Source organism: Schistocerca serialis, chromosome 4 (genome assembly GCF_023864345.2).
Source record: "Schistocerca serialis cubense isolate TAMUIC-IGC-003099 chromosome 4, iqSchSeri2.2, whole genome shotgun sequence".
Taxonomy (NCBI): Eukaryota; Metazoa; Arthropoda; class Insecta; order Orthoptera; family Acrididae; genus Schistocerca; species Schistocerca serialis.
Window position 1 is genome coordinate 845,673,684 of NC_064641.1, and position 144,179 is coordinate 845,817,862.

The 144,179-nt window shown below is 41.8% G+C and overlaps 1 protein-coding gene and 1 non-coding gene across 2 annotated transcripts; one reads left to right on the forward strand and one right to left on the reverse strand.

Annotated features, from left to right (window-relative positions):
• The first annotated feature begins 24,205 nt into the window (after positions 1-24,205).
• LOC126473472 (E3 UFM1-protein ligase 1 homolog) lies at positions 24,206-81,011 on the forward strand. Its single transcript, XM_050100547.1, has 13 exons — positions 24,206-24,477; positions 24,565-24,710; positions 24,829-25,070; positions 25,153-25,342; positions 32,578-32,727; positions 32,835-33,010; positions 34,963-35,151; positions 49,694-49,840; positions 52,177-52,388; positions 64,944-65,241; positions 80,177-80,349; positions 80,427-80,638; positions 80,717-81,011. The coding sequence occupies exons 1-13, from the start codon at positions 24,398-24,400 to the stop codon at positions 80,869-80,871; spliced, it is 2,370 nt and encodes a 789-aa protein (XP_049956504.1). The 5' UTR covers positions 24,206-24,397; the 3' UTR covers positions 80,872-81,011.
• Trnas-uga (transfer RNA serine (anticodon UGA)) lies at positions 31,110-31,184 on the reverse strand. Its single transcript has one exon. It is a non-coding gene; the product is annotated as a tRNA-Ser (tRNA).
• Positions 81,012-144,179: the final 63,168 nt, after the last annotated feature.

Genomic DNA, 144,179 nt, shown 5'->3' on the forward strand with positions numbered 1-144,179 from the left:
TTTAGGCTGGCACACAAGCTCCGGAGAGCAGTTTTGTCACAGCCTGCAACCTGAAGATCCCCATTACATCACATGAAGGACTGACCCATTGACTTCTGGACAGCATGCTGCCTTCTCAGCTGGGACTCCAAAGTGACAAGCAGTGTGCTCGTAGAGACATGGTGTAATTGTACTGTTGTTCTCCTAACCAACAAGATAGTGTCAGACTGGAAGTTTCTGTCCTTGTCAGGCTTAGATATTTCATTACTGTTGACCCTCAGTACTCCTTCAGTGATGTACACCAGAGGAGTTGTTAAGTGTTTATTCTTCTTGAATAAAACTTGGATTTGGACTTTGGTTTTAAACCTGAAGTGAGAAAACTTATGTTCCTGTTTTAACCTAAAGATTTTAGGGCTTCAAGATTCTGCTCATTAAAGAGCACAAGACTACAGAAACTTAATTCACTGTGTTAATGAATAGCTCTTAAGACTTTAAGATTGTCTTCACTGAAGCATGTGTGATTGTTTCAAGTACCGGTATCATGGAACTAACTTACTTACTTTCTTTGTGATTTGGGAACTCTAAGTGGCTCCATTTACTTTTTTCTTTTACTTAAGGACTAGCATCCACTTTGTTTCACTTATTGAAGAACCATCATTTCTTTTGTTTCATTGTGGAGATTATTTACTTGGAAATTGTATTCAATACTCTTGTTTGTTCCCTATACCTGGGCTGTTCACCTGTGCCTGCCAGTAGCACACCACAGAGCACATTCCAGTCTCCAATAATTCCAAGAAATTAGTGTTGCTGAGATAATCCAAATGGGTTTGGGCATAACAGGCATTCATCTCTTTTGAGTCATGATGTAGAAAACGCTTGGCAACTGGGAACTAGAAATGATCTGCATTATTCTTAAATGCGCTATTTCATCGGTCTAGTTCCAATGATCTGGGTGAAATCAAATTTACTGCGATATGATGTCTTGTCCATTCTGTGTATCACAGCTGCACAGAAACCTTGTGCAAGGTGTGAAAATATGTCATATGGCACCATTCCATACTCTAAAGAGAGGGACTTTCTTTTCAAGAGGGCAGCTTTCTATGATGTACTTGCACATTATTGTATATGTGTGTTAATTCACATATTAACACGCTTAAGCATAATATAAGGTTACACTCACCATGAAACTTCCTAGCAGATTAAAAATGTATGCCAGATCGAGACTCAAACTTGGGACTTTTGCTTTTGGCAGGAAAGTGCTATACCGACTGAGCTACACACAATTCGCAACATGACCTTGCAGCTTTAATTCTGCCAGTACATCACCTCCTACCTTGCAAACTTCAGAGGATCCTTCTTGCAAAGCTAGCACTCTTGAAAGAAAGGATGTTGCAGAGACCTGGCTTACCAACAGCTTGGGGGATGTTTCCAGAATTAAATTTTTACTCCGTGATGGCGTGTGCACCGATATGAAACTTACTAGCAGATTAAAGCTGTTGCCAGACTGAGACTAGAACTCGGGACCTTTGTGTAAGGTGCAATCCAAGATGGTGGCCATCTGCAGAGATATTCTGCTCATTCACTTCTGTCAGTTTACATTATCTTTTAATCGCTTTGGCTGTGTCACATTGGGAGATATGGAACAGTGTTCTGTATCCTTTATCCTTCAATATTAGGCAACTTAGTTACTGTACTTCCAGTGATCAATCCCCATTAGTATCCCAAAGTTAATTTTAATCAAAAATGAGCATATGCTTCCTGAAAAGGATGTTTGGTATATTACAACACTAGATAAACCTTAATTGGAATATGTTTCTGCTACAAGTTACTAAAATACAACAGAAGTTTCACATTAAGAGAGAAATCTCTTTCACAACAACAAAACAAGAGGTATGATTACTTCTACGTGCTGTGTATGCTTCTTGATTGTGATTTTGCATGCTCTGTGTGATAACATACACTCCTGGAAATTGAAATAAGAACACCGTGAATTCATTGTCCCAGGAAGGGGAAACTTTATTGACACATTCCTGTGGTCAGATACATCACATGATCACACTGACAGAACCACAGGCACATAGACACAGGCAACAGAGCATGCACAATGTCGGCACTAGTACAGTGTATATCCACCTTTCACAGCAATGCAGGCTGCTATTCTCCCATGGAGATGATCGTAGAGATGGTGGATGTAGTCCTGTGGAACGGCTTGCCATGCCATTTACACCTGGCGCCTCAGTTGGACCAGCGTTCGTGCTGGACGTGCAGACCGCGTGAGACGACGCTTCATCCAGTCCCAAACATGCTCAATGGGGGACAGATCCGGAGATCTTGCTGGCCAGGGTAGTTGACTTACACCTTCTAGAGCACGTTGGGTGGCACGGGATACATGCGGACGTGCATTGTCCTGTTGGAATAGCAAGTTCCCTTGCCGGTCTAGGAATGGTAGAACGATGGGTTCGATGACGGTTTGGATGTACCGTGCACTATTCAGTGTCCCCTCGACGATCACCAGTGGTGTACGGCCAGTGTAGGAGATCGCTCCCCACACCATGATGCCGGGTGTTGGCCCTGTGTGCCTCGGTCGTATGCAGTGCTGATTGTGGCGCTCACCTGCACGGCGCCAAACACGCATACGACCATCATTGGCACCAAGGCAGAAGCGACTCTCATCGCTGAAGACGACACGTCTCCATTCGTCCCTCCATTCACGCCTGTCGCGACACCACTGGAGGCGGGCTGCACGATGTTGGGGCGTGAGCGGAAGACGGCCTAACGGTGTGCAGGACTGTAGCCCAGCTTCATGGAGACGGTTGCGAATGGTCCTCGCCGATACCCCAGGAGCAACAGTGTCCCTAATTTGCTGGGAAGTGGCGGTGCGGTCCCCTACGGCACTGCGTAGGATCCTACGGTCTTGGCGTGCATCCGTGCGTCGCTGCAGTCCGGTCCCAGGTCGACGGGCACGTGCACCTTCCGCCGACCACTGGCGACAACATCGATGTACTGTGGAGACCTCACGCCCCACGTGTTGAGCAATTCGGCGGTACGTCCACCCGGCCTCCCGCATGCCCACTATACGCCCTCGCTTCAAGTCCGTCAACTGCACATACGGTTCACGTCCACGCTGTCGCAGCATGCTACCAGTGTTAAAGACTGTGTTGGAGCTCCGTATGCCACGGCAAACTGGCTGACACTGACGGCGGCGGTGCACAAATGCTGCGCAGCTAGCGCCATTCGACAGCCAACACCGCAGTTCCTGGTGTGTCCGCTGTGCCGTGCGTGTGATCATTGCTTGTACAGCCCTCTCGCAGTGTCCGGAGCAAGTATGGTGGGTCTGACACACCGGTGTCAATGTGTTCTTTTTTCCATTTCCAGGAGTGTATTAATAGCTCTAATAAATCAGTTTCATTCCTGAGAGCAAACTTTAAAGAGAGCTGTAAAAGTTCTTGAAGAAGGCACACAGAAAGCATTTTGTCTCTTCTGTGCATCTATGGGATTCATATCTAGAAACCTTATTGGTCAGTCCATACAGTACAAATCTTCACCCACAAGAAACTCACCCACATGAACTGACTGGATGCAGCCGTTGTCATCCATGAAGTATAGTCTGGGAAATTGCATCTCTGAAAAGTTGCATAGGTTGTTGCAGTACCCAGACCAATATGCAGCAAAGCTCCGTCTGTGAAGTGAAGTTCGATTCACATGTGCAAAACGAATTCTAAGGATTTAATGGGCTTAACACATACTCAGTGTGTTGTTTCTACTTATTGTTTGTCTGAGCTAACATAGCCTTATGTCTTACTCCTCCTTCCGCAACTGATGTATCAAGAAACTAGAACGTTTCATTTAAGTGACAGTTTCCTCTCCCCTCTGTATTTACCCTTTAGGGTTCCACAGTACTGTGTCTGTTAATCTCTCATATGTTGAAGGGCAGTTCAAATGTGCACAGGCTCTGTAGGCCCCCTTTTCTGACATCGAATTGCTAAGCTGTGTAAGTTCAAAGTGTAACTCCAATATATTAATCTTTCTTGCAAACTCTTTAGTCAAAGTCACCACTAATTCAACTTGCCATGCTCCCTGCACTTACATTCCACCCTCCTGCCCTAATGCTAACTTGACATTTCTTCTGATACTTTTTTACAAACAAACAGCCAGCTCAGCAGGTTCGCAGGTATCGTGAAGAAAGATCAGAGTTTAACATCCTGTTGATGAAAAGGTAATAAGAGACTGAGCATATGCTTGGGTAGAGGAAAGAGTCAGTTGAGTCCTTGCAAAGAACCATCCCAGTATGTGCCGTAAGTGACTTACAGAAATCATATAATTCTAAATCTGGCTGTTCAAATGGAAATTTGAACTGCTTTCTTCACAGGTATGAATCCAATGTTAGTCACTATCGTGCTTTCCTCAATCCAAACAAGTTTGAATGCAATGTATGCAATGTAATGGTGGAAGGCATAAGGTGGAAGCTAAGAGCATGGTGTACACTTGCGTATTTGAAAAAGGATCTCAGTTATTTTCAGATACAGCAGAAAATCTGTTGTTTCAGGTGACACCAAACCAAATTGCTAAAGCCCTTACATAGTGCCTAGATTTACAATGTACTGCTCAGAATTCATTTCATTAACCATGTGAGTGCAAATGGGAGGTGAGTCCGAGATATTTTTGCAACTTGTGACAGAAAACAGTGGAAAAATGTTTCTAAAATAATTAACAACTGATGAATAGACATCCCTTACAACTGCAGCAAGGCAAGTAGTGGCAGAGGTCCAATCAACAAAGGTGTCGAGAATGTTCACAAAACAATGTTAATTAATCTCATACAGTAACCCTTGAACTACATATGTACAACATCGTATCAAGAACTATGATGGAATAATTCGTACAAGATGGCAAGGAAACTAGTATTTGGACTCAAACCTGTTAGCATGGAATAGTATTGCATGAAAATCCCTCCCTACCCAATAGGAGCCTATCCTGAAAATCGACACCATATCAGCGTACTGATCTCATGCAGTTACTCCACAGCTGTAACGGTATCAGAAAGGTGAGATGTACACTATATAATACAAAATATCCAATACCACCCAATATAATGCAGAAACGACCTCTATATTTGACGAGAGGCAGACCCACTAGTATAAGAACAGGCAGGGAGTATTGTGTTGACAGTAGAGAAGCACCAACAGCAGAATGTGATGGTCAGGAGAGGTAATTGACTTTCAATGTGGACTAGTCATTGGATGTCTCCTGCCTAACAATGGTCCCCTGCAGGGTTTGACCATCATTTTACAAAATTTTCCTGAAGAGCGAGCCAACTGGGGAATGTGGATCTGCACTTCCGCTCATTCTCCAGCTGTTGGGCGAGGCCGCCCTCATAGGTGTATTTTCCTCCATCCTCTGTGCAGTATTGCTTTCTGCGCTGTCGCCGACAAAGGACTTCTTAGCTCATTTGCGCCTAATGTCCAGCACGGTAGCCAGTCAATTGTGGTGGCGTCGTCATATACCCTGCCGGTTGTAGCCCCCTGACCACACAGGGATTGCTCTGTTGATGCCTGCACCATTAACTCCCCTCGTATGCCAAGGAGTAGATGCCCATCACCCTGGGGCATCAGGACTCCCGCCAATGGCCGTCCTGCCAGGTGGCCTTTGCTGCGGCTGGGTGGCGCCCGTGGGGAGGACCCCTCATCAGATTGGGTGGCATCAGGACACATGACATGGCATGAAGCGTAGTATGTCATCTCTTGCTGGTGGTCAAACACCAGCAGTCTGTAAGCGATCAAGGCCTAACTTCAATGCTAAGAAATGACCCCAAATCATTCCCCCCCCCCCCTCGCCCCCTGGCCACACCATGGAAGGAACACCAGGCTAAGGATGGCAATGAAGCTTATTCATCCCGGTACCTCATATGTACGAGAGTTGATGGGGAATCTTTCGTGTCAATGAAACCTCAATTTTTTGTGGAGCATTTAGAGGACAAGTTTGTGGAGGTGGAGGGCTTGTCCCAAATTCAGTCAGGGTCGGTCTTCATCAAAACAGCATCCTCTGCCCAGTCATGGGCACTACTTGCCTGTGGCAAGCTGAAGGATGTTTCTGTTTCCGTCATGCCCCATAAGAGCTTAAATATGGTCCGGGGTATCATATTTCACAGGGACCTTCTTTTGCAGTCTGACAATGAGCTGCGTGCCAGTTCAGAGCGGCGAGGTGTACATATTGTCTGGTGAATCCACCGGAGTCCGAGGGATAATCAGATTGCCACCAGTGCCTTCATCTTGGCCTTCGAGGCTGACACATTACCCGAGAAGGTCAAGGTGATGGTCTACCGCCGTGACTTAAAGCCATATACCCCTCCCCCGATGCGGTGCTTTAAGTGCTGGAAGTTCGGTCATATGTCTTCCCACTGTACTTCCAGCATCACCTGTCGGGATTGTGGATGTCCTTCACACCCTAATACTCCCTGTGCCCTGCCTCCCATTTGTGTCAACTGCAGAGAGCACCTTTTGCCTTGCTCGCCAGACAGCAGGATTCTCCAGAAAGAAAGAAAAATAATGGAATACAAGACCCTGGAGTGACTGACCTACACTGAGGCTAAGAGAAAATATGACAGGCTACATTCTGTGCATATGACATCAACCTATGCTGCCGCTATGATGCTGGTTCTACCCTCTTCCGTTCCGCTGTGTACAGAGCTGTCAGACTCCATCTGTCCCCCTGATGGCAGAGGACACTTCCCTCCCTGTTGTTCCTGCACAACCTACTTCAGGAGCAACACCCCCCCCCCCTCCCCCCCCCCCCCCCCCCCCCAACCATCAGGGACGTCAGTCCCCACATCTCAGCCGAAGAAACGTAAGTCTTCTTCGGCTCCTGTCGCCAGGAAGGGATCCCTTGGATCACTCCCTTCCCAGGTTCCTACCAGTGGCAAACCTGACACGTGCTAGTGGCTGAAGCAACCACAGGTAGCTGGTCATAGGGCTTCACGACCCTCCTCAGTCCCTGAGACAGAATCAGTGAAGCCCTCCCAGTCGGACAAACCTAAGGAGCAGCTAGAGAATCCTTAAAAGAAAAAGACCCCCAAGAATCAAGGCACTGTGGTGGCACCCACACCACCACTACCTACAATCTCTGTGTCTGAGGATGAGGTGAAGATTCTGCCGTCCGCTGAGGACCTAGATCTCGCTGGGCCCTCAGACACAATGATTGTTGATCGCACAGGTACTCATCTGGTGGCAGCAGGTGACTCTGAGGCGCAGACTGCCTCATTGAGTGCTTCATGCCTTCCCAGTCTCATGATCACGTAATCCTCCAGTGGAATTGCGGCAGTTTTTTCCACCACCTGGCTGAGCTACAGCAACTGTTAAGCTTTACACCTGCTTTCTGCATTGCCCTCCAGGAAATCTGGTTCCAGCAATGCGGACCCCTGTCCTCCACGACTATAAGGGATATTACAGGAACCGCAGGACCTATAATAGTGTGTCAGATGGAGTTTGCGCCTATGTCCTGAAGTCAGTATGTAGTGAACCTGTGCCCCTTCAAACCCCTCTTGAAGCTGTGGCTGTCAGGATAAGGACGGCACAGGAAATAACTGTGTGCAATGTATATCTTCCTCCAGATGGTGCAGTACCTCTGAACGTATTCGCTTTGCTGATTGATCAACTCCCTAAACCTTCCCTAGTTTTGGGAGATTTTAATGCGCATAATCCCTTGTCTGGTGGCATCATGCTTACTGGCCAAGGCAGGGAGATCGAAAATTTACTGTCACAACTCAACCTCTGCCTCTTATGTACAGGTGCCCCCATCACATTTCAGTGTGGCACATGGCACATATTCGGCAATTTATCTCTCGGTTTTTAAGTCATCTGTCCACTGTAGAGCACATGACGACCTGTGTGGTAGTGACCACTTCCCTATCTTCCTGTCACTCCCCCCGGCGTCACGCCCATGGACGCCTACCCAAATGGCCGTAAACAAGGCAGACAGGGAAGCATCCACCTCTGCTGTTACCACTGAATCTCGCCACATGGAGCCATCGATGTTGTCGTTGAGCAGGTCACTACAACGATCATTTATGCGACAGAAAATGCGATCCCCCGTTCTTTAGGGTGCCCCCTTAGTGGTCGCCAGAAGTCGCTGAGGCAATTAAAGGGCGTTGGTGAGCTCTACTTAAGCGGCACCCTTCCCTAGAGCACATAATTGCATTTGCCAGCTTATAAAACGAGTGTTGGGAGAGGTACGTGCTGATCATTGGGTGCTATATGTCACCTTCCCAAGTCTGGACCAAGATCAGATGTCTTTTTGGGTACCAGACCCCAACAGGTGTCCCTGGCATTAACATCAATGGCGTGTTATCTACTGATGCAAACGCGATTGCCGAGCACTTTGTTGAGCACTATGCTCGAGCCTTTGTGTCGGAGAACTACCCTCCAGCCTTTTCGCACCCTCAAACCATGGATGGAAAGGAAAGTTCTCTCGTTTACAGAGTGAGAGCTCCTCAGCACCCTTGCACCCTTAGCTCCTGGGCTGGATTGGATCCACAGTTAGATGATTAAACATCTCTTGTCTGATTACAAGTGACATCTTCTTGTCATCTTCAACTGGATCTGGTGCAACGGCGCTTTCCCATTGCAATGGCAGGAGAGCACCATCATTCTGGTGCTCAAATCCAGTCGAAACCCTCTTGAGGTGGATAGCTATCTTCCCATCAGCCTCACCAACATTATTTGTAAGCTGCCAGAATGTATGGCGTGTTGGCAGTTGGGTCGGGTCCTGGAGTCATGTAGCCTACTGGCACCATGTCAGGATGGCTTCTGCCAGGGTCGCTCTGCCACTGATAATCCTGCGTCCCTCGAGTCTGTTATCCGAACAGCCTTTTCCAGATGGCAACACCTGGTAGCTGTGTTACTTATGTAAACTTATGATGCAACCAGACGATATCATCACCATGCCACATTGTATGAGTGGGGTCTCTGAGGCCCACTCCCGATTTAACTTCCTGTCGGTCTGTACTTTCAGTGTCCAAGTTGGTGCCCCCCATAGTTCCATCCATATCCAGGAGAATGGAGTCTTGCAGTGCTCCGTATTGAGTGTCTCTCTATTATTAGTGGCTATTAATGGTCTAGCAGCCGCTGTAGAACTTTCGGTCTCACCTTCTCTGTGTGCGGATGACTTCTGCATTTCGTACTGCTGCTCTAGTACTGGTGTTGCTGAGTGGCAACTACAGGGAACCATTCACAAGGTGCAGTCATGGGCTCTAGCCCACGGCTTCCAGTTTTCAGCCACGAAATTGTGTCTCATGCATTTCTGTCGGCATAGCACCAGTCATCCAGAATCAGAACTGTACCTTACTGATGATCTACACACTGTAGTGGAGGCATATTGATTCTTAGAACTGGTTTTCAATGCCCAATTGACATGGCTACCTCACCTTCATCAGCTTAAGTGGAAGTGCTGGCAGCACGTCATTGCCCTCCGCTGCCTGAGCAACACCAACTGGGGTGCAGATCGCTCTATGCTGCTGCAGCTCTACAGAGCCCTTGTTCAATCCCGCCTTGACTATGGGAGTCTGGTTTATGGTTAGGCGGTGCCCTCAGTGTTGCATTTACTCAACCCAGTGCACCACTGTGGCATTCGCCTAATGACAGCAGCTTTTAGAATGAGTCCGGTGACCAGTGTCCTGGTGGAGGCCGGAGTCCCTCCGTTGAAGGTTAGGTGGGCACAACTGCTTGCCAGTTATGTTGCACCTGGTCATAGTTCTCCTGTGCATCTGAATTACCGTCTCCTTTTCCCAACCACGGTGGTTCAACTCCTGCATCGGCAGCCTAGGTCAGGGCTTATGATTGCAGTTCGAATTTGGTCCCTTCTATCTGAACTGGAGTCCTTCCCATTACCACCTCACCTTGAGGTCCATTTGTGGTCACCTCCATGGTGTACACCTAGGCCGCAGATTCTTCTGGACCTTTCACATGACCCTAAGGACTCCATTAACCCTGCGGCTCTCTACTATCACTTCCTCTTGATTCTTGACGTGTACCGGGGCCATGAAGTGGTTTACACTGATGGCTCGATGGCTGATGGTCATGTAGGCTTTGCGTATGTTCATGGAGGACATATTGAACAGCACTCCTTGCCAGATGTCTGCAGCATTTTAACTGCAGAGCTGGCGACCATATCTCATGCTCTTGAGGACATCAGCTCGTGCCCTGACGAGTCATTTCTGCTGTATACTGACTGCTTGAGCAGCCTACAAGCTATTGACCAGTGCTACCCTCGCCAGCCATTCAGGAGTCCACCTATGCCCTGGAACAGTCTCGTCATTCAGTGGTGTTTGTGTGGACCCCAGGACACATCGGAATCCCAGGCAACGAACTTGCCGACAGGCTGGCCAAACAGGCTACGCAGAAACCGCTTCTGGAGATGAGCATCTCAGAAACTGACCTGCGTTCTGTCTTATGCCACAGGGTTTTTCAGCTGCGGGAGACAGAATGGCTTAACAGTATGCACAAAAAACTGTGTACGGTCCTCTCGTAGGGAATCAGTTGTCTTCTGCCAGCTGCGCATTGGCCATACATGGTTACCTCATCTGCCGCAAGGACCCACCTCGGTGTTACTATCGCTCACCACTGACGGCCGTCTACCTCTTGCTGGACTGCCCACTTTTAGTCACTCAGCGGCGGACTTTTAACTTTCCCAGCAGCCTACCTTCAGTGTTGGGCGACTGCCTCAACAACAGCTTCAGTTTAACATTTTATTTGTGAGGATGGGTTTCATCATTTGATCTAAGTTTTAGCATATGTCCTTTGTCGCTCTGTGTCCTCCACCCTAGTGCTTTTACAATGGAGGGTTTAATGTGCTGCAGAGTAGGTGGCTTCTCCTTTTTATTCTCGTGGTCAGCCAGCCATGATAACCTGCTCTCTTGTTTTGATTTCTTCTACACGTTTCTTGCATATCTCTGTGGTTTTCTTGTCCGATAGTGTCCATTTTAGTGTTTGTTTGCCCTTCTGTCATTCTTGTGGTTTTCTCCTTTCTTCCAGATATGTTTTGTATGTCTCGATTATTTTACTCCCACCCTTGTGGAATTATTTTAATTGGAACGAGGAACCAATGACCTAGCAGTTTGGTTCCGCCCCCTCCCCCCTCATTTAAACCAACGAACCAAATCCATCAGAGGTATTTTGAACCTACTGATGTTGTCCATGTTGAGTATTTATGATGTGTTTATGAAGTGAAGTGGAAGTGTGAAGAACAACCACAGCTATACTAAGACCAGGCAGACCTTATGTGCTGACAGACAGGGACTGCCAAGCATTATGAAGGGTGGGTGTAAAAACTCATAATGACTGTGCATAAGAAGTTGAAAATAATAGGTTACGATGGCTGAGTAGTTACTCATAACCCACAAATTTCTGTAGTCAATGCTAAGCAACATTGGAGTGGTGTAAAGAATGATGCCAGTGGACAGCTGCTGACTAGAAACAAGTGATTTGGAGTGATGAGCTACACTATATCATGTGACAATCCAATGGATGAGTTTGGGTTTGGCTTATGCCTGAAGAACGTTACGTGCCATCGTGTATACTGCCAACAGTGAGGTACAGAGGAGGTGGTGGTACAGAATTAGGATGTCCTTTGTAGTAGGGTGTGGTCCCTTTATTGTGCTAAAGAAAATTCTAAATCCCAAAAGATATGAACGCATTTTACAGCATTGTGCATAGCATGCAGCAGAGGAACAGTTTGGAGACTACAGTATATTGTATTGGCATGAAAATGCATCTGTGAGACAATGGTCTGGGAACAATAACATCCGTGAAAATGGTCTGCCCTGCCCAGAGTCCCAACCTGGACATGTGGAACATTTTTGGAATGAGTTAGAATGCTGACTTCACTCTGGACGCCAGTGTCCAATATCGCTAATGTGGGTCTATAGAAAGAATGAGCTGCCATTCCCGCACAGACATTCAGGCACCAAACTAAATGTATTCCCCGCAAAGTTCAAGCCATCATAAAGGTCAACTCAATCTGTACTAATGCCCACTGATAGATGCCTGGATACTTTTGATCAGACGGCGTGTACTCCAAAATGTTAATGTAGAGCGAGTTGCTGTGTCATAGTCCGCAAGCACACACTAGTCACATTTCTGAATGGAGTTTCAACTGTTTTGACTAGTTCCAAATATCCTCCATTATTGCCTCACAAGAATATGCAGGGAAGCAGCCCTCCATTTATTCTGGCGTTACAGATTTCATCTCGTAAAGCAGCATTCATTAAACTATATACCTTGTAACTCTTGGTATCCATGGAGATCATTCAAGGATTTCAGGATGCTTTTTTCATAACATTGAAGAAAGTAACTTAATGAAAAATAGTTCCTCTACAAAATTTAAAAAACAGAAGAACAATTAACCTTCGCATCCACTTATTAGTGTGGAGAATCGCTACAAATGCAACTCTGGCAATGTATAATGTTATCCTTATCACAAACCAGATGGCAAACAACAATGAGGGAATGACTGTCAAAGCACTGTCTTTATCACAAATCAGGTGGCAAACCCAGCAGTGAGGGAACAACTATTCACAGTGTGACTGCAGCAGCCTATTCAAATTTCAAAACTCTCCCACTGTCCATCTCACAATGCACCCACATCTAAAGCAGCCCACACCACTCTGTCTTCTGCCATAAGAAAAGAGAACCACATAATTTTTGTCTTAAAATAGCTTCCTATAGTTTGATACAGGATGGAGAGCTCGCTTAAAAAACACATTTACTACCATGTGTCAGCCAGCAGCCACCATGTGACAGGCAGCAGTTCACAGTAGAGCCTCACACCTTATGCTATGTGCCTTGCCTGGATTGATGGTGAAAAATCTATCACAAAGCATGCAGCATCCAACACATTAAAAACGGTGCTCTAAACCATTCTGCTGCAGAACTTGACTCTTCTGTTTTGGTCTCAATAACCAGCACAAAGAATTTGGCCCGATGAACATCAAAACTGAAGAATATATTTATGGAATTAAAAAACAACTTAAGTTGCCAGTAATTTCTTAATTTATCACATGCCCAGTTTTGAAGCGTAAGGCTTCATATTCAGCTGCCACCAACTGCTAACTAGAGGAGAGACTAGTAGCATACAAGCACTATAGGGGTGGCAGCTAAAATGAAAGCTACAGTCATTTAAAGTGGTGTACTCACATAATTATAGGAACATAAATGTGTACTGATCATGCCAGTCAATCGTGGGGACGGAGGGGGGGGGGGGGGGGGGTCACACCCATGTCAAACAAATGCATGAGAGTGGAACAAAGATGCTATCATTGGGGGATTATTCTGGATGGGAATGAATTCGTGAATAATACTGCACTCAGGTGTAGGGGCGGCAACCACTGCATCCACCTGGACAGCACAATATGGTAGTGACCAGTGCAGACAGCCCAGAAGCCAGCTGCTTGTGGCAGCAGAGGTGACTGATGTAGGAGCCAGTGACTTAGGGGAACTGACGTAGATGGCCGTAAAAGAGTGGAAAATGGGGACTGATTGGCCCATCTGCTAATGAAAATGTGAGAAACACCAGTCTCATGAACACACCAGCATAACATTATAAGGAAATGAAGAAATAATGAATGTCCCAAAATAAGTGTGTGAGAAATTCATACAGATGTTTAATACAATTGGTATACATGAGACACTTGACTGGGCACCTAATTTAAATGTTACAAATACCTGCCAATCTTTTTTCATCCATGGAATTACTCCCAACAATCATTTCAAAACGTCAAGCTAAAATGTCTTGTGGCTGGAGTGACATTTCACCCAAGCTGCTAAAGGAATGCAGAGGAAAATTAGTGAAGCATCTAATAAGTATCTCCCTCTGGCACAGAGAATTCCCTGCGCTTTTGAAAATCACTGAAATCCTACCAGGAATAAAAACTGACATGAAAAACTGTAGGCCAATGTCATTAACATCAGAGCTTGAGAAATTACTAGATAAAGTGATATTAAATCATTCTGAGGCATATTTCACCAAACATAATCTATTCAACAATCTACAACATGATTTTAGAAAAGGAATATCTATTATAAATGCAGTAGCAACTTTTATACATGAAATATTATATAACCTAGGTGAAGCAGAAAAGGTAACGGGCACCTTCCTGGGTACGAGTAAAGCTTTTGATACTGTGAATCACATAATTCTATTGCATAAATTAGAAGTGTACGGGATGAGAGTGGTAGCTTACAATTACTTACATCCTATTTGAAAGACAGGAAACAATGTATCAAGATAACTTTTAAAAGCAATTAACAATTTGTAACAACCAAATCAACCAACAAGATACCTCAATGTGATGTCCCCAAGGAAGTATATTGGGGCCTTGTCTGTTTCTTGTGTACGTTATCAACGTAGCTGAACCCCAAAGGTGCGAGGTTGTATAGGATGCTGATGACACTCTTTTGTCAGCTGGAGCTGTGATAGACTACAAACAGTAGTGAAATCAATCCTAATTTTCTGTCACTTTATCTTACTGCAAATAAGCAACTTGTAAATAAACAGAAGACACTGACAATGAAATTTATGCTTAACTATAATCAGAACATAAATAGTACTCAATTTACATGTCCATTGTCCCCTAGATACACAAACAAACACAAATTTTTGGGTATAATTGTTCATGAACAGCTGTCACGGAAAGAACATGTAGACCATATTTGTAAGAAAATCATTACAAATGTGTATCTACTGAAGCGGATCTCAGCTTTCGTGAACCATGATAGCTTCACAAGAATATGCTTCAGAGTGATACACCCCAAGGTGTATACGACCCGGGACAACCGGGAGATCCGGGAAAACCCCGGGAATTTTTTCATTCGGGAGAAAACCGGGAAAAACCCGGGAATTGTTTAGAATTTAGGGAATTTTTATTGTTTTGGTTTTCAGTTAAATTTATGTGATTTTTGACTGGTAAGAACCAATACTCTAACAAACGATATTACTGTATCCCGCTACTGCAGAATAATACTGCAGCAACAAAACATGAATGAGAGAAAAAAAACGAAAATAAAACTTTAGTTGCAAAGGAAATGCGCCGTACACAACAACAAAGCACAGTGCTCATACAAGCGTCTGCCAACAGCACAGTGTGTCAAAGGCTTAGGGAGACTATGCAATGCTTCATAACAACAAATTGCCTCCGATGAGCGTGACGTGACAACTCGTTTGAGCAGTTGCGGGCAGGCTCTTGCGCATGCGCAGTTTAGTGGCGTATACGTAGTACCTTCTCCCACTTCTGGTTGCCGAAGTGTGGCTGGGCGCCACTACCTAATATTGCCCAGGTTCTGGAATATAGTAAATCTGGGGCTGATGCACAGAGCAGAGTTGTGGTGGGGAGGTGGGTCGTCTCCACGTGACCCGTTTTTACGTTCAGTGATTTTGCTGTTTCGTCTTCGTTTATTGCTCTCACTTTAAGTGATGATGAGACGGATTTTTGCCGCCGGGAGCTGTCAAATGAATTAAAATACGTTCGCTTAGTAACGGAAGACAAAAATATGTTATTATTTTCAGATTTTATTTCCACTTTTTTGACAGTCAAGCATTAATCGCCTTGCAGAACAATGAAGTTAATTTTGTCGGTTTGCTAAAGAGATTTGACTTTTATTGATCTTTTCTGCTGAAGCAGTCAATTTATTTGAAACGAAGAGTATAATTTCGCACTTTTGCCTGGTTTCAACTGTTCGCTGCATTTCAAGTGCATGTATGGCATTATACCATAATAAAGAACCAAACATGAGATAATACAGCACTGGTACTCCAAAAAAATTTACATCCGAATATGGACATACGAATGTGCACTTTAAGCCGAATTATGCATTTTAGTGTGGTTCACGAAATTCCGATACTCTTGAAGTGTCCCCTGATGTCTTGTTTCTTTTATGACATAATATAAGATCTTTCAATGTTTTACACGTATGAACATATGGGCTTCATGCGTCATCGTAGCTGCGCAAGCGCGGTGACACCTGTTATGTGGCGCTCTCTTGCAACTGTTGAAACGAACGTATTTCTAACAGGTCGCGGGAAAATATTGCGAATGGTGGTTTGAAAAGTGTTACATTCAGATAAACCGTGTGCGGGAATGTACGATGAATTTCTTGAATCACAAAGTGTTTGACTCTCATTTAAAAATCAACTCTTTGAGGACGACCTTTTAGAAAAATTTCGAGCCCAGATCAGGCATTTACGTTGTTAAACATTTTAATGGCACATTTGTGTGAAGTATCTTAATTTAAACCATGAACTTTTCTTATTTGTGTGTTCGCACTTCTTAAGGGTGATCTTGCTATTGGCTGACTACATCACGTGTACTATGCTGTCATCAGTGGGCGAGATCAAGTGACATGAGCTATGACTGGCTTCCAAAAGCGCATCGCAATCTCGATTTTAGTGCTTCGGGAAGTGACATGTAGTGTTTGGTGGAATTCAAATTTATACCTTCATAATACGAAAATAATACCCCCTCCCGGGAGTTTCGTTTTCTGAAGTGCCAGGAAATTCTACGTCGGTATATAAAACCATAAACATTCAAAGGATTGATGAGTTTTTCAATACCGAGGAAGAGTACACTGTCACTTAACAAGGAAAAAGTGTATTTTCACCCGGGAGAACGTGTATTTTTTACTGGGAAATTCGGGAAAAATCCGGGAATTTTTTTTCTTTGTCCATGTATACACCCTGTACACCCACATCTCAGTATGGTTTTGAGCTATGTGGTGGGACACCAGCTGTCTATACATACAGGCTCTTCAGAGTTTTTTCTTTAAAAAAAATCTCCAGAAAATATAAAATACTATCTACTCTTTGTACTTCCTGCAGGCAATAATGCCTGTGAAACAAAATCCTTAATATAACATAACAAACAGTAATGTACATGGGTACAATATGTGTGGAAGAATTGCTAGAAAAAATAAATAAATAAAAATAAAAAATATATAAAAGGCTGCAGACCACAGCCCTCATACAGTAGGAACACCTTTTATGACAGACTACTCTACGGGGCATTGGTCCCTTACCTAGCCTACATTTCTCATGAATCTCTCACCTAGCACAAAGTCCCAAGTGACTGGAAAAAAAGGGTAGGTGACAGCAGTTTATAAGAAGGGTAAAAGAACAGGTCCACAAAATTATAGACCAATATCCCTAACTTTGGTTTGCCGCAGAGTCCTTGAATATATTCACAGTTCAAATATAATAAACTTTCTCGAGACTGAGAAGGCTATATCCATGAATCATCATGGCTTTAGAAAGCATTGCTCATGCAAAATTCAGCTTGCCCTTCTTTTACACGATACACTGTGAACAGTGAATGAAGGGCAACATGCAGATTCCATATTTCTAGATTTCTGGAAGGCATTTGATACGGTGCCCATTGCAGGCTGTTATCGAAGGTACAAGCATATGCATTAAGCTTATAGATACGTGAGTGGCTCGAAGACTTCTTCAGTAATATAATCCAGGGTGTTGTCCTCAACTGTGCATGTGTGTCAGAGACAAGGGTACCATTGGGAGTGTTTTGTTCTCTATATACATAAATTATTTGATGAACAGGTTGGCAGAAATCTGTGGTTGCTTGCTGATGATGTTGTGGTGTGTGGTAAGGTGTCAGAAGTTGAGTGACTGTAGGAAGATACAAGATGACTTAGACAAAATTTCCAGTTGGTGTGATGAATGGTAGCTAGCTCTAAATGTGGAAAAATGTAAGTTAATTCAGATGAGTAGGAAGATCAAACCTATAATGTTGGGATACAGTACTACAAGTGTCCTGCTTCACACAGTCAAGTCGTTTAAATATCTGGATATAATGTTGCACAGCAATATGAGATGGAACGAGCAAGTGAGAACTGTGGTAGGGAAGACGGATGGTCGACTTGGGTTTATTGGGACAATTTTAGGAAAGAGTTGTTCACCTGTACAGGAGATTGCATATAGGATGCTGGTGCAACCTGTGATTGAGTGCTGCTCGTGTGTTTGGGATCTGTACCAGGTCAGATTGAAGGAAGACATCGAAGCAATTCTGAGGTGGGGTGCTAGATTTGTTACTGATAGGTTCGAACAACACGTAAGTGTTACAGACATGCTTTGGGAACTCAACTGGAGAGAAAGCAATGTTCTTTTCAAGAAATACTATTCAGAAAATTTAGAGAACCAGCATTTGGAGCTGCCAGCGTACATTGGGCATGAGGGCAACAAAGATAAGATATGATAAATTAGGACTCATAAGGAGGCATATAGATAATCGTTTTACCTTGCTCTATGTGCAAGTGGAGCAAGAAAGTGGTACAGGGTACCCTCCGCCACGCACTGTACGACGGCTTGCGGATAATCTACGTAGATGTAGACCATCTGACCTCAAGACAGCTAATTTAAACAACTTACGGAGTAAATTTAAGCATTTATTAATGAAGAAAATCTGTTATTCACTACAAGATTTCAAGTTGTAAAATCCCTGTCTAAATGAGCCGAATACTCTATAAGTTCAGTAAAGCATCGCGCCTGCTAGCGAAAAGTGGAATAAAGTCACTTACAAAAAAAGCACGCAAAATCGTGTAAACGGTAAACGTACCGTGGACACAGTCTTTGTGGACTAAAACTCTTTTGAAGTGCTTTCAACTGTACACTGTGATATCTCAATGAGCTGCGTCCAGCCACATGGGAAGAAAAATGGCATAAGAAACAAAGAACAACTGAGTCGCTTTCAACTACAGGAAAAAAAAGAAAACAAAAAAAATCAATTCAACCGTGAGTTCTTGTTTTCTCCATGTTAATTCTTAAGACCTTTTTTTTCTCCGTGTTAGTTCTCTAGTAACCAGCGAACAAGTCACTTAATCGTTTTCGCACGATTCTTGCCTTGGCTTGCACTGCGTCTATAGTTCTTGTCATCTCAGCATTGGAGATATCATTGTGCGTTACTTATAGCAAACTAGCAGCCTAACTGGTCAGATGGGCCAGAACCTAGCCCTATGGCTAGACTAATATGAACAAAAAAGACAAAACAAACAGTGCCACCACGCAACACCCAAGTACTCGCAGCCCTAAAAACAGTTATCATTAACCAGCAAAAACGTGTAAAATAAACTTATTTGCAGGTAGTCAACGATGGAACATAGCAGCCAAATTTCAGTCTAGAAGCAATCACAAAATAACCAGCATAGTGAAACCAGGCGCAAAATTTCAGGCAGTTACTTCCATGAACCATGACATGAAAATAGCAACAACAAATAATGACTGGCCGGCCTGAGTTGCCGAGCGGTTCTAGGCGCTACAGTCTGGAACCTCGGGACCACTACAGTCGCAGGTTCGAATCCTGCCTCGGGCATGGATGTGTGTGATGTCCTTAGGTTAGTTAGGTTTAAGTAGTTCTAGGCTCTAGGGGACTGATGACCTCAGAAGTTAAGTCCCATAGTACTCAGAGCCATTTGAACCAAATAATGACTTTTCGCGTTCTTAGCGGGAACAAATAATGTGGCAAAAAACGAAACAAAAGACCTGTGTTCTCACTGAAAAGAAGTTTACATGAGTTGAGAAACTCAAACGTGATCGTCTTCTCTGTTCCACATCGACATGACTAGCCAATCTGGTCACGTGTAAACGAAGAAGTGCGAATCGCAAATAAACAGAGTCTAAATATACGAACGAGATTCAAAAATGTTACATTCGTGGACATAAGCTGCGTAGGAAGAAGATTCCACACATCCCATGGCTTACATCTCAAAGGCCTAGGAAAGGACTTAATTATATCACGGATCCAAGAAGTAGTGAACAGCAAATTGAATGTGCAATGTGGGCTACATAGACAACCCCTTTCAAGGACAAAAATAACGAATACTTGGAGACTCAATGACGAAATGCCAGCTCAGTGAAAACAATACATCGGCAAGACAAGAGCGACGTTTTTTTAGGACAATAAAACCTTCCACCAGTGCAACACCAGATGCAAGTGTGTGTGTGTTTCATATGTACCTCAGACATACATCAGTCCACACGAGAATAATTTACCACTTTTGCATTGTAATGTACAGGGTTTGGAAAACAAAATAGATGCTTTTGAATCATTTATCACGGGACTATCTCCACATGTAGTAATAGTTACATAAACCACAAAACAGTGGACAATGTTCAATATTGCAAATTCGAAGGCTACAACCTAACTACATTCTATTGTAGAACACATAATAAAGGTGGTAATGTTGCCATCTACTCAAGAAAATGTAATTTCATGGAAAAAGTGCAATGGGGGTACAGTTTCTGTGTTGACAAAAATTTGAAGTTGCATTTCTAAAACTCACATTTTGCACTGATCCTCTCTATGTCATAGGTGTTTATAGAATACCCTGTGGAAATTTTGATGATTTTCTGAAATCACTTGATGGAGTTTTCAGAAAATTAATGTCAGGTTATAGAAGTGTAAATCTTGTCATACTGGGAGATCTGAACATCAACACTTAACATGATGGTCAGGAAAGCAAATCTTTTACAGATATTATACTATCTTATGGGGCTAAAGATATTCTTGGAATGGTACTCACCTGAACAGATAACATACATAGTAGTTCAGTTGATCATGTTATCACAAATTATAACCACATCATGTCAACAGATGTCATAAATAGTCTCCTCTCAGATCATTTTGGCCAAACACTAGTGCTAAAATTTAATACCAAATTGAAACCAAGAAAAATGTATGAGCACGGACGAATATTATCTGCAGACAACATTGCTTCACTAAGTTGGTTTAAGACAGGAATCATGGGAATCAGTTATGAATACCATTGGGGTCAATACTAAATCGAACATGTTCACAGAAATTCTGACTGAGCAATTAAATAGAGCCATACCATTAAAAAAAAGTGAGTGTCTTGAAAAATCACCTTCAAAATTGAAGCCTGTGCCACTAGACTTTAAAACGAAAGATCTGAAAGAAAAAATTGAAAACATGTATAACTCATACTGCTGACTAACTCAGAGTTACATAAAGAACTCTACAGACACCAGAAATATAGGTACTGCAAAGAAGTCAGGAGATTAAAATCAGAAAGAATCAGCCAACAGATACGGGGTCCAGATAATGTTTCAAAGACTTGCTGGTCAGTTGTCAATAAAATCAGAAACAATGAAACAGGAACTAAAATTAATAATATACAATTAACTGTAAATAATGAAGATATCTCTGATCATCTTCTAGTCAGCAATATTTTTAATAATTGCTTCATAGATACTGTCGAAAATGATTTCTCTATGAAACAGGATATACAGCACATATCTGAGTCCAGTAACAAACAGAACTGCAGTACACTACCCACAGTAAGCACATGTGACATTCTGCAGCTTGTAGGTAGCCCAGAAACAAAAAATCAGCAGGATTAGATGAATTTTCTCCACATATATTGAAGAAATGCAAACATGAACTAATGAAACCTCTAGTTCACCAGATGAAATGTGTTTTCGAAGGTGGTGTGTTTCCTGCCAAGTTGAAACTGGCTGTAGTTAAACCAGTACACAAAAAGGGGAAAATAAAGCATGTACAGAACTACAGAAAGACTTCCCTAATCTCAACTTTCAGCAAGCTGATAGAGAAAATAATATTTTAAAAAATCCTGGAACATTACAACAATGCTGAGATATTAAGTGATTTCTGTAATTGTTTCAGAAGAGGATGAAGTACAACATCAGCAGCAGTAAAATTTGTCCATGTACTTGAAAAAATAAATGAAAAATCCCAAGCAACAGGAGTATTCCTGGACATCTCAAAGGCTTTTGTAAGTGTAGATCATGACATGCTCTTATCAAAAATTGCGAAGAGTGGTGTCACTGGAAAACTCATGCAATTCCTAGGTTCATATTTAAAGGAAGACAGCAGTGCATGGAGACTGTACACTCTAATGGAGAAATGCTTTAGAGCAGGTCAAGTATAAGAAATATACATTTTGGTATTCCTCAGGGCTCCATTTTAGGCCCAGTCCTATTCATATGCTATGTAAAAGATTTCCCAAGTTCTCTTGACAATAAGCAATTGATCACTAAGTATGCAGACGATATGTCTAGTGTCTGCTAAGCAGACAGTGAGCCCAGCCTAGTTGAAAAGATACATAACTTTATTGAAAAGGCAAGAGCTCATTTTGAATGAGACAGCCTGAAAGCAAACATAGAAAAAACTAATACTATTTATTTTAAACGAAGTGGTCTAAACAGACAAAATAATGTTATTAATGAAATTCTACGATAAACCTGTACCAATAGTAAATTCTTGGGTTTATGCATAGATGATTGACATTCATGGAAGTAGCAAGCTGATTATGTCTGCAAAATCATAACACCCAGTCTATTTGTATTAAGAAGATTATCACCATATATTAGTTCTGAAACCTTAAGGACTCTACATTATGGGGTAGTGTACCCTTTCTTGTTTAAGGAATAGTACTGTGGGGTGGGACATACCAAACTAGTATGAAAAGGGTTTTCATACTGCAGAAGCGAGCCTTGAGGATCATAGCAAAAGTAAAACCAGGAACTTCATGCAAACCCCTATTCATTAGAGACAATATTCTCACACTTTATGCCATGTATATACTAGAAACTATAATGCTAGTGAAAGAAGACACTAAGATCACAAAAAGAAACATGGATATTCACAACTATGAAACAAGGCATAGAAAAGACTTTCATATGCCTAAAATGATTAAACTTAACAGCGAAAAGCCCCTTCGTCAAAGGAGCTGTTTTTAATAACTTGTTACCAAAGGGAGTTAAAATATTGACATGGGATACTTTTAAGTAGCGAGTAAGCAGTGGCTTATCCAAAAATGCTCTTACAACCTCAATTTATCATGAATTATAATATAATAAAAAGGAATGTAAACTAAAAAAATTGTTATTGTAAAAACTTTATACTTCACTGAAAACGGACATGCATGTAAAATTACATTATGAGCAATAAATTGAGAATTGAAAATCATCGAGTAGTACATAGAATAGGAGCTTAGAGTTTCACATTCCAAGAATAGGACCTTAAGCCAAACCAAAATTATTGCGCCTCTAATTTACTGAAAGTTCTCTTGTGACCCCAGTTTTCAGCCAATAAGCTCATTTGTGATCATGTTATGGTTCTATTAGCAAAATATGAATAAACTACAAAGAGTGAATGATAGGGTCTCATTAACTGTACAGGTGAGGTCTTTAAGTTTTACCATTGTAGAAGTTAACAGTACCACTGAGAAACCACATACAGCCCTCTGCTATTAATTAATCAACTATTCTTGTTTATAAACATGTAATTTACATGGAGTCAATCCTTATCTAGGGCTTGGTTTCCCAATCTGTGTTCCAAAAAACACTGTGTTCTGTGGTAAGAGAATAGGTGCTCTGCGAAACAATATTAAATAATCCTTTTTTTCGGCATTTTGACCTTACTAATTTTTTTAAACACTTTATTAATATTTCTGTATTTAGTTACGATTTAAAATTGAAATAATGAATGAATAAGCAAAGTTTTTTATTTTTATACATTTTATTACCTTTCAAAATAAACTGTGTGTTTCATCAGGATTCTCATAATTTGGGAACCCCTGATCTAGAGATCAGATGGCAAACCTCGTATACACTCACCGTTTAAGTTTGCTGTGTGCCTGTAACTGGAATGACGAAACTAGTGAATGAAGTTTGTAAATGAAATGAAGAATAGGAATCTCATGCTTATATAAACGCGCACTAATAATTTTGCTGTCGTTATTGTTAGGATGTTATCGTACAACATAAAATGGTTAAATTTTCGTGCATTATTGCTAATCAAGGAGTAACAAATGAAATGTTTATCCATCTCACACAAATTCCCACTCTTATCCCTGATACGGATGAAAGTAAAAGAGTAAAACAAGTATTTCTGAGAGTGTAATCTATTTTTTCGTATCTGTACAAAACTGTGTCAAATTGAGTCTCATGCTACTGACAAGACATTAGTTTTGTGGTGTTTGTTTGGTTTCCACTGTAAACAAACACTGGTGAAGTTCCGAAGTTCAACCGCGAACAGACAATCAAAGGACGCTTATTCTAAAGCTACGTATAATGAATTTCGTTTATCATAAAACCATGTTCACACACGCAACTACAGTGACGCCACTGCTCTTGGCACGGTAGTTGCATGTGTGTACACATACAAGTTTTCTTTTACCATTGTAGCGTCAGCACATCTCTGACATCGCACAGGTGAGCGCCAGGCAGTTGTGTTGTTTTGGGTTGTGGAGGATCTTCCTGATCAACGAAAGAACATAGATTTAGTAATTAATGATATGCTGTCGGTTGTACCTTATTTTTGTTGTTGATTCCTGAAAGGAAAGAAACGATTTAAGCATAAAACTGTGCTGTGATATCGATATCAAATATGACAGCTGTTGACTGGAATGAGGTTAAGCGTTTAGCAGCTGATTTTCAAAGGGCTCAGCTAAGCTCCACTGTTCAGAGGTAACCCGCAAATAATCTTTTAGTTTCTGTTATCTCCATTACTCTGTGTTGAAAAGCACAAATAACAAATTTTCCGCTATGTTTTAGATTGTCAGAAAGAAACTGTATAGAAATTGTCACCAAACTTGTTGAGTTGAAGTTGTTGGATGTGATCTTCACCAATGACGGGAAGGGCTACGTCACTCCACAGCAGTTAACAACAGAAATCCGCGACGAACTGTATGTGCATGGAGGTAACGCTGATTTCTGTCCCTTTATTTAGCATTTTTTGTCACTTTATAATAAAACTATTACATACGATTGGCAGGGTTTGTTATATTGTTTACTGATTAGAATGCCTTGTCTCTACAGGTCGCATTAATTTGGTGGATCTTGCAAAAATCTTATGCGTGGATCTGAGTCATATTTCAGCTCGAGCAGCAGAAATCGAACGTACAGACTCGGGATGCACTGTTGTGCTTGGCCAATTGATTGATAAAACCTATCTTAATCAGATAGCGCAAGAAATTAATGATAAACTAGTTCAGGAAGGTCAGGTGTCTATAGGAGAGCTGACTAGGATTTATGACTTACCAGCTGATTTCTTGCAGTCAGTACGTTGTTGTCATGTAAATTTTAATGTGCAGTAATGTTTTAAGCCACTTAGCTCCATATTTATATATGGATTGTTTGCAGGTTGTCCAGAACCATCTTGGGAAGGTTATACATGCAAAACAAGACAAAACTGATCCTAGAGTTTTCTTCACAGACTCTTACATTGCTCGTAACAAAGCATGTATACGTGGAGCATTGGCTGCAGCAACTGCGCCTATTCGTATAGCAACACTGGTTAAACAGTGTGGCTTAAATGAACGGCTGTTCTATGGTATGTGGAGGCTGAGCTTGCATTATCAACTAAAGCACTAAGCTGCATGTGCAGTTTGCTTTCCGGGGTATTAATGAGGTAGCTTTGCAGAACCTCATTTTGAATAAACACTCATTGACATATTTACACTCTTACTGTGATATGTTGACATGATTGTATACTGTAAATATTGCTGTTATATAGTATTAGCTGTTGTCATTAGTTTATTGATTGGTGTTCATATGCAAGTTAGTGAAAGAGAAATATGGTTGGGTAGATCTCTAACATGGTAAAGTTAGTGGTTTGGAACGAAAACATTTTGTCATTAACACTTTGGTATTTCTTATTTTTTGGCTGTCCTTTTGCTCTTCATTTGTAGAAAAGTTATGTTTTGCATCCAGATGTGTTCTCCATGCTACTCTCATCCATTCCACTTTGTCTTTATATGTGTACACCAGTTACGAAAATTTGTGGAGCATGTACTTTTTATCCGTGATTTGTATTATATGTGCAATTGCCTGCAATTAACATACTGCAATGTCATTGTGAGATTTCCTGGCAATTTAATTAGCAGCTTGCATAAACTTAATGAATTAATACTGCATATGGGCTAAAGTGGAGATCAGGGCCAGCAGAAGTCACAGCGGCGCTTATCTACTGCTCATAGGTTTGCAACACTTCAGTTTCATATAGTCAGTGGAATGATCCTTTTCTGTAATCAATGAGAGGCAAGAAGAGGGGAACATATTTCTAGTGTCAAAATTGAAACCATTGTTTTGTTTGCTGTTTTTTGGTATATCAGTGAATTTTGAGAGAAATATTTTGTAATAATGGCAGTGAGTGCTGTAAAGTGGATTGATGTTGGTGTATGTCTCATTGATTAATTGCAGGGTCGCAAAAGTGTCTCAGATGTGGTGGTGAAATGACTATACAGTCGATCTGTGCAAACACACTAGGTGGATCAGTGTTTATTAATTAAATAATGGGAGAAGGCAGGTGGATCAATATTCATTCACAGAGTTGCACAGTCAATACATAAACAAACATTGATTCACTTCCCATCTCCCATGATTTAGTGAAAAACATTGATTTAGCTACCTTCTCTCATGATTTCAGTAAAGAAATATTGGTCCTTTAACTATGGGTGCTCATGCAGATTGATTGTGAAGCAACACAGACTAGAAAAATATTTCACTGCTTTTTCAAATAAGTCATGGGTTGAGACGCTGTCCTTGATTTGCAGATACTAGCCCGGTTTAAATAGATGTGACTTAAACAAGGAGCAATTAAATTTATAATTGTTATTTACAGCAATGTTTAACCCTTTCTTCCAAATGTTTACTTCAAAATACGTCGTCGGCCTGCTGCTCTGTCATTGGCTGCATAACACAAACATCTGACACATCATCTTTTGTTCCCATCATATTTCACACCAAGTGCTGACAACATTCTAGAACAAAACACAAAAGTACACGATTCACCTTATTCTCGACTTTCATCACGCATGTGACCCAGATGGCTTGATTTGGACTTAAAATATTATTTGAGCTCAAAATATGCTGCTTGACAAGAAGTGGTATGGGTGCTAGCAGTAGACAGCATTCATACTGTAATGGTATCTGTGTTTAGCTCTTGCAGGAGATTATATGAAGGTGCATTCAGTGATAATTTACCATCTTCTCTCAGTCCCAGAAACCTAATGTCTTCTGCTTCACTAATCATGCCGACATTATGTGGGAGCTTAATGCTAGTGTGATCAGATTAATGTGTAAGTAATTGGACGTTCCTTGTTTCATTGCAACTGAGAGGCAACCAAGAGCTACTTCTCTTTAGATTATGACTTATGACATTACTCAGTTCCTAATCTAAATCTATAACAATTATGCTTGCTTAATCTTCATACAAAACCACTTCACAGTTATCTTCAATGCTTGAAGAAATGTTATTAATGTAAATTTTGCATGGTTAGGTTCTGCTCATGATTAATATGCATGTGTCGTGAGCTAACATTAAATTTTTGAGAATGAGATTTTCACTCTGCAGCGGAGTGTGCACTGGTATGAAACTTCCTGGCAGATTAATCTGCCACGAAGTTTCATTAAATTCTTGATTTTTCATTTCAGCTGATCTTCCATTTGTTGGCAATATCTCATTCAAGATAGACAGAATCCTTTGGAAATTTCAAGCTAAAATGGTTTTCCATCCACCAACTAACATTGCAGATATTTTTGTTCAGTGAAAGGTAATTTGTTATGGTAGGCTGGAGTATTAAAATACAGTGTTAGCCAAATGATTCAGCAGATTTCAAAGCACCATTTATTAACAAGTGTTCAACCTGCAAAGATGGGAGTTACATGAGAAGATACACACTCATAAACTTTCTGGTACATTCTACAAATGTTCAATGTGTTCGTCACCTAGCACACATCCAAAAACAGTAATCCAGTTCTGTCCATATGTTTACTAGTGCGTTTGCATCAGTGTCCATCACAGCAGCAGCTGACCATTCCTGCAGTTCTTGCAGCTTTGTTGGCATTGGGGAATATAAACTTTGCTCTCAACATAACTCCACAAGAAGAAATCACGACACAAGATCTGGCAATCTGGGCCGCCATGGCAACACCTCCCAGACCAGCGTACCCTATCCAGTGATGTGGCAGTTCTCTCTTGAGAAAGCCATGGACAGTTGTGCTCCATTGAGATGGAACCCTGTCCATTTGAAAGATGAAATTTGATTAGTCATTCGTATATCCACCACACAAAAACTCTTCTGCATTGCCACCATCTTGTAGAGTACTGTCACAGGGCTCCCATCTAGCATGTATGCAGGCCACAGGATGGGCTTCTTAAACATGATGAGTGTACCTATTTTTTCATGTATCGACCATATTTGTACATTGCATAGTTGTTAATAAACAGTGCCTTGACACCCATTGAATCATTTAGTCTAATCCTCTACCTTGCCAATACAGTACCGCTTATTTAGGTTGGACCACATGCACCATGGAAGAACATTACGTAGGATATCAACTTTACTGTTGGGTTTTGCAACTCTCAAAGTGTGCCATTGCTGAACATTGTATTTCCACCAAGTGTACAAGGGAATACAATAAAACATTTTGATTACTGCTGATTCATTTTGGAGCTCCATTATTAGTCTACTTAGGTATACATGCCACAAAACATTATTAACGCAACAGCAGTTGTCAGTTGGTTAATGCATGGGTTGCTATTATTTCCATGACTTGCTCCCAGCAAAGACAATAGTGAGTGGCAACCCACCAGACATTGAAGTTTCGCAATTCTGCCAATGAGAGTTGTTTCATTATTGTTGGCCTTGCAGTTATGATCATGACACATGCAATTACATACAGTGTGCTAATAAATTGTATGACATGGATAGCAAGTGTCAGCCTTCGACAGCTCACCTGAAGTTGCCTGGCAAGTGCCCAAATGTAGTATTGTCCATGATATGAAACAAAAACTGGTTACATTCCCAAAACATAATTGAGAATATGTGTGCTGTCTGTCTTGTCTGAGTGAGTCAGTGACTTGTATTTAGTATTGGTGTCGTATGGTAACTGGTGCAGCATTTGTGACTAGTGGAATATGGTGATGGTATTTGGATACAGTAATTGCATACTCTTTAACTGTTATCTAGAAAGTCTGTTCCTCACACACACCATCATCTATACATTGCCAGCCAATATCAGTATGATAAGAGTTTTGACTTTATTTATGGAAATATGTCCCACTTGACGTGATATATCACTCAGGAAAAATTTCTCTTTTTGGTTACAGAGAAGCCTTCTTTCTGAATTATCGTGAGTGTTTTGGCCACAATCTTCAACCAAAGTGCACTTATGGTGTCTGCGACTCTTCTGTTTTTGTGTGTCTACAGCTCGTGGTCACGTTATCGCTTCCTGAGCACAGGGTTCTGGGTTCGATTCCCGGTGGGGTCAGAGATTTTCACCTGTCTCGAGATGACTGGGTGTTTGTGTTGCCCTCATCATTTCATCATTCATGAATATGGTGAGATTGGGCTGAGCAAAGGTTGGGAATTTGTACAGGAGCTGATAACCGCGCAGTTGAGTACCCAACAAACCAATCACCACCACCACCACCATCTTCTTCTTCTTCTTTTTCTGTTGGGTGCTTCTGTTGGCAGTTCATTGTCGTCGATTTTAGCCGATAGAATGATAGTATATGGCAGCTCAATCTCATGTTTTGTTTCTTAATATTTCTCAATTTCTGAGGCTTTGGAAAGGTTGAGAGGCAGCCTAAATAGCTATGAGTGAAACGAGCAGCTATAACAGTTATAATGTTGGTTTTTCACAAATATTTGGCTGCTTTCCCACAATACTTGCATTTCTGAGATTGAGGTTAAGATGTAACTTAATAGCTCATCTTACATTGCTATGAGTGAAACACCTACGAAGGATCTCGCGGAGCTTCCTACATAATACAGTCTTTCATGTAAGCACACCAGTTAAAGAAAATGGATGACTGGAAAGTACTACCTAATTTCATTGACAAAGCATAGGGTATTACAAACGAGCAGTGTAGTTGGGTACCCACATCTGACTAATAATTAATTATGTTCATTCCCCATCATTCATCACGGGAACCCTTATCAATAACAGCATGCAATGGGAAAGAATGGACACAAAAGTGCTGCTTTACCCAGCCTTCTGTGTCTCCTCATGACAATCCAGTCTTGAACTGGATAGCATTTGACTTATTTCACACTAGCAGCTGGTTGTGTTTTAGTTTAATACCAGAATATTTACAGCTAGTGCTGACGAGAGTGAAATGAAGATTTCTGTATGAGTTCTCAGGCAGGTGCTGTACATGATTTCTGAATATGATGATTAAAAAGTGTGTTTATTGGCAGTTCTCATTTTTTATTTAATACTTTTGCATCTCTAACAGTGCTCATAAGCTCTAGATTCCCAGATTCACTGTTGTTCATATTTTGCTTTGAGGCACCTCAATACCATTAATACGAGGGTAAGTCAATTATTATCCACAAAGTAGCTATAAAAATTTATTGTAATCAAATAGGAAACTTACAAGAACATCATTTTTTGACATAGTCTCCTTGTGTTTCAACGCACTTGGTCCATAATTGTACAAGCTTCCTGATGACCTCATAAAAGAAGGTTCTCGGTTGAGATGCGAGCCAGGAATGCACCACTTCTTTCACTGCTTTGTCTGAGACAAATAGACGTCCCCTTAATGCCTGTTTGAGTGGACCAAACAAGAGATAGTCAGAAGGGGCAAGATTGGGGCTATATGGAGGATGATCCAGTACTTCAAATTTGAGTTTCTGGAGTATTTCAGCAGTGTGGGCAGCAGTATGCGGACAGGCATTGTTGTGCAACATCACAACACCTTTTGACAGCAATCCTCGGCATTTGCTTTGAAATGCAGGGACCCATCTTGTGCAAACTTTATGAAATGCAAGTCAGTTGTGGATGATTTCGTAGGCAGAACAGTGACTAATTTGCAGCCGATGTGCCACTTCGTCAATAGTGAATCATCTGTCTAAGAGAATCATTTCATGTGAACGTGCAATGGTTTCTTCATTTGTGGTGGTAAATGGTCGTCCGGCTCCTTCATCGTGCGTAACACTTGTGTGACCATATATGACGGTAGTATCTGTTCCCGAAAGAACAATTACCGTGGATGACCATGCAGCTTTGCTAGAAATGAAATGATAATTAAATGGACACCCTAGCTGCAAACAGGTGTTGATGTACTTCATTGGGGACATGTTGAAAATGTGTGCCCCGACCGGGACTCGAACCCGGGATCTCCTGCTATCATGGCAGACGCTCTATCCATCTGAGCCACCGCGGGCACAGAGGATAGTGCGTCTGCAGGGACTTATCCCTTGCACGCTCCCCGTGAGATCCACATTCCCAACATGTCCACACCACTACATTCGTAGTGCACCTAATAGTGGTGTGGACATGTTGGTAAGGTGGATCTCATGGGGAGCGTGCAAGGGATAACTCCCTGCAGACGCACTATCCTCTGTGCCCACGGTGGCTCAGATGGATAGAGCATCTGCCATGTAAGCAAGAGATCTCGGGTTCGAGTCCCGGTCGGGGCACACATTTTTAACATGTCCCCAATGAAGTACATCAATGCCTGTTTGCAGCTAGGGTGTCCATTTAATTATCATTTCACTTGTGTAACCATTTCAAAATTTTTCAATCCATTCGTAGACACTCCGTTGTGGCAAAACACTGTTCCTGTACTGTACTGAAAGTCTTCAATGAATTTCGGCCCATGATACGCCTTCTGACGTCCAAAAACAGATCACTGAATGTTACTCTTCTTTGGTGCAAATAGACAGCGGAGCAGGCATGATTAACAGCACAGCAGCTTGAAAATTGCAAAGATATAACAACAAATAAACAAAGCATGCATGATCAATGTAAAATTACAGTACTACCAAAATAAACAAAAATATAACTAAATCGTGGATAATAAGTGACTCACCCTTGTATTTATTTATTGTGATATTATCACCCTAGGCTAACACTCCAGAGCTTTTTCGGACATTTTCAGTTTTGCCAGGCGTTCATGTCTAAATCTGGACGATACTTTGAAGTTTCAAGTGGTATTTTTTTAAATTCTGGTAGCAGTGGATGTCAGTTTTCAGGGGGTGAAATTAGTGATTTCACTGACATGTTTGTAGAAGTACGTTGTACTTCATCTGGATGATGTAACACCACCATTATGCTACCTATGAATTTGAGATCTCACAGATGTCCGCCAGCACCTTTGTCATTTGGAAAGTCTTTGGTTGTAAGAGATTTCTTTCCTTGTCATTATTTTAGTCAGATATGGAAAAGTAATCTGATTTGTGTTTGCATCCCAGAACTCCCTGTGTTTGTAGAACTGATTCTAGTTAGCTCCAATGATCCTATATGACACAGTGAACTTGTTGTGTTGACAAATTTTGAAACCTTGCTTCACTGAGTGGCATTGACAACATTGTTTTTGCATTGGTCTTTACTTTTGTGCACATTTCCGTTTGCTACAATTATTTCATACATTTTAATGTTTCCTGATCAACAACAAAGAATGGTCACCCAGCAGATAGCTAAATTTTCTTATCTTTTTGCGTACTTATGCACAATCCATCATTCATCTGAATGTGAGCGGTTGTATCTCCTCATTTTTGTTTTTGTTTCCTTCTTAGAATTACCTTTGTAGTAATGTCTCTTGATAATTGGTTTCAGCTATAATAGATAACCTGATTGAGAAAAAAGAAGTGCAAGGATTTTTGAGTGGCCGACAGGCTGGAAGTAGCAGTGTTTATATGCCAGCAATTTTTGCCAAATCATTACAGGATTATGCAGACAACTTTTATAAGCAGAATGGATACTTAGGTGAGCTTTGGTTTCAGTAGTATAAGAATGATTCATGAAAGAAAGCTAAACATAATTCTTAGTTGCATTATATTAGAAAGAAAAAGTGCATTGAGTTTAATTTCCAGATTATGACGACCTCTCAAGAATGGGTGTAAACAATGTTCATACTTTTGTTAATGAAAGATTCCCAAAAGAAAAGCTTATAAAAATTAAAAACTTTGCCGTGGGCCCTCAACTTATCGGTCAAATAGAATCAGTTGTTGAGGAAGCAATGTCAACTGGATCATGGGTAGACATAAAGGTAAGTTTTGAAGTGCCTTACATATAAAGCAGATTTATTTATTTTATTTCACATGTCCAGGATTTAGATATACAAAATAATTAAAATACGACGTGATAAATAAAAGTACAGAGCAGTAACAAAAGATACTCTAAGTCATAACATAATACAGCAAGACACACATGGTTTTCTATTAAATGGACCACAAGTTCCATAATTCCTACATGGTTACTGTCCCTTGCCCCCTGGCACTGGGTGGCTTTCCCAGTAACTTTAAGCCCTGACCAGCCTTTTTTTGTTTAATCATTTGTTTTCTTCCCAAAGAAAGAGCCCCAGATCCAAAAGCCTGAGTGTTTTATATACTTCTTTTTCTTTTCATCTGCCACTATTTTGTGAGTATAGTTTCTCTATATATGTCTGATATATTTAAGAGAAGGGCTTCATAAACTGAACAACACATTGGTCCACGTCTGATTCTTATCCAAGCAGGTATTCGGCATGACATCCATCAATAGAGCTGTTGGATTCCTCTTGAGGGATATCTTGCCAAATTCTGTCCATTTGGTGTGTCAGATCATCAAAATCCTGAGATGGTTGGAGAACTCTGCCCATAATTCTCCAAAAATTGTCAATTTGGCAGAGAGATGGTGACCTTGCTGGCCAAGGCAGAGTTTGGAAACCACAAAGACAAGCATTAGAAACTCTCAGCCGTGTGCTGATGGTCATTATCTTGGAAACGTAAATGCAGAATGGATTGCTATGAAGGGCAACAAAACGTGGTGTAGCATATTGTCGAAGTACCGCTATGCTTTAAAAGTCCTGTTGATTATAATAAAAGGGGTTGTGCTGTAAAAAGAAATCCTGCCGCTGTCTGGGGCACCTCCAGACATATCATCTGGCCATTGGGGCTCTGTTAATACAATTCTACTCCAGTCAATGTGATTCCAGGCCGAAGATATGAACGGAGACTCCTCAGACAGCGGTGGTATGCCAACCTTACTGTCACCCGCCATATGGCCTGAAAAGCAGGGCTGATGGTCTAGGGTTCCATTATTTTTTTTACATAGACCCCTTTGGTTGTCATCAGTGGCACCTTTCACAGCACAGTGTATGTCAACGATATTTTACCCCTTGATTTGTTGTCCTTCATGGCAAACCATCCCTGGGATACATTTCAGCAACATAACAACCTCCCACACTTGGCAAGAGTTTCTAGTTTGCCTTCGTGCATGCCAAACCCTAGCTTGGCTGGCTAGGTCACTGGATTTCTTCCCACTTGAGAACATTTGCAGCTTTGTGGGCAGGGCCCTCCAGCTATCTGGGAATTCTGATGATGCAACACACCACAAGGACAGAATTTGGTAAGATATCCCTCAGCAGGACATCTAGCCACTCTACCAATTAATGACAAGCTGAAAAACTACTTGCATTAGGGCCAGAGGTGGACCAATGCAGTATTGAGTTTCTCAATGTGTGAAGTTCTTACCATTCAGATTTTTCAGAAATTGTACTCATTTGTTTGTCTGTACATGTACAACACATGTACCGATTTCTGTCCCATTTGGATAAATCCTTTGTGATTGCATACTTTTTTTCTTGCAGTGTACCTTTCAATTATTTGATAATTTCTGAATGTGTCATAAACTGGACAGTATACTAGTCAGAGGCAGGATACTGTTCTGTGATACCCAATACAAAATCTATTTTACAAGCTCTTATCACTGAGTTTCCAATACATCTTAAAAAGTCACTTCTCTGAAAACTATAGTGTATTTTGATTGTGAACTTATTCAATGCAGGGCACTATTTTCGTATATTTTGCAAATAAATTAGTCTGCTTGCACATTGATCTGTAATTTGTAAGTGTTTGGGAAGACATCTAGCTATTGTTGCCATTGAATAGAACTCTTTGTATGTTAAAAACACACAGGTAAAGTTACAGTTATGTATATTCCTCTGCATTTTATTCACAGGATATTATTCCACCAGTATTTGAGAGAGAAGATGCTGAACATATGTTGGAAAGAGTTGTAAAGAATGTTAAAAATAAGTTCCCGAATCAAGAAATGCATATATTTAACAAGACTGTTTTGGTTTCTGATGCCTTTTTACATCTGCTCCTTAAGTCTTTCGACACAGTGATTCAGAAGAAAGCAGAAAATGTGAGTTGTTATATTTCTTCTTATCATAGTTATTCATGAGAAAGTGTTTTCCCTCTCCTATAATGAGGCAGTTTATTCATTTTTTTAATTATTTAATAGTACAGAATGAACAATGAGAATCCACATTATAATGGACTAAATTTATTGGCAACCATACAAAATGACTCTCATATGTTTGGTTTGGAAATTTTTGATTTAATAAAATTATTCTTATGTAACCACTTAATAAACCCGAAGTTGTCTCTCTTTATTTTGACATAAACTTAAAATTCAATGTTTACTCAGGCAACTTTTGAGCAAACCTTGGAAATATTAAAACTTCCCTTATACCCATTCAGTGCAGATAATTTAGTGTCGGTTACTAGTGAGTTGTCAGGCAGGCATTTGTAGCCTTCCAGCTGGGTTTTGCTTCACAGAAGCTCAGCCATGATGAAATTCTGTAATCTAGTTTTCTAAAGGTGATTGATTGCCAAAAGTGGAAATAAATTATGTTGTTGTTGAGTTAGGCCTTTACAAAAATCTAACAAATTGTCCAATGAAAATGCCCTATGAAATTTATGTTTTTCACAAACTGCTGCTTTAAACACTCATTGTAAGCAAACTACTTGGCCAGTTTTGAGATGTCATTGTTTCAGTAATAACAAATTACACATTTTGGAATAACAGTCAGTAATGTCACATCTCAGTAGTGCCATCTAGTGGTCATTTGTTAAAACTAAAAAGGCAGCTCTTATAGTATTCTGTTGCTTACTCAAATGTGAGCATTATGCCATATCATTCCCATGTCACACCTACTCCCAATTTGGCACTCCAGAAGTCAGTTCCCATGTGGACGACCCAAGGACGAGACTTGGCATTTACGACCACTCACCACTTCCTACTGCATTCCAGACATAGCCACCTCCTGTATGTTGAAATATGATGCCACATGTGAAAACAGCCACATCAAATAGAAATTGTGTTATGGTTACTGTGCAGTGTTCTTCGCAGATATGGCAACGTATGTCTGCCTGCACTAATGGCTGACCTCAACATTGTGCCAAAGTACAAGCTTTATGATGTGATTGCTAAAAAAGCTACATACCACAGTACTGATGGTTCCAACAGCTGCTTCAGGCCTTCTTATTCCCAACACTCACACATCTGAATTGCACAGGTGGGTACTGTCCATCCTGCAGATCATCAGTTCTTGCAGTGCACAATAGAGAAAATAATTCTGTATGAGCATTGGAAAATTTAATTATAAACTTATAGCCCATTACATTTTAAAAGATAAACTTGATGACACAGATGGTTCCACAGATACTAAGTTGGGTGTTCCATTGTTTACTCAAAGAATGCCCTGCATTTTTTTACAAAATTATATATTTGTTTCACTATTGTCAAGGAGATGAAATATGCAGAGGCTTAACTCACCTGCTCCAACTCGCAGAGTGCTTTTCAGAGTAACCAAAAAATGTATCAAATATAGAATCTTGCCCTGGACTTCCAGGAAATCCATCTTCCTCTTGACAAGCAGAGTATTGAATCCGTTGCAATCAAGTAGACTTGTAAATAAAATGTGTCAACATTATGAGAGATACCTTTGTGGTCAATATTGTCACTGGTGAGGACGGTCATACCTGCATCCATTCCCTCAGAAGAGACAAGGTCATTCTATTTTGCAGCACCATATTTAAACTGTCCTGTAAAAGTGAGCAGCTATGTTATGCTTTTAGCATTTTTTGTAACACAAGTTATACAAGTATTTACTGTGACATTTAATTTCCACTTAATTTTGTAACATTTATTCTTTAATAAAGTTTTTATATGCAATGTGGTATTCAGAATATGGAATATTAATTGATTAATTGTCACAAAGAAACACCCCCCCCCCCCCCTCCCCACCCTCTCAGCTACTGCTGACACACGGGCGCAGACCGCGAAGAGAACACCTCGTGAGGGGAGGGGATTTAATACGGCCACCTGCCCTCAGGAGCTCAGTTTGGCAGCACGCCTGACGATGGCGATGTGTCTGATCGCCGAAATATTGTGCCCGTTGGACACTATGGACCAGCAGTACACCTGTGGACTGTTTGAGCAACGAATATGCCAGGAGAAACTGAAGAATCAGTGATTATATGCCTATAACATGGGTTCAAAAATTTTATGAGGCGTATGAATCCCCTTGTCTTGTCAGGTTGTAGATTTCAATGTGTACCAGAGTAGCTGACTGCCATTTGGTTTGACAGCTAGTGATGCTTATCTGCAAGGCAAACAGTCTTTCATTTGCATGTAAACTGAGAGAAGACAATTGAAGTTTTATATAACTACGTGAATAGGAACAGATGCATTTTAGGCTCACACCTACAATACACAAGTTTTGCAGCATCTAGTAGCATTGGCATTAGGTGCATGAATCAGAAAACCATATAACCACTTAGTTTCCAAAAAGTATTCTGAATATTGTATGGTTCTATAATTGTGTTGTCTTATACCCTTTCCAAAATCCACACATATTATAAAAATTGTGTGCGCATGCTCCCACATCTTGTCTTAAGCCACTGGAGTGATTTCAACCAAACTTGGTACATATATCCTTTAATGTTGGCTAACAATTGCTGTGGTAGTAAGAACCACCTACATAATGTAGATCAGGATATATGAAGTCATATTCTGTACTATTGAGATACTCATGCAGTAAGATCAAATTAGGGAAATTCCTGATACCTGGCAACACTTCTGACAGTTTTCAGCTGTGAAGCATAAATGGCTGTAGGTGAAATTAGTAGCAATCTCTAGAGGTACAAAAAGGCATTGCCTTAGAGACCTTTATAAAATCGCATTGTAGACACACAAAGCAGTTTCGCCTAGTGTCCAGAAACTGTCTATTCCTAATAGAAAATTGGCAAAGCGAGTACCTGGACAGTGTTGGGTTTGCCAGCTAGTACTGTTTTAAAAGTAGTAAAAACACAGTCTCAGGTCCTTTCATCAACAAGGATTCTGTGCAAATCACACTTAAATGCCTGGCAGAGGATTCCTCGAACCACAATCACAAAAATTCTCTGTTATTCCACTCTCAAACAGCACACGGAAAAAATGATCACCTTTATCTTTCCGTGTGAGCCCTGATTTCACTTACTTTTACCGAGCGAGGTGGCGCAGTGGTTAGCACACTGGACTCGCATTCGGGAGGACGATGGTTCAATCCTGCGTCCGGCCATCCTGATTTAGGTTTTCTGTGATTTCCCTAAATCGCTTCAGGCAAATGCCGGGATGGTTCCTTAGAAAGGGCATGGCCGATTTCCTTCCGCATCCTTCCCCAATCCGAGCTTGTGCTCCGTCTCTAATGACCTCGTTGTCGACGGGACGTTAAACAATAATCTCCTCCTCCTCCTCCACTTACTTTATTATGATGGTTGTATCTTCCTATGTAGGCTAGTGTCAACAAGATATTTTCACATTTGGAGGTGTTATTTGGTGATTGAAATTTTGTGAGGAGATCTCGCTGCAACAAGAAACGCCTTTGTTTTAATGATATCCACCCCAAATTCTGTATCATGTCCGTGAGACTCTCTCCCCTGTTTCATCATAATACCAAATGTGTTGCCCTTCTACTCCGTGGATCCTATCCGGTACAGATCCCACACGATGCAGCAGTACTCCAAAAGAGGACAGGCAGGCATTGTGTAGGCAGTCTCTTAAGTAGATCTGTTGCATCTTCTAAGTGTTCTGCCAATAAAATGCAGTCTTTGGTTTGCTTTCCTGACAAAATTCTCTGTGCGTGCTTTCCAATTTAAGTTGTCTAATTACAATTCCTGGATATTTAGTTAAATTGACAGCATTAAATTTTTGTGATTTATCGTGTAACCAAAATTTAGCAGATTTCTTTTCATATTCATGTAGATGACCATACACTTTTCTTTATTTAGGGTCCCTTGTCAATTTTCATACCATATAGATATCTATCTTAAATCATTTTGCAAGCTGATTTGCTCTTACGATAACTTTAATAGACAATAAATGACAACATCATGTGCAAACAACCTAAGACGGCTGCTCAGATTGTCTGCTAAATTGTTCATATAGATAAGGAACAGCAGAATGTCTATAACACTACCTTGTGTGAACACAGTATGTGTTCCAAAATTCTGTTGCATCCTCGATGCTAATGATGTGGGCCTGTAATTTAATGGATTACTCCTGGTGACTTTCTTGAATATTGGCGTGACCTGTGCAGCTTTCCAGTCTTTCGTTGTGTGAGCGGTTGTATACGATTAAGTATGGTGCTCTTGCGTCAGCATACTGTGAAAGGAACCTAATTCCTCCACAGTCTGGACTGGAAGACCCTCCTGCAGGTCTGGGGATTAGAATAGACCCAAGGTATTCCTGCGTGTCGTAAGAGGTGATTAAAAGGAGTCTCATATGTTTCGGTCTTTATGTGATGGCACCTGTAGGGTTTGACCTCCATTTTTCAAAATTTTCCCGAAGAGCAAGCCAATTGGGGAAGGGCGCCTTACATGGTGCATAGTATCCATCGTGCATTAAGATTTAGCCCAATTTCTCATTGTCGCAATACAGCCCCACTCATTCTCCATTTCTTGGGTGAGAACAACTTCCTGGGTGCGTTTTCCACCATGCACTATGCAGTGTCGCAGTCTGAGTTGACGATGAACATGGACTTCTTTGCACCTGATATCCAGCACGGTAGCCAGTCTGCTGTGGTGGGGCCGCCATGTACCCTGTTTGTTGTAGCTCCCTGACCACACAGGGATTGCTCTGCTGACACCTTTGCCGTTAACTCCCCACATATGCCAAGGGGTACATGCCCATCCCACTGGGGCTTCGGGACTCCCGGCATGGCCATCCTGCCAGGTGGCCTTTGCTGTGGCTGGGTGGCGCCTGTGGGGAGGGCCCCTGGTTGGAGTGGGTGGCATGAGGGCAGATGACACCCAATGAAGTGTAGTCCATCATTCTTGCTGCTGGTGAACCACCAGCAGTCTCTAAGCATTCACGAGCTCAATTTAACACACAGAAGTACAACCTCAAATCGTTCCCTTCCCTGGCCACACCATGGGAGGAACATGAGGCTAAGGATGGCAGCAGATCTTATTTGCCCCGTCACCTTGTATATTCGAGAGCTGATGGGGAATCTTTCATGACGATGAAGCCTCAGTTTTTTGTTGAACACTTAGAGGACAAGTTTGGGGAGGTGGAGGGATTGTCCAAAATGAGATCTGGGTCAGTCTTAATCAAAACAGCATCCTCTGCCCAGTCACGGACATTACTCGCTTGTGATAAGCTTGGGAATGTTTCTGTAACCATCATACTGCATAAGAGCTTAAATATGGTCCAGGGTATCATATTTCACAGGGACCTTCTTTTGCAGTCTGACGATGAGCTACATGCCAGTTTAGAGCGGCAAGGTGTACATTCTGTCCGGTGTGTCCTCTGGGGTCCGAGGGATAATCACGTTGCCACTGGTGCCTTCATCTTGGCCTTCGAGGGCGATACATTGCCCAAGAAGGTCAAGGTGATAGCCCACTGCTGTGATGTAAAGCCCTACATCCCTCCTCTGATGTGGCTCTTTTAAGTGCTGGAAGTTCGGCCTTATGTCTTCCCACTGTACATCCAGTGTCACATGTCGAGATTGCGGATGCTCATCACATCCCAGTAATCCATGTGCTCCACCTCCCATCTGTGTCAACTGCCGAGAGCACCATTAGCATTGCTCGTCAGACTGCAAGATTCTCCAGAAAGAAAGTAAAATAATGGAGTACAAGACCTTGGACCAGCTGACCTACACTGAGGCTAAGAGAAAATTTGAATACCTGCCTCCTGTATGTATGACATCGTCTTACGCCGCCACTACAACAGTTCTGGCACCATCAGCCATGCCAACCCCAGTCGTGTCTTAGAGCCGGAAGACTACACTTGGCCCCTTGATTATGGGGAGCTCAAAAGCAGCTGGTTGTATTATTTATGGCTTCATGGCTCTCCTCTGTCCCTGAGACTGAATCAGTTAAGCCGTCCCATCCAGACAAACCTAATGAGCAGTGAGAGAAACCTAAAAAGAAAAAGACCCCCAAGAACCAAGGCACTGTGGTGGCACCCACACCACCACTACTTACAAGCTCTGTGCCTGAGGATGAGGTTGAGATTCTGGCGTCTCCTGAGGACCTAGATCTCACTGGCCTCTCAGACACAATGGATATATACTGCTCAAGCAAAAAGTCAGTGGCAGCAGGTGACCTGAGGCGTAAACTGCCTCATTGAATGTTCCATGCCTTCCCAGTATCACGATGACTTCATCCTCCAGTGGAATCGCAGCGGTTTTTTCCACCGTAGCGACTACAATCGAGTGACAGGTGGAGTTTACATTTATGTCCTAAACTCAGTCTGTAGTGAAGCTGTGCCCCTTCAAACCTCTCTTGAAGCTGTGGCTGTCAGAATAAGGATGACACAGGAAATAACTATCTGTGATGTATATCTTCCTCCAGATGGTGCAGTACCCCTGAATGTATTAACTGCACTGATTGATCAACTCCCTAAACCTTTCCTACTTTCAAGAGATTTTAACCCCCATAACCTCTTGTGGGGTGGCACCATGCTTGCTGGCCGAGGCAGAAATGTCGAAACTTTACTGTCTCAGTTCGACCTCTGCCTCTTAAATACTGGGGCCGCCACCCATTTCAGTGTGGCTCATGGTAGTTACTTGGCCATTGATTTATCAATTTGCAGCCCAGGACTTCACTCATCTACCCACTGGAGATCACATGATGACCTGTGTGGTAGTGACCACTTCCCCATCTTCCTGTCACTGCCCCAGCATCAGGCCCATGGACATCTGCCTAGATGAGCTGTAAACAAGGCAAAGTGGGAGACTTTCACCTCTGCTGTCACCACTGAATCTTCCCCACATGGTAACGTCAATGTGATGGTTGAGCAGGTGACTACAACTATTGTTTCTGCGACAGAAATTGCGATACCTCACTCCTTAGGGTGCCCAAATCGTAAGGTAGTCGGTTGGTGGTAGCTGGAAGTCGCTGAAGCAATTAAGGAGCATCGGCGAGCTCTACAGTGGCATAAGTGGCACCCTTCCCTGGAGCACCTCATAGCCTTAAAACGACTCCGTGCCCGCGTTCGCCAACTTATCAGATGACGGGAGTGTTGGGAGAGATATGTCTCTACCATTGGGTGCCATACATCGCCTTCCTAAGTCTGGGCAAAGATCAAATGTGTTTTTGGATACCAGACCCCAACAGGTGTTCCCAGTGTTGCCATAAATGGTGTGTTATCTACCAATGCAAACACAATTACCGAGCACTTAGCTGAGCACTTTGCTCGAGCCTCTGCATCGGAGAATTACCCCCCAGCTTTTCGCACTCTCAAACGGCGGCTGGAAGGGAATGTCCTCACATTCACTACATGCCACAGTGAATCCTATAACACCCCATTTACAGAGTGGGAGCTCCTCAGTGCCCTTGCACATTGCCCCGAAACAGCTCCTGGGCCAGATCAGATCCACAGTCAGATGGTTAAACATCTCTCATCCGACTGCAAGCGACAGCTCCTCGTCATCTTCAACCGGATCTGGTGCGATATTGTCTTTCCATCGCAGTGGCGAGAGAGCACCATCATTCTGGTGCTGAAACCTGGTAAAAACCTGCTGGATGTGGATGGCTATAGGCCCATCAGCCTCACCAACATTCTTTGTAAGCTTTTGGAACGTATGGTATGTCAGTGGTTGGGTCGGGTCCTGAAGTCACATGGCTTACTGTCTCCATGTCAGGGTGGCCTCTGCCAGGGTCGCTCTACCACTGATAATCTTGTGTCCCTTGAGTCTGCCATCGGAACAGCCTTTTCGAGATGGCAAAACCTGGTTGCCGTCTTTTTTGACTTACATAAAGCATACAACACGACCTGGTGATTTCATATCCTTGTCACATTGTATGAGTGGGGTCTCCGGGTCCCACTCCAGATTTTTATCCATAACTTCCTGTCGCTCCTGTGCTTCCCATAGTTCCATCCACATACAGGAGAATGGAGTCTCGCAGGGCTCTGTATTGAGTGTGTGTCTGTTTTTAGAGGCTATTAATGGTCTAGCAGCAGCTGTAGAACCGTCGGTCTTACCTTCTCTGTATACGGATGACTTCTGCATTTCATACTGCTGCTCCAGTACTGGTGTTACTCAGCGGTGCCTACAGGGAGCCATTCACAAGGTGCAGTGTAGGGCTCTAGCCCACAGCTTCCAGTTTTCAGCTGCAAAGTCGCGTGTCATGCACTTCTGTTGGCTTCATACCATTAATCTGGACCCAGAACTTTACTTTCATGACCATCCAGTCACAGTAGTGGAGACCAATCAATTCTTAAGACTGGTTTTCGACACTCAATTGACTTGGTGTCCTCATCTTTGTCAGCTTAAGCAGAAGTGCTGGCAGCACCTCAGTGCCCTCCATTGCCTGAGCAGCACCAATTGGGGTGCAGGTCGCTCTACCCTGCTGCAGCTTTACAGAGCCCGTGTCCAATCCTGAATTGACTATGGGAGTGTGGTTTATTGTTCGGCAGCACCCTCAGCGCTGCATTTACTTGACCCTGTGCATTTGTTGTTCTCCTGAGCATCTGAATTGCCGTCTCCTTTTCCCACCTGCGGCAGTCCATCTACCACATTGGCAGCCCAGGTCAGGGCTAACGATTGTGGTTGGTGTGCGGTCCCTTCTCTCCGAACTGGAGTCCTTCCCTTTACCACCTCGACTTGCGGTCCGTTCACGTATTCCTCTATGGTGTACACCTCAACTGCAGCTTTGCCTGGACCTTCTACGTGGCCCTAAGGACTCCGTTAACCCTGCGGCTCTCTGCTGTCACTTCCTCTCGATTCTTGACGTGTTTCGGGGCTCTGAAGTGGTTTACACTGATGGCTCAATGGCTGATTGTCGCATTGGCTTTGCCTACATTCACGGCGGCCATATTGAACAACATTTCTTACCTGATGGCTGCAGTGTATGCACTGCAGAGCTGGTGCCCATTTCTCGTGCACTACAGTGTCTCCTTTCATGCCCTGGGGAGTCTTTTCTTTTATGTACTGACTCCTTGAGCAGCCTGAAAATTATTGACCAGTGTTACCCTCATCATCCTTCAGTAGCATCCATCCAGGAGTCCATCTATGTCCTGGAATGGTCCAGTCATTCAGTGGTGTTCATCTGGACCCCTGGTCATGTCGGAATCCCAGGAAATGAACTTACTGACAGGCTGGCCAAACAGGCTACATGGAAACCACTTCTGGAGATCGGCATCCCTACAACTAACCTGCGTTCGTTATTACGCCACAGGATTTTTCAGCTTTGGGAGACGGAATGGCAAAATCTCAGTATACACAAAAAACTGCGAGCCATTATGGGGACCACGAATGTGTGGAAGTCCTCGATGAGGGCCTCTTGCAGGGACTCCATGGTTCTCTGCCGTTTCCGCATTGGCCATGACTGGGTGACCCATGGCTATCTCCTATGCTGTGAAGACCCACCTCACTGTCGGTATGGCGCCCGGTGGACAGTGGCACATATTCTTCTGCTCTGTCCTTCTTTGGATGCCCCGCAACTTCATGATCAGTTGCTGGACTCGTTATCATTGATTTCAGCAGACAACGCCTCATCGGCTGATTTGGTTTTATGTTTCATCTGTGAGAGTGGGTTTTATCATTCGGTATGTTTTAGCGCATGTCCTTCGTCCCTCTGTGACCTCCACCCTAGTGCTTTAATGCGTTGCAGGGTGGCTAGCTTTTCCTTTTTATTTTTGTGGTCAGCCAGCCACTGTAATCTGCTTCCTTGTTTTACTCTCTTCTGTTTCTTGTATCTCTCTGTTGTTTTCTTGTCTTCTTTTGTTCCTTTTAGTGTTTGTTGCCTTTCCTTCATTCTTGTAGTCTTTCCTTTCTTTCCGTTTTGTGTTATATATCTTGTCTCTTTTATTCTCACACTTGTGGCATTGTTTTATTAGGAACAAGGGACCGATGACCACGTAGTTTGGTCCCTTTCCCCCTCTTTTAAACCAACCAACCATCTGGACTGGAAGAGTTGCTTTTATTAAGTGATTTATATTGCTTCACTACTCCAACAATATCAATGTCTTAAGTTATTCATGTTGATAGCTCTTCTTGATTCAAATTCTGGAATATTTACTTCGTCATCTTTGGTGAAGGAATTTTGGAAAACTGTGTTTAGTAGCTTTGCTTTAGCAGTGCTTCATCGGTAGTATTTCTATTGGTATCACACAGAGAAGGCATTTGTCTTGCCACTAAGATAATTTACATTCAACTAGAATCTCTTTGTATTTTCTGCCAGGTTTTGGAGACAAAGTTTCATTGTGGAAACTGTTATAAGCATCTCACATTGAAATCCACACTAAATTTGGAGGTTCTGTAAAAGGTCACCAATTTTGAGGATTTGGTGTTCATTTAAATTTGGCATGCTTTTTACATTGTTTGTGCAGCAGTGTTCAGTCCTGTTTTGTTTACTATGTTGGATCACCTCCATTGTTAGTTTATTTATAATAAATCTCTCAGTTGCTATCGATACTCTTTCTTTGAATTCAAGCCACATCTGGTATACACTTACGTTGTTAATTTGAAATGAATGGAGATTCTCTCTCAGGAAAGTGTCACGCAAATTTTTATCTGCGTTTTTGAACGTATATTTTTTGTTTATTTTTGGAATATTTGGGAGTTACATTCCTGTGTTTGCTGATCCCTTCATCTGTTTTGATGTTCGTTATTACATCAGGATTATTTGTTGCTTAGAGGTCAAGTGTGTTTTCACAACTGTTTACTATTGGAGTGGGCTCATCAACTAATTGCTTGAAATAATTTTCAAAAAATGTGTTTAGCACAATTTCAGATGATGTTTTATGCATACCTTGCCCTTTTTCTCACATGATATACTGCAAACTATGGATGAAAGGCAACAAGCAGATTTCATATTTCTAGATTTCCGAAAAGCATTTGACACAGTGCCCCACTGAAGGCTGTTAATGAAGGTACAAACATAGGGAATACGTTCACAGATATGTGAGTGGCTCAAAGACTTCATAAGTAATAGAACCCATTATGTTGTCCTTGGTGATGAGTGTTCATCGGAGACCAGGGTATCATCAGGAGTGCCCCAGGGAAGTGTGATAGGCTCACTGTTGTTCTGTATATACATAATTAATTTGATGGACAGGGTAGCCAGCAATCTTCTGTTGTTTGATGATTATGCCGTCGTGTACAGTAATGTGTCAAAGATGAGTGACTGTAGGAAGATACAAGATGACTTGCACAAAATTTCCAGTTGGTGTGATGAAGGGCAGCTGGTTCTAAATGTGGAAAAATATAAATTAATGCAGATGAGTAGGAAGATCAAACCTGTAATGTTTGGATACAGTATAACAAGTGTCCTGCTTCACACAGTCAAGTTGTTTAAATATTTGGGCATAATGTGGCAAAGCAATGTGAGAATGGAACAAGCATGTGAGAACTGTGGTAGGGAAGTCGAATGGTTGACTTGAGTTTATTGGAAGAATTTTAGGAAAGAGTAATTCACTTGTAAAGTAGACTGCGTGTAAGACGCCAGTGCGACCTATTCTGCAATACTTCTCAAGGGTTTCATATTAGTACCAGGTTCGATTGAAGGAAGACATCGGAGCGATTCAGAGGCAGGCTGTTAGTTTTGTTACCAGTAGGTTTGAACACACGTAAGAGGTATGGAGAAGCTACGGGAACTCAAACGGGAATTCCTGGAGGGACGGCGATTTTCTTTTCGAGAAACACTGTTGAGAAAATTTAGAGAACCGGCATTTGAAGCTGACTGCCTAATGATTCTACTGTTGCCAACATACATTGCGCGTAAGAACCACGAAGATAAGAGAAATTAGGGCTCATACGAAGGCATATAGACAGTCATTTTTCCCTCACTCTGTTTGCAAATGGAACAGGAGAGGAAATGACTAGTATTTCTACAGGGTACCCTTGGCCATGCACCTTACAGTGGCTGGCAGAGTACCTAAGTAGATGTAGGTGTAGATACCTCCAGATTTAAACATGTACTTTCGCCAACATATTGAGCGTAAGTTGAAGTCACTACCAACTGTAATTGTATGAGTCGAGTACACATTTGAAATGAGACTCAAATTGTTTTTAACCTTTCTGCAACTGCATCATCTTCATTGGGAGTTTGTCGAAAGGACCCAATTATTTTTTTATTCCAGTTGCCAAGAATGACTTCTACCAATACTAACTTGCAAGAGCTGTCTACTTTAATTTCACTACAAGGCAAGCTACTTCTAACAGCAACAAACACACCACTGCCAACTGTATTTAGCCTATCCTTTCTGAACACCATTAGGCCCTTAGCTTAAATTTCGTCTGAACTTATCTTCGGTATTAGCCAGCTTTCACAGCCTATAACAGTTTGAGCATCAGTGCTTTCTATTAGCGCTTTGAGCTCTGGTACTTTTCCAACACAGCTACGTCAATTTAGTATTGTTATACCAATGGTTCCCAGATCTACATTCTTCCTGTGACTGACCTGAGCCCTTTGAGACTGATTCCGCGAGATGCTCTAACCTAAAAAACTGCCCAGTCCACTCCACACAGCCCCCACTACCAGTGTACCCACCTCATAAATCTAATGGAGTCCTGATCTGTTTAGCAGAACCTAAAACCCCACCACCCTGTGGTGCAAGTTGAGGAGTCTGTAGCCTATGCAGTTGCAGAACCATCTGAGCCTCTGATTCAGACCCTGCAGTGGGCTCTGTACCAGAGATCCGCAATCAGTCCTGTCGACTATGCTGCAAGTGCTGAGCTCTGCTTTCATCTCGCAAGCAGGACTGGCAGCCTGTACAACTTCTGATAGCTGCTTGAAACCAGAGAGTATCTCTTCTGACACAAAGTGACATGCATCATTGGTACCAGTGCGAGCTACCACTTGTAGTTGGCTCTTCATGGCATCCAGGAGGACCTGTTCCATGTCTGTATTGACTCCACCCCCCCCCCCCCTCCCTGCCCCTCCACAACAGCAGCCAAGTCCATAAGAGGCCCCATAATGCATCTAACATTGGAGCTGCTAACTACAATAATCATAACCTCAGTGGCTGCCCAGATCTTGTAGGCTGAGAGGTTTTCTCTGAAACAGGACAAGTGACTGCACCTGGCTGAGAGACACTGTCAGCCACTGATTACACCTGGAACCTCTTTGTCAGACTAACTGGGGAGGCCTTAGGTTCAGTCTTGCGGGAAGTATCTTGCAGACTGCAGACTGCCACACTTTGAGGTGACCTCCCACTCAACCACAGGCGAGGGGTCAACCTCAAAGCTGGCAGTATGTGGGCTGGCCACGGTGCAGGCCAATTGGTGGACTTTTGGGTCGTGCTGGATGTCCATTGGATCCCTATTGCTGGCCCACAACAGTGATGCCCATCCACTGCAGCCTCAAGCTATGAAATTGAAATGAACACAGCGTGGAGCTGAGAGCAAAGTCTCACAATTCGGCTCACATTTGTGGACAGCAGTCACAGTCCCTATCCATACACTATACAGACAGACAAAGGACTATCAGTATGCACTGTGGAACTCTACTATATACACTGATGAAAACACAATAAGTGTGTCTATTAAATTAGATTAACATGCAGTGACTCAAAAACTAAAGTACAAAAGTGTGCAGGTGATGATAATTCGCTCCTTATTAGGAACTTGTAATGTGTCACAAAATCAGTTTCTGACACAGATGAAAACATGACAACTGGGTCTATTAAATATTAAATTAGCACACAGAAATTCAAAAACTAAGCTAACAAAGCGCAAAGATGAAACTGTATAATTCACTCCTGGTTAGGAACCCGTAAAATTTCACAACAACGATTACTTCCCTGTTGCTGCTCTGTCTTGGCTGGCAGCTGCGGCCTGTCTGACTAGTGCCAACAAGTGGTCACCAGCTTCAAAACAAATAAACAAACAAACAGAAAAACAGCTGTTGACATATGCTACAAAACTCTACTAGACACTGACGAAAATGCAAAATGTGTGTCCAATAAATTAGATTAACATGCAGAGATTTAAAAACGAATCTACCAAAGCATACAGTTGAGCACAGATTTCTATAAACAATAACATTGTCAGCAATCTGAATGCGTTGCTGATTTTATCGTTTACCTGTACTAATGTACTTCAGTGGTACTATTGCACTTCCTACAGCACACCTGATGCTACTTTTATTTCTGTTGAACATAAGGTACTTCCTCATGTTCTCAAGCTGTATCACTAAATTGTTGAGTTGGTGTTTTGGGTGCCTTACCTAGTTCACTTCTGGATGGTCTCATGTTTCCAAACTTTTCCTATCTACTTCCATATTAAAGAAATTATAATTTTGAAAGTTACTGACTGTGTGACTAAAATTATATGCTTGTGTTCACTGCTTCTTGTTAGTAGAAATTTTATGTTAAGTGATTTTTAATATTCCTATATGTGTGTTAGGAAATGATTTTGTTTTTACAACTTACCATTAATTTTTATGTCTACTTTTTTCGGTACTTTCAGGCAGTATCTTCTGGTGCTTACATTGCAGCACAAATAGAAAACAAACTACCAAATAAGAAAGTGGCAGTGGAACAGGAGACTAAAGTTGACCGTCGTGAAGAAAGACGCAAGAAAGCTGCTGGAGGAAAAGGTGGGGGTGGTACACAGGTAGTGTTGGAATCTGCCCTTCTTGATTCTCTTCTGTGTTGTCTGTTTTCATTTTTACAAACCAGAAAATGTACTGTTGTCTTAAATCTCAAAAAGTTCTTCACCATTTTACTTCAAAATTTTACTTGACGCTCAAACATTTGAACAGACATATCCTATATATATATTTTTTTTTAAAAAATACAAAAATAGACAAGGACTTCTGGGGTTCGAACTGCTTGGGAACTGCTTCTACTCCACATAATTTTTCAGAATGTGTATAATGCTTGTATAAGGGTGTGTTTGACCATGCAAATCACTGTGCATAAAAAAAAATTACTAGCAGCAAAGACTAATGCAAAATCCTGATGTGTAAGTGGTCAGTGCTGTCCAGGGCAGCAGTCGAACATTTTCTGTATTCAGAAAGGCCCCTACAGGACCTGCAACATGCGGTCGTGCATTATCCTGCTGAAATGTAGGGTTTCGCAGGGATCGAGTGAAGGGTAGAGCCACGGGCCGTAACACATCTGAAAGGTAACATCCACTGTTCAAAGTGCCGTCAATGCGAACAAGAGGTGACCGAGACGTGTAACCAATGGCACCCCATACCATCACGCCGGGTGATATGGCAGTATGGTGATGACGAATACACGCTTCCAATGTGCGTTCACCGTGATGTCGCCAAACACGGATGCAACCATCATTATGCTGTAAACAGAACCTGGATTCATCCGAAAAAATGACGTTTTGCCATTCGAGCACCCAGGTTTGACGTTGAGTACACCATCGCAGGTGCTCCTGTCTGTGATGCAGCATCAAGGGTAACTGCAGCCACAGTCTCCGAGCTGATAGTCCATGCTGCTGCAAACGTCATCCAACTGTTCGTGCAGATTGTTGTTCTCATGCAAATGTCCCCATCTGATGACTCAGGGATCAAGACGTGACTGCACGATCAGTTACAGCCGTGCGGATAAGATGCTGTCATCTCGACTGCTAGTGATAAGACGCCGTTGGGATCCAGCATGGTGTTTCGTATTACCCTCCTGAACCCACCGATTCCATATTCTGCTAACAGTCGTTGGATCTCAACCAGCGTGAGCAGCAATATCACGATACGATAAACCACAATCGCGATAGGCTACAATCCGACCTTTATCAAAGTCGGAAACGTGATGGTATGCATTTCTCCTCCTTACACGAGGCATCACAACAACGTTTCACCAGGCAACGCTGGTCAACTGCTCTTTGTGTATGAGAAATCGGTTGGAAACTTTCCTCATGTCAGCACATTGTAGGTGTTGCCTCCGGCGCCAACATTGTGTGAATGCTCTGAAAAGCTAATCATTTGCATATCACAGCATCTTCTTCCTGTCGGTTAAATTTCGTGTCTGTAGCCCTTCATCTTCGTGGTGTAGCAATTTTAATGGCCAGTAGTGTATCACAACTTTAGCTGCCATTTAACAGGGCTGTTCATGGCCTTATGATGGTAGCCAAATTCACATTGGTCCTTTCAATGTCGTAGCATTAAGTAGTGCTTTAAATTCGTTAGTTCTTCCGTCTTTCTTGTCGTACTAAGAAATTCTCTTTGTCCCTGGAGGAATTTTCAGTTTTTACTGTGTAGCGGCGAATTTCTCCCTAAAGGTAGATACAGAACACATGTACAGTTATTACAACACATCAATGCCTGAAACCACTAGTTTGGTAATTGATCGTATTGCTGTTTCTAATAAATGCATCAAGTTCAACACTTACTATTTCCCACTAGACAAGCACCTCTCAAAAGTGATAATTATGTAAGAAAATGCAGTTCATTGTAGTTTCTTATTTTAATTTTATGGGAAATTGAAGTCAAGATTATCCTGAATCCATGCAGCTATGAACTTTATTCATCATCCCAAAGGAAATGCTGTGATTTTATATATATAATACAGGGAAACATTCCATGTGGGAAAAATATATCTAAAAACAAAGATGATGTGACTTACCAAACGAAAGTGCTGGCAGGTCGATAGGCACACAAACACAAACATACACACAAAATTCAAGCTTTCGCAACCAACGGTTGCTTCATCAGGAAAGAGGGAAGGAGAGGGAAAGTCAAAAGGATGTGGGTTTTAAGGGAGAGGGTAAGGAGTCATTCCAATCCTGGGAGCGGAAAGACCTTAGGGGGAAAAAAGGACAGGTATACACTCGCACACATACCCATATCCAACCACGCATACACCTATGAAGTAATGGTATTCCAATTCAAAAACATTGCTTAAATAGAGTATTCCACTTTTAAATCATGCAGTAAACTCCATATATTTTAAGCCTGGCTCAGCTTTAATCCCCTCTTCTTTCATTCTATTTTTCAGGGTCGTGAAACAAAAATGAAATCTCTGAAGAAGAAACCTCAGCGTGGTCATGTGCAGGATGAGGATTCAGATGAAGATGCTGGTCCAGTACCAACTAAGAAGCTTGAACTTCTTAGTATTTCAGACATTGAAGAAGTTTTAAGAAAGGAGAAGTCCTTACAAGATGATGAACTTGATGAACTGGTGTCTGAAATTGCAGCAACATTACATTCGTAAGTTGTCACTGTCAATCACGATTACTCTAGCATTTTCTTCTTCTCTTCCTATTTTCTTCTGGTGGTGCTACTCCTGTATTTCTTTTTTTCCTTTCCACCTTCCCTGCCTTCTTACCTCTTCGTATTCATTTCCTGTTCTCGTGTTGTTCATCTGCCTCTTGCTTCCTACTTTCATACCCTTTCCAGTTTGTGGTGAAAAGAGAAGACATAGATATTGGAGAAAATATTATCCCATTGCCATCTGAACTTGAAATATTATTAAAGTTATCTTTAGATTGTGGAGAATGTTTTTCAGGAAGCCTGATCTAAAAGGGCCACTTACAAAATGTGCAGTTATTCTCTGAAGTGTCCATAATCTTTGAATGAAAGGAAAGATCTACAGTTTTGTGGTCTCTGTTATTCTTGTAGTTGCATTTCAAGCATACTCAAACAAATTTGAGCCCTGTTATTGCTGACAAAATGTACAGTTATTCTCCAGACCGAACAATAATCTTTGAATAAGAGGAAAGATCTAAATTTTACTGGTCTCTATTAGTCTCATAGCTGCGATTCAAGCATAGTTAAATATCACTGACAAATCTGTTGTCTCTGCAGTTGTTAAGCCTAAAATCACATTGGACAAAAAATTCGTCACTCCCAGTAGACATTATGCTGATACAATGTGATACTGCCTCTCACACTGATAATTGCTCTAGTACTGCACGGTAGAATGTCTGCAATTCCTTCAGGTGAACCATATGCAGCTGAACACATTCATTGATAATCAGAACCAATAGGGCTACCAAATTGTGAGGATGTTGACTGCTTCATTTTAACTGCTGTTCCAGATAGACACAGGCACTTTCTGAATGATTAAGGATGGATTATTTAGGTAGCCAGCTGAGGTGCAGTAGGGTATTCGAGTGTGGAACAAACAGGAATGTATGCATGCAGCCCAGTGGACATGACTGACTCTTGAAAAATGGGAGTGTTCACAGCTTATTCATAATGAACCAGTAGGAAAAAGGGCAACTTATGGTTACTGAGGATGTTGAAGTAAACATCCTGATTCATGTTCTCAGCAACATGTATGTGAGAGCCCAAATCATGGTACAAAACCAACCCAAAAAAAATCTCAGAACCTCCTCGATCTTCAACTCTGCCTTCCACACTGTAGGTTAAATGCCACACTGCGCCACCAGTGCACCTAACATCTTGCATCTTCTGAAAAGAAGCAAAATCATGAGTCGTTGGACCACTGTTATAACGTCAAGTTTAACATATATTTCAGAACGACACAACACATATAAGTCACAAAGTAAGTTGACAAGCAAGACATGTGTACACGTTAGCATTCGAATGAGCTCTGAGTCCCAGTCTAGCGGCCACTGCTCGGCTGGCCGCTTAGGTGGCGCAGCTGCTGCATGGCTGGCAGACAGCGCCGCATGTAGAGGACGCGCGTAATTGCGCGGCGGCGCTTTGAACGATCGGCAAGTCACAACAAACACATTGTGTGCCTCCAGTCAGGTACTGTCCAGCTTCTGCATTGTTTGACTCTGAAAATGTGCAGCTTTGTGTATTGCTGCAAGAAATGACCTTCCCTTGGAAATGTTCACTCAGAAACTAGTCAAGGTGAACCCGCATTCAATGACGGCAGCAATTCCTGTCAGGTTGGAAACTGATTGTCGGTGACAAAGGTGTGACATTCATCCCTATTTCCTGTTGGTTGTGATATTTTTATTACTACTGTCCACATGCATCTTTAGATGGCAGAGAGTGATCGAACATTCCTTGTAGATGGAGCATGCGGCTTTTCACGGATGATGCTGTAGTATACAGAGAAGTTGCAGCATTAGAAAATTGTAGCGAAATGCAGGAAGATCTGCAGCGGATAGGCACTTGGTGCAGGGAGTGGCAACTGACCCTTAACATAGACAAATGTAATGTATTGGGAATACATAGAAAGAAGGATCCTTTATTGTATGATTATATGATAGCGGAACAAACACTGGTGGCAGTTACTTCTGTAAAATATCTGGGAGTATGCGTGCGGAACGATTTGAAGTGGAATGATCATATAAAATTAATTGTTGGTAAGGCGGGTACCAGGTTGAGATTCATTGGGAGAGTGCTTAGAAAATGTAGTCCATCAACAAAGGAGGTGGCTTACAAAACACTCGTTCGACCTATACTTGAGTATTGCTCATCAGTGTGGGATCCGTACCAGATCGGTTTGACGGAGGAGATAGAGAAGATCCAAAGAAGAGCGGTGCGTTTCGTCACAGGGTTATTTGGTAACCGTGATAGCGTTACGGAGATGTTTAATAAACTCAAGTGGCAGACTCTGCAAGAGAGGCGCTCTGCATCGCGGTGTAGCTTGCTCGCCAGGTTTCGAGAGGATGCGTTTCTGGATGAGGTATCGAATATATTGCTTCCCCCTACTTATACCTCCCGAGGAGATCACGAATGTAAAATTAGAGAGATTAGAGCGCGCACGGAGGCTTTCAGACAGTCGTTCTTCCCGCGAACCATACGCGACTGGAACAGGAAAGGGAGGTAATGACAGTGGCACGTAAAGTACCCTCCGCCACACACCGTTGGGTGGCTTGCGGATTATAAATGTAGATGTAGATGTAGATGTAGATGTAGATGTTGATGTTGATACACCAACAAACTGAGCAACATCATTCACAGTATGGTCATGCGCGTGCCCAAATGTGACAGTTCCTTTCTGTCATTCTGTTACATCACCATATGAGCCCATTTTACTGCACTGGTTGCATACAATGGATCTGCGTGCGCAACCCCCCCCCCCCCCCCCCCCCCCCCACACACACACACGCACACACACTCTCACACCACACACACACCACTGTACTGACATACACTGAAGAGCCAAAGAAACTGGTACACCTGCTTAATACTGTGCAGAGCCCCCACAAGCGTACGGAAGTGCCGCAACATGACGTGGCATGGACTTGACAAATGTCTGAAGTAATGCTGGAAGGAATTGACATGATGAGTCGTGCAGGGCTGTCCATAAATCCGTAAGAGTATGAGGGGGTGGAGATCTCTTCTGAACAGCACATTTTAAGGCATCCCAGGTATGCTCAGTGATGTTCATGTCTGAGGGGTTTGGTGGCCAGAGGAGTGCTTAAACTGAGAAGGACGTTCCTAGAACCACTCTGTAGCAATTCTGGACGTGTGGGTGTCGCATTGTCCTGCTGGAATTGCCCAAGTCTGTTGGAATGAACAATGGACATAAATGGATTCAGATCATCAGACAGGATGCTTACATACGTGTCACCTGTCAAGAGTCATATCTAGACATATCAGGGGTCCCATATCGCTCCAACTGCACATGCCCCACAGCTTTACAGAGCCTCCACCAACTTGAATAGTCCCCTGCTGACATGCAGGGTCCATGGATTCAAGAGGTTGTCTCCATACCCGTACACGTCCATCCACTCGATACAATTTGAAATGAGACTCGTCTGACTGGGCAACATGTTTCCAGTCATCAGCAGTCCAATGTTAATGTTGATGGGCCTTGGTGAGGCATACAGCTTGCGTTGTGCAGTCATCAAGGGTACAAGAGTGGGCTTCGGCTCCCATATCGATGTTGTTTCGTTGAACGTTTCACATGCTGACACCTGTTGGTGGCCCAGCATTGTAATCTGCAGCAGTTTGCGGAAGGGTTGCACTTTTCACATTGAATGATTCTCTTCAGTTATTGTTGATCCCACTCTGGAAGGATCTTTTTCCGGCGGCAGCAATGTTGGAGATTGGATGTTTTACTGGATTCGTGATATTCACGGTACACTTGTGAAATGGTTGTATGGGAAAATCCCCACTTCATCTCTACCTCGGAGGTGCTGTGTCCCATCATTCATGTACTGACTATAACACCACGTTCAAACTCACATAAATCTTAATAACCTGCCATTGTAGCAGCAGTAACCAATCTAACAACTGCGCCAAATAACTGTTGTGTTATAGAGGCATTGCCGACCACAGTGCCATCTACTGCCTGTTTACATATCATTGTATTTGAATACACATGTCTATACCAGTGTCTTTGGTGCTTTAGTGTATATCTATGGTGAAGAATTGGTATCAGCTCTACAAGGTGTGGCTAGAAAAAAACCGGACTAGTACTGGTGAAACAATAAAACGAATGCAATAAGGCTGAAAGTCGCGTGGCCTGTCACGTGACTCTCGCTCCGCCTACTGCTCGAGTTTCATCTGCCTCCTGCACTCAGTCTGCCCGTGGCGTCTGTTTTAAGTAGTTGATGTTTTGTCTGTGCGTCGGAAAATGTTGAGTGTACAGAAAGAACAGCGTGTTAACATCAAATTTTGTTTCAAACTATGAAAATCTGCAAGTGAAACGTTTGTAATGTTACAACAAGTGTACGGCGATGATTGTTTATCGTGAACACAAGTGTTTGAGTGTTTTAAACGATTTAAAGATGGCCGCGAAGACACCAGTGTTGACACTCGCACTGGCAGACCATTGTCAGCAAAAACTGATGCAAACATTGAAAAAATCGGTAAACTTGTTCGACAAGATCGCCGTTTAACAATCAGAGCAGTGTCTGAGTTAACAGGTGTTGACAAGGAACAAGTTTACCGATTATTTCAATGTTTGCATCAGTTTTTGCTGACAATGGTCTGCCAGTCCGAGTGTCATCACTGGTGTCTTCGCGGCCATCTTTAAATCGTTTAAACCACTCAAACACTTGTGTTCGCGATAAACAATCATCGCCGTACACTTGTTGTAACATTACAAACGTTTCACTTGCAGATTTTCCTAGTTTGAAACAAAATTTGATGTTAACACGCTGTTCTTTCTGTACACTCAACATTTTCCGACGCACAGACAAAACGTCAACTACTTAAAACAGACGCCACGGGCAGACTGAGTGCAGGAGGCAGATGAAACTCGAGCAGTAGGCGGAGCGAGAGTCACGTGACAGGCCACGCGACTTTCAGCCTTATTGCATTCGTTTTATTGTTTCACCAGTACTAGTCCGGTTTTTTTCTAGCCACACCTTGTACACCATTTACAGTGACATTCTACTGTGGCCGATGACCTCTTTTAAAGTATGACTAATATTTTGTCCAGTGACTTTATATGGGAGACCACACAGATGAGTCATAGTTTTTCCTATATTTAGTTATAGAAGATACACTTTGTAGAAAAGTGTTAAACTGGAATAGTTCCATTGGGAATTTGCCATGCTATAAAGTAAAGAATGGTTTTTTGAACTATTAAGGGAGACACAGCAAATTCATATGCTACCAAGTAATTTAAAATATTCCAGATGTTCCAGAGGAAAAATCTTCTGATACAAATAAAAATAATTATCTTTTTGTAAAAATAACTAATTTTTTGTTTTTTGATGAGTGGTCTTGCATGGACACATTAGAATTTCATCTCTGGGGTGTGAAGCAGTGGATGAACTGAGAGAAAAAACATTGGTGATGAATAAGCACACAGTAGGAAAGGGTATGAAATTAGGGAAGGATCCTTTCATTATAAAATGAAAATTCCAAGACAGAAATAACTGGCAAAAAAGTTGGAGAAATTCAGTCACTCACTCACAGATGTACCTCGTGTGGCACATAGGCACACAGAAAGGTCAGATAATCATAATCAGAGCTTAGATTTTATTCTTCCCATACAACGTCAGTTTTCTGCAAGCCACTTAACAGTGTGTACCACTACTATTTCCCTCTTACCTTTGAATTTGTGAATGGAGTATGTGAAGAACTGCCAATAAGCCTCCATATAGCTCAGTTTTCTGTTACTTTCCTTCATGGTAATCTTGTGTGGTGTTGCTTGACTCATCCTGAAACATATATTACCAGATTTTTAACAGAGCACCTATCCAGAATAAACTATACTTTTTTGTGATCTGCCACTGGAGTTGGACAAGCAGTGTCATAATGCTCTTGTGTGTAGTAAACAAACCCCTGGCAAAATGTACAGCTCTCCCTTGGATCAACTCTTTATCTCCTCTATTAATCCTACTAGATACAGATACCAGACTGATGGGCAATACTCGAAAGTTGGTTGAGTCAGTTGTGTTCTTAGTGTGCTGTTCTGCACTAGCATCTGTGGGCCATAGCAACACTAACTGTTAATGAATATTAACATGGACATGTGGATGTAAGAGATGTAACAGAAAGGAATATAGTGTGTTAGTGGGGGTAAGATTTATGGTACCAAGAGGGTTAGGGAAGCGCCAGGAGGCAGGAGGAGAGTCGTATGTCTGTGGGTGGCAGTGGGGAAACTTCAGATTGAGAGGATATCAGTCACCAAACTGCAGGGGCTGAATGAAGAAATGGGAAAATGGAGTAAAATGTTTAGGACATAAATTTATTGAGATCAGGAATGGATAATTAAAAGGATCTGTTGACAGTTAGGGCAAGAGAGTGGAAAGGGTTGGGTTGGGAATAAATATAAGTAAATGTTGTAAATCTGCTTTTTCCACCACACTAATCAGATACTAATAAATTACAGTAAATAAAACATCCTGACACTTCTTGAATGAAGAAGATAAAAATACTTCTAGAGTTGGCAATTAAAGTACTCTGGAAATTTACTGATTATCTTAAACATTTATAATGATGTGCACATAAGAAGGCAGCTGGTGGGGCAGAGCACAGTAGCCAAGGAGCAGTGTACCATATGACACTTCAGTCAATAGTGTCATCCTCCCATGTCTGCCTGTAACGTGCATAGAGGTCCATATAGATCATTTAGTGTGGATTTTCATCTTAGTTTAGGTATGGAAGGTTACTTAGCCAGTGTATTGTTCATGATGGGTGGCATAAAGCAAATACAAAAAGTATTTAGTTAAGAAGTGACAGCAGTAGTTTTCTAAGATGTAAATGCTGCTAAGGAGAGTCAGGAGCATAAACAGTGGTATGGTGTAGCACTCATTACAGCATAGCCAGTTACCAGGGTAGGCAACAGTAGGAGCATGAGGTGTGGGACAGAGACACACAGCACACTGGTGATTCTCTCTCTCTCTCTCTCTCTCTCTCTCTCTCTGCAAAGAATCTATTGCACTGCTGCATTCTTATGAGCACTTCACTACAATGCTGGAAAGCATTGTAACTTTGTCATGCTGGGAATTTCTCTTAATATGAACCGCTTTCATTGCCCACACATGCTGTTGGTGCACGCACAGCAGGCGAAATGTAGTGAAGTGGAGAATGGATTCTGCACTGCATTAGGAGTATAGAAATGTCTGTGTTCAAGCCAAATGTCAATGTCCATGGTTTCAGCAAGTTTCAAAAGGTTGCTGTAAATTAGTCCACAGGAGAGCACATGATACATATCAGCTGGCGTAGACAAGTGTGGCCGAGATGGTCTGCGACAGTCCTAAAAATGCTGCTGCTGTTTACCCAGGTGACTTGGCACCGACAGACGTATCACTCTGTGCCATGCTTAATGACATCACCAGATGTATGCCTAATTGTTGAAGTGTTTCAGGTTGTTGTGGCCTGCATGGTGGTTGTTATACTTCACTTCATGCACCAAGCCTTAAATAAATTGCCACATGAACACTCCTTTTATATACAATGAATGTTGCTTACTGAACATTTGGTTGCTGTTAAATATTATTAACTTTGTTCAGACTTCCTCCTTACAGACTGCAGATAAAACAGCTGAAAATTAATTTGTCATTCTCTTTCACTCCTTGACATAAATAAGAAGTGAGATTCAATTCACCTTCTTATATTATCTTCAAAATTACAACTTAATACATGATATATGGGGACAGCTACCAATTCATATACTGCCTCTCCGTGCTATGTATATAACAGAGCTCTTATTCAACTTCAGTTGCAATACATTCATTGTCTTTGACATTTCACGTTCTTAGGTTTCATGGAGCTCCTTTTTCCCCACTGCCCTTTCCATGGAACTCTTATCTCCATCTCAGTAGGTAGGGTCGTGTGACTACTACCCCCTTCCATACAGTCACTGGATTGTTAGCTGTGGTATCAGCACCTACGATTTAAAGCACCTCCCAACAGTGGGGTGCTAACCACTTATTGACTACTGTCACTAACATCTTTTCTCTGACGTTTGTATTTAAGAACGTGATACTCCTCATTCAAGGAGTTGGATGTATCACTACATTGTATTGATTGATGCATCATATCTACAGTCAGTGGACAAGAACAGTTCTCAGAATGTAAAGAAACAAAGTTAATTTCCTGCCAGTAAACATAGATTCCTTTATAGTGTTGGTGACCATGGCTCAAGGCTGAAATAAGAAACAATAATTGGCTGATGGTCGAATTACAACAATAACAAAAATTTTCTGACTAAATACTCAGATCACAAAATAGCTCTTGGCAGAAGGCCAATTCTAATAGAACAACATGAATATCGCCACTAACTAGTCTGTCAGAAAGTCGATATGGAAAATTACTTAAACCAGCCTGAATTTGGCTGTCAACATAGAGCAGAAAATAAACAAGTATATCAGTTATATTTTCTGGAGTTTGATATAATCATTTGCAGTCAGTGTCCACAACAAGTGAGAGTTTCAGAGATTATTACAGCCAAAATCAACAACCAGTATGATTTACAGATCCAGACTTGTGATACAACTTCGTAGGCCACACATGGACTGGTGGTAATGGTCTGGAGTGTAGTGGTTGCTCCAGGGGGAAGAATCAGCAGTGTAACGGCAGTGGACTGTGATGCGTCTTCCTGGATGCACTGGAGTAAGCCCCTAATTGTGGATGAATGATTACTCTCAGCTCTTACTCAGTGAAGACTGCCTCCTGTGGTGTGTGTGCAACCTTGAGTGGGGCTACCTTTGGCAGAAAACTGTGTGCACTAGTTTGTCCCATGTCTGTGTTCAGTATACTAGTCTGTGTATGTTGCGAGCTCTAGGGGCATATCTGATGTCTCCTGGTGGCTAGTGGTGTGACCTGGACTCTGCTTGGTGGCCAGCAGGCTAGCCCATACTCATTTCGGGACCCACCTGAAAGATATATTCCACAGGTGACTGATGTGTGTACCCACTTGGCTGAGATATATTATACCTTTTGCCCCCCCCCCCCCCCCCCAATAGCAAAGATAAAGCACAGCACATGTCAACCTCCAATGGGGCTGTCAAGATCAACAGTGGTTCTGGTGGCACTGAAAGGATGGGGTGCATTTCCATCTCTGTAGGTGGAGCATTGGCCAGCACTGCAGAGGAAGTGGAAGATCATTCTGAGGGCAACTGGATTTGGCCATGCTACAATGAAGGTGCCACATCTGTGAACAAAGGAGGTGGGGAGGTAGAGGGACCTGAATAGCCCCCATGGCAAGATGATTGGTATGTTTTCGAAACACCGTGCTGGTGAAGAGTGTGACTTAAATTATCAATAGCCCCAGCAAGCAAGAGACACAACTGGGGCCCCCATTGCCCAAGTCCATTAAGAAAAGCCAGAGCCCACACTGGGCTGTGGACAGGAAAATGGTACTGCCTTTGTTGCTCACTGGGAGGATTTTGGTGTGCCGGAAGCAGTACGGAAGCCAGATAACGATGTAAGTGCTCTTATAGACACTCAGTTGGAGATGAACCATGTTGCAGAGCAGATCAGTAAAAAGCCAAAAAGAGGGGCAATGCTACTTTGACAGGATGGTGAACAGTCAGCTTAGACATTTGTGTCTTAAATATGCAAATGGGATGTTCGGCCAGGTCATTAGAGGCTGGATGGAATGGAGCTCTACGAATAAGCTCAATACCATTTTTTGCGAAGAAGGTGGTGAACTCCGCATATGAAAATTGTGAACAGTTATGCATCGCGGGTAGGCCCTCAGTAAAAAAAAAGTTGCAAGAAAGGATGTGGAAAGTTTCATGATCAGAAGTATTTGCTATTCGAGAGGCATATGGGAAACCTGTATCAGTGTTCACTGGGATCAACTGTGTATGAACTAATAAGGAGCTCTCAAAATCAAAGTGGATACAGGATTGCATGTCCAACATCTCCAACCAGGAAAAAAACCTTCGGTGTGTTGCTGCTTGCTTGGTTTGACAAGTATGACAAGCCGTAACCATAGTGGTGATGTCTCCATCCGTGCATCGCCGATAGATGTGCTGTCACCCCAACCATATAGTTAGAAACTCTCCCCAAAGTCCTACGTGAAGAAGGTTGGACTCGTTTCTGTTGAATGGGGAGTATGACAACCCAGGTTCACTTGTTGTCTCCATGAAAGAGGATGACCCCACTGAGAACTGAGAGTTCATGATGTTGATATGCTTCTACCTCTGGATGCTGGAGCTGTTTCTGGTTGGCCAGCCACCATACCTGTGTTCGGTGTAGTATCTCATGCAGAACTGGATCTTCTAACTTGTGTTGAGTGATGAGAATAGCATCCAGCTCAATCTACTGCCTGTCGAATCTCTGAAGCAAATGCCACGAAGTGGTTCCTTCGTCTTCAGAATCAGTCACAAGGACTTAAGACCGGGGAGTATGGTGGGTGGTACAATACTTCCCTGTCCCATCGACCGAACAGAGCAGCCACAGCTTGCACTGTATGCACCCGTGCATTGTCATGCAAAATGATGGGGGGGTTGCACAGGTGATTCTCCAAAAACAAACAGTGATACTGTGCATTGACGGTCTGCCGGGGAGGAATGTAATGCATTAGGATTACACCATCACAGTTGTACACGAGAATCACCTTAACTTTAGACCGCTCCATTTGCACCATCAACAGAACAGGCTTTGCTAACGGTACAATACGCCTTCCACGTCATTGGGAACAGGTTCTGCACAATGCTGGGGACTACTGAAGGACAGTAACAGGTGCAAACGTGTAACTCTTTTGTATTGGTTGTGAATAAATAGTTGCCACTAATTAAGTTCCAACCCTCATATGTTAATTTAAACCTTTAACTCTTTCTATTTTTGTGGTTGCGCTACTTAAGTGATGTTCCTATTGGCTGTCTACATCACGTGTCATATGCTCTGAATGTCTGCTGTCATTGGTTGGCGAGAACACATGATGTGAACTATGATCGGCTAACAAAAGGACATAGCAATCTCGACGTCAGTGCTTCGGAAACTAACATGGTGCAGGTTGTATTTATACTTTCATAATAAGAAAATATGGAGTGTACGTATTGTTGCCGCATCCAAGATATTTTTGAAACACATTATTTAACATAGAGAAAGTGTATTTGCATCCAGTAAAAAGCATATTTTAACCAGGAAATCCAGGAACAATCCAGGATTTTTTTTTCTTGGCCTTGTATACATACTGCCTTCTTGTGTGACTGCAGGGGCCGTGTGCTCATTGAGTTCCTTGGGTGTGGAACCACAATCAATTTGCTGTGCTATGAAGACACTTTGCAGAAAGTGCAACAGACTATGAAGTCATAATGCCCAGGTATGCTGTCGGATGGACTTACTTTGTTGCGTGATAATGCCCGGCCCACACTGACAATCGGATGAAGCCTACGCTTCAGTGATTTGGTTGGGAAACATTGCAACATCCTCCGTACAGCCCAGATGCTTAACCATGTGATTTTCACATCTTTGGCTGCTTGGATAGCAGTTGCAGTTAGATGAGGAAGTACAAGAGTGGGTGCAGTTGTGGATCCCTTAACGACTGACCTCCTTCACCAAAGCAGGAATTGATTATCTCATCTCCCAGTGGGATAAACATCCTAATGCGTGTGGTGATTACTTTTGAATCAAACTATTCCGTGGTTGTATTGAGGTGGGTGTTCAGTTTTCATTTGACTGCTGGTTGTACGTAGATTGAATGGACAACAGAACATCACTTTGCAGGAAAGTGGCATTGTGTAAGAATATAGAAGCAATGTTGAGGACAGAAACAAGCTAAACATTCTTAAAGAAAATAGTTTTATGGCAAAAGTTACTTGTCTGGAATTGAACAAGAAGTTAGTGAGATATTATAGTTGAAAAGGTAAAGAAAAGAGCTCATAAAGAGGTGTTCATAAACTTCTTAGTATATTGTATCACAACAAGATATTTATAATTAAGGCAAATGAGAGCAGATGACATCCAGGTTAATGAACTGGGGTACTGAAAGAGTAGTAGAGCATGTTAATTACAGAAAATGACAGGAATTGAAGCAAGCAATACATGTTTTCAAAATTTTAATTACTCAAATTTGGTATGGATAACATGGCACAAAATGGAAAGAACTGGAGAATTGTTTGATTCCAGTCATATGATTGATTACTGACGGAAGAAGAAAATAAAAATGTTAGAGAAAGTTGAGTTTATTTCAGTATATATATTTTATACGGCTCCATATAAGTTTCTTTTTGTAAGCAAGTTTGTAGTGTGTATGTAACAAAATAGTCAAATACATCCTGCCAGCAGGCTATTGCCTTATCATAATTTTATGTACAATGTTTGATATTTGAACATTTATGTAGTGTCTTGACTTAAATTTGTCCTCCAGCAAGAGTTTACATGTTCATGATGCATCTGATGTCTGTTACTGTAAAGAAATGTCTTAAATTTGAAGATTGGTTCCTTAAAACAGCAAATTATTAAATTGCTATTGTTCTACAGTACCTTAAACAACCAAGCTGAAGCAGCAGCCCAGAAAATATTTGAAAGCAGCATGGCTTCTACTGCACAGAATCGTCGAAAAACCCATAGTGAATTACAGGAGAAACTGAACAATCTATTGATCGATGTACGATTATTTGAAAAAGGGCTCCGCTCTTTTAGTGACAAAGATTTACAGCAACAATTAACAAAATATCTCTTGAAGAGTCTATGCACTGACATAGTTACTGATCTTTTTACATATGTTGCACAGGAAAATATGCTTCAGTGTGACTTAACAAAGGAGCTAACAGCAGAGGTAATTTCTTGTTCTTCTTTTTATAGCACTGCTATTGCTAATAATAATAATAATAATAATAATAATAATAATAATAATAATAATTCGTTAGTCAGCCATGTAATGATCATGATAGCTTACAACCATTACGACAACTGTTCTTATTTTTGTGCGCTCTCTCTCTCGCTCTCTCTCTCTCGCGCGCTCTCTCTCTCTCTCTCTCTCTCTCTCTCTCTCTCTCTCTAATCTTCTTATAGCCACACTCAGAAAGTTCTGTAGAAGGCCTATAGAACTTCTAAAACTGTTTCAGTTTTGTGCATCTTATTGTATACCCAAATGTTTATATGTCATGGCATTGTTGTTTTGGTTTTGAATCACAGATGGTGGTGACACATTTTGTTAATTTAGAGTAATTCGTTCTTTGTATGATCATACAAACAAACTCTGGTTTTACAATTTGTGTCAATTTTTTTCTACTTTGTAATATATTTTTGGTATGGATTTTTTAAAGTGTAGATTTCATCTCTGTAATTTGGACCCAGTATGTTGTGTAAGATCATTGTCTCTTTTCATTTTAATTCAGATATTAAACATAAGACACTCTACTGCACGTACTGACATATATGTAATGAAAGTCATGTCTTTTGGAAATCTATTTTCATTTATTTGTGCCTCACTTTCAGTTTAATATTGTTATTAAAATTATTTTAAACTTTTCCTTCCTTGCGTCACACTAGTTAACCTTCTAGTGATTTTTCTTTATTTTACACCCTTCCTTAACTACTTTGTGAGACAGATTAGGGCTAGTACTTAGAAAATAATTTAAGAATGAAGGAGGCCACACACCTTATAGCAGAAGTGATGAGTTGTTGATAGGCACATACAAAAGAGAACGTAAGTGCGCTTGCCAGGATTGCATTTTGGTAGGTGGACTAGGGTGGGATGGGGATTGTGTTGCACGAGATGGGTTAAGGGAGAAAAATCGGGGAGAAGCGTTACAGATGAGTAGCTAGTGGCTCAAAGAGAGGCAAAAGGTTTGCTGGCTAGGAAAACAGGAAGGAGTGGCAAATGGACAGCTAGGCATGTGATAATGTGTACCGGAGCCAGCGAGATGTCGAGATGTGGTGCATAGTTAAGATGATATGGAGGAGTGGCTTTAACATAGTGATGGGACCGAGGGGGGACTGTTGGGTAGAGGATATGAGAATAGTGAGTTAGCAGAGATTGAGGCCAGGAGGGTTTCGAGAGTGAAGGATGTGTTGTAAGGGTAACTGCCATCTGTGTAGTTCAGAAAAGCTGGTGCTGGAGGGAAGGCTCCAAACAGCATGGGCTGTAAAGCATCCATTGAACTCAAAACATGTTGTGCTCAGGAGTCTGTTATGCCACTGTGAGGTCAACTTTGTTCTTGGCCAAGATTTGATGGTGGCCTTTCATCCTGGTGAACAGCTAGATGGTTGTTGTGCTGGTACAAACAGATGTGCATTGATTGCAGCAGAGTTGGCACAGTAGAGGAAATCAGTATAAAGGTAGGGTTCCTACAAAAGCAATACAGTGTTTGAACCATTCTCGTGTCAAATTTATTATGAAAGTAGTAGATGCATATAAGACATAAACAGTCATGATGGAACTACATAGTTTCTTTCATAACATGAGTAATAAAATAAGACATTTGCATTTCCTGGATGGAAACTGATATAAAGGCACTCACTGTCCTGTTGTGTAAATGCATTGTTAGTACTTTGCCTAACCTCTGTTCTTCCTAAATACCTCAAAAAATTCTCTTTGGCATTGATTGTGTTAGGGTTTGTACTTCTTGTAGTGCAGGTGCTGCCCACTCTTCTCGTATCGGTCATTTCAGCTCACATACGGTCTCAAATTGCGTTCCATTGTGATAAACATGCCTCGAGAGTGTTCCCCAAACATTTCCCAATGGTGTTTAAATCCAGGTCGCATGCAGGCAAGGACAAGAGATTGATATCATTGCCTCCAATCCATTCTTGGTTGTGCAGGAATCTGCACAGATGCATTTCCATGTTGAAACTAGACTTTTGTCCCATAGGTCGTCATACATTCTAATCCATTCTGTCTCTAGCATCTCAATGTACATATTTGATTTCATTCTAGTGTGCACCGAAACAATGTGCTGCAATTTATCTTTCGTGCAGAATGCTGCCTAAATCATAACACTTCCACCACTAAAATTTCTGCTCATTCTTTCCTGCTGATCTGTTCTCAGATCATGTCAGTCATATTTAAATCCATCCAGACCACCTAAATTAAGCCTCTTCTCATCATTGAAGATCACTTTATCCCATTCTGGAGTCCATGACGTGTGGTTTTCAGCAAGTTCCAAGCTAGCCTGTTTATGTTCAGGTGTTAGAACATATTTCTGCAGTCATTTCTTGAATGCAAGGTGTTTTGCCATTTGAAAAAATATGTAATTCAGATTTGGCAGTTCCTGGTAACTGTAAATCAGCAACAAGTTGAGATGAATGATGGTTTGTGGCCCTTGCTTTGTACTGAAGTAATCGTATTGATGCCTCTGATAATTTTCTACTTTGTCCATGATTTCCATTTTGTCCATATCATGTGCTGAATATAGTGAAATAATAAATTGCTGCACTTGAATGCTTCAACTTCTTGGTGATTTGACAATTGGAGTGTCCCATTTCCTTGTACACTTCAATTTTTGCTTTTTCGTCGCACGATAAATGTTTGCCGCATGGCTATGTCACATTCGTGGTTTATGTACACAATATGCATTGTCACTAATGGTATCTCTCTTCTATTGGCAGGAAAGGCATGTACGCACACAGTAACACCACACGGGGCCAACTGCCTTTATGTCGAGTTTCATCCTCTACCAACTTAATCACTGATATTTTGTTATATACTGTGCTACTGACATCGAATGTGATACCATTTGACTGCATTTGTCAGTATATTGGATCTCATACTACTGCATGTACACTGTGCAACTATGCCAACTGACAATAGTAGTTTTCCTATAAATATCTTTCACTTTATACTGATTTCCACTACTGTATATAACATTGCTACTTTCACAGGTGGCACTGTCTTTGATGGAATAGTATAAACCTGTGACAGGACTTGCGTAGGAAGTGCTGGGTAGATGAATCAGGCAAGTCTTCTACAGACATATGACATTTGTGGCAAGAGGTTGGGAGTGGGAGTGGCAAAGGGATAGACCAGGATGTTGCGCAGGTTTGGCGGATGATGGAATGCCACTTTAGGAATGGTGGGAAAGATGTTGGGTAGGATGCCCTTACTTCAGATAATTCGTTGTCTCCACACCCTCTACTGAACAGTTTCATCTCCCTCCATCCTGCCATGCCTTCCAATCCACATCTTCACACCTTCTTCATCATGCACTGCATCTTATCATCTCCAGTACCTGTGTATCACATGCTTAGCCCATGCACATGTCATGCCTCCCGTGTGTGTGTGTGTGTGTGTGTGTGTGTGTGTGTGTGTGTGAGGGGGGGGGCACGCACACATATGCATGTACTTTAGATCATCAAAGAATTTCTTCCGAAACCCAGCTGCGGCGGGGAGGGGGAGAGATAGTAGCAAAGGGGTAGAGGATGGTGCTTCTGGGAGCATGCAGACACATGATAGGGATAGGGTAGGGATGCTATGTGCAGCCGAAATGATTTGGGGACAGCAGCTGGGGGGGGGGGGGGGGGTGCTGGAGGGGGATGGAAAAAGAGAGAAGTGGCTGTGTAGTGATGGAGTTGGAGCAGGGAAGATGACAGGTGAGTAAAGGACAGAGAGTAGCAGAGGCTGAGGCAAGGGGGCAGTTAAGAGAATGCAGGATACAGTGGAACTTCGATTTTGCTTTCTGTGACAAATGCATAGCCCCTGTGAAAAACCCACAAGATCAATGCTAAAAATTCTCTGTTTTTACATTTTGTCCAACTAAGGTTTACCTCGATTATAAGTTCATACTCAATGTCTCGCTTAACTTCATCTCATTGTCTTCCCATTGATATTTGATGTCATTAAACAAGTTACAAGTGGCTCAAAAGACATATGGCTTGCACCACAGGTGGTGGCAGAATTAGGGGAATATTTTTGGCCATTGTGGAGAGGGGAGATGTGAGACAGGAAATGCTGATATAATCCATGATTGGTGTTGCCAGCACAACTTGCAACATTTACCTTCACCATGCAGTTATGATACAATTACTGCAAGGTTGCTGCGGTAAAGGAAAAACAAGAGTGTCAATGTGAAGTGTTGCACACTGAGCCAATATTTGATGAAGAGTCCCAGCTACCACCTTTTGTGCCACTTGTAATTCAGTCTCATTGTTTTTCACATGTTTCCCACATACGGTGTTCAGCAGCAAAATGTCGTCAATCTTTTAAATTTGAAGTCTGAGTTTTGAAGAATATGCTTAGTCATAATCAAGGAAACATCGATCATTTCAGGCTAGTGAACTCTTATTGGCCGGTGACTTATTAAGTAACGCAGTAGCCATTGCAGCCACCAATACATGCAAAATGAGCTCGCCTACTGGATGTGTGTAGAGGGGGTGTGGCCCTTCATTGTTGGGAGTGCAGGTTGTGGCGAAAGCATTGGTGAAGTGCTGAAAATACTCTTTTTGTGCAAATTATGTGCTATGACGGAGATGTCATGTGGAAATAGAACAAGGGTTTTGCGATAGCACATTTTAAAGACTTTTGTGTTCAAATCTGACATGATACAGTTGCAACAACACATGATACAATTGCAACAGCTATGTACACTAATCATGCATATACTTTGCACCACACACTGTAGCTCATAAAGATTGGCATCAGTGACAGAGGGCATAAAATGAAACTGTAGCACCTGAGCTTTCTTTCAAATTAACATTTTACACAGTACGCAGAAATTCACCGAGCCAACTATAATAAACTTGTAACATCAATTGAGAAAGTAAACTCATTTTTTCACATCTTTGTTTCTCTCAACAAGCCTAAAATAACACTTTAATGGTGGTGAGCATGTGAAGTGCAGCTCATAAGAAAAACATTAAACAATAACAGCAATAGTGATAAAATATGTCATTAAGCAGGTGTCCAAATTTATGCTTAGGGCTTAACTGCTAAGCTGCTGTGATGTTTTTGGTTTAATTCACCATTTTAATCAATTTTTACTTTTTTATGGGTGAGCACAAAGGATGATCTCTCAAAAATGCGTGTTTGAACATATAATTCGCGGTCATAGAATGTCGCAAAATAGCTAGATTACCTTTTACCCAGATACCAGTTTCAATTTTGTTGTGAGTTTGAGTTTTTACTTGCTGTTACACATGTTTGATTGTTTTAGGAACTGATTAAATTCATTGCCACAAATTATTGTATAAACATTGTTTTTGTACTTTTAATTTCCTCACTTAGACAAAGTATTGGAGAGGATTGTGATTTTTAATCACATATGCCAAATTACATGTGTTTTTGCTCATATTTTGGAGGGCGTTTTAACATTTTCCTCAGTTTTGTGTTTTTAAAGCCTGGACCACACAATAACATAAAATAGGGGTTTCATTGTATATTGCAGGGAGAGCTCACACCTGTGCAATTCAGAAAAGCTGGTGTTGATAGGAAGGATTCGGATGGTGCAGGCTGTGAAGTAGTAGTTGAAGCTAAGAATGTTGTGCTGAGCAGGATGTTCAGCAACTGGGTGCTCCAGCTGTCTCTCAGCTTCAGTTTGTTGGTAGCTATTCATGTGGACAGACAGGTTGTTGGTTGTAATGCCTACGTAGAAAGCGGCACAGTGGTTGCCAGCTTAGTTTGCTTTTATAGGTAGCCCTGCCTTTGATGGGATGGATAGGTGATGCCTGTGACCAGACTGGGGTAAGTGGTAGTGGGAGGATGTGTGGGACAGGTCTTGCATGTAGATCTATTGCAGAGACATGAGCCAAGAGACAAGGGATTGGAAGAAAGGGTAGAGTAGGAATTGACAAGGATATTGTGTAGGTTCAGTGGGTGGTGGAATACTGTGGGAGTGTTAGGAAGGATAGTGGGTAGATATTCCTCCTTTCAGAGCGCAACAAGAAGTAATCGAAACCCAGGTGGAGAATGCAGTTCAATTGCCTCAGTTCTGGGTGACACCAAGTCATGAGGGAAGTCATCATTTGTGGCCTGATGGTGGGAATGCTGGAGGCAGTGTATGTCTGGAGGGACAAGGCGAGGGAGATCTGTTTCTGAAGAAGTTTGTGAGGGTAATTTTGTCTGTAAAGGCGTCAGTGAGACCCTTTATATATTTGGAGGAGGACTGGTCGTCACTAGGCTGTGATGCTGAGCAGTTCCCCTCCAGACTGCATCCATACTTGGTTCACCATAAAACTAAACCTCATGTAAACATTAAATGCAGAAACCTCATTGGATTTCATTTCGCGTGGAGCGGAACCCAAGCTGTCTCAAGCACAGTCAATTATGACAATGAGGATACGTTTTATGCTGTGTGTTATTTGTACATCGACTCAGCAATAATATGGGACAATAGCTTTAGTGGCGCATTTAACTTGGATGACACTGGCCAGCCACCTGGATCAACTAACCTGCAGTGATGTGAACAGTTGTAGTAAAGACATAAAAAGAGATGAGCAGAGAACAATATAGCATTGGATGTCATTTAAGTTTTGAACTTGAGGAAGTAATGGTAAAACACAGGTGATATGCTTCATCGGTGATCTGATGGAAAACAGAACATGCTCTCGATCTTAGCTAACATAGCATTATAATTAAAAATAAGAGTGATGAAAATCCCTGACTTTTAAAAGGGTAATTTTTCTACATGACCTATGTCCAGAGTAAAAGCGGACTGCTGGGATTTCACCGTGTAGTTAAATATTGAAGCCACTGAAGGTAATACAGTCAGTCGTCTGATAATTTCTGAATGCCTTCCGTATCAGACTCTGAGGAATATGGTACACTTCGGTACTGCTACATTGATAACGAGGCAATCAGCAGCAGAATCCCCAGCCATCAGAAAGTCCACATTCCTTCCTCCTCTTTTATGACATACTGTTCTGCATTTCACCATCATTCAGTAGTGACATGCCACAAAACTTCTTGCATTAGTTCAGTATGTTTGGCAGCTTAAATATCTTGTTATTTCTCATGACAAATCCCTTAGCTTGGCTCGTATCAATTCTATTGGGTTCAAATTGCAGTGTTAAGGTGACCACTGTAAAAATGCAGCATTTGTACAGTGTGCTCAACACACTGAAAATTACTGTTTTCCGTGTTTCTTTGACACTTGCCACTCTGGCTCTTGTGAGACCACATCTGTCCTACAAAACAATGGACATATTCAAACAAAGCGTGTTTGATTTTTCATTTATCTCCAAAAAATTAAACTGTGTAGTGTTTTATTAACTTCAGCAGTCTTTAACAATCTTTTATAAAATGTCAATAATTAAGAATATGTATTTGCAATGAAAACCAGAATTTTGCACGTGATATGTTATTAGAAACCAGATGATGTTCATTTTTCTTGAAAAAAAAAAAAAAGATGGTTAAGTCTGAATTAATTACATAACAAGGTGTGCTCAAAAAGTAAAGTGACTTTATATTTTTATGAAAAAATATGTATTTATTCATCAATATTCATGTTGTCCCCTATGCTTCTTCCAATCCTCGAAGCACTTTTAGGTGTAGCCTGGAGTCGTTGAAAATCTTCATCCTTTCATAAATCTCTTTAGTTTTGGGAACAGAAAAAAGTCGCAGGGGGGGCCAAATCCATTGAATATGGTGGCCGAGGTATGATTTTGTGTTGTTTTTGCCCGAAAAATCTCTCACAAGCAACAATGAATCAGCAGGTGCATTGTTGTGATGCAAAAGCCATGAATTGTTTTTCCACAATTCTAGGAGTTTTTTGCGTATTGCTTCTCGCAAACGGTGCATAATATCAATGTAATACTCCTTATTGACCGTACGACTCTTGAGGCAAAAATTCATGATGCGCTATGCCACAGTATTTGGAAAAAAAAAGAAAAAAACATTTAGCAAGATTTTGACATTTGATCAAACTTGGAAACTTGGTATGCTTTTTTCAGTCTTGGCTCTCTGGGATGCTTCCATTGGGGCGATTCGTATCTGGTTTCGACATCGTAATCTTAAACCCATGTTTTGTCACCAGTTATGACCCTTTTGACCAAATCAGGATCATCAACGTCATTCAAGAGCTCCTGAGCAATGCTCATGCGGCAGTTCTTCTGATCAAAATTGAGAAGTTTCAGAAAAAACTTTGATGACACACAGGTTGTGCCCAGAACATCCGAAAAAATTGCACGACACGAGCTGACTGATATGCTAACATCCTCAGCAACTTCTCTTACAGTAATTCGACGATTTTCCAAAACAATTAAACAATTTTCTTCACAGTTTCAACGTTGTCATCTGTTGTTGATATGCTGGGGCGTCCAAAGCAAGGTTCGTCATTGGGCATCTTCTCGGCCATCTTGGAAGATCTTGTATCATTGTAAACATTTTTTTTCCCCCATTATAACAGATGCATCATATGCCACTATCAACATTTCAAGTATCTTAGAACATTTGATTCCATTTCTCACACAAAATTTGATGCAAATTCTTGGCTCCATTTTTTATAATAATCGTAAATCACAGCGTGCTGTGAAACACTTCTAACCTTTCTGTCTTTGAAAAACAAATGAAGTATGCTGTACACTTGAAACTGTGAACATATGAATTTCATATTTAAATGATTTATGTATACCAACTGAACAAAAAAATTATAGGGTACAACAGTTTTTGAAGTGCTGCCCATCAGCCAAGAAAAATGTCAAAGCTGATTTTTCTCTGTAATCTTGTGAAAAACATTAAAAACAACTTGTTTCTAGCCATTAATGGTCTACTGTTTCACTATGAAGTAGGAAGCAGTGTCATTCATTTTTGTGGTACGTATGAACAGCGAGACAATCAGAGCACAAGAAATGCTTACAAAGACTGTGACTGTACACAATTTGGTGAAATAAAAATTACGTAGCTCTGGTATGATTAACAAAAACATTGGTGGCTGTTAATACCTCAGAATGTCTTAAAGTTTCATTTACAGTGACATAGTAACAAGATATCTAATACATAAATTGGACCTACTTCTAAGAGCAGAACAGCAGCAGTGTACAAGAGCTATGGCTGCTGACCAATCATCGCGTTTTTGTTTGTTTATGTCAGGTTTATTCTTATGATGAAGGAAGTGTAGCAGCCCTACCCTGTTCCTGCCATCCCACTGGACACTCCCACAAGCAGCACTGCATGTTCCCCTACCCTGCTATCCCTCCCCCTCCCTGCCCAAGCCTTCTCCTTACGCCTACCACCAACAGATCACTTCTCCTATGAGGTGCAGTTACTGTATGCAGTTTGGCCTCAACAGCCAAGACAGTGGTTGTTTGAGATGTGCTTGTGTGAATTTGTGTGTGTTTCCTGCTTTAGAAGAAGGCTTTTTGGCCGAAAGCTCAAATGTACAGCAGTCTTTTTGTTGTATCTGTCTGCAACTCAGCTTCTCCTCCTTGTAGTGAGTAGCAATCCGTCTTTTTCATAATATTGTCATTATTTCCTCCTGGATTTTCCATTGTATCTTATTTTTGTATTACGTACCACATGATTCTTTTTCTCAAGGAGTGATATAAACTTCAAATATATGATAGCCAGGAGGGGGAACTTAGTCTTATTCAGTATAGTCCTTGGATAACTGATAGTTGACAGAAAAACGGTATGAATTTGATTAAATTAAAGGAATACTAATTTCTTCTTATTCGCAGTCACCATGGTGCAGGATGTGTTAGTATTGTTTTTCATTTAATATTTCTGTCCAAATTCAATGGTTTTTCGATGCCAGATAGTACACCAATAACAATTTTGAGACATTCTCTCAAAAATTAAATAAATAAAAAATTAAAAAAAGGAGAACCTTTTATTACTGCTTATTCGCTGCATGATGAATCTTAAGAAGTGGTGATTGTGTGTGTTGAAAGAATCTTTAACATTCAAAAAATTCATGGTGCCTCAAATGTAACTCAATATATTTTAAGAGTCATTTAAAATGAAAGAACTGTTCAGTTCTCACAAGAACTGGGAGATCTGTTAATAATGAGTTTGTTACAAGGACTTGCTGTGAATTAGATCATTGTTGGACACAGTGCAATCCAAAGGTGAATCCAGTGTTTTATGGGTGTATCACTTCATTCCTAAACATATTGGTGAAAATTTTCAACTAGAAATGTTTTATTTTATTTCATTCTTCAGATGTTTTTCAGAGTTAAACATAGATTTTGAAGTTCTTATATGAAACGAAAGAGTATGAACTGTGGACTGATTGATGTATCTGATTAAACAAGAACACATCTATAGTTAAAAATCCTACTCGCAAGTGGTTATTTTAATGAGGAGACCTCTGAATAGCAAGATGACAACAACAATAAAATACTAAACATTTAGGGTGGTGAGCACCAAACTAGTATAAATTTTTCTTGTAGTAACTCTTGCTTCTTTAATCTGGGGTATTTTAGTAAATTACTTCTTTAGTAATACACTATTTAGTAACTGTTCGAGAGCTTAATTTCTGTTTACTTCTTTAGTTGTCACTAAAGTAGTAACACCTTTTTACTACAGAATTAAGTCATCTCTGCCCGCGGCTGGCACGTGCATGATGTTACTTCTCAGAAAATATTGATTGTCGGCAGTCATTATTGCATTGTCTTTTGTGTAATTTATGTTCTTCGCTATGATTTTAGAAGCTAGAAAGGATTATTAAATTGAGTTATTAAAATTGGAAACTCTACATGCTATTGTACTAATTAATGTTAAGATTTGTGTATTATGAAAAAGAAACGTGCTGTTAATGGACGAATTATTGTTAACCTCACCATGTACAGCTACCAATGTCCATTGATGGTTGGTGACACTTATTAATTTAAGCACCAGTTTGAGATACGAGCTAGCTGCAACATGGAGGTAACCAAGAAACGTTCAAAAAAACATACCAGAAAATTAAAAAGAGCAGTTGCTGAAATAATGAGAAAGTACATAACTACTATTGAATCTAAAAACCATGATGCCAACATGCTAAAAAGGAAAGGATGCTTGGGAAAAAATACACGTTGAATACAACACAGAAGCTCTTACACAAAGATCACAAGAGCAACTTAAATTAATTTAGAAGGGCATGAAATTGAAAGCAAAGAAAATGGAAGCTAAATGTTATCGAGAATAATTTCAAACTGGCTGTGGAGTAGGTGAGACAAAGGTCAACGATATAAGCCAAATGATTGTTGATATGATCATGCAAGTTTTCTAGGGGATAGCTAGAGTTAACGACAGTGACACATCTGAAGATAATGTGATACTTTCATGCAACTTCGATGATGATAACTACTCTGAAGGTAGCAATTAAACTGCAATAGATGGAACTTTATCCTATAGTCATGAACCTCGGCCTACAATCTCTGGTGGGAACTTATCAGACAATGTGCCCAGCAAAAGACAGAGAGAACATGCAGTTGTAGTGAAAAACCGAGAGTTCTTGAAAAGAGCAGATGAGCTTCATTCCTTAAAAATATGTTTAATATGAGAGGAATACAATGCAAAAATGTTGTTAATAAAAAGACAAAGAGAAATCATAGAAGAAGAGCATAATCTTAAAATGGAAATTATGAATAAGTTCACAAACGCAATGGAGCAAACTTCAGGTTCCAGTTCTCCAACCGATGTGCTCAAGAAATTTGGGTTTTTGTGAATGAATAAGAAAATATCCATATGTTTAAAACATCTTTTATTTCCTTGATATTTTTTCAAATGGTTAATATGTTCTTGTATGGCATAATATTTGTGTTTATCATTTCAGCATCAGTACTAATTTTTGCTAACATCACATTCTAATATTTATCTGAATTTGCAGTATTATAAAATAAGCCTTTTTTAGAAATAATTAAATCATTATATGACCTTGTATACTCAATTAAGAAATAAAATGAGAATGTTAATCCCCTAGAAGAAAAAAAAAAAAACAACAAGAAAGAAAGAATGAAAAACAGAACGTAATTATAAAATTACACATAAATAAAATGAGTCACTTTTCATGCAGTGGTGACAATCCATTGGCGTATTTATTCACTTAAGAAGGAAAAGTCTTTACACTAACTTCTAATTTTACTAGCAAGCAAGGCACAATTTTAATTAAAGTAGTTAAGTATTATAGACAATCTGACAGTTTGTCTTGCAGCATCTGCCTTTGGCTGGAATGCATATTGTTTGATGTCATTCACCTCCAGAGCATCAGGGTGAAACACATCTCTAACTTCTATTCCAAAGTTGTGTACAACTGCAGCAGCCACAATAACATTCCCACACTTGTTTGGTTTAAATCACATTGTTTTAGTGACAATTTGGTAATGTTCCTTCCAAACACTGAACGCTTCCCTGTTACACATCTGGTAGCAATATGGGCTCTATTGTAGTGCCATTCAGCTCCTGTGTGGACTCGGACCACAGGCGTCATAAGATGTTTGGAGAGAGCATAACCACTATTCCAACAAGCAACCCATCATATTGTCGATTATCAAATCCTGCAGCAACTCTACTATTGTCCCAAATGCGTACATCATACATGGAACCCGGCCAACGGCTTACCACTTTCAAAATTTTCATATTGGCATCACAGATGATTTGTATATTGATAGAAAAGAAATTCTTGCGATTTCTGTATTGTTCTGCTTGTGCTTCAGAAGGACAGTGTGTGGGTATGTGTACACAATCTATAGCCCCTATGATATTTGGGAATCCACCAGTTTAGTAGAATTCCCTTTTGTTCTTTGATATACAAGGGTAAGTCGATTATTATCCACAAAGTAGATATAAAATTTTATTGTAATCAAATGGGAAACTACAAGAACATCATTTTTCGACATAGTCTCCTTGCATTTCAATGCACTTGGTCCATCGTTGTACAAGCTTCCTGATGCCCTCATAAAAGAAGGTTCTCAGTTGAGCTACCAGCCAGGAATGCACCGCTTCTTTCACTGCTTCGTCAGAGGCAAATCGACAGCCCCTTAATGCCTGTTTGAGTGGACTAAACAAGTGATAGTCAGAAGGGACAAAACTACAAATTTGAGTTTCTGGAGCATTTCAGCAGTGTGGGCAGCAGTATGCAGACAGGCATTGTTGTGCAACAACACAACACCTTTTGACAGCAATCCTTGGTGTTTGCTTCGAAATGCAGGCTTTAGCCTGGCATTAAGCATCTCACTTTAACGTACACTGTTTATTGTTGTGCCCCGTTCCCCATAATGTTCCAGTACTGGATCGTGTGCATCCCAAAAAACCGGAAGCATCCGTTTTCCTGCAAACGATTGGGTCTTGAACTTTTTCTTATACGCTGAATTTGGATGTTTCCATTCCATTCTCTGCCATTTACTCTCCGGCTTGTAACGATGTATCACCAGTAATGATCCTGTCTAAGAAGTTGTCCCCTTTGTTACCATAGCGATCCAAATGTTTTTTTTGCAGATGTCCAAGCGCGTTTGTTCATGCAACTGTGCGAGTTGTTTTGGGAACCATCTGGCACAAACTTTATGAAACCCAAGTCTGTTGTGGATGATTTCGTAAGCAGAAATTTGCAGACGATGTGCCACTTTGTCAATAGTTAATCGTCTGTCTAAGAGAATCATTTAACATAAATGCTCAATGGATTCTTCATTTGTGGCGGTAAGTGGTCGTCCGGCTCCTTCATCGTGTGTAACACTTGTGTGACCATTTCAGAATTTTTCAATCCATTTGTAGACACTCCGTTGTAGGAAAACACTGTTCCTGTACTGTACTGAAAGTCTTCGATGAATTTCAGCCCCTGATACGCCTTCCGACCACAAAAAACGGATCACTGAACATTGCTCCTCTTTGCTGCAAATAGACAGTGGAGGAGCCATGATTAACAGCATGGCAGCGATAACGAAACTAATCTAGCACCTTGAAAATTGCAAAGATATAACAACAAATAAACAAAGCAAGCGTCGTCAATGTAAAATGACAGTACTACCAAAATAAACCAAAATATAACTAAATTGCGGATAATAATTGACTTAACCTCGTATTTTCTTGGCTCTGTGGCATGGACACATACAGTGGCTTCAAGGCAGTTAAACTGTTTATCACACCGTAAAAAGCTCTTCCAGCAGTAGTATGATGGATATTAATGATTTCCCATGCTGCAATTTGATAAGTACCTGTGTGAAGGATTCGCAATCCACAAAGAAATTGCAGCCTAGGAGATAAGGCACAGCTCCTGTCAGATTTATGTTGCAGTAACGGCTCCTGTATACCAAGCAGCAACTCAAAAGATTCCTTACGAAATCCAATTCGTTCTTTGAAATCACTGTCGTTAACATCGCAAATGGGTCTCTTCTCTCCATTACAATCCCCATTCTTGGGATGTTCACCTCTTCCTCCATCTCCATATATTCTTCATAGTCCAGGTAATCCGTGGAGTTTGGCACTTAATACACAGAATGCGAAGATTGCACCTTACTCTCTCACTTTACTACTACTACTAGTGCCTAAGAGTAAGTTTTGGCCTTATTTCCTCCTTACGTTACTAGCATAGTAGTGTACTCCTCAATGGTGCTCTCTACCAGTAATGGATTAAATAAATTTATTTTGGAAGTAAATGAAAAATTTCCTCTGGAGTAATTTACACATGCGGTAATTTACTCCTTTAGTTCAGTACTATCGACTTGGAAGTCGCTGATTTCTTTCCCTCTTAGTATCTTACTACTTTAATTTCATTTACTCCTGGTTGGTGCTCGCCACCCTTAGGTTAAGCCTCATTGAATTGTAGTTCAGTTGTGATAAATTTCATTTATTATTTTAGTGAAGCAATCTAGGTAATATCAGATCGTTACATAATACTAACCCCATTCATATTTCTTTGCAGGCAAGAATGAAGATCATAAATGAAGCGTCAAATGATATGAAGGAACCACTTTTGAAGCTTCACAAGTCACTGAGTGGAAGTTCAGTGGAAGACTTCATGTCTGCAGTAGAAGTTGTAATGGGTCAAGGAATATGTGACATGATAGTACGTAAGCCAGATAAAAAGAAAGAAAGGTACATTTATTTCTTTCTGTATGCATTTAACATTTAACTTAATTTGTCCAGTCATATCTAATTCTTCACTTTTTCAGAATCCATCTGTTGAATCGCCGACAGAGTCTCTTGGACGAGCTGTCTACCTCACAAGAGCCAGCTAAAGTACTTCTTATTACTGTGCTACTGATATTTCAAGCTGTGACCCAGAGCACAGTACATGCATCTGGCAGATTTGTTAACAACATTCTGTCATTTTTACAACCAAACTTGCCTGCAGACACATTCAACACACTGCAGGAATATTATGGTACTTTATCCAGCAAATGTCTAGCCTGTACTTTTCTCAGTGTTAGCTATTACCAATTTATTTCTCCTTTGCTTTCAGGCCTAGTGTGGAAGAATTTACAGGCTGAGCAGAATCCTGACAGTTCTTCAGAATGTATGGCAACTTTGGTGGATAAAATGCCAGCTATAAAGGAGATAGCAAACACATTCAAGAAGTTGACAGCCTCTGAAAGACAACAGAAAGTTTCAGAGTAACTTACAGTTTCAGGATAAGTTCAAGCAAAACTCTGGATATGTGATTACCATGTGCCTTTTCAGTTAATTTAACCTGTTGGAAAGTGGAAATATATGGCTGTAAAACAAGAAGTGGTGTACAATGAAAATGTATAACTGTGGTTTCTTTATTAAAATTAAAAAAAAAGGCCTTACAATAAAGCTGTCATGTCTCAGAAATAGTCTCTGTATGAGGCAAATCAGTTTTTGTCCAACTAAGGACATTCATTCTTTCCCAACAAACTGTTATATCCACAAAACTTAGTGTACTTGAAACCAATACACAAAGCTATAGTGTACACATTCAGAATTATATTGTAAACACTTAAGAAACAGGAAATAAAGCTAGGGTGATGAAACACGCAGGATGAGTGAACTAAAGCGTTTGTCTCAAATATTTTTGGAACCATTTAATACATCATAACTAGTGAAATGTGCTTTTGCTTGTCACAAGACACGTTTCATCTTATTCAGTTAAAATATCATGAAATATTGTGTACCTCATCTGTTTCTTGCATGCAGTGAGGGTTTGATGTCTGCATGCGCATATGAAAAAATTTTTCAATTATTTTGACTTACACAGTAAATAAAAAATGAGTGAAAAAACAAGTGTCAAGGGTAAAAAAAGGAAAGTGCAAGCAGGCAACACGTTTGTTTCTAAGTGAGAAACAGATTATAGAATGTCACAACTAACAAGTTTTAAGTAAATAATGTGACGTAAATAGTGACAAGAACACATCTTAGTAGTTGCATACACAGTATTACTATGAGTAGTGTGTTCATATCAATCTGTGTCCTATGCCTTGCCCTGTTATGCATATACTAATTTAATGACAAAAAACGTGCCTCAGTCACTCTGACAGACACACATCCTGAAGTGAGAACATAATCCTGTAGTTGGTTGGTTGCTGGTTCTTCAAGAAGCAACATAGTTTATTTTTTCAGTCACAGTCATTGCACTCTGATGTATAATATTTAGGTGTCCAATCAAAGTTTTCTTGTTGCTAGTCCATCGTTCTCATTTAAATCCTATTGCATGTAACAGTATCCTTAATGTTTTGACAGACCATGGAAATTCAGTGATTTTCCTGATTGCTGTGAGGAGCTCAGTGTAGGAGGAACTCTCTTCCCTGCAAGTATAAAAGAAGTGTCTGTTATTGTGCTGTATCACATCCCTGTGAAATTATCACAATGAAACTAGTATTCTTTAGATCTCTGGTACTTTTTCCAGGAGTACGAAGAGAAGATTCAACAACAGATGTCTCCCTTTTCAAATTTTTTGTTGGTTCTTGCAGGTTCACCAGCATAATTGGCAGCAAGCAAATTACTTTGTTTCACTGCATATTCTGTGACTTTGCCCCCTTCTTAGCTTGCATTTATTGTGAACATCTAGCAAAGCATGAAGTCCCATGTGAGTGGAAAAAAAAGCACAGATAACTGTTGTATGCAGCAAGGGTAGAACAATGGTCCTGCAAAATTACAGACCAATGTCCTTAACATGGGGTTGCTGCAGAATTCTTGAACATAGTATGAGATTGAATATAATAAAGTTCCTTGAGACTGAAATGCTTCTGTCCATAAATCGACAAGGATTCAGAAAGCATCACTGGTGCCCTTTTCTCACATATCCTGTGAACCATGGATGAAGAGCAACAGATGGATTCCATATTCCCAGATTTCTGGAAAGTGTTTGACGTAGTGCATCGCTACAAACTGTTAATGAAGGACCAAGCATATGGATTAGATTCTGGGGTATGTGGATGGCTCGAAAACTTCTTAATGTAGAGCACTAGTGTGACCCCTTTTTGAATACTGCTTGAGGGTGTAATGGACCTGTCGTTAGAGACTTTACCACACACTCACCCAGACCTTGACTGCCCTGGTTGAAGTAGGTAGGTGCTGACGGACCAAATAGGAATGCTTCACCTCCCCCCCCCCCCCCCCCTCCCCCTCCCTTCATTTCCGGGACAAAAGCTGTAATCTGAAAGATTGTTTTTCTGTGCTCTCAAGAAGAATGGAAGGGATGCGGAAAAACTGCAGTGTGCCACGTACGGGGACAACTGGATTCCTCTACAGGACATGAGACGCCTATGTGAAATGACAATATGCAGTTTTCTATGGAAAGAATGCTTGGTATTAAGTGCCTTTTAGTGGCTATGTATGCTCTCTTGCCAAGAGAAATTGTGGGAAAGAAGGTTTTACCAGAGGAGGGGTTGTAGGTGACAAATTGATGGGGTACAGGTTATCTGTTCTTAACTGGCAACATGGAGCTTGCGCAGTGACGGAGTTCTACCATGATAGGCTGTGCATGTGGTCATCAGTCTTACCACAAGAATTTGGGAATTGTGGACTGTACAAAACTGTTTAATACTGATAGTGAACAATGATCTGATTGGCCAGAGAAGAATATGAGGCAGCTAGCTGAATGTATGGCCATGCGCAGGGACATAGCTATGGAGGATGCAAAGAGGTTGTGTTGAAGGGAAACTGGTGACCGAGCTGGGAAAGAACACACTTGCTGTCCAGAAAGAAAAGGAGAGACCTCCTGCTGAGGGGCAAGAGTTAACATTTGGTTGCTGAGCGCCTTCCATGGGATGACCAGCTACGTCTGCTGCCAGAACAGGCATTACCTCTCGACTACATGCCGCAGCCAAGTTGCTGCCAGCCGTCTGCAGCATCACTTCCTTCGTGCCGATAACAGCAGGATCTATGCCCAGTAAAAATACACTTCAGCTCTCATCTAAGTCTACCTGACAGTTCCATTTCTCTCATAGCAACCACAATTTAAACATCCTGGTAATGACACTGTGAAATTCGCAGTCAATAATGGGGAAATTATAATTTCCTTTTTTATAAATTAAATAGATGTAATTTGTAAATTTATTTGAATAGCTGTGTTACAAAGGCATTTTGCTTCTACACGTACTATTAATCACTAATCTTCTTCTTCCTGCTGGCACTCCTAATCATTTTTATTGAATATGCTAATGCTACACTCGCTTGCAGTTTTATATACAGGGTTGGAGTGTTTATTAGTGGCTGATGACTGCTGTATTTAGCTAGTGTGGCGATGTTTTAACTGCTTGAGCAATGTCTGTTCTAGACCTATTACTCCATGCAGCTAAAACTATCACTGCTACCTTAACACTCTCTTATTAGATTGATGTAGATATTTATCCTTGCAACTCTTATGATTTACCTCAGAGTGCAGCTATGCTGTCCCTTATTCTTCCTTGACATCAAACTTCTTTCCTCCATGCAGATTTCTATAAGTGAAGTGGCTATGAAACAAAACACTGCTTCTCTACTTAGAGTCTAGATTGGTTCCAATTACCTCTATGTATTGTCACAACCTTTCACAAAAGGTTACACACCACATGAGCACCAACTAATGTTACTGTCTCAAAGACCTCTTGTTAACATTCTACGAGGGTGGTTTTAAAAGTTCTTGGAATCACCACGAGACGTCAGCACTAGTGCAATGAGTTGTTCACGTGATATTCATTGGACTGTTGGCTGTAAACACGTGCCACGTCAGTACTCTTGGAAGAGACTTGGCTCTGTTGTTGTTCCCGTGTAGTGATTTGCGAAGATGGAAAAAATCGAGATTTGAGCAGTGATTAAGTACTTTGTAAAGACAGGTATGAAAGCAAAGAACTTTCATGCCGATTTCCAGAATACACTGGAGGACTCTGCTTCTTGATATTCAACTGTTGCCAAGTGGACAAATGAATTTAAATTTGGTCAGGAGAGCTTAGATGATGATCTGCACAGTGGTTGGCCAAGATGTGTCACTACTCCAGAAATCACTGCAAATGCGCACAAAATGGTCATGGAGGATTGCCAATTGAAAGTGCGTGAAATTGCTCACGCTTGCCAGATGTCATCTGAATGGGTATATCACGTTTTAACCTAAGAATTAGAAAGGAAAGCATCAAAAATGCTTGAGAATGGACATATCAGAACAATGTTTGGCCTGTTTTAGGAGAAACGAACAAGATCTTTTGTGCCAGTTTGTGACCACAGGTGAAACTTGTACCACTATACCCCAGAGACAAAAGCAGTGGAAACCTCCTGATTCTCCACCACCAAAGAAAGCAAAGACAATTCCTTCAGCGGGAAAGGTCATGGCATCAGTGTTCTGGGATGTGAGGGGGATTTGTTTGTGGATTAACTCTCCACTGGGCAAACTATTACTGGAGAATTCTTTGCTAACCTCCTGGACAAATTGCAACAAAAGATATGTGAAAAAAGGCCAGGTTTAGCAAGGAAGAAAGTCATCTTCCATCAAGACGCTCGCACACATGTGCCATCGCCGTGGCAAAGTTACATGAACTAAGGTATGAATTATTGTTGTCAAACCCGCCTTATTCAGCTGATACGGCTCTGTCTACCTCCATCTCTTTCCAGAACTGAAAATTTTTCCTGGTAAACAAAGACTCACTTCAAACGAAGAATTAATAGCTGCAGTTGACAACTATTTTGCAGGCCTGGAGGTAAGTCATTTTCGAGATGGGATCAAAGCACTGGAACCAAGTTGGACCAAGTGCATTAATCTACAAGGAGACTACATTGAAAAATAAAAAAAAGTTTCAGTGATGCAAGTGCTTTTTTTCTATTCTGTTCCGAGAACTTTTCAAACCACCCTCGTATGAATAATATATAACAACAATTGCCTGTATACAATATATTTTTCTTTCATGGTGCTGGAGATCTTCCATGATACCAGAGCTCTTTCCTTCAGGCTTGCTCCATGGAGATTACAAATGCTCCCCAGCAAGTAGACTCCCCCACCTGTTGAGTAATACTTTCCACAATACGTAGCCCAATGTTTAAAGACTGATTGCAATAATGTACATCTTTACTCTGAGGTCTATATTTGACATCTGATCGCAATCACGTAAATCTTTACTCTGAACTCTATATTTGACGTATGTGGTATATGCCCTTCTGTGAATGACATGGATCACTATGGGGTGAAGGTTAATAAAACTGACAAACTACAGGGACAATTTCCTGGCTGGAAATGGAGGTAAAAAGATCCTATGGACATGTGTCTGGAAATGCGTCGTTGCCATGTTGGTGGCACTGACGAATGAAAGTTGCTCTGACCATGAGCCGTGCATTCCTTTTGTGTTACAGGCTGTGTAATTGTTGCAACATACTGTAAGCAGCAGAATGGTCCAGTATTCATGTCACCAACAAGCTGAGATGGTGTTTGTGTACAGCCAAGCAGTGGAAACAGTTGAGAGGCAGTATGGCTATATCAAACCAAGTACCCTCACAGACACCAACTACATCACACAACGCTCATCTGTCTGAAGGGACCCATGATTATACAAACACTTAAAAATGGCTTGAAATGTTGTGTGATGTGGTTGGTGTCTGTGAGGGTACTTGTTTGGGTATAGCCGTGCTGCCTCTTGACCATTTTCATCTGCTTGGCTGTACACAAACATCACCTTGACTCGTTCCTGACATGAATACCAGATTATTCTGTTGCTTGCAGTATGTTGCGTCAATCACACAGCCTGCAACACACAAGGAATGCACGGCTGATGGTTAGCGCCATCTACTGTGGCAATGATGCGTTTCCAGACATGTGTTAAAAGGACCTTTTTTCCTCCATTTCCAGTCAGGAATCTGTTCTTGCACTTTGTCGTTTTTATTACTGTTTGCCTTGTATATTTTAATGGCGGTAAAATTTCAACCACTGCAAGTGACTGGAATCCACACCAGCTCAGATTAAAGGAAGACATTGAAGCAGTTTAGAGGCATACTGCAGGACTGGTTACCAGTAGAGTCAATCAACAAGCAAGTATGGGGATGTTTTGTGAACTTGCTAGCAAAGCCAGCTCTTAATTAATTCCAAAATAATTACCAATTTCATAAAAAGTATTGTTTGTATATCTATATCTGTTAACTTCATCATTTAAACAAATGATTTGGTTTAACCCCTGTGGTAGAAGTAAATGTTAAAAAGAACCCATTTTTGATGTATTCAGTTAAGAATTACCAATTTCATAAAAAGTATTGTTTGTATTTCTATATCTGTTAATTTCATCATTTAAACAAATAATTTGTCTTAACCCCTGTGGTAGAAGTAACTGTTAAAAGGAACCCATTTTTTGATGTATTCAGTTAATTTAATGAGTTATGTTTTGATTGTAGTTTCTGTAAATTAAACATAAAATAATGAATAGTTTCAGTACCTACTATTGTGATGATATATAACGGCCCAATTTTTGATCTCGAGGCAGTCAATCTACGGCCGAGTTTCAGACAAGAAACCTGTGATGGTGAGAACAACAACAGTGCGTGAACTTAACTGTGAACTAAGTGTAACACAGTTAGGTTGTGTGTTAAAACAATGACAGTGTCTGAAATACGTACCATATTATTCTGCAAGAACTGTGAACTGTGTGGTTAGGTTTTTACTGCTCGTAGATGTTCAACAGTAAACTATTGTAGCAGTATGCTATTTTATGTGGGCACAAGAAACTAGGACTCGTACACTTTGTACAGTGAACTCAAGAGCGGTTTGCAGTGCAGTGATTTTAATGAAGGAGACACAACAGCCAATCAGCGCATGGGTTTCATGGCCGCAGTAGGACAGCAGCCAATCAGCGTATGGGTTCTATGGAAGCAGCCATTGAGTACAGGAGCAGCCAGTCAGCATGCAGGTGGACACATCCAAACAAGACACCTCGCTGGGAGAATTAACTTGCATCAGCCATACAGATGACAAATCGAGATAACAGCCACAGCAGCAGGAGACAAGTGAATAAGAATAAGGTAACTTTGAATGATGGGGACAGAAGTCTTATTGTAGATGAAATGATAAAAGCGTCATCTACATTGTATGGTAATGTGAGCGAAATGGACGAAAACAGTACTGAAGCAGATGAAATCATTAAGTTTAAGGGGGAGGAACCTAGCAGCGAAAATCAGCAAGGGCAAAAGGTTATGGCAGACGGAAAAGTGGAAGCGATGTTAAGGCAAATTATAAGTAGTCTGAGTAGTATGTGTATGAAAGAAGACATTATTAGGGTGGAAAATAGTGTGAAAGAAGACATTAATAGGGTGGAAAAGAAAACTGATAGCACTAGAGCTGACATGGTTAGCTTAAAGGATGAGACGGTAGTTAAAGATTGGGATGAAAGGATAAAGAAAGTAGTACGTAACACTAATGAGAAATTAACATTAATGAGTAGTAAATGTGTAGAAGAGAGAAAGAAGCTTTGTGATGACTATAGTAGGAGTGTGGAGGCTTCCAAAAAACAGCGTAAAGATGAAGTCAAAGCTGACAGCAAATTTATGCTGAAAGCGGGGTTAAACTTGAGAACCAAATCGATCAGCTTAAAAATGATTTTGAAACGGAGGTAGATACCAAGTGTCCTGTAGTGGTAGAGGAAAAACGTAAAAGTAAATAAAAATGTGGTTTCAAAATTGGCTGAAATGGAGAAAAAGATAGAAGAGGTACAAAATCTGAAGCATAGAATATATAGTAATCCAAACAGCCCTTCATTTGTTAGTTGTAAGAAAGTACATAATTTTGAACCATATGGGGAAGTGCATCCACTGGATTTCATTAGGGAATTTAATGATTTGCCTGAAAGCTGGAATGACAAAAAGCAAATGTCATTTGTGAGAGGTTTTTTGAAAGGGGATGCTTATGGATGGACAACTCAGGTAGTTGATAGTTGTACTTCATGGCATAGCTTAGAGAAAGCATTTTTAGATGAATGTCAGTTCAAAGAGAAGCAGCAGAGAATTTTGAGTGAATTTTAGGGAGGGGAGAGATTTGGCTCCAGGAAGGGTATTGTGAAAGGTTTCTGTCAGCTTTGGACAAACAAACTGAAATATCTGGACAAAGATCTAGGTAGTGAATCAATAATTATGGGTTTAGAAACTAAGTTGCCTCAGAATGTTAGAGAATTGCTTGTACTGCCACTAGGGGTAATATTAGTGATTTCTTGAATTATGTTGATAAAGTGGGGAGGGTGAAGCCCTCAGTGGAAGATTGTAGGAGGAATTTTGATGACAATAATCATTAGGGACAGAATTTCAGGTAAGTGGAATGAACAGGACTAATTATAGTAGAAATTCGAGGAATGGTTGGATGGAGGATAGCCGGAATTGGCACGGAAATGGTAGGAGAAATTCAATATGTACTGTATTATTCTGCAAGAACTGTGAACTGTGTGGTTAGGTTTTTACTGCTCATAGATGTTCAACAGTAAACTATTGTAGCAGTATGCTGATGTTTGCCTGCAAGCTATTTATGAGGCTTATCGAGAGTTAAACAATAGTGAACTGGCCATATAACTGTGTATTATTTGGGGGGGGGGGGTGATCAGTTAAAGTAAAGAACTGTGAATAGCAACTGTGCGACTGTTTGCTACATCAGTTATAGCAGTCAGTGTTGAACTTCCACCCCCATATTTTTCAGCCAGTACCCAGTACCAGTATGGGGGTGGAAGTTCAACACTGACTGCTAGTACGTTGACACCAAGGACTATCAATGGAGTAATAAAGCAGGCGAACATCCCAAACTCAAATGGAAATCCTGGAGGGAACATGATGTTCCTTTTGCAAAAGACTATTGAGAAAATTTAGACAATGGGCATTTGAGGCAGATGCATAAGAATTCTACTGCTGCCAACATAAATTTTGTGTAAGGACCATGAAGATAAGGAAAAGTTTTTCCCTCTCTCTATTTGTGATATTTGTGAGTAGAACAGAAAAGGAAATGACTAGTAATGATACAAGACATGCTCTGTCATGCACTATGCAGTGGCCTGTGGAGTTTTCACGTAGATGTAGGTATGACTTTAGAACATAAAAATCGGTGAACTGAGGATCTGTCTGTAGATGAGTCTTTACGCCAATGGATGGACCAAACCAAAATTTTATCATGTTTTAGTTGTAGTTGTAACTGCACTAGTATCTAATAAATATGTGGTCATTACTGTAGGACGGTGAGAACTGTACACAAGCTAAAATGTTCCTATGTCTATTTCAGTTTGAGGTATTTGTTCTTCAAGAACTGTGGAAGGTAATAAAATGGAATGCACATCACCACTCTACCCACTATGGGCAATGTCGGATTGCCAGTGTAGTTAGGTCCACACTTGTAGTTCTCTAGCACTGAACCAACACTGTGAGTGATGCATTACTATCATGTAGACATTGTGGGGTTTGTTCCTGTGTCATAGTTACAATTCTTTGTCCAGTAGCTCTATAATCACTGTGTATGACTTTCATATTTCCACTGGTGGCTGTTGTAATGTTTCCAATACATACTACGTTGCATACAAATTTAATTTCTACTTCACTTGATTTAAAATTCATCTACTGATACAGAATACTCTGCCTCCCATCTTGTGAAGCCAGCCTTTTTGGTGTACAGCCATTTGTCCCAAAGATCTCACTTCTGTCAATTCCTGGTCATACTCAACCCATGGTATTGAGTGTTATGTCTGTCATACAGCTTTTCAGTGATGCTTCAATTAATGCCACTGTTTGTAAATGGTTGGACAGCTGATTCCTATTATTTTCTCACCTACTTTCTTGGCATCTGATATGCTTGCTCTGGTGCCCTCTGCATTATTGAAGTGAGTCATCTAATTAAAGAGAGGGAGGGGGAGGGAGAAAGAGAGGGAGAAGGGGAGAGAGAGAGAGAGAGAGAGAGAGAGAGAGAGAGAGAGAGAGAGGAAACTGTGCATCTGAGACACAGCTACAGTGGTGGTTGCTGCTACTAGTTTTGATATATTCCTCAATTCTTTGATTAAGGCCTTGCACCCAGATCAAAGCCATTCCACAGACAGTTCTATCACCAACACTGTAAACTGTTAACTTCGTTGAAACATTATGAACATGCCTGATTGTTTTAACAAACGCTTCCCGAACCAAGGCAACATGCATTGTTTGTTCCAATGTACACTATAAATTGCAATCTGTGGCTTCAAGCATTGCTGGGATGACCTTTACACATATTAAGTAAGTACTAGTGGAAATACATACTGAATGCACATGGTTCTCATATTCATCCCTGCCTGCCATTTCCCAAAGGGATATTGTTACTCACTGTTCTTTATATCAACGATCTGCTTTGACCGGACACAGGATACTGAGGCTTTGCTACAGTGGAAACCTGTGGTACTAGGCCAGTTTCTCACTATGTTTCCCATCACTTAGTACATGTTGATGAGGGGTATGACTCCTGGTTTTTGGCCTGGTCTTTCTTTATACGAATTCCTCAGTACATGCACCCAGTCCTTCAACTGAAATTCCATCCACAATCAATGAAACAGACAGTTTGCAGGCAATCTTTTTGTGGAAGTGGGTGGTACCATGGGCGTCTGCAGAAATTTATCCAAGATAGGGCAATATTCTAAATCTGTTACATTTGATATACCTTTAACTGACTGAGGAATTCAAAGACATAGCATGTTCCAAGAACAAATCTGACAAGGAATACACTAAAGTTATTGTATTTAAACTAGGTTCTAGTTACCCACTTAAATTTTTTTTTTAAATAAATTGTTTTGGTACCTAAAATATAAAGATATTTCATTATTACAAGCAAGGTACATCCTTCTATACACTCTAAGACAGAAAAAAGAAGCATCATGAAATAATTATCTGAATATGATGGAAATTAGTAGATGTGATGTGCATTACAAACAAACAATAAACTGGATGATTTATTCAAGAGAAAGAGCTTCACCAATTGAGGCAGTCAATAACACTTTGGTCCACCTCTGGCTCTTATGCAAGCAGTTATTTGGCTTGGCATTGACTGATAGTTGTTGGAAGTCCTCCTGAGGGACATCATGCCAAACTCTGTCCAGCTGGCATATTAGATTGTAAAAGTCCCTAGCTGTTTGGAGGACCCTGCCCATAATGCTCCAAACATTTTCGGTTTGGGAGACCTTTCCGGTCAAGGTAGCATTTGGCAAGCACAAAGACAAGCAATAGAAGCTCTCACTAAGTGCAACCAGGCATTATCTTGCTGAAATGTAATCCCAAGATGGCTTGCCGTTAAGGGCGACAAAATGATGTGCTGAATATCGTCAATGTACTGCTGTGCTGTAAGGGTGCCACAGATGGCAACCAAGGGTACACCAGATCCTGGTTGTCAAGCCATGTGACAGTCAAGTTGGTATTCCACGACTGTCTGGGTGGTCTCTGCTGCTTATTAGGACCTGGAATCTTGTTGACTGAAGCGGACGCATCTTGAATGATGAGTCTCATTTCAAAGTGATTCCTGATGACCAGCAAAGATGAATCTGGAGATTCACTGGACTATGGTGGGATACTAAGCTGACTGTCACCTCCAAATGGCCTGACAATCAAAAGTGATAGTCTTGGGTGCCACTTCATTTCATAGCAGGACCATTTTGGTTATTATCTGCAGCAAGGTTTCAGCACAGTGGTATGTTGATGATGTTCCACGCCCCATTTTACTGTCGTTTATGGCAAGCCATGCTGGGCTTACATTTCAGCAAGATAATGCCTGCCCACACTTGGCAAGAGTTTATACAAGTTGTCTTAATGCTTGACAAACCCTACCTTGGCCAGCAACGTCACTGGATCTCTCCCCAATTGAGAACATTTGGAGTGTTGTGGGCAGGGGCCTCCACGCAGTTTGGATTTTGATGGTGTGCTGCCCAATTGGACAAAGTTTGCATGATATCCCTTAGGAGGACATCCGACAACTCTGTCAATCAATGCCAAGCCAAATAATTGGTTGCATAAGGATCACAGGTGGACCAGCTCGTTAACTGACTTGCTCAATTTGTGAAGCTCTTTCTCTTGAATAAATCATGCAATTTTTCTGAAATTGTAGTAATTTGTTTGGCTGTACACGTATGTCACATCTGTTGATTCCCATTCTGTTAGGACAATTCCTTCATCTTGCATCAATCTCTTTCTTTCTTTTCCCAACACTGTAGGAAAAAGACAGTTGCTACTTACTGGAAAGAAGACACATCAACCTGCAGATGGGCAGAATTAAAAGACTTTCACATAAAGCTTCAGTTCCACAGTTCACACATACACACAAGCAAGCACACACACACACACACACACACACACACACACACACACAACCCCAGCATCTCGGGCTGGTGTGCAACTATCATGTGGGATGCAAGCAACAATCTGGAGGGGGCAGGGAAGAGAGTGCACAGGTGTGGGAGAGACAAATGCTGTCTGGTGGAGTGTGCAGAGACTAGACTGTCAACAGGTGCAGTGTCAGGACGTTGTGAAGCACAGATGTGGAGAGAAAAGGAACAAAAGAAAGGGTAGCAGCTGGGAAAGATGAGTGGAGGCATCGGCAAAGGGCTGCAAATAAACAGCGTGGGAGATGAGACTGGAGAGGAGATGGCAGGACAGAGGGGTGGAAACTGTTGGGTGGAGAATGTGGGGACAATATGTTACCATAGGTTGAGGCTGGGATAATTCTGGAGTGGAGAATGTGTTGTAAGGATAACACCCATCTGTGCAGCTCATAAAAGCTGTTGGTGGAGGGAAGGATCCAGGTGGCTTGGTTAGTGAAGTAACCATTGAAAACAAGTGTGTTATGTGCAGCTGCATGCTGTGCCACCATGTGGTCTAATTTGCTCTTGGCCACAGTTGGCAGTGACCGTTCATCCTGGTGGACAGCTGGTTGGTAGTCATACTAACATAAAAAGCTGAGCAATGATTGCAACAGAGCTGATAAATGACATGGCTGCTCTCACAGGTGGCCCAGCCCTTGAAGGGGTAGAATAAACCTGTGACAGGACTGGAGTAGGAAGTGCCGGGTGGATAGATTGGACAGGTTTTGCACCTAGGTCTTCCATAGGGATATGGTCCTTGTAGCAAGGGGTTGGATTGAGGTATGGGGATGGACTAGGATGTTGTGGATGTGGATGTGGAACACCACTCTATGAGGAGTGGGAAGTATGTCCCTCACTTCAGGGCATGATGATAAGTAATGATAAAGGCCTTATGAAGGGTGTGGTTGAGTTGTTCCTTTCTGGGATGGTACTGGGTGATGAAGGGGCTCTCCTTTGTGGCTGGTTCGTGTGGGTGGTGAAAGGATTGGGGGGTATGAGGGGAAATGATATGGATGATTTGTTTGCAGTCTAGATCTGGAGGAAAGTGCCTCTCTGTGAAGGCCTTGGTGAGTCCCTCAGTACACTTAACAAGAGAGTTCTTGTCACTGCAGATATGCCATCCCTGGGTGGCCAGGCTCCATAGGAGGGATTTTTTTGGTGTGCAAGAGACAACAGCTGTCAAAATGCAGGTGCTGTTGGTGATCAGTGAGTTTAGTGTGGACAGAGGTGCAGGTGGAGCCATCAGACGGGAGAAGGTTAACATCTAGGAATGTGGCATGGTGGGCTGAGAAGGACAATCATTGCAGAGCTTTTTATATTGCACCAGCTGTCTGCCAGTATGAATGGCCAACTCCAAACTATGGCCAAGAGTGAAGTAGACAATCTGGTGGCACAATATGCAGCTGAACATAACACACTTGATTTCAATGGTGGCTTCACTACCCAAACCACTAGCTTTTCTGAACTGCACAGATGGGAGTTATCCTTACAACATATTCTCCACTCCTGTAATTATCTCGGCCTCAACTTACTGTAACATACTATCCCTTCACCCTATACTCAACAGTTTCCACCCTTTCTGTCCTATCATTTCCTGCCGATTCTCATCTCTCATCCTGTTTATTTGCAGCCTTCTGCCAGTGCCTCCATTCATCTTTCCCCGCTCCTCTTTTTTGCTCCATTCCTCCCCACCTCCCTGCTCCAAAACCTCCTAACACTGCACCTGTTGTCAGTCTGGTTCCTGCACACTCCATCAGACAGTGTTCATCTCGCTCCGCACTCGTACACTACTATCCCTTCCTCTTCTGTGCCCCCTCCAGATTGCTGCTTGCATCCCACATATTAGCTGCATTCTGGCCCATGATGCTGGAGTTGGCAGTTGTGTGTGCGTGAGGTGTACTTGCTCGTTTGCGTGAATTGTGTGTGTGTCTCCCTTTTACTGATGAAGGCTGTGGCTGAAAGCTTTATGCAAGTGCCTTTTAATTGTGCCTGTCTGCTGCTTGACATATCTTCTTTACAGCAAGCAGCAATCTCTTTTCCTACATTGTTGATATTCCTACCTGGAGTTTCCATTGTTTGATCTTTTTTTTAACTTTTCTGTTAACTTAAGAGTGTATTAATGATATATCACATCATGGGTGCCAATATTTGAGTTATAGATCTGTAATTACATCCTCAGATGATCAAATTAAGCATATCCAATGAGTTATAAAACAAAGCAATAAAATATTAACAAGCTACATTGAAGCACCAAAGAAACTGGCATGGATATGCACATTCAAATACAGATATATGTAAACAGGCAGAATACGGTGCTGCAGTCGGCAACCCCTATATAAGGCAACAAGTGTCTGTTGCAGTTGTTAGATTGGTTACTGCTGCTGCAACAGCAATTATAAAGATTGAAGTGAGTTTGAATGTGGTGTTATAGTCAGCACATGAGCGACAGGACGCAGCATTTTCGATGTAGCGATGGCGTGAGGATTTTCCTGTACGGCCATTTCAAAAGTGTACCTTGAATGTCGGAAATCCAGTAAAACATCAAATATCCAACATCGGTGCGGGCGGTAAAGGATCCTGCAAGATTGGGACCAATGACAACTGAAGAGAGTAATTGAACGTGACAGAAGTGCATGCCTTCCACAGATTGCTGCAGATTTCAATGCTGAGTCATCACCAAGTGTCAGCATGCAAACCATTCAACAAAACATCATCGATATGGGCTTTCGGGGCTGAAGGCACACTTGTGTACCATTGATGACTGCATGAAACATACCTTCATGCCTCGCCTGGGCCCGTAAACACTGACATTAGACTGTTGATGACTGGAAATGTTGCATGGTCGACGAGTTTTGTTTCAAATTGTATGGAACAGATGGGTGTGTACAGGTGTTGAGACTACCTCATGAATCCATGTATCCTACATGTCAGCAAGGGACTGTTTAAGCTGTTGGAGGCTCTGTAATGGTGTGGAGTGTGTGCAATTGGAGTGGTATGGGACCCCTGATACATCTAGATATGACTCTGACAGGTGACAAATACGTAAACATCCTGCCTGGTCACCAGTGTTCATTCATGTACATTGTGATCGGGCAATTCCAACAGGTCAATGTGACACATCACGCATCTGGAATTGTGACATGGTGGCTCCAGGAATATTATTCTGAGTTTAAACACTTCCGCTGGCCACCAAACCCCCCAGACATGAACATTATTGAGCATATCTGGGATGCCTTGCAACATGCTGTTCAGAAGGGATCCCCACCCCCTCATACTCTTATGGATTTATGGATAGCCCTGCAGGATTCATGGTGTCAATTCCCTCCAGCACTACTTCAGACACTAGTCGAGGCCATGCTACTTCTGTATGCTTGCAGTGGCCCTACATGATATTAGACAGGTGTAACCAGTTTCTTTGTCTCTTCAGTGTATATTTTCTGTTATTAGGCTGACACTTAAAATAAAAAATTAGAAATAGATGTGGAATAAGAACAACAGAGAAATCTTTGCTAGACATAAGCAAAACAACCAGTGAGAAATGTTATTGATAAATACTCCTCAGTGTGGAGAAACATGAAATCTACTTCAAAAAAATCATTTATACAGCTTTGGTAACATAAATAATTATTTGTATAAATACTCTTCAGTGTGGAGAAACATGAAATCAACTTTAAAAAATCATTTATACTGCTTTGGTGCCATAAATAATTATTTGTTTGCCATTTGAATAATTTTAATGTATTTGTCAGACTAATTTCATTCCTTTTATTTTTTAATGTTTACTGGCATAACTGAAGTGGAACAAAATGTGTTGTGAAAGCTACATTGTTTGGTTGTTTGTGTGAAGTGTAAACTACGGCAAGTACTCAACTACATGAACTGAGAAGGCTTCCAAAACCACCCAGAAATTGTCTGAAAGAGCAGACTTAACAGTCTAGACCTGAACTAAGAGTGTCCTTGTCTCTCTAATGTGACAGTAGTGCAATTACATCAGTTGGGTTGCAGAATTTGCAACTGTATTATTCATTGTGTTTCATTCTACAGAATTCAGATGCTGACTTACGAGGTAGACATCTGTTTCAGCCTTGAAATTTCTCACTTTTCTTATGCTTTCCAATGCAGAATTTTTTTATTTTCCTTCTGACTGTCATAATTGGGTCCACACAGATGAACACACCTGCAGTATAACAGGAGGGTATACTCTGTGGTCTACTAAAATGGCTCCTGCTATGTAAAACTGTGTGTAGCTTTCCAAAGCAACTACAGGTCTTGTTTGTTTATGGAGAAATGTAAACTACAGTTCTAGTAGTGATGAAACAAGCAGTGTATCCTTCTGGAAAGTGGTATCAGCTTTTTAGTAGGTATATGACAGTCATGTTTGATCTTTTAATGTAACTTGCTAAGGGCTACACAAGAAAGTGTCGGAGAAAGAAATGGGAGAGACTAATTTGGCGTTGTTATCTTGCAGTTCTCATCAGCCCTGATTTGGAGCAGCATTGAAACTGTCATAGCATCAAGGAAATGAGTTATATAGTAATTACTGAAGCCTCAGTATTTCCAATCATGCTTTGCAATGTTTAATAATTTGTATAGTAAAAGTCTGTACTCTGGATTCCAGGAAGAAGAAAGTTACACCTAGGTGATGTAGCATTTTGCCATATTGACAGCTTCCTCAATACTGATCCAAGTTCTTGGAGCAATGACTAGCCTTGAAGAAGTTTTGGTAGCACTAAAGTATGTGTAGTACATGCCTTCCACATTAACAGGCCCCATTTTGTTACATTTATATCTGCAGGCCAGCTGAGCAGTTCATTGGCATGAATAGGTTATCAGTTAGCAATTCTTGTGTGTTGGTCTCTGCCATGGAGTCGTCAACACTCTCATCATAAATGCAGCAGGATTACAAACCAGTGAGCGATGCCAGACAGCTTTCATCATCGACCATCTACGCTTTGCTGCCATCTACATGGAACCACCTGCCAGAGGCCCAGCTGTCACCTCATGGTCTGAGATATGAACTGTTGGCCTTCCAGCCATGAGCTGACTGGGATCCACTGATTACAGTTGCTGCTCTCCAGTGACCAGTCTGGGTTTGACCCTGAGCAACATTGCCGACTAGCTTACCTTGCCAACTGCCATTGATACTGTTGTGGACTAACACCACCTGTAGCCACAGGAGCTGAGGCACCACAGCCGAACTGTGTGGATGAGAAGTGGCGACACCAACATGTCTGCACCTCTTCCCTACCACCTCCAGAGAACCACTCACCAACAACCAGCCACACCATTACATCTATAATCACTTAATACACTGCAGTTAAGGGTAAACTATACTTGGAATGAGATACAGCTGTTAATACAGTGGTTATAAATTGGTTATACAAAAGCAATATTTAATAGTTTTATTTACAAATGTCCAATGTGGTTACGTTTTGTAACATGACAAATGTCCCATCTGCTGTCAGTTTTCTGTCAAATTCTATGAGGTAAGTCTTGATGTATGATGGCTACTTCTTGTGTTATCCACTCTCAGAGCTTGTCGACGTTTTCTGAAAGTGGAGGAACAAACACTCTGTCTTTAAAGTGGCCCCGTACTCAGAAGTCCATTGGGGTTAAATCAGGTGATTGTGGTGGCCAGGATATTATTCCACCATGCCCAGTCCAAGCTGGCACATCCCTAAAGAGATATGCAACAGCTTCATGATGATGAAGTGGTGGTGTGCCATTTTGCTAGAAAATAAATTCTCTGTGCATATCCTGTTGTCAAGACTCAGCTCGCTTTTCTGTGTCACGTTCTCTTAAAGCTTGCAATAGTTCCATTTTGTAGGGTTTGAATGACAGGCGTTTCTGTAATACTTTCCACCCCGTAATGCTAGGCATATTCAATTCTAAGCTGGCACGTCTCATTCATTTACTCAGGCTACGAATGTAAAACTGATGAATTTATTCAACTGCCACATCAGAGACTACCAGTTGACCTTTACCTGGCGTCCTGTATGATAGACAGCCGGTTTCGGCAAAACAATTGCATCAATTAATGTAACAGTTTGTCTGTGAGGTGGTAGCTTGCGACATTTAGTACTGAATTGTCTCTGAACTGCAGCAGTGGATTTGAATTTATGAAACCATAAAAAACACTGCACACTCTCTGCGCCATTATACAACTCCTTGATGACTGTTGGAATAACTCATTTGTGGCTCCCATCAAGTGGGAACTTGGAAACTATCAGTGTTAGGCGGGAATAAAACTTGTATTGCATTTAGCGCTGCACCAAACATTTATGTAAGTTATTTACCCTTTTCACAATTAAAGGATACTTCTGTGTGACTAATTTATAAATACCCTGTATCTGTAGAGTACAAAAATGTTAGCTATAACTACCCATTCCTTATGAAGTAGACGAAAGGTGACAGTCATAAACAAACAAGAATTTTCGAAAAAGGACAATATGTCAAAGCATAACCAAATTATTATATGGCCAACAAATCATAACTAAGATAAGACACAAGTTACATGTTTCACTTGCAAGTAAGGTACTAAAATAGAGAATTTTTATCTTTGCCTCACTTAGTCTGAACCACACACAAAGGAAAAACAACTATAATGCGTTCATCATAAGAATAAACCTGATGTAAACTTTGCACTATGTATCCTTCCACGTTTGCTGGAACCACATTGGATTTCCATTTTGTTAAAGTAAATTCTTTTTATTAACGTGTTTAAAAAGAAGTTTTGTGTCAAATTATTAATCAACATTATATATGAGCATAATGTTTTGTTTATCTCTGTTTCCTATTTTGAGTCACAACACTTGCACTTTTACTCTTAGGTGTTTTTAGAAGCTCCTTGGTCAAGTGACTTCGTGTAAACAGTGCCTTGAGATTCAGAAATAAATCTAAGTATTTGAAAACCAATCAGTACTATGGGTCCTTGCTTCCAGCACATGGGTCAATGAAAGGACGTAGAGCGTCTGGATGGGCGGTGCATCCAACCAACTATTGATGTGCTCTAGAGCAAAAGAACAGAAATAAAAAAAAAAATAAGAAGGAAGAAGTTTTGCAATAAAAATTTGTCAGCCCCGAGCATCCTCAGTCACAAACACCTACCTCTCAAGTCCCCCTTTCCCATGCTGTCTACACGTTTCAAACATGTAGGAACAACATGGGTGGTAGCAGAATATCATAATGCATGGATAAATCTAGCGGAGGCATTTATCGAGTAGTGGCTGTCAAACGGACGACATTGACGAGGCACTTCAGAATTTAAAGTAGGTACTTATCCAGTGCCTAGACTTGAGGAGCTCATCACAAAATCTGAAAAAGGTAGTAATAAGAAAATGATAGATGTAGCAGTTATGTTCATCTTCGTAGCTGAGTGGTCAGTGTGTACGACTGCTATAAGGATGACCCAGTTTCAGTTCCAATTACTGCGAAGGATGTTTCCTTGGTGAGGCGACTGGAACAGGGTGCACTCAGCCTCGTGATGCCAGTTGAGGAGCTGCTTGAATGACAAGTAGTAGCTCCAAGGTTTGGAAACCTGATAATGGCCGGGGAAGCGGTTTGCTGGCCAGTAGTGCCTGAGGCACCTGAAATGTTACCCACCTTACATCACAAAACAATCGCCTCATGAGAGCGAAATCCCTCCTTAGAATTGGGAGGTGTCGTGGGATAGGGGTTAGTCGTAATCTTGTAGGCTATAGCTCTGTGCTCCACAGTTACAGTAATCATTTAGCGTTTGAGCAAGGACCATTGGCTGCCTTAGGCCTTAGTTGGAGTTTGAAACATTGCTAGTTTGAAAGATTTAAAAGTCCTTCATCATTCAAAATTTGGAAATTTGTGGCAAGGTCTTATGGGACCAAACAGCTGAGGTCATCGGTTCCTAAGCTTACACACTCCTTAATCTAACTTAAACTAACACACACACACACACACACACACACACACACACACACACACACACACACACACACACACGAGGGAGGACTCGAACCTCCGATGGGGGTAGCCGCGCGAACCATGACAAGGCATCTTAGACCGCGCGGCCTTCATTATTCAGAAGAGGATAAAGTAATCAAGGTGGCACCATCTTTGTCAAAGACAATGTTACATCATTCAAATAGTCAGAGTCTAAATGTTACACTGGCAGTGCATCTTTTTTCTTAAACAGTGCTGCTCAATAGGTAGCGCTGAATTTGTTCTTTCGTGATGGAAGAGTTTGAACATTCGTTTCCCTTAGAGTGGTTGTCGCTCTGAGATCCATTGCAAGAACCTGTACTTGAGAAGCTTTTTTAAGTTGCTAACGCCAGCCGGAGTGGCCGTGTGGTTGTAGGTGCTACAGTCTGGAGCCGCGAGACCGTTACGGTCGCAGGTTCGAATCCTGCCTCGGGCATGGATGTGTGTGATGTCCCTAGGTTAGTTAGGTTTAAGTAGTTCTAAGTTCTAGGGGACTGATGACCTCAGAAGTTGCGTCCCATAGTGCTCAGAGCCATTTAGTTGCTAACGGACTGGAAATGTTTACCACTAGCCCTAGTTTCCTTCTACATCTTGGAACACTTACACCTACACTTGTATGTAGCACTATTTGTGCTACATACAACAACCAGAACCACTTGTTTGATTGACTTCGTTTTCAGCGATTTTGTCCGCCTTAAATGTTTGTTATTGGATACTTTCAAACAGTTCCTCTAGAATAGGCTGTTCCAGCGCTGCCCCATGGGACAAACCCACATAGTCCTCGCAGGCATGCACAGGTAGTATAGGCAATCTGCCAGGCAGCTGTATGGCACGCACTCTGCGCATGCGCGAGCTGCTTGGCCATTCCTGCATGCAGGTGCTCGGCTAATGCGGTACGATAGCGAAAGCGGTTGCAAGACTGGCTGCACATCAGCAGTTTAGATAGCCGATCCCTACCCACCTGTGCGTGCGTACGCCAAGTGTAAGAACAGAAAAAAGTCGGTTGTCGACGTACCAACTCGACACACTTTCGAGCGCAGCTATACGCTCCTAAGGGTGCGCTCCGACAAGGCTGGTTAGCATTGATACAGGAGTGGCCGAGCGGTTCTAGGCGCTTCAGTCTGGAACCGCGCGACCACTACGGTCGCAGGTTCGAATCCTGCCTCGGGTATGGACGTGTGTGATGTCTTTAGGTTAGTTAGGTTTAAGCAGCTCTAAGTTCTGGGGGACTGATGACCTCAGATGTTAAGTCCCATAGTGCTCAGAGCCATTTTGAGCCATGGTATAGTTGGAGTCACAAACGATGGCGATCAATTACGATGTATTGATAATTTCTACTTTTGAACCGTCGAACTACAAGTGAACGAAAAACAATTTTCGTCTTATACCAAAAGTAAAAATTATCAATATACCGTAATATTACACGCAACTGAGCAAGACAGGACTGCAAAAGTTGAAGATGGCAATCAAGTTTAGGCTCCTTCTGTGCACTAAACATCAGATTTTCTCCGACAGCCGTTCAGTAGTGTTCTGTGCGTTCTGCTGTGAATGTCGTAACTAATGTCAGCATTAATCGTGATCATAGCGAGTTATTTAGTGAATTTTCATTCCATTTGTTGCGAGTTGACATGACTGATGGCGGTGGTTCACAAACAAATCTGCAGAATACAGGCTTTCATCATTCGCAAAGCATTATATGCGCTTACCACAACTGTCGATTTGAACTGGGAACAATGCAATCGCCATCGGTGTCACGATCTGCGCAAACTGCCAAAATTTGTGGCTCGAACTACAGCCAGACAACAACCAAGATGCAGCAGTGCCATTGCGGATAGAACGTCATGCGTGCTCCATTATCCCTGTAGTCTTTCTCACACGATTTTACAGGAAATATTCATAAAAAAGATTTATACTTTACATATAGCTTTATAATGTCAGCTTCATGGCGAAGTGCCCCTCGTCTCGCTGGCAATTCGTCTTCTGCAGACATGCTGTCTCTGAATGTGCAAAGTGCTGGACTTTCCGACTTAGCTTGAAAATCCTGGAATAACGTATGCTAAAACAAGTAAAAAACCTTATGTCGTCGCTTTTGGTTTCCAGACAGAGCGATACTTAGAGGATTTCTTGGTTATTTGCTGGAGAATGCAGTGAAATGTGTTGCCATATAGTCTAGTGCATGTAAACGCCGGTTTTTTTCAAATGAATCTCATTATCACACATACTAGAGCTAACACTTGGTTCAGGAATCACAAAATAAGGTTGTATACATGGAAGAAGCCCGGAGATACTGACAGGTTTCAGATACATTATATAGTGGTAAGACAGAGATTTAGGAACCAGGTTTTAAATTGTAAGACATTTTCAGGGGCAGATGTGGACTCTGTCCACAATTAGATTAGATTAGATTAGATTAGTACTTGTTCCATAAATCATGAATACGACGCTTCGTAATGATGAGGAACATGTCAGGCCAATCTATTAAAACTGAAGAAACTGCAAAAAGGTGGGAATTTAAGGAGATGGGACCTGGATAAACTCACTAAACCAGAGGTTGTACAGAGTTTCAGGAAGAGCATAACGGAACAATTGACAGGAGCTTTGAGGGATGAAGTAGTGAAGGCAGCAGAGGATCAAGTAGGTAAAAAGACGAGGGCTAGTAGAAATCCTTGGGTAACAGAAGAAATATTGAATGTAATTGATGAAAGGAGAAAATATAAAATTGCAGTAAATGAAGCAGGCAAAAAGGAATACAAACATCTCAAAAATGAGATCGACAGGAAGTGCAAAATGGCTAAGCAGGCATGGCTAGAGGACAAATGTAAGGATGTACAGGCTTATCTCACTAGGTGTAACATAGATACAGCCTACAGGAAAATTAAAGAGACCTTTGGAGAAAAGAGAACCACTTGTATGAATATCAAGAGCTCAGATATAAACCCATTTCTAAGCAAAGAGGGGAAAGCACAAAGGTGGAAGGAGTATATAGAGGGTCTATACAAGGGCGATGCACTTGAGGACAATATTATGGAAATGGAAGAGGATGTAGATGAAGATGAAGATGAAATGGGAGATACGATACTGCGTGAAGAGTTTGACAGAGCACTGAAAGACCTGAGTCGAAACAAGGCCCTGGGAGTGGACAACATTCCATTAGAACTACTGACAGCCTTGGGAGAGCCACTCCTGACAAAACTGTAATAGGATGACTGGAGCGGGTGTCGTGGTAGGGCGTGGCTGGGTAGAAGAAGGTGGCTGTTTTTAGCAATCTTCCTCTTTATTGTTGGTTCTTCCAATACATTTTCTGGTAGCTCAGCCCACCCGCTTGTGTCGTGGTGGAGACGTGCTGATGCATGTAGCCTGGGGAACGTGATGCTGTGCTCAGTCAGCAGCTGCACAGGCAGTAGGAGGTTAGCAGCACGAGGCCCAGCCTAGCTCGCCTCCTGTAGACGCAGCGGCTCGTGACGACGCCGGGAGTCGCCAGTGCAGCAGCGGGCAACGCCCTCCGCCGGCCGGTCCTCAGGGACAGCGTGTCTGATGACGACGACGTAACAGCGAACGAACGCCCAGTCGGTCAAACCGATGCCGACGCCCACCTCTGATGCCCTTAAATAGTGCAGACCGCTGCTGAATCCGCCGCTTATGCGGCGTCGTGTTTGTTAGGAGGTTCTTGATGAGTTGGCAAACGCAACCACGCCACACGCGGCCCACACCTGCGTAATTCTGCTAATGCTGCGTTCTGGCTGTTGATGGCTGCCGTGCACGTACACACATACCGATGCTTGTTGCAAAACTGTGTCACCTGCATGCATAACGTGCCGGCCAGCCTTCGTCCGCCGTCTGCTGTGAGGCTGTCGCATCGCACACTGAAACACACTAAATCACAATTTCGCACCACATTTCCTAAAAATAACCCCTCGTCCTCTACAATTCCTCCCTCGTATGAAAAGAATTCATCCCCGAATTCAACCAAAAAGTCAAAACAACTACAGTTCACTTCACAAACACCACAAAGTGCGATTGATTCACTATTTACACAGTGTTCATTCACTTCTACCCTCAGTCTAATCTTTGTTCATAAACATTACTCAGTGTTCTGCTGCAGTGCCTCACAACTGTTCAGTGATTTTGTCTGGACCCTTAGGTTAAAGGTTGGAAGGGGCGGGATTTGGGCTACCTTCCTCTTGAGCCGATAGTACACTAATCCTACGACAAAGATAAAAATACAGGTGGCAGTGGTTGATGATCCAATAACTAGTAAGCGTTGCTTATGCTTGTCATGGTACTCATTCACTCGTTGAAAAAGATGTTCCATAGTTATACGTCCATCCTGAGCTGCTAGCATCCGGTCCAAAGAGGCGAACAAAGTTGGGTCTAATGTGTTATTCAAAAGAGTGAAATTTTCTTTCGTGACGAATTGCACCAGTTGGTCGGGTACATAGATCAATGTGCGTGTTATGTTCATGATTGTAGCTCCAGTAATCACGGCTGGTATACGGAAAGTTGGCCCTGAAACGTCACACTGTGTGCCATTAATTAACAGTCCCTGCTTACCCTGCTCGTAACAAACGCAAGTAACGAATGTGTTTTCCATTACTGAAAATACCCAATGTGGACCCACATGCTGAAAGAACTGCACCGTGCATGCTATAATTTCCTTAGGGCACTCCGTGACTGGTTCTTGAGAGTGGAATAGAGAATACTCACAAGATTTGGGAACAGCGTGTAACAATTTCGTGGGGCAGATGGTAACTGGACCTGGTTGACAACGCAGCAAGTCTTGTGCAGTGAGGAACGCACGAGCTTGTCTGTTAAGTGCCACTAACAGTATTTCCCATACTGTTAATTGCACGAATTTCTGCAAAATTTCCCACTTCACCGGATATGTATGAAAGGCGTAACATTCAAATTTACAATCCTTACATGTTAATGGTATTATGACATGAATTCTCAGCAGGGTACCCATCTGCGTACTGGTAACAGTGGGCATTTTGTAGTACAGAGATAAGTGTTCGTCGGTTAATGTCGTCAGTAGCTCCAGGGATGCGGGCATTTCCGATTGAACTTTCCGTAATCCTGCCCGAAGTTATTCCGAAGGTAACAGTACCGGTGTTAGGTGCCCTCGCATTGCGTGCAACAAAGCCTCCTGTAGTTCCGTGGCTTCTATGCGTGATTTCGTAATACTATCAGCAAGAAAACGGAGCAGCTTAACGATTATCAGCTGTGAATCGATGTTATCCAACCGGTACTTGATTATACCCAAGTCGTGATTGGTTGTGTCGGCTGTGGCCTTATTGTGGGACATCAAGGTCGCAGCCAAATCTCGCAATTCGTGCGTATTATTAACTACATCTTTCTCCAAACTCTCTAATTGGGTTGTGTAAAGATCTACCATTCCCTGGTTGCTATTCACATTATCCTGTATCTGTCATAGCGTTTCATTAATACTTTTAATATTTTCCGCGTCAGCGGTCCCAAAAACAGTTTTTAGGATACGGCCACCTGCATCTAACCATCCTCTTTTCCTACGGACGTGCGGGATTAACTCTGCAGTTTGCCGCAACTGAGCTTGTAAGCATGCAAAACCTGATTGTAGTAGCTGATATTCCCCCCTGTGTGTCATTAAACCTTGACTGATTAGCCACAATGAAATGAAGTTCATTAAATGTATCCTCTAATTTACTGATTTCGTCGTCAACCGCCCAAATATTACTGTCCACCCTTAAGGTCCATCGATGTCCGGACATAATTACGTCCGCTTCTCGCAAGAACAAAACACCACTTGATATAGGACGTACCTTCAACGCTTCAGCTAAGTTGCAACAGCAAAACAGATTAACTATGCTGAGAGATAGTGCACACCTTCCCTCTACCCTCTTCAGCGCAACCCATGATGCTGGAACTGCTGGTCTTACCAGAACGTCACGCCTTCTGAGAAACAAAAGAAAAACATCTCACATTAGCTCTTCCTTTTTTACGCGTGGCCTAAGAGCATAATAGCGTGTCTGATCGCTTCCACAATTAACTTGGTTCTCTTGTTTATCTAGTCCCTTCTTATTCTTTTTCTTAGATTCATCTTTCTCTCCATTAGAAGTTACTGCAGTCAAAGAAGGAAGCTCCTCAAAATTCCCCTAGAAAGGCCTAATTCGGCTCACATGCACAATAGTAGGGCGTGTTGTAAGCTGTAATTTCACATTCACCGGCGATGTCATCTCGATCACCTGGAAAGAACCTTGACAACAGGATACCATTTTTTTGGTTTTGCCTTTTAGCACATACGGATTAGTCATCATCACCCATTGTCCTACACGATGTTTGGGTAAAGCCGCCTTTCTATTGTGAACTTTGTCCTGTCTCTCTAACACTTTAGTGTTCATTTTTTCACCTGCCACCAGATTGTTTTCAACTTTGATGATAAGTCTCTAACAGCCTAAATATCAGTTCCTGGTGGGGTCTTGAGCAATTCAAATGGAGATGGTATCTTCTGACCAAACAGTACTTCATACGGAGACAATCCTGTACTTTCACGCACTTTTGAGTTATACGCCGCAGTTACAAACGCCAATAGGGTATCCCAATTGTTGTGTTGCGAATTTACATAATAACTTAACATCTTAGCTATTGTACGATGAACTCTCTTGGTCCGACCATTAACCTGTGGATGTAACTCTCTCGTTCTCAATTTCTTTACATGCAATAACTTGCATAACTGTTCCATCAAATCAGACATAAAGTTTGTCCCTTGATCTGTAGTTATAGTTTCAGGTGTTCCGAATTTCAATATCCATTGATGTACCATGCCACTGTTTCGGCTCGCTGGTTTGGAATAGCTGTCATAGACAAATGGAGCGAAAAATGATGTTATTGTTAAAACATAGCGATTACCCGCTGGTGTTTGCACAAACTGTCCCAAGACGTCTATGCCAAGTAATTGCAGAGGTCTATCCGCTTCCGGTAGTCATTGCAACACAATTTTCTGATGACTCAATTTCGCCCGTTGAGCACATGGAATGCATTCTTTACGTACAGATCGACATCTTGCCTTCGGGTTGACCACCAATAACTCTGTGCTACCCTTCTTTCCGATGCTCTTCGACCCGAATGACCAGAAAACATTGAATCATGTGCTTGCCTTAAAATTTCGCTTCGCAGTTATTCTGGCACGACTATGCGTGGACCATTCCTAGTTTTATGGTACAATACCCCATCTTCCACGACGAACTGTCGCTGTGAGGTAAATCATTGACAATCTATGTCGGCGGTTTGTGCCTCCACCCATTTGTTCTCATTTATTCCGTGCATTCCATGGCGCATACTTTAGGACTCAGACCATCCGCATTTCCGTGCGATTTACCCAGTCGATGAATCACTTCAAAATCGTATTCACTAAGATCCAAAGCCCACTTAATTAATCTACTCGTTGGGTCTTTAAGCCCTAACAACCACTTAAGTACTGCATGGTCAGTAATCAACTTGAAACGTCGACCATACAAATAACACCGGAAATAGGTTATTCCGAAAATTAATGCCAATAACTCCGTCTCGGTTGCTGAGTAATTTTTTTCTGCACTGTTTAGCTGTCTGGAAGCATATGCTATCGGGTGTTCCTGCCCATCTATTTCCTGAGATAATACAATGCCCAATTCAAAATTGCTAGAGTCACAAGATAATATAAGCTGTTTACTAAAATTTGGAAAAGCTGAAACCGGACTAGACGTTAACAAATTTTTTAACTTTTGAAAAGCCTCTTCGCATTCTGCTGACAAGTGAAATTTTGCTCCCTTCTTCAACAACTGTGTGAGGGGCCTTGAAACTTCCGCAAATTTTGGAATATACCTCCTGTAAAAATTGGCGAGACCTAAATAAGACTGCAACTCTTTTACTTTTGTAGTTGTCGGAAAATTCATTACCGCCTCTACAAGTTTTGGATCCGTGCGGACACCCTCCTGTCCTATAGTATGACCTGAATAATGGACTTCTTGCAACAAAAATGACATTTTTCCGCATGAAGAGTTAACCGCGCTGCTTTCAGATGATCGAAAACTTCGCGCAAACGGCGCACATGTTCTTGCACGTCCTTTGAAGAAACGATTATGTCGTCCAAATATACCATACACTGATTAGGTTTCAGCCCTCGTAACACGCTATCTAGTAACCGTTGAAAGGTTGCCGGAGCATTTTTGAGTCTGAAAGGCATTCGCTGATACTGAAAATGACCTGTAGGTGTTGAAAAAGGTGTCTTCGGTCGGTCTTCCAGGGCGACCTCCAACTGGTGGTACCAGCTTCGAAGATCCAAGGTCGTGAAGCACCGACACTGACCCAAATTATGCAGAGTTTCAGTGATATCAGGCATTGGGTATGCATCCGATACAGTTTTTTGATTCAGGAAACGATAATCACAACAAAAACGATGTGCCTTGCCCCCATCAGGTGATTTTTTACCCACTATTACGGCAGGAGCGGACCAGGGACTACTACTGGTTTCTGTTAGCCCTTCCCTAAGCTGTTGATTAATAAATGACAGGCTGTAAACCTTTTGGAACGCGATATGGACGTTTATACACCGGCGCTTCATTCCCAGTGGGGATGTAATGCTGAACTAACGGTGTGGCGGGCAGTGGACCATGAGAATTAAATAATTCTTTATATTCCGTCAAAAGGTTCTCCATGACTTCTCTGTCTTGACCTTCTAAATGTGCTACTTTACCCCTCAGTGCGGACCAGCTCACAGACTCTCCCGGTATTGTGTAATCTGCTGCAAAACCCTTATCCTATTCATCTTCCTCTATTATCTCCAGATTCGCTATTACTGTACCCCGTGCTAACTGCACCTCTTCAAGGCCAAAATTATTGATACTGACAGGCACAACCTTTTTTCCTTCTATCTCCCGCATGTAGGACACGCTATGGCGCGTAAAACACTTCATTTTATCCAGCAGCTCATTCTCAGACAAAGGTTCAACGACACACAATGAATTTACCGGCACACTAGCTCCAATATCTGCCCAGATCATTTTCCCTGTACCCTTCGGTATAGTATCCCGCGAGTTAACCCTAAAGGACCTTGTATGCAGTTTAGGTGGCCCACCTGATGTCTGGGTGGTTCCTTGTGACAGCAATGGTTTTTCGGTCGCAGAACCTAGGCGAAATTCTATTCCGTCCAGTTCTACTGTACGCCGTTCCAGGTTAACTTTTGCATGATGCTCAACCAGGAAATCCAATCCGAGTATGACATCATAGCTGCTGCCAACAACTGGAAGAACTTCTACCTTCACCTGGAAGTTCCACTCGGAAGTTTAACACCACTGATCCAAGTGACTTCACCTGTCCCCCACCCATGCCACTTAACGCCCAGTGTGGTGGTTTTAATTCTACTTTACCGAGTACATTTCTACTCGCCACGGATACCTGAGACCCGGTATCCAATAAAAATTTGCACAATCTGCCCCTAACCAAGCCGGTCAGAAAAAAGTCTGCCACTGATTCTGCACTAGCATTAATCCTTACCGAGGGTGTTGCACAGTGGACACACCATCCCCTGCCCCGTTTAACTGAATGGGGGTGAGGCCTACCTTGCGGTTTCCTACCATGTTTCTGCCATGAACCATTGCAATTACGCTCCCGATGACCCCAACGTCTGCATTTCCTGCACTGCACTTCCTTGCAATTGCATCTAATGTGTCCCATCCGACCACATCTGAAACATTTTATTTCTGCATTAAACACTGCTTCCCTGTACCGCGTCTTTGTTACTGCTTCAACTTCCTCTAATGCTACAGTGGTTCCGACTGCCTCATTGAGAGTCTTAGGGAATTCCACCCTAATCTTGCGGGAGGTGTCGGGTTGTATTCCCCACAAAAATGCGTCTAGTGCCCTCTGCTCAGCTTCCTGCAGAATGGCTTCATTAACCCTATTGGAATCCGTTAGCTCATAGGTATTAACATTAATTTTTCGAATTCGATCAACAAAAGATTCTATTGATTCCTGATTCCTTTGATACATTCTATTCAGTTGTTCCCGATAATATCTAGACGTATTTTTCCTCTGATACCTTTCCAGCAATCCTTTTCGAATACTTCAAATGTCCGAGGATCCCTTGAGACTTCATGGAATGTGACATACGCTCTGGCATCCCCAGTTACTTTCAACTTAGCCACATGCAAAAGTGTTTCTGCACCCCAGTTTCCCAATTTAGCGGCCGTACTAAGGTTCTTAAAATAAAAAAATAAATAAATAAATAAATAAAAATAAAAAAAATCGTAACATCCTCCCCAGCTTTTCCCGAAAAATGGGTGACCAAAGACTCAGCGTTAGCGTCAAGAATTACTGCATTTACAGGAAACCATTCCTTGCTCGCTTCTTTAGACCGAGCAAGCTCTATCTCTAATTCCGACACTCGCTGAATAGCCACCTCAGCTGACACAGACTGCTCCATCACTACCAGCTATCGAATCAAGATTACAGTAAGCCCAGAAAGAAGAACAGGAAGGGAAGACAGACTATGCTACAGGTTCAGACAAACCATCAAACGAAAAATTGGCACGTACTTGTCATGTTGCAGGAGTTGCTGATCCATTGTTGCCCTTCTCAGGTGCCACATGTCCTCGTCAATTACCAGCCACAATTTCCTCAAAATCCGGGGAGAAGACCACTACCGTCACCAATTGTAACAGGATTGTGTGACGCGCAGGTTGCCCGACTGACACCACTTGTAATAGGATGACCAGAGCAGGTGACGTGGTCAGGGTTTTAGGGCGTAGCTGGGTAGAAGAAGGTGGCTGTTTTTAGCAATCTTCCTCTTTATTGTTGGTTCTTCCAATACATTTTCTGGTAGTTCAGCCCCACCACTCATGTCGTGGTGGAGACGTGCTGATGCATGCAGCCCAGGGAACGTGACGCCGTGCTTGATCAGCGGCTGCACAGGTGGTAGGAGGTTAGCAGCATGAGGCCCAGACTAGCCCACCTCCTGCAGACGCAGCAGCTCGTGACGACGCCGGGAGTTGCCAGTGCAGTAGCGGGCAACGCCCTCCGCCGGCCGGTCCTCAGGGACAGCGTGTCTGATGACGACGACGAAACATCGAACGAACGCCCAGTCGGTCAAACCGATGCTGACGCCCACCTCTGATGCCCTTAAATAGTGCAGACCGCTGCTGAATCCACCGGTTATGCGGCGTCGTGTTTGTTAGAAGGTTCTTGATGAGTTGGCAAACGCAACCACGCCGCACGCGGCCCACGCCTGCGTAATTCTGCTAATGCTGCGTTCTGGCTGTTGATGGCTGCCGTGCACGTACACACATACTGATGCTTGTTGCAAAACTGTGTCACCTGCATGCATAACGTGCCGGCCAGCCTTCGTCCGCCATCTGCCGTGAGGCTGTCGCATCATGCAGTGAAACACACTAATTCATAATTTCGCACCATATTTCCTAGAAATAGCTCGTTGTCCTCTACAAAACTCTACCATCTGGTGAGCAAGATGTATGAAACAGGCGAAATACCCTGAACATCAAGAAGAATATAATAATTCCAATCCCAAAGAAAGCAGGTGTTGACAGATGTGAAAATTACTGAACTATCAGTTTAATAAGTCACGGCTGCAAAATACTAACGCGAATTCTTTACAGACGAATGGAAAAACTGGTAGAAGGTGACCTCAGGGAAGATCAGTTTGGAACACTTGAGGCAATACTGACCTTACGACGTATCTTAGAAGAAAGATTAAGGAAAGGCAAACCTACGTTTCTAGCATTTGTAGACTTAGAGAAAGCTTTTGACAATGTTGACTGGAATACTCTCTTTCAAATTCTAAAGGTGGCAGGGGTAAAATACAGGGAGCGAAAGGCTATTTACAATTTGTACCGAAACCAGATGGCAGTTATAAGAGTCGAGGGGCATGAAAGGGAAGCAGTGGTTGGCAAGGGAGTGAGACAGGGTTGTAGCCTCTCCCCGATGTTATTCAATCTGTATATTGAGCAAGCAGTAAGGGAAACAAAAGAAAAAATTTGGAGTAGGTATTAAAATCCATGGAGAAGAAATAAAAACTTTGAGGTTCGCCGATGACATTGTAATTCTGTCAGAGACAGCAAAGGACTTGGAAGAGAAGTTGAACGGAATGGGCAGTGTCTTGAAAGGAGGATATAAGATGAACATCAACAAAAGCAAAACGAGGATAATGGAATGTAGTCGAATTAAGTCGGGTGATGCTGAGGGAATTAGATTAGGGTGAGACACTTAAAGTAGTAAAGGAGTTTTGTTATTTGGGGAGCAAAGTAACTGATGATGGTCGAAGTAGAGAGGACGTAAAATGTAGACTGGCAATGGCAAGGAAAGCGTTTCTGAAGAAGAGAAATTTGTTAACATCGAGTATAGATTTAAGTGTCAGGAAGTCGTTTCTGAAAGTATTTGTATGGAGTGTAGCCATGTATGGAAGTGAAACATGGACGATAAATAGTTTAGACAAGAAGAGAATAGAAGCTTTCGAAATGTGGTGCTACAGGATAATGCTGAAGATTAGATGGGTAGATCATATAACTAGTGAGGAGGTATTGAACAGAATTGGGGAGAAGAGGAGTTTATGGCACAACTTTACAAGAAGAAGGGACCGGTTGGTAGGACATGTTCTGAGGCATCAAGGGATCACAAATTTAGCATTGGAGGGCAGCGTGGAGGGTAAAAATCGTAGAGGGAGACCAAGAGATGAATACACCAAGCAGATTCAGAAGGATGTAGGATGCAGTAAGTACTGGGAGATGAAGAAGCTTGCACAGGATAGAGTAACATGGAGAGCTGCATCAAACCAGTCTCAGAACTGAAGACCACAACAACAACACTAGAGCTTAATCCCATATTTCTAAAGTCAGCAATCAGATTTTCATTCAGTTCGTTGGTCATCCTGTATGTAGGCGAGCTAAGCGGCCGCCTAGAATCGGCACGAGATAAGGTGAATTTGTTGCACAGATGGACGCGAGAGGGCCCAAGGCAGAGGGCGCGCCGCAGCCAGTCCAGTTATGTAGTTGACCGTTTCCTCACCAGACGAGATCGGGTGCAGAGCCAATGAGTGCGTCGCCGGAAACGGGTAAATCCCAGAGCTGGGAGCTCTGCCTTTGTGCAGAATATTCTCCAGGAAATGGCGGAGAGTCAGACACTCTTTAAAGATGGCCAAGTTACAGCTCTCTGAGATTCGATAATGACTCACAGTCAAATATTAACGCAAATCTGAATACATTTGCAATCTCAGTAAAATGATGCGCATCCAGTGACACAACAATATTTCAATATCATTGAAACTACAGAAGCTAATATTTCTGAGTGAATAATCATTTACACAATGAACCTCTGAATTGGTTCAAATGGCTCTGAGCACTATGCGACTTAACTTCTGAGGTCATCAGTCCCCTAGAACTCAGAACTACTTAAACCTAACTAACCTAAGGACATCCCACACATCCACGCCCGAGACGGGATTCGAACCTGCGACCGTTGAGGTCACGCGGTTCCAGACTGTAGCGCCTAGAACCGCTTGGCCACAACGGCCGGCGAACCTCTGAATTAACAACTTTTAATCGCTTCATGCGATTTCAACAAACGGTATCTCAGATGGTAGCATTGCCTTATAGCTATCATCCCTGAAAGCTACGTATCTGTATGTATTGGTTTTGGACGTCTTTTACATCTTCGTCATTATGCAAATGCTTGTCAGAACATCGTATTCTCCACATTTACACAGCAAATGGACACAGGATCGGTACCTCACATTTTATCATACTTGTGTTTTTATTTAATGAACAATGTACTATTCTGCCAGAACTTTAAGTGTTGATGCAAGTGTTGTTAAGAAACTGTGCTAATTTAAAAGTGGTCAGTCGCGTGTGTTAGTGGACACCACCATTAAAAAGTGCTAAAAGGCGCTTCTGTCAAGCAGGCATAAATAATGGTTTAAACAATATTTAACAACAATCTGTCGTAATTTGTCGTGAGCGCACTTGCGCAAGAATGCTGGCTTATTTATTAATGACGAACCTTTATTTATAGTTACTGTAAATTATCTGAGAGTGACAGAATGTTTATGACATTTCTTTATTTAAATACTTTTGTAATATAGTTGGTTAGTGCAGGAAGCGCTCAACTTAAATCAAATACGCAATGGGAAATGGACAGTGGCGGGACATTGCTGGAGTAAAGTTGGGACCGAGACTTCTCGAGTGACAATCTCAAGCGGGCGATTTTTGACACCCTTACGTTCGTGTTGGAAGGAGACAAACCTGCCTGTGGTAACGTACCTAATATGAGCTACATATTTACGATGGAATTCGCAATGCACACAAGAAGTTTTAATGAGAAAGACAATATGGTGAGACCAGGTTCTGTAAGTTCTATTAACCACAAAAAGGAAAACAAACGCGAAACACTAAAAAAGCAGCCAGTAAGGAACCGAGAAGATGCATTGATGCATTGATGCAGCGCTCCAAGTGGTCTGGCAGCGAACAAAGGTCGTGTTACTGGAAGTCCCTGTATGAGTTTCACACCATTGGAGGTAAGTAGTGCAGCCTACGAGGGGTTAAAGCAAATGAAATTAGTGTTATATAGTTTGTCTTCCAGTACCGACAACTCGTGGGCGTGTGGCCCTCCTACCGATCAGTTACTATCGTATAAAGCGAAAGTAACATGGATTCGCATATGCACATTAAAGAGATGATGAGCTACAAATGCGGTATATATTTGTAACAAGAAATAATAAATTAGGGCTGATGTAATGCAGCGCAATGAGTAGAAGATAAATGACATTAAAAACAGTTGATAAACATTTGGAATCATATTTCATATTGCATAATGCATTTAAATGTAAGTAATTAATTATTCATCAGTTCACACAAACAACACAACACCTTATCAGGCAATTAAAGTGTCATAATTTTGCTGTCGCTGAAGCTAGCACCAAGTTGTAAAGGAACAGTGGACACGAAGTGTTACGAATGGTGCCGACTTTTAACGATGAGTGGTTGGGAGCCAGTGGACAACTTATCACGCCTTTACTATAGCAAGAATATTAGGGGCTCGAACATACTGACATTAGCTTGGCAGTGAAGGATGTTGTGTGCAACATTGGCTGGGTTTCAAGTAGTGCAGTTCATGGCTTAAGTTCATGGCGCGTAGAAAATAAACTAGTGCTAAATCACAGTAAGACTCCGGTTTTACAGATTCTAACAAACAATTCGACAAAACTCGGTTTTAATTTCACAGAATGGGCAAATGATTAGTCAAACTGAACAGTTCAAATTTCTAGGTGTTCAGATAGATAGTAAATTGTCTTGCAAAGCCCACGTTCAGGATCTTGTTCAAAGAGTTAGTGCTGCCATTTTTTCTATTCAAATGGAATCTGAAGTGGGTGATCATTCGATACAAAAATTAGTCTACTTTGTTTATTTTCATTCCCTTATGTCATATGGTATTATATTTTGGGGTAACTCTTCCCATTTTGAAATGATACACTCCTGGAAATGGAAAACAGAACACATTGACACCGGTGTGTCAGACCCATCATACTTGCTCCGGACACTGCGAGAGGGCTGTACAAGCAATGATCACACGCACGACACAGCAGACACACAAGGAACCGCGGTGTTGGCCGTCGAATGGCGGTAGCTGCGCAGCATTTGTGCACCGCCGCCGTCAGTGTCAGCCAGTTTGCCGTGGCATACGGAGCTCCATCGCAGTCTTTAACACTGGTAGCATGCCGCGACAGCGTGGACGTGAACCGTATGTGCAGTTGACGGACTTTGAGCGAGGGCGTATAGTGGGCATGCGGGAGGCCGGGTGGACGTACCGCCGAATTGCTCAACACGTGGGGCGTGAGGTCTCCACAGTACATCGATGTTGTCGCCAGTGGTCGGCGGAAGGTGCACGTGCCCGTCGACCAGGGACCGGACCGCAGCGACGCACGGATGCACGCCAAGACCGTAGGATCCTACGCAGTGTCGTAGGGGACCGCACCGCCACTTCCCAGCAAATTAGGGACACTGTTGCTCCTGGGGTATCGGCGAGGACCATTCGCAAACGTCTCCATGAAGCTGGGCTACGGTCCCGCACACCGTTAGGCCGTCTTCCGCTCACGCCCCAACATCGTGCAGCCCGCCTCCAGTGGTGTCGCGACAGGCGTGAATGGAGGGACGAATGGAGACGTGTCGTCTTCAGCGATGAGAGTCGCTTCTGCCTTGGTGCCAATGATGGTCGTATGCGTGTTTGGCGCCGTGCAGGTGAGCGCCACAATCAGGACTGCATACGACCGAGGCATACAGGGCCAACACCCGGCATCATGGTGTGGGGAGCGATCTCCTACAATGGCCGTACAGCACTGGTGATCGTCGAGGGGACAATGAATAGTGCACGGTACATCCAAACCGTCATCGAACCCATCGTTCTACCATTCCTAGACCGGCAAGGGAACTTGCTGTTCCAACAGGACAATGCACGTCCGCATGTATCCTGTGCCACCCAACGTGCTCTAGAAGGTGTAAGTCAACTACCCTGGCCAGCAGGATCTCCGAATCTGTCCCACATTGAGCATGTTTGGGACTGGATGAAGCGTCGTCTCACGCGGTCTGCACGTCCAGCACGAACGCTGGTCCAACTGAGGCGCCAGGTGGAAATGGCATGGCAAGCCGTTCCACAGGACTACATCCAGCATCTCTACGATCGTCTCCATGGGAGAATAGCAGCCTGCATTGCTGCGAAAGGTGGATATACACTGTACTAGTGCCGACATTGTGCATGCTCTGTTGCCTGTGTCTATGTGCCTGTGGTTCTGTCAGTATGATCATGTGATGTATCTGACCCCAGGAATGTGTCAATAAAGTTTCCCCTTCCTGGGACAATGAATTCACGGTGTTCTTATTTCAATTTCCAGGAGTGTATTTTTGGCTCATAAACGGGCGATTCGGGCAATAAGTGGTGTAAGCTCATGAACCCCTTGTCGACTCCTGTTCACGAGTCTGGGTCTTTTTGACATTGGCTTCTCAATATATATATTCCTTAGTGTCATTTCTTGTTAACAATATTAGGTTATTCCCAAGAATAAGCAACTGTCACTCAGATAATACTCGGCAGAAATCAAACCTGCATTTGGCTCTGACTTCCTTAACTCTTGTGCGGAAAGGTGCGCAGTATAGTGCTACATCCATTTTCATTAAGCTACCACTCGAATTCAAAAATCTTAGCAGCAGTCCATGTGCTTTCAAACCGAAACTGAAGAGTTTCTTTGTGGGTCACTCCTTCTATTCCGTCGAAGTTCCTTGAATAATTAAGCTGATTCTTGTTGTATTGATGATTGCGTTTACTTAAACTTATGGCTTGACTTTTTTGGGTTCATAAACATTCTATTTTTATCTGTTATTACTTTTACTTTGTAATTTCATATACTGACACGTTCCATGACGTTGGGGATTTGCTCCTTAATTTGGTCCTATGGAACTTGCCATATAAATAAATAAATAAAAATGTGTCAGATACCAATTATTAATAAGATCAGTACTTATGTGTCCCAAGGTGCCTTTCGACAACATCAGTATCGCTCGTGAACACGAAAGTTTGACCACTGCTAGTCTAGAGAGTAGGTTCGATAACCAACATTCAAATGGTATTTCTGAAAGAGAAACCCATTACATAATCTTTCTTTACGAAGAGAATTAAACGGTGTTACTCTTACTTTTGCGCTGTTGCTCTGAAAATTTAATCATCTGCGTATCCAAGATTTAGGATACTTGATGTTCATTTGGCGTTTATTGCTCCTTTGTGCAATGACGTTGTACCTTTGGGAAGATGTTTTCATCCTATTTTATATTCATAATTTGCAGTGCTTTTGAGGAGAGAGAGTAAGTTGTAATGATAAAATACATGGAACCGTTGTCAAAATATTTATTTTCTCGCAGAGCTTATTACAGCATGTTCCAAAACTAACATCAAATGTAATTTTTATAGATTCATTCTATGTATAGAAAATATTATCCGCTTGAGTTTGCCCACCCCCCACCCCTCCACCCGTCATCTCCAAAATGATTCCATAACTCAGTAATGAATCGAGATATGCAGAATAAAGTAATTTCTTCATGTGTCATTCACCTACAGCAGTAATCATGCGTACTGCTAATGTAATTGAACTATTGTTGTTGTTGTGGTCTTCAGTCCTGAGACCGGTTTGATGCAGCTCTCCATGCTAATCTATCCTGTGTAAGCTCCTTCATCTCCCAGTACCTACTGCAACCTACATCCTTCTGAATCTGCTTAGTGTATTCATCTCTTGGCCTCCATCTACGATTTTTACCCTCCACGCTGCCCTCCAATGCTAAATTTGTGATCCCTTGATGCCTCAGAACATGTCCTACCAACCGGTCCCTTCTTCTTGTCAAGTTGTGGCATAATCTCCTCTTCTCCCCAATTCTGTTCAATACCTCCTCACTAGTTATATGATCTACCCATCTAATCTTCAGCATTGTCCTGTAGCACCACATTTCGAAACCTTCTATTCTCTTCTTGTCTAAACTACACTCCTGGAAATGGAAAAAAGAACACATTGACACCGGTGTGTCAGACCCACCATACTTGCTCCGGACACTGCGAGAGGGCTGTACAAGCAACGATCACACGCACGGCACAGCGGACACACCAGGAACCGCGGTGTTGGCCGTCGAATGGCGCTAGCTGCGCAGCATTTGTGCACCGCCACCGTCAGTGTCAGCCAGTTTGCCGTGGCATACGGAGCTCCATCGCAGTCTTTAACACTGGTAGCGTGCCGCGACAGCGTGGACGTGAACCGTATGTGCAGTTGACGGACTCTGAGCGAGGGCGTATAGTGGGCATGCGGGAGGCCGGGTGGACGTACCGCCGAATTGCTCAACACGTGGGGCGTGAGGTCTCCACAGTACATCGATGTTGTCACCAGTGGTCGGCGGAAGGTGCACGTGCCCGTCGACCTGGGACCGGACCGCAGCGACGCACGGATGCACGCCAAGACCGTAGGATCCTACGCAGTGTCGTAGGGGACCGCACCGCCACTTCCCAGCAAATTAGGGACACTGTTGCTCCTGGGGTATCGGCGAGGACCATTCGCAAACGTCTCCATGAAGCTGGGCTACGGTCCCGCACACCGTTAGGCCGTCTTCCGCTCACGCCCCAACATCGTGCAGCCCGCCTCCAGTGGTGTCGCGACAGGCGTGAATGGAGGGACGAATGGAGACGTGTCGTCTTCAGCGATGAGAGTCGCTTCTGCCTTGGTGCCAATGATGGTCGTATGCGTGTTTGGCGCCGTGCAGGTGAGCGCCACAATCAGGACTGCATACGACCGAGGCACACAGGGCCAACACCCGGCATCATGGTGTGGGGAGCGATCTCCTACACTGGCCGTACACCACTGGTGATCGTCGAGGGGACACTGAATAGTGCACGGTACATCCAAACCGTCATCGAACCCATCGTTCAACCATTCCTAGACCGGCAAGGGAACTTACTGTTCCAACAGGACAATGCACGTCCGCATGTATCCCGTGCCACCCAACGTGCTCTAGAAGGTGTAAGTCAACTACCCTGGCCAGCAAGATCTCCGGATCTGTCCCCCATTGAGCATGTTTGGGACTGGATGAAGCGTCGTCTCACGCGGTCTGCACGTCCAGCACGAACGCTGGTCCAACTGAGGCGCCAGGTGGAAATGGCATGGCAAGCCGTTCCACAGGACTACATCCAGCATCTCTACGATCGTCTCCATGGGAGAATAGTAGCCTGCATTGCTGCGAAAGGTGGATATACACTGTACTAGTGCCGACATTGTGCATGCTCTGTTGCCTGTGTCTATGTGCCTGTGGTTCTGTCAGTGTGATCATGTGATGTATCTGACCCCAGGAATGTGTCAATAAAGTTTCCCCTTCCTGGGACAATGAATTCACGGTGTTCTTATTTCAATTTCCAGGAGTGTATTTATCGTCCAGGTTTCACTTCCATACATGGCTACACTCCATACAAATACTTTCAGAAATGACTTCCTGACACTTAAATCTATACTCGATGTTAACAAATTTCTCTTCTTCAGAAACGCTTTCCTTGCCATTGCCAGTCTACATTTTGCATTCTCTCTACTTCGACCATCATCAGTTACTTTGCTCCCCAAATAACAAAACTCCTTTACTACTTTAAGTGTCTCATTTCCTAATCTAATTCCCTCAGCATCACCCGACTTAATTCGACTACATTCCATTATCCTCGTTTTGCTTTTGTTGATGTTCATCTTATATCCTCCTTTCAAGACACTGTCCATTCCGTTCAACTGCTCTTCCAAGTCTTTTGCTGTCTCTGACAGAATTACAATGTCATCGGCGAACCTCAAAGTTTTTATTTCTTCTCCCTGGATTTTAATACCTACTCCAAACTTTGCTTTTGTTTCCTTTACTGCTTGCTCAATATACAGATTGAATAACATTGGGGAGAGGCTACAACCCTGTCTCACTCCCTTGTCAACCACTGCTTCCCTTTCATGCCCCTCGACTCTTATAACTGCCATCTGGTTTCTGTACAAATTGTAAATAGCCTTTCGCTCCCTGTATTTTACCCCTGGCACCTTTAGAATTTGAAAGAGAGTATTCCAGTCAACATTGTCAAAAGCTTTCTCTAAGTCTACAAATGCTAGAAACGTAGGTTTGCCTCTCCTTAATCTTTCTTCTAAGATAAGTCGTAAGATCAGTATTGCTTCACGTGTTCCAACATTTCTACGGAATCCAAACTGATCTTCCCCGAGGTCGGCTTCTACCAGTTTTTCCATTCGTCTGTAAATAATTTAGTATTTTGCAGCCGTGACTTATTAAACTGATAGTTCGGTAATTTTCACATCTGTCAACACCTGCTTTCTTTGGGATTGGAATTATTATATTCTTCTTGAAGTCTGAGGGTATTTCGCCTGCCTCGTACATATTGCTCACCAGATGGTAGAGTTTTGTCAGGACTGGCTCCCCCAAGGCCGTCAGTAGTTCTAATAGAATGTTGTCTACTCCCGGGGCCTTGTTTCGACTCAGGTCTTTCAGTGCTCTGTCAAACTCTTCACGCAGTATCGTATCTCCCATTTCATCTTCATCCACAGCCTCTTCCATTTCCATAATATTGTCCTCAAGTACATCGCCCTTGTATACACCCTCTATATACTCCTTCCACCTTTGTGCTTTCCCCTCTTTGCTTAGAACTGGGTTTCCATCTGAGCTCTTGATATTCATACAAGTGGCTCTCTTTTCTCCAAAGGTCTCTTTAATTTTCCTGTAGGCTGTATCTATCTTACACCTAGTGAGATAAGCCTGTACATCCTTACATTTGTCCTCTAGCCATGCCTGCTTAGCCATTTTGCACTTCCTGTCGATCTCATTTTTGAGATGTTTGTATTCCTTTTGGCTGCTTCATTTACTGCATTTTTATATTTTCTCCTTTCATCAATTACATTCAATATTTCTTCTGTTACCCAAGGATTTCTACTAGCCCTCGTCTTTTTACCTACTTGATCCTCTGCTGCCTTCACTACTTCATCCCTCAGAGCTACCCATTCGTCTTCCACTGTATTTCTTTCCCCCATTCCTGTCAATTGAACTAAGCACGTCATTAATTTTAAGGTGTACCTTTTGAAAGTAAGGTTACAGGAGCAGGATCAACCCCATAGTGGCAGCAGTCCACTTTTTTAGAGCCCTAGGAAGGGCAGAGTGACGGCTTTATTGTACTCATTTGGCAGTAAATCTGCCTGCGCCATTCCGTTCTAAACAAGCTTCCAATCAGAGGAAGCGAAATACTAGTAAAGAAAAGATTTACTGACACCCGTCGCGCAGTGGCGGGGGGTGGGATTGCGGGGGGCGGGGGGGGGGGGGTGTCAAGGGATGTGCGCTTGATGATAGCACTGGGGGCGGAAAGGATAATCGACTCGTTTGATATAGGGGCCGCCATGGCCGACCGATGCGGGACATGTGACCACTGAAACAGTAGAACTGCCTAGATTACGATATTACAGATTGCGTCTCATAGCAGAGAATGTCACGAAGGCCTCACAAAATATCATTCGAGACGCAACAGCCATTTGCAGAGCGGGGTCAAGAGCAAACCGCGACCTTACTGCTGCCGTATTTTCGGTTAGTTCGACTGGTCAAACGGGTTATAACACTACCGTCCGCTACTGCTATACCATAACCTCGAAGCTGGAGGCAGTTTGTAAATTAGAACTATTTTGTTAGAGTAATTACGGTATAAAGCAACAGAGTAGTGTTACCCTCTGAGAGGAATTTTGTTATGTCGACCGTGGTGTGCCTAACGGAGGTGGCTTATCGGAAATAAAAGTCAGAATTACGCAAATATTCGAACAGTAACAAACAGTATTTTTGCCTGTCTACACTGTTTAAAGAATAAAGAAAACGGTCGCCAGCCTAGTTAGGCAAGAGAATGATTAACATTCTTGTTAAAGGAAATAGGTATGAGTAACTTCAACGGGCAAAAACAACGTATATGTTGCCACACGCGAGTGCAATGAACTCTGACACCTGCATATGTTCACGGTTAAGATTGGAAGCTGACGGAGCAGGACAGATTATTTGCATAAATATAACAGATACCGGAACACACTATTACTTTCAGGGCTTATTCAAACCGAATAAGTTTTATAACATTACTATTAATATTCACTGCTGAAACATAAATTGGACATAGGTTAAGTATTATTTTTCAAACACTTTCCTAGTTGACATAAAATTATAAATGTAGTTCACTGCAAAATTGTGAACTGGTCACAGGTTAAGTCACTCTCAGTTAAATACTTTACTATTTAAAATGAAAGTTAATTGGGCTTCACTAACAGGTTACTTCTCACTGTCTTTTGACTAAAGAAATTATTGTTTTCATAGATAGTTGTCTTTCTATTAATCGTTATGCAGTATGAGCACAATTGCTACATGGTGGCTCCAGGAACATTATTCTGAGTTTAAACACTTCTGCTGGCCACCAAACCCCCCAGACATGAACATTATTGAGCATTGGACATAGGTTAAGTATTATTTTTCAAACACTTTCCTAGTTGACATAAAATTATAAATGTAGTTCACTGCAAAATTGTGAACTGGTCACAGGTTAAGTCACTCTCTGTTAATTACTTTACTATTTAAAATGAAAGTTAATTGGGCTTCACTAACAGGTTACTTCTCACTGTCTTTTGACTAAGGAAATTATTGTTTTCATAGATAGTTGTCTTTCTATTAATCGTTATGCAGTATGAGCACAATTGCTACATGGTGGCTCCAGGAACATTATTCTGAGTTTAAACACTTCTGCTGGCCACCAAAGCTCCCAGACATGAACATTATTGAGCATATCTGGGATGCCTTGGAACATGCTGTTCAGAAGGAATCTCTATCCCCTCATACTCTTATGGATTTATGGATAGCCCTGCAGGATTCATGGTGTCAATTCCCTCCAGCACTACTTCAGACACTAGTCGAGGCCATGCTACTTCTGTATGCTTGCAGTGGCCCTACATGATATTAGACAGGTGTAACCAGTTTCTTTGTCTCTTCAGTGTATATTTTCTGTTATTAGGCTGACACTTAAAATAAAAAATTAGAAATAGATGTGGAATAAGAACAACAGAGAAATCTTTGCGACACCAGCAAAACAAACAGTGAGAAATGTTATTGATAAATACTCTTCAGTGTGGAGAAACATGAAATCAACTTCAAAAAAATCATTTATGCAGCTTTGGTGCCATAAATAATTATTTGTATAAATACTCTTCAGTGTGGAGAAACATGAAATCTACTTCAAAAAAATCATTTATGCACCTTTGGTGCCATAAATAATTATTTGTATAAATACTCTTCAGTGTGGAGAAACATGAAATCAACTTCAAAAAAATCATTTATACAGCTTTGGTGCCATAAATTATTATTTGTTTGCCATTTGATTCATTTTAATATATTTGTTGGACTAATTTCATTCCTTTTATTTTTTAATGTTTACTGGCATAACTGAAGTGGAACAAAATGTGTTGTGAAAGCTACATTGTTTGGTTGTTTGTGTGAAGTGTAAACCATGGCAATTACTCAACTACATGAATTGTGAAGGCATCCAAAACCACCCAGAAATTGTCTGAAAGAACAGACTTAACAGTCTAGACCCGAACTAAGTGTCCTTGTCTCTCTAATGTGATAGCAGGGCAATTACATCAGTTGCGTTGCAGAATTTGCAACTGTATTATTCATTGTGTTTCATTCTACAGAATTCAGATGCTGACTTACGAGGTAGACATCTAATTCAGCCTTGAAATTTCTCACTTTTCTTATGCTTTCCAATACAGAATTTTTTTTATTTTCCTTCTGACTGTCATAATTGGGTCCACACAGATGAACACACCTGCAGTATAACAGGAGGGTATACTCTGTGGTCTACTAAAATGACTCCTGCTATTTAAAACTGTGTGTAGTTTTTCAAAGTAACTACAGGTCTTGTTTGTTCATGGAGAAATGTAAACTACAGTACTAGTCGTGATGAGACAAGCAGTGTATCCTCCTGGAAAGTGGTAGCAGCTTTTTAGTAGGTATATGACAGTCATGTTTGATCCTTTAATGCAACTTGCTAAGGGCTATACAAGAAAGTGTCAGAGAGAGAAATGGGAGAGACTAATTTGGCGTTGTTATCTTGCAGTTCTCATTAGCCCTGATTTGGGGCAGCGTTGAAACTGTCATGGCGTCAAGGAAATGAGTTATATAGTAATTACTGAAGCCTCAGTATTCAATGAGCTGATGCTTCATTGTATATTACTATAGTGATCCATTATAGTGATTGCGCAATGTGGTGGCGATTGAATGTTGGTAGGTGGAATTGCAGCTAGTATTACTGGACTCTGTTATTTCTTGGTCGCGATGATAGATACCAATTCCAAAATAGTTCCAGCTATTTATCCATCCATCCGAGGCATTGGAAAGCGGCAGGAAAAGCTTGTCTCGGAACCAGCACAATATACAACTTTTACATGGGCAGTGCACAGTTTGGTAGCTCGTCCCCGACTGACTCTTGTTCCACCTTTTCTACCTAGGCAAACCACAACTTGCGCGCGCTACTCAGTTCCGTTCCCGAGGGGAACTACCACACCTTTCACATACGACACAAATAAGAACCCTAAGCGAAGGTCAGCAGTTTACATAACAGCAAACAATCATTTTAAACAAAACAGAGCTTTTGCACATTTTGTCGTTTCTATAAAAAGTTATTTAAATAAAATTACAATTATATACAGTAAGTTTTGTCTCCCTCCAAATGAGAGAAAGAATTTAAATGACAGATATACTACATAGCATAGAATCAAACCATGACATCAAAGTTTTTACAAAGAAAGGAGTATACAATTCTGTGTTATCGAATCAATACAACAACCTTTACGTATACTCAATGTTATAACATTAAATAAGACAAAAAGGAAAAATAAATCGGTAGAGTATTAGAGCTAAGGTGTCACAGGGTACCTTGATTACTTTAGCGGTAGGCATTTTATTCAGTTTGAGAAGACATGTTGAAAGCTTGGCAAATCGTTGCATTAACAAACGCCTATGAAATCATCTACAGCAGGCTCATCCAAGAATTGCGCCCGGCGGGCTGTAAAAGAGATCGATGAGCGGTAAAACATGCAAAACATTTACTGTTTAGGTAACAACTGGTGTTCGTGTGGCAGATTTATTACGCAAAGCTTTAGAAAACAATATCCAAAACAAGAATCGAAGAATATCTTAGTTGTTTTCTGACCCACAGGTTCATTCTATTAGTACTGCACATGCACACTCGTCATTATGTACAATAGGCGTCTTCTGAAAAATATATCAGTTTCTTAAATAAACTAGAGTCATAAATATTCTATTTTAGAAGTAATTTTATGTAAGGGATATAGTCTCATTCTTACTGTTAGCGGGCTACATCTTTTTGTATCCCTTTTCAGAGTTTAGAAATCGGATCCTTAGTTTGCTGCTTTGTACGTAATAATTTTAACCGACCAAGTTTGAATACTTATTAAAAATAGAATGAAGGTTATAAAGCTCTTTAATTCTTACAGTCAACATTGTTAAAGAAGACAATTACGTACGAAGCGCGCGTACAGCGGTATGGTGAGGCTCGGCGGGCGGTCCGCACGGCCAGCTAAGCGGCACTGCTCCGCCACTGCAGCAACACACGAATTCGCCCGGGGCGCTGGCCGCGGGCGATCGCGGGCGCTAGCGCCCCAGGGGCACAGTTTGGACGAGCCTGGTCTACAGTAAAATAAGGCGGAGGTTTTGTTGGAAGAGTTGTCGGAAGAATCAAGCCAAACAGTTTTAAAATATTACGTCAAGAAATTGGTCATTTTACCAAGGAAATACGTTTTAATTATGAATTCAGTTGATTACACTGGTCAACAAAATATTTGTTACAAAGAATGAAAATGATGATGTTTGCGAAGTCGAGGGTGCTGAATACGACAGTGAAATCAGTTTTTTGGCCATCGAATTCAAATTTCTTGTGACACGCCATTGCCGTTGCCGTAGAAACAGGGAAAGAGGATCACCTCTGTTACTACTAGAGTACAGAAAAATTTTCTGGATTCCATTCCCCACTTTTTTGTAGAGCAATCCGTGAAGTGTTGCAAATACTGCCGGTGGCACTGCTTAGCTGCTTGAGTGATGACAGGTTAATATTTACGTTTTAATATTTCAATGTCTTTACGAAAATTATGTTTCAATAGGGCATATTCACACTCCTTTTTTTTTTTTTTTGGATTCTTGTAACATTAACGGGAATGGTTCCAATGCCATATTGTCTTTGTCACTCGACCCAGATCTTGACGGGGTTGTTATTTGTGATGTATTAGCCGAGGTCGGACGACCATGAGAAGATGGAGACCGCTTTGCGAAAAGCTTCGCAGCACTTTATTAAAGAACTTTTTTTTAAATAAACATTAACTCGTATTAAAGAACTTTTTTTTTTGTTAAGAAAAAACATTAACTCGAACTGCATTTAAGCTGTCTGTGTGATACTGTTGTGAGCATCTACGGAAAGCGGTTGAAGCGCTGTGAAACCACGAGCAACTGCAAAAGTCCACGCGTCATCAGAGAGCGAGAAATGCCCACTCTGTGAAGCAAGAAAGGCGACGATCTATGCCAGATCCGTGGACCGAGCATAGCGCTAGTCAGGGTACAAGTATTTCGGAGTACACGGTTCAGCCGCTGTTTTGAACATGGAGCTCCTTATCAGACGATTCGTACGTATTGCCATGCTGACCCAACGACATCCTCTCATCTAATGTTTGTAAATAATACAGATGAAGCCGATTGCGGTGGCCGATTGGTTCTAGGCGCTTCAGTCTGGAACCGCGCGACTGCTACGGTCGCAGGTTCGAATCCTGCCTCGGGCATGGATGCGTGTGATGTCCTTAGGTTAGTTAGGTTTAAGTAGTTCTAAGTTCTAGGGGACTGATGACCTCTGGTGTTAAGTCCCATAGTGCTCAGAGCCATTTGAGCCAATACAGATGAAGAAGCGATAAGATAGCTTGAGTGAAAAAACAAAAATGTCAAAAGCTGCTGGTAGGGTCATGTGCGCCCACAGAGGGGAGGAGAGGGGGGGAGAGCAGTGGGGACAGCTAGCCCTGGTAATAATTCACTGTGAATACGAAATAGGACCCCCAGCCGCGGGGCCTGGATTTTTTCAATAACATTAAAATTGTCGATAAAATGGCCTAAATATGATATATGTGACGTGGGTTATAAAATGAACTAGGGCAAGAGTTTTCAAACTGTTCGTCGCGGCTTCCGCGAGCATCGCAGCCTTACATGAGGAGCGTCGCGGTGGATTCATAAAAATAATAATTTGGTCCATTGGCGTTCCGAGTAAATGAAAACGTGCGCGATAGTGCTGATATCTGGCAGGCCGGCAAGTAAGGTTGTCACTCTGGCAGCGTTGTAGATGGCAATCGAATTTTACTATGCAGAATGGCTAATCAGATTTGAAAAAAAAATCCCTGAGAATTCCAAGTCTAGGGAGCAAGATGGTGTCTTAAGAAGCTCCTTATAATTAGTGGTGAGTGGGAGAAGAGAGTGTGCATCTCACAATAGCGACTTTTCTTTCCTCTCAGTTGAGATAATTTGACCGCAGGTTTTAAAAAAAATGTGTGTGAAATCTTATGAGACTTAACTGCTAAGGTCATCAGTCCCTAAGCTTACACACTACTTAACCTAAATTATCCTAAGGACAAACACACACACACCCATGCCCAAGGAAGGACTCGAACCTCCGCCGGGACCAGCCGCACAGTCCGTGAGTGCAGCGCCCTAGACCGCTCGGCTAATCCCTCGCGGCCGCAGGTTTTAAACATCGATAAGTTATAGGGAATGGTATTCACATAATTAACATACTTTGAAATATTAAGTATTTTAAAATATGTGATTTATCAAACGTTAACAAAACTGAATTCCAGTGTTAGGTTAAAAACAAAGATTTATCCGAGATTTTATGAAATTCCCTGAGATTTCCCTGATTTTACGGGTAAAATGTAATTCTCTGAGAATTTCAGGTTTTCTAGAAGAATAGCCATCCTGATTATGTGACACCACTTTGACTGCGAATTGTACTCCAGTTGAAATCAAAGTTCATTCCCTCATCACTGCTTGAGTTTTGGAACTTTATGAAGCTGTAGTATCCACAAGTACTTCAAAGGTCTGTAGAGTTTGTATTCAGTAACAGTCACTTTCACTATGTGGCCGGCCGAAGTGGCCGTGCGGTTAAGGGCGCTGCAGCCTGGAACCGCAAGACCGCTACGGTCGCAGGTTCGAATCCTGCCTCGGGCATGGATGTTTGTGATGTCCTTAGGTTAGTTAGGTTTAACTAGTTCTAAGTTCTAGGGGACTAATGACCTCAGCAGTTGAGTCCCATAGTGCTCAGAGCCATTTCAACCATTTCACTATGTGTTTTGTCGAATGTTGATCGTTTTTAATTGTTTGTATTCTGTGATTTGTGTTTCTCTGTCTGCGTGGATAACTTTTTAAATGTGAGTATGAAACGTGATACTTCAAATGTATCATACAATTCTAAAGATGAATAGACGAATATGTAGGAAGTCTGACGAGAACTATTCTGATTTTAGTTTTATGTCCACTACTACTGAAAATGAAAAACGACCACAATGTCATTTGTTTCAAAGCTCTGTTTACTGAAAGCAAGCATTCTAATAAAATGTATTGTCATTTGGAATCAAATTATGGGGTTTATAGAAAAGCATTTTTATTTGCCTGTCAGCTGTATAAATATAATTTATTTGACCGGTTTCGGTTGTTTCAACCATCATCAAGTGGAGTAACGGAACAAACAGAAAAACGAAATGTTATATACACAGACAAGAACGAAAAAATTAAAGTTGTACCTATGAAAAACACCAGCATGAGCAGTACTTACAAAATTATAAAAATTATATAGAAAGTAATTACGTCAATTAAGCTTATCATTCAATGAGGAAGTGTGAAGGTTACAAATTTTCATTACAGTACCAATCAGCGTCATATTTATCGCCAATAAAATGACAGGTCAACCACCGTAAAAGTCGATGACAAGGAATTTTTGTCAAATCACGTATTATATGGAAAATGAGCTTTTATACAAAATCTCGGAAGTAAAGTACTTGATATGGCAAATGAGCTTTTATACAAGATCATGGAAGCAAAATATTTGTTTGCACTTTAAACATTCAACGTTCAAAAATAGCGAGGTGAAACTGTTGTATATATAATACAAAGAATTAATGTATAGTTGTAGAAGCAGAAGATGTCAGAAAATTACGTTAAATAATAACCTATATTATAATTCAGTAAGCCGTCCGAGGTGGCCGTGCGGTTCTAGGCGCTACAGTCTGGAACCGCGCGACCGCTACGGTCGCAGGTTCGAATCCTGCCTCGGGCATGGATGTGTGTGATGTTCTTAGGTTAGTTAGGTTTAAGTAGTTCTAAGTTCTAGGGGACTGATGACCTTAGCAGTTAAGTCCCATAGTGCTCAGAGCCATTTGAACCATTTGAACAAATCAGTAAGACGCGTATGTTGTTACAGTGGACATGAAACAAAGACCTCGAGCTACTAATAATATAAAACCTGGACCTCGAGCTACATCCGTAATAAACACTGGGTGTACCTGATTATAAATCAAAGTAGCAATATTTACGTGCAAATAATGATAATAAAAAGTAAGTAAGTGATAGTACAAAAGAAAATATCATTTGTTCATCACTGTGTCAATTAAATACAAAAACAAATTTCAAGAATAAAACTGTATACAAATAAAAATACAAAATGTTCAATGATAAAAAGCTAAAGATTAAGCGCCGTGGTTCACAATTTAATTTTTTCGTTCTTTTCTGTATGTACTACATATAGTTTCTTCTGTTTTTTCAGTTCCTCCAGTTGATGATGGCTGGAACAACCAAACTGATCGAGTAAATGTACACTACCGGAAAAAATTCGCACATCCTTTTAGAGGTTTCCAATTCATTCAAGAAACTAGTGTTCCAAAAGCGCATTCGGGGTACACGAAATTATAACATTTACAGATCAATAGCACAAGCGGTTCTGAAGTATCAGTTATTGACCCATGCTGGAACACCCATATACATGGTGTAGCCAGTCGATCGTACGTATAGCGAATACTGTCCAGGGATATGTTATGCTAGCCTGAGCGATCTGTTTACATAGTTCGTGTAAGAGTTGTTGGTTGGCGAGTAGCGCGAGTCACTTCTAGTCGCGTCACATCCCATACGTGCTCGAATGGGGCCGTCCGGAGATGGTGCTGGGTGGTGAAGCTGGTGCACGTCTTGCAGAGCACTTAGAGCTTCACAGGTAGTGTGTGGGCGAGTATTATCCTGTTGGAACAACACATCACCTTCTTGTTGCAAGCACGGCAAAAGAATAGCTCTAACAACATCCTGCATGTACCGAGCTCTGGTTAGCGTCCCCTCTAGAAATGCCAAAGGTGAACGAGATTTGTAGCTTATCGCACCCCAGACCATAAGGCCTGGGGTGGGGCCATTGTATCTTGGACTAATGCAATATACGGGACTGCGCTCACCAGGTCTGCGTCGCAAGCGCAAGCGACCATCTCTTGCTTGCAGGCAGAACCTGCTTTCATCGCTGAACACAACGGTGTGCCATTCCATCTTCCAAGTGACCCTCTGACGGCACTAGTTGAGGCATGCACGCCGATGCCGTAGGGGTGAGTGGTCGACGAGCAAGAGGTGCTTGTGCCCGTAGTCCCACTGCTAACAACCGCTTCGCAACAGTCCGTGTGAACACGCCTGGGCTCACAAGCCCTCTTATCTGTGATGCGGTAGCTGTATGATCAGCCACTGCCGGCCTTAGAATACGTCGATCCTGGCTGGCGTGTGCGCTGCGTGGACGTTCAGAAACTCGTCAAAAAAGGGTGTGAGAATGTTCACGTGGCCACTGATACCAACATCGTTGCGCAACTGACGTAGCACGTCCAACTTGTGTGGCAGTTCTCCAAGGATCGTCCTGCCACTCGGAAGATCACAATTTTACCCCTTTAATATTCGCCCAGTTGGCTATAGGAAGCAGGCGTGCGTCTCCTTGGCAGGGTTGCCTGCTTTCTTCACACGTTTGCACCACACTGATACTTTTGGCTTAGAGCGTTCCCTACTAACGGGTAGCCATAGATGGAGCTCTGGTACCTATGTCATTATGCTATCTGTTGGCGGATGACGTCGAAACCATTATCAGTAAATCTGCTATCCCACAGGTGGCATACGCCATTATCGGATAAAAATCGGAATCGTATTTCCAGGAGTATTACTTTTTTCTGGCAGTGTAATCTATATTAATGGTCAGTTGTTTCAGAAATTCAAATGTAATGATGATTTCGCTACTCAGATGGATGGAGTTACAGACAACGGAAGTGAAATACTTCTAATTTCTTACGTGCAGTTTAAACATCACATTAAATTTCACGAAGATCTTCTTTCCTGCTGAAAAATAACTCTTCGAACAAAAGTAAGTGTGGTGTCACAGCCAGACACCACACTTGCTAGGTGGTAGCCTTTAAATCGGCCGCGATCCGTTAGTATACGTCGGACCCGCGTGTCGCCACTATCAGTGATTGCAGACCGAGCGCCGCCACACGGCAGGTCTAGTCTAGAGAGACTACCTAGCACTCACCCAGTTGTACAGCCGACTTTGCTAGCGATGGTTCATTGCCTACATACGCTCTCATTTGCAGAGACGATAGTTTAGCATAGACTTCAGATACGATATTTGCTACGACCTAGCAAGGCGCAATATTCTTGAAGAATGTATTCTGAACAGATAATATTGTGAATAATGTACCGTCAAGAGCGCCGTTCATCATTAATGGATTAAAGTTAAGTATCAAACTAATCACCTCCGCTTTCTGAATTCTAATTCCTTGTCATGTTCCAGACCTCACGTCAGTATAGTGCCTCCTTCCTCACGCCAGCCTGCGTGAGCTAAAACGCGTGCATTTCGGCCTCCACTCGTAACACGGTGTCAGCTGTTCAGCTAACACAACAGCAAGAGATCTTTGAAGTACTACACTCTTTCAACGAAGAGAATAGATTAATTGGGAAAATTTTGTAACCGTGTGTAAAGATGGGGGTCGTAGTATGTTTGACTGCTACATCAGATTGCAAGCTCTGATCTGTGAAGAAGTTCATCATACTATCTGAACATTCTGTTTTATTAATCGAGAAGCACTGACATGATAAAGCACGAGCATTGTCCTTCATGAGGTTCTTCAGTCAATGGTTGAAGTAGTAAACTTCATTAAAACTTGGCTACTTAAGTCGAAACGCTTGTAACAGATGTGCGCTGATATGGGAACTGAGCTCATTTTCCCAATTTCTTACAGTAACTCTCGTTGGTTTTCACTTTTGTGAATGTCCTGAAAAAGGTGTATGAACTAAGGAATGAATTTCAGTCTTTTTCAAGAGATATATATAAGTTCCGACAAGTTCTTAGAAAGTGATTCCGTTTTGAAGCTGTCGTATCTTAATGACATTTTCGTAAAACTCAGTTCTTCAAATGTATCCCTTCAAGGTAATTATGGGAACATCCTGCAACTGTCGAACGAAATTTCACCTTTCAAAAATAAACTACTATAGTGGAAGAAAAGATATACATTACGTTTTCCCTGGTTTTCAAAAGATTTTAAAAGACAATGACTTTCTGTTGCATGAAGAATTAAAGTCTGTGTTTGTGGCTCGTTTAACACAACTCAGTGATTGCTTTCGGAGGAAGTTGATCAACACAACTGCATCAAAGCTCCTTTCAGTACATTTCGGTACAACATATCTATCAAAAGTTAAAAGGACGATTTGTTTGAGTTTCTTCAAATTCCACTTTGAAATCGAAGTTCGTTCCCTCGTCACCGCTCTAGTTTTGGAATTCGATGGAACAGGAGTATCAACATGTACGTCACATGTCTCTACGAGTTTTGATACATTTTGCAACAATGTACTTATGTGAGGTAGGTTCGTCGGCATTGACCATCATCAACACGAAATATAGATAGCGAATGATTGTGGAGGAAGAGATGTGAGTCGCAATTTCCAATGTTGTGCCCATATCCAGGTCGAGAACATATTTCCACACAAGCGACATATCATTCGGCCCCCATTCTTTTTTCCGCGAAAGCGATGTATCATTTGGTGCTCCTCCGCTTATTAGCTGCTGTTCCTCGACTATTTAGTAACATCTTTAAAAATTTCCACTACTAATTATGATACAGCATGTGTACAAATTTTACACTAGGGGCGCTTCTAACACCCCTCTTAGCTTGGTGTCCCAGCAATCACTTGTGTCCCTTGGCCTTAAGCCGGCCCTGCTTATGCCGAGATTAGAAGAACTGATGATGAAGAAACAAACTCATCCTTTCCATTAATTTCGTTGCAAGACTAAGATGTAATATCATTAAAAGTTGATTAAAATTTGTTGCATCTGCAGTTAATAAAAGAAATAATTATTCTTATTAATTTTCCCGGGTTCGATTCCCGGCGGGGTCAGGGATTTTCTCTGCCTCGTGATGGCTGGGTGTTGTGTGATGCCCTTAGGTTAATTAGGTTTAAGTAGTTCTAAGTTCTAGGGGACTGATGACCATAGATGTTAAGTCCCACAGTGCTCAGAGCCATTCTTATTAATTTTTTTCCGAAACAAGTTCATTTAAACCCCCTTCGACATGGGCGAAAGGAGCCGTGGATATTTATGTTCAGGTCAAGGGAGCCGTGGACCTAAACGTTCTAAAGCCACTGAACTATAGTAATGAAAAACTTTGTAGAAGTTTAGAACTGAAATTACAAAAAGGGTAGCCGGCCGAAGTGGCCGTGCGGTTAAAGGCGCTGCAGTCTGGAACCGCAAGACCGCTACGGTCGCAGGTTCGAATCCTGCCTCGGGCATGGATGTTTGTGATGTCCTTAGGTTAGTTAGGTTTAACTAGTTCTAAGTTCTAGGGGACTAATGACCTCAGCAGTTGAGTCCCATAGTGCTCAGAGCCATTTGAACCATTTTGAACAAAAAGGGTAATTCATTTACAATCTCTATGCTTCTCTTTAAGAATTATCATTAATGAAGCGGTACGGAAATTGTTATATAATCATCTTAGAGCTATCATATTGTATGACAGTATGCAAAAGCTCTCGGAAGTGGGAAAACAGCTGTTTTCGGACAGCACGTGCTTGTAGTCAGAATATCTTTCAACATTTTCAACAACTGGAACGTACACTTTTATATTTTCATTTCCTTTCAATAACGAATCTACATAATCGACACACCACACTCTATATTTCACCACTGTTCATTACGGTTGACAGAATATCGATAAAAATTAATAATATTTTTGTCTCGATTCCCATACTGGTACAAGTTCACAACAGCAGGTGACGGAACAATGACAATAAGCAGATGAACCATCATTTTATTTTCAACATGTACAATTACATGCCTGAACAACTTTGTTGCTTTTCCCTAAAGTTACGTGTATTGTTTTTTTTCTTGCCAACTTTAACAGAATGAACTGTTGTGCCATAAGTGTCATAAAGGGACACTAAACACATCACGTAAAAAATGAAGATTACGGCTTATACGGGGCGAACAGGAAACAACGTAAGTGGTAAGTGCCAGAAAAACGAAACATCTATGAATGTAAATAAGGTTTTACTATCTTTAAACTGCTAGCCTGTTTATGTTCATAACATTGACCAGGTGTTAAAAATGCGCTGTAGAACGTAATAGGAGAAAATAATGAGCAAATAACGATGTCCTCAAAATTTCTCATTCACATGTGCGGGGATAATGTTTTGCCTCTGCTGACATGGAAACCTGTGGGCTTTCCTGGGTGGACCGAAAATCTTGCGTAAAATTGTTGAAAAAGTGCAGCATGGACACGAAATTCGAACTAATATCACAGCAGGAATGACAGATGCAGGACCTTTATCAGCACCAATGCTTGGGCGGATTGGAATCAACATTGCAGCTTTTTGTAAAGATTTCAAAGAACAAGAAAGGATTTGAAAGAGGGAATACCTCTTCCATGTGGAATTACAGTTATCACTGTTCACATGGAAGGCGACCTTGAGTTTCAAGAAAAGTAATTTAACTGACAAGGTGACACCTTTCCACTTATCCACGATCCCTTGCCTCCTAAAATTGTAATTAACGATGTGATTCAGCTTACTATGCGCAATCTATCTGCTACGTTTATTCCTAAAACAAACAGCTGCAATAAAAAAGGTGCTATGGTGCCAGGATGAGAAATATAAGGAAAAATAGCGCTACAGCATTTCCATGAAATAGCAAAAATAAAAACGTAAGATTCACTTTTGGCATTTTATACCTTTATACCTTAGAACAAGTATTTTGGTAAGTGTTCCAAATAAGAATAAATATTGACTCAGTATCAAAAGGGCCTTGCTGTGCTGGTACTGCGAACGACTGAAAGCAAGGGGAAACTACAGCCGTAATTTTTCCCGAGGGCATCCAGCTTTAGAGAGCTGCATCAAACCAGTCTCAGGACTGAAGACCACAACAACAACAACAACAAAATTGACTCAGTTCAGTATCGCCTGAGTTGGTAGACGAAACGAGAGAAGCTATTGAACAGTAGAAGGAACTGCAAGGGAACAAGGAAGATCAGATGTTAAGAAGAGGCTACTCAACCCCCCCCCCCCCTTTTGTATCTTACCTCGTCGTGTAGTTGTAAAATGAAAGTTTATTGTAATTAAAAACAAGGAAAATACAAGAAAAACAATCAGATAGTTAATTACAATTGCAAGAGGCAAGGAATCGTAGATAAATGGGATGTTGATTATATGACCATCATTGCAAACTCCGTACATCCCTTCATGCTCGATATCTTCTCCGACGGCGATGGTATCTTCCAGCAGGATAAATGACCGTGTCACAAGGTCAGAATAGTGCTATAGTGGTTCGAAGACTGCTAATGAACTCACGTTAAGGTCTTGGCCAACATGTTCACCGAATCTGAAACCGATGGAACAATTCTTGTACGCTATCGAGCACCAGCTCTGCTCCCACAAACTTCTAATCCATAAATGACGGGAATTGTGTGACTAGTGCGTATACATCTGGTGCCTCCTACGTCTGGAAACCTACCAACGACTCGTCAAATCGCTGCTATGTTGTGTTTCAAGTGTGAACCATCACGATGTTAAGTGGGAAGTCATAATGTTTTAGCTCATCAGTGTAGATCAGTCTGCATGGGTGGTTCTAATGGTCATGGATTTGCGTGAAAAATCTGGACTGGCAGACGATTGAGGATGGGCATCAGCTATCCTGCAAAAGCCTACTAACAAGTCTTCAAGAACCAATATTAAGAGATGATTCTAGATCAGTGCTTCTCAACCTTTTTTTGTCCACGGCATGCTATACCAAAGGAGTGTAGTAAACGCTGCGTGGAAGGAAACTGCTTTTTAGACGTTGTGCGCATTGCTTCAGAGAGGAACATTTCGACTACGTATTTGTGTGTTCGAGGCTGTTTGATTTCGTGAGTGTTGTCGTTTTTGCTTAGTTAATGTGTGCAGAAAGTGCTTACAGTGAGTGCAAGCGATGCCAGGTTCACCTGCTGTTGCTTATATTCTCACAGTCATAAAACTAAAGGGGTTCAAGTGGTGCTTCATGCTTTCTGCCGAAAAGCAAGTCTGCAGAAGATTTGGCTGTGAAAATTCAATAGAAAACACACTGTGAATGTTGCAGTTTAAGAATATGCACTCATCATTTCACAGAAACTGACTACGTTAGATCCATGAGTTCGGGACTGGTAAGTTTACCGGTCAAACGAGATCTTAAGAGCGATGCAATTCCACCATGTAATTTGCCTCGTCCCAGTAGCGCCATTGATAGCACACCAAGTGCAACAGAACGCGAGATCTATTGAACAATAGAGGCTTAAGAAAAGTTTTTACCACGGAAGAATACTTGAAGCCGGCCGCGGTGGTCTCGCGGTTCTAGGCGCGCAGTCCGGAACCGCGCGACTGCTACGGTCGCAGGTTCGAATCCTGCCTCGGCCATGGATGTGTGTGATGTCCTTAGGTTAGTTAGGTTTAAGTAGTTCTAAGTTCAAGGGACTGATGACCACAGCTGTTAAGTCCCATAGTGCTCAGAGCCAATACTTGAAATTGTTTGTAATGAGTCAGATAAAGCCAGTTTACAAAATTCCTTAGCGGCATTCAATAGGAGAAACGCTCATTTGAAAAACATCTGCATGAAATTGCTAGCACGTAATAAAGATCTCTGATGGAAGTTATTTTCGACGAAAAGAAGTCTGCAAGATTAAGGAAGTAATAAAAATGTACTTACGTCTCATGAAATTTAATGTCTCTACGCCGAGCGCCTGCACTACCGACTACCTGCAGAACGGACCTGCAACGCGGGCCCCTGACGGAGTAGGGGCTAGCTTTGCCGGTCCCCTTTTGTACACACTCATCGGCGGTCACTATAGTTCAATTCTTTTATCTTAGCGATTCGCGCATGCCCGCCTAGACGCGGGAGATTGCTGCGTTGCCAGTTGCACGCGCCAAGAGAAGCAGCGCCATAGTATAGTTCGCAAACTTACGTTTAGGGAGGAGCGCGCAGTTTAAAAAGTAAAGCCACCACGGCCGCATTAACCCTTTCGCTGCTACAGAGACGTGCTCCCCGCATTCCGCGCTGTGCGCGATTTTGTCATCACGGCACTGTTCGCCTGTGCAGACACATGGTGTTTTGACTGCTTTGACACACTTATCATTCGATTTCACAAAAACTATTTGGCCCAAAAATTTGATTTTTACATATCTTCTTGATTGATACCTTCTCCCCATAAATGACTTAATTTTGTTTCGATGTTCAATGCAGTTGTTGTGCAGCATTAGATGCACGAAATTTTGAAGAGTTTGCGGAGGTAAAAGTCCATAACGTATACTTTCCATATGGTCGATTTTAGTTGCCTCTATAAATTTCAAAAAATTACATTCAAACGAATAAAATTCATGAAGTAAGACACTTCGATATTGTTTTTTAAAAAAGAAAATACTAAGCACCAAACAAGGTTTGAATTCAGAAACTTTCGCTTAGCAGCCGAACACTTTAACCATTACACTAACGCAGCTCATCCTTCAATACACCTTCCGAAGGACTTTAAAAGGGCACGCAAAATACCGACAAACACTGTTGGTATGACTATGAATTATTCACGTTTCGTCGAAGTACAATAGGAAAGAAACAATTACCACTGTTGTTTATTGCGAAAAAGCGGTTGGTGAGAATGATACAAACACATTTCCTTGCTATCGCCTGAATTAGGGGGCTTTTTGCTTGTTTGGTTTAGTTAATTAATGGAATATGAAGCAATTGGTATAAAGAATGCTTTTTCCAAACTTTCTATAAAAAAAGTCTGCTATCAAGACATTGCTTTTGTTCAATTACTTTATTTATGACTGAACGTTTGTAAAACTGAAGACACTAGTCTGTGCTCTGCACTGCAGTCGAGCTCTGGCAACGTCGTTCTCTGTTCATTGGCTGACTGTGTTTTTGTGACGTCAGATGCGGAGAACGAACCTAAACTCGGCCGCCATCGTAAGTGACGCGCACTTTAGACGGCCTGACATGCGCCACCAGAGATCGCGATATCTACGGTTCTACTTCCTTCCGCACACCACGTGACGGGACACAGTCAGCAATGTATCCTGAAGCGGGCGTACTATATAGACCCGCGCCGAGGCACGAGAGGTGTTCACATCGAGTGAGCCGCTCCTGGTAGCAGCCGAAGCGCCGTCCTCCGATCACCGACACGTCGGTCCCTGGAAGTCTTCACGTCATCGGCATCCTAGTCGGTTACGTGGTCTCCGGCAATGCTCTTCCAGGCTTACTCGAGTAACTGTTTCCTTGATTAACTTTTATGGCAAGGTGGAATTTCATCTTGCGCAGCGATATTAAGTTGTGTTTGAACTGGAACAGTTTACTGATTTATTGTAGGCCTCAGAAGTGGCCACTTGAATGGTTACTTTTTGTGTCTGAAGAATCTTTTCGGTTGGCGGTTAGGCTTAAAACAAAATCCTTATAAGTGACTTGGAACTTCCTTTTTCTCTCCACAGCCATGGCCATAGCAAAATTTAGTCGACAGCTGGGCAAAATATTTTTCACGAAATCGGATCATGAGTTTGTTACAGGTGTCAAAACGTGTTAGATGGATCAAAGTCGACTACTTTGAGCGCCGTTTCACGAAAAAGTTACAATTTTTTCAGAAACAAACTTGGATATCCTCTACCTCTAGTGCCAACCTTGGTTTCTTGGATAAACCGCAGTTTTAGTTGACTTCCAGTTGCTTTGGTGGATGTTTTGGTTAGATTAGCTAATTCAAATGCTTTCTGGAAATAAGGCACCTGCATAATTTCTCGAGCGAAAAAGACAGTGTCAACTATTAGTTGACATCCTTTTAAACTTGTGGTTAACATAAAATAAAAATGAGCGATGTATAGATCTCGTTATTTGTTAAAACGTTTCTCAGGGCCAAGTTAGAAAATTACACGCTCATTTCGAACATTTGCTTTGACCGAACTCTGCAAAAACAGACTATACTCCGTGCATTTTTTTTTGCATGAATCGATTCGATACATGTTTCAATTAAAAAAAAAAAAACAGCAGTGGACAAGCTACAGAATGTAGCAGTAACATTTTACCAATAGCAGAATAACAATTTACATTTCATTATTTCACTAGAAACCAAAACATACCAGAAATACACCACATAAATGCGCGGCCCACATGTTACAGCGCTGTTTGCGAGGCAGACGCTGTTCCTTAGTGACGTCACAGCGCCAGCCAATAGCAGCACAGAAGGCTTAATGCCCAACATTATTTTTCTGCGGACCTTGCACTAAACGATGTAGCAAGTTGCCGCGGCACACTGACACACGATTTGGCAACAGTGAGAGGGGATAACGCACGAGTCAGCAACACTATGACAGCCTTCGTCTAGAGCGCGCACATCTTGTTTTCACCAGTCAATTGTCTGTAACACTCGCAGCCCTTGTTGTGGCATATTTTGAGGTTGATATTTAGCTACACGCATGTACGCATTGTTCAGTTAATGTTTTTATTTTTCAGTGTGGATAAGTTTTTGATTAAATGGAAAAAAAGTTGAAGATAACTCAGCTACAGAAACAAATAACAATAACAAAAGTGTGAACGAACCGATTCCAGACGTGTCTCGCTAAAGCAGTGCGACCTACGGGAACATTTGGTAAGTAGCAAGAGAATTATTTAAATTTTAGATTTATGTTCAGCGATCTGAAAATTGTCCGTGTCGTGCTGACAAATACTAAGCAGAGCCTGTGGTCCCTAGAAAATTGAACAGACATTTCAATAGCGAGCATGGTCATTTATGTGGAGAAAATAAGAACTATTTTATTTGATTGATTTCATTAGCAGAAAAACAAGCCAAAGCTATGGTACGGAGAGCAACTATTTCTTCAAAAAGACCACAAGTGGCTGGTTATTAAGTTGCCGAAATAGAATACAACCTCATAGTACGGCAGAGGATGTAATTTTTCCTGCATATAAGGAAATAGTGAAATCGATGTCAGGCGACGGTGCCGTGATGGAAATATCTTTGATTCCATTGTCAAACGATACAATTTCCGGGGAATTTATGACATGTTTTCAGACACCCTGTGCAGTGTCAGTAAAAAGCTAAGTTAAGCGACTACCGTATTTTCACTACAGCACCAAGAATCAACTGATATACATAATAAATGTCAGTTTCTGATTTACAAGAGGTTTTTTGATGAGGACTCGATTACTGAGCAGTTCCTTTTGTGGTTTGCACTTCTCTCGACGTCAGCTGTTTCAGATGCGTATAATTCTACACACAGTACCTTATTACAAAACGGGCTATCCTGGTACAGTTCCCTTTCCGTCTGCATGAACGGCGCACCAGCAATGACGGGAAGATTCAAAGGATTTATTGCAAGGCTGAAACAAGATTTCCCAACCGTATGTTCAACACATTGTTTCATGCATCGTGAGACCCTGGTGATGAAAACTATTCCAACATAACTTAAAAGTGTTTTAGAATAACATGATAAATTTCGTTAAGTCTAGAGATCTTAAGACAAAACTTCTCAAACACGTGTGCCATAAAGCGGGATCTCGAAATGACACTTTGGCCCCGCATACTGGTTATCAAAAGTTGGAGTCCTGGACGGATTTTTTGAACTAAGAAAAGAGTTAGCAGATATGTTTAGCGTCGAAAAACCAGATTTTGTAGCTGTGTTAAATGACGAGAAGTGGTGTGCACAGGTAACCTAAGTGGCTCACACTTTTCGTCGTTTAAATTACACAAATAAGAGTATGCAAGGAAAAGAGGAAACTGCGCTGATGTCAAGCATAAACTCAACCAGTCCTTAAAAAAACTTAGAATGGGGAAATCACTTGTGATGGGCGAGGAAATCTTACTTTTGAGGTAGATCCGCCCGGTGACGAACTGAGTTTAAACCACCTCATGGTTCTTGAGAATAACGTGGTTCAACATTTTCCCTCCATCACTGTCGACAAATAGGAATGGGGGCGCAATCCGTATGGTATGTCTCAAGAATTCATCACTGACCTTTGCTTGGAGGAAGAAGAGCAGCTCTCAAGACATCAGACAGACAGAGCATTTCAACTGAATTGCGGTGAACTTCTACTTAAGTTTTGGATGTTAGCGAAGAAAGAGAACTCAGTAATAGTAGTGAAAGCAGTTAATACTCTGTTGCAGTTTTCCACTAACTCTTTGCGCGAGCTGGGATTTTCGGCACTAATCAACATCAAAACCAAGAAATGTGAGAGACTTCTCTAGGTTGAACATGAAATGCGTGTGTGTGTTTGTCTTCAGTTCAACAACAAATTGAACATTTGTGTAAGAAGCGACAGGCTCAAGTTCCTCAGTGATAACTCAAACTTATAACGCGCAGACCAAAAAATGGCCTGTAAATACGTTTAAGTTGTGGAATATATATCTACGTCGTACTCCACAAGCTACGTAACGGTGTGTGGCGGAGGATACCTCTCTTCCCTGTTCTACTCCCGAATGGCGGGTGGGAAGAATGATTGTCGGTAAGCGTCTGCATTAGCTCAAATTCTCGAATTTTCTCGTCGTGGTGATTTCGCGAGATGTATGTGGGAAGGAGTAATATATTTTTCGACTCTTCCCGGATAGTGCTCTCTCGAAATTTCAATAGTAAATCTCTGTGAAGTATAACGCCTCTCTTGTAGCGTCTGCTACTTGAGTTTTGAGCATCTCTGTAAGGACCTCGAGCGGATTAAACCATCTTGTGGCAAAACGCGTCGCTGTTCGTTGGATCTTCTCTACCTGTTCTATCATTGCTACCTGGTAAGGATACCAGACTGGTGAACAGTCGAACAAGAAAATCGTTTTCTGACGTGATTCGTGCAAAAGCACTTGCCCCAGACACGATAAAAATGCTTCGAACTGCCTCTGCAGTACTCTTCTGTTAAAGTAAACAGAGTCTTTACTCCACCTGCGACTACCTTTTACAACACTTAAAACAGCTGAGCCGTGCGTGGCCCACGATTGTGACCTGTCCTTCCTGCAATTCTGAAACGGCGAGAATATTTTTTTAAAAATTTTCTGTTAATGTCTTCTGGCGCCACTATCCCTGCTCA

Coding starts and splice junctions, on each gene's coding strand:
- LOC126473472 (XM_050100547.1), top strand. CDS start 24,398: ATGACAGCTGTTGACTGGAATGAGGTTAAGCGTTTAGCAGCTGATTTT. Junction 35,152..49,693: donor TTCAGAAGAAAGCAGAAAAT/GTGAGTTGTTAT, acceptor CGGTACTTTCAG/GCAGTATCTTCTGGTGCTTA. Junction 49,841..52,176: donor AAGGTGGGGGTGGTACACAG/GTAGTGTTGGAA, acceptor TCTATTTTTCAG/GGTCGTGAAACAAAAATGAA.